The 144,179-nt window shown below is 39.5% G+C and overlaps 2 protein-coding genes across 3 annotated transcripts; one reads left to right on the top strand and one right to left on the bottom strand.

Moving 5' to 3' along the window:
• The first annotated feature begins 33,241 nt into the window (after positions 1-33,241).
• cpne5a (copine Va) lies at positions 33,242-120,661 on the top strand. Its single transcript, XM_083770133.1, has 20 exons — positions 33,242-33,584; positions 48,613-48,653; positions 49,817-49,863; positions 61,799-61,902; positions 64,007-64,046; positions 65,817-65,893; positions 84,319-84,382; positions 91,348-91,451; positions 91,692-91,796; positions 97,066-97,107; positions 99,593-99,668; positions 102,266-102,319; positions 104,034-104,095; positions 111,035-111,081; positions 111,375-111,556; positions 112,166-112,293; positions 113,969-114,071; positions 117,652-117,709; positions 118,287-118,360; positions 119,581-120,661. Exons 1-20 carry the CDS (start codon positions 33,472-33,474, stop codon positions 119,767-119,769), a joined length of 1,710 nt encoding a protein of 569 aa, XP_083626259.1. The 5' UTR covers positions 33,242-33,471; the 3' UTR covers positions 119,770-120,661.
• Positions 120,662-137,469: 16,808 nt separating this feature from the next.
• Positions 137,470-143,869, bottom strand: dclre1b (DNA cross-link repair 1B). 2 transcript variants are annotated; one of them, XM_083770134.1, is made up of 5 exons: positions 143,742-143,869; positions 143,162-143,376; positions 141,981-142,146; positions 141,349-141,531; positions 137,470-140,439 (listed from the first exon to the last, which is right to left on the bottom strand). In XM_083770134.1, the coding sequence occupies exons 2-5, from the start codon at positions 143,354-143,356 to the stop codon at positions 139,295-139,297; spliced, it is 1,689 nt and encodes a 562-aa protein (XP_083626260.1). In that variant the 5' UTR covers positions 143,357-143,376; positions 143,742-143,869; the 3' UTR covers positions 137,470-139,294. The 2 variants fall into 2 exon arrangements, with proteins under 2 accessions (XP_083626260.1, XP_083626261.1); XM_083770135.1 differs by having other exon boundaries at positions 143,751-143,855.
• Positions 143,870-144,179: the final 310 nt, after the last annotated feature.

Genomic DNA, 144,179 nt, shown 5'->3' with positions numbered 1-144,179 from the left:
CGCGGTTTTTCATCATTTTTAAGGATTTGAAAAAAATTTAAAAAAATTCAAAAAACATGGGTTATAGCCCATCGTTTTGTTTTTTTAATTAAAAAAAAATTGTAAACCTCGTTTTTCATCATTTTTAAACATGGGCTATAGCCCCTACCGTACGGCATACTATAACACGCCGTTTTTCATCATTTTTGAGGATTTAAAAAAAAATCTAAATTTCAAAAAACATGGGTTATAGCCCATCGTTTTTTTGAAATTTTGAAAAAAAATTAAACCTCGTTTTTCATCATTTTTGACCATGGGCTATAGCCCATACCGTACGGCATACTATAGGACGCCGTTTTTCATCATTTTTGAGGATTTAAAAAAAATTCAAAATTTCAAAAAACATGGGTTATAGCACATCGTTTTTTTTTATTTTGATTTATTTTTTAAACCTCGTTTTTCATCATTTTTAAACATGGGCTATAGCCCCTACCGTACGGCATACTATAACACGCCGTTTTTTCATCATTTTTGAGGATTTGAAATAAATTCAAAATTTCAAAAAACATGGGTTATAGCCCATCGTTTTTTTGAAATTTTGAAAAAAATGTAAACCTCGTTTTTCATCATTTTTAAACATGGGCTATAGCCCCTACCGTACGGCATACTATAACACGCCGTTTTTCATCATTTTTGAGGATTTGAAAAAAATTCAAAATTTCAAAAAACATGGGTTATAGCCCATCGTTTTTTTGAAATTTTGAAATTCTTTTAAACCTCGTTTTTCATCATTTTTAAACATGGGCTATAGCCCCTACCGTACGGCATACTATAACACGCGGTTTTTCATCATTTTTAAGGATTTGAAAAATAAAATTAAAAATTAAAAAAACATGGGTTATAGCCCATCGTTTTTTTTTTTTTAATTAAAAAAAAATTGTAAACCTCGTTTTTCATCATTTTTAAACATGGGCTATAGCCCCTACCGTACGGCATACTATAACACACCGTTTTTCATCATTTTTGAGGATTTGAAAAAAAATTAAAATTTCAAAAAACATGGGTTATAGCCCATCGTTTTTTTGAAATTTTGAAAAAAAATTAAACCTCGTTTTTCATCATTTTTGACCATGGGCTATAGCCCATACCGTAAGGCATACTATAGGACGCCGTTTTTCATAATTTTTGAGGATTTAAAAAAAATTCAAAATTTCAAAAAACATGGGTTATAGCCCATCGTTTTTTTGAAATTTTGAAAAAAAATTAAACCATCGTTTTTTTTAAATTTTGATTTTTTTTTAAAACCTCGTTTTTCATCATTTTTAAACATGGGCTATAGCCCCTACCGTACGGCATACTATAACACGCCGTTTTTCATCATTTTTGAGGATTTGAAAAAAATTCAAAATTTCAAAAAAACATGGGTTATAGCCCATCGTTTGTTTGAAATTTTGAAAAAAATTTAAACCTCGTTTTTCATCATTTTTAAACATGGGCTATAGCCCCTACCGTACGGCATACTATAACACGCCGTTTTTCATCATTTTTGAGGATGTGAAAAAAATTCAAAATTTAAAAAAACATGGGTTATAGCCCATCGTTTTTTTGAAATTTTGAAAAAAAATTAAACCTCGTTTTTCATCATTTTTAAACATGGGCTATAGCCCCTACCGTACGGCATACTATAACACGCCGTTTTTCATCATTTTTGAGGATTTGAAAAAAATTCAAAATTTCAAAAAACATGGGTTATAGCCCATCGTTTTTTTGAAATTTTGATTTTTTTTTAAACCTCGTTTTTCATCATTTTTAAACATGGGCTATAGCCCCTACCGTACGGCATACTATAACACGCCGTTTTTCATCATTTTTGAGGATTTGAAAAAATAAAAAAATAAAAAAAACATGGGTTATAGCCCATCGTTTTTTTGAAAATTTGAAAAAAAATTTAACCTCGTTTTTCATCATTTTTAAACATGGGATATAGCCCCTACCGTACGGCATACTATAACACGCCGTTTTTCATCATTTTTGAGGATTTAAAAAAAAATCTAAATTTCAAAAAACATGGGTTATAGCCCATCGATTTTTTGAAATTTAGATTTTTTTTTAAACCTCGTTTTTCATCATTTTTGAAAATGGGCTATAGCCCATACCATACAGCATACTATAACACGCCGTTTTTCATAATTTTTGAGGATTTGAAAAATAATCAAAATTTCAAAAAACATGGGTTATAGCCCATGGTTTTTTTGAAATTTTGAAAAAAAATTAAACCTCGTTTTTCATCATTTTTAAACATGGGCTATAGCCCCTACCGTACGGCATACTATAACACGCCATTTTTCATCATTTTTGAGGATTAAAAAAAAAATCTAAATTTCAAAAAACATGGGTTATAGCCCATCGTTTTTTTGAAATTTTGATTTTTTTTAAACCTCGTTTTTCATCATTTTTGAACATGGGCTATAGCCCATACCGTACGGCATACTATAGCACGCCGTTTTTCATCATTTTTGAGGTTTTGAAAAAAATGAAAAAAAAAAAAAAACATCGTTTTTTGAACATCGTTTTTTGAATTTTTGAAAAAATAGATATCCCCGTTTTTCATCATTTTTGACCCTGGGCTATAGCCCATACCGTACGGCATACTATAGGACGCCGTTTTTCATCATTTTTGAGGATTTAAAAAAAAAATCAAAATTTCAAAAAACATGGGTTATAGCCCATCGTTTTTTTTAAATTTAGATTTTTTTTTTAAACCTCGTTTTTCATCATTTTTAAACATGGGCTATAGCCCCTACCGTACGGCATACTATAACACGCCGTTTTTCATCATTTTTGAGGATTTGAAAAAAATTCAAAATTTCAAAAAACATGGGTTATAGCCCATCGTTTTTTTTAAATTTTGAATTTTTTTTAAACCTCGTTTTTCATCATTTTTAAACATGGGCTATAGCCCCTACCGTACGGCATACTATAACACGCGGTTTTTCATCATTTTTGAGGATTTGAAAAAAATTCAAAATTTCAAAAAACATGGGTTATAGCCCATCGTTTTTTTGAAATTTTGAAAAAAATTTAAACCTCGTTTTTCATCATTTTTAAACATGGGCTATAGCCCCTACCGTACGGCATACTATAACACGCCGTTTTTCATCATTTTTGAGGATTTAAAAAAAAATCAAAATTTCAAAAAACATGGGTTATAGCCCATCGTTTTTTTTTAATTTTGATTTTTTTTTAAAACCTCGTTTTTCATCATTTTTAAACATGGGCTATAGCCCCTACCGTACGGCATACTATAACACGCCGTTTTTCATCATTTTTGAGGATTTGAAAAAAATTCAAAATTTCAAAAAACATGGGTTATAGCCCATCGTTTTTTTGAAATTTTGAATTTTTTTTAAACCTCGTTTTTCATCATTTTTAAACATGGGCTATAGCCCCTACCGTACGGCATACTATAACACGCGGTTTTTCATCATTTTTGAGGATTTGAAAAAAAATAAAAAATAAAAAAAACATGGGTTTATAGCCCATCGTTTTTTTGAAATTTTGAAAAAAAATTAAACCTCGTTTTCCATCATTTTTGACCATGGGCTATAGCCCATACCGTACGGCATACTATAGGACGCCGTTTTTCATCATTTTTGAGGATTTAAAAAAAATTCAAAATTTCAAAAAACATGGGTTATAGCACATCTTTTTTTTGAAATTTTGATTTTTTTTTAAAACCTCGTTTTTCATCATTTTTAAACATGGGCTATAGCCCCTACCGTACGGCATACTATAACACGCCGTTTTTCATCATTTTTGAGGATTTGAAAAAAAATCAAAATTTCAAAAAACATGGGTTATAGCCCATCGTTTTTTTGAAATTTTGAAAAAAATGTAAACCTCGTTTTTCATCATTTTTAAACATGGGCTATAGCCCCTACCGTACGGCATACTATAACACGCCGTTTTTCATCATTTTTGAGGATTTGAAAAAAATTCAAAATTTCAAAAAACATGGGTTATAGCCCATCGTTTTTTTGAAATTTTGAATTTTTTTTAAACCTCGTTTTTCATCATTTTTAAACATGGGCTATAGCCCATACCGTACGGCATACTATAACACGCGGTTTTTCATCATTTTTAAGGATTTGAAAATTTTTTAAAAAAATTCAAAAAACATGGGTTATAGCCCATCGTTTTGTTTTTTTAATTAAAAAAAAATTGTAAACCTCGTTTTTCATCATTTTTAAACATGGGCTATAGCCCCTACCGTACGGCATACTATAACACGCCGTTTTTCATCATTTTTGAGGATTTAAAAAAAAATCTAAATTTCAAAAAACATGGGTTATAGCCCATCGTTTTTTTGAAATTTTGAAAAAAAATTAAACCTCGTTTTTCATCATTTTTGACCATGGGCTATAGCCCATACCGTACGGCATACTATAACACGCCGTTTTTCATCATTTTTGAGGATTTGAAAAAAATTCAAAATTTCAAAAAACATGGGTTATAGCCCATCGTTTTTTTTTTATTTTGAATTTTTTTTAAACCTCGTTTTTCATCATTTTTAAACATGGGCTATAGCCCCTACCGTACGGCATACTATAACACGCGGTTTTTCATCATTTTTGAGGATTTGAAAAAAATTCAAAATTTCAAAAAACATGGGTTATAGCCCATCGTTTTTTTGAAATTTTGAAAAAAATTTAAACCTCGTTTTTCATCATTTTTAAACATGGGCTATAGCCCCTACCGTACGGCATACTATAACACGCCGTTTTTCATCATTTTTGAGGATTTAAAAAAAAATCAAAATTTCAAAAAACATGGGTTATAGCCCATCGTTTTTTTTTAATTTTGATTTTTTTTTAAAACCTCGTTTTTCATCATTTTTAAACATGGGCTATAGCCCCTACCGTACGGCATACTATAACACGCCGTTTTTCATCATTTTTGAGGATTTGAAAAAAATTCAAAATTTCAAAAAACATGGGTTATAGCCCATCGTTTTTTTGAAATTTTGAATTTTTTTTAAACCTCGTTTTTCATCATTTTTAAACATGGGCTATAGCCCCTACCGTACGGCATACTATAACACGCGGTTTTTCATCATTTTTGAGGATTTGAAAAAAAATAAAAAATAAAAAAAACATGGGTTTATAGCCCATCGTTTTTTTGAAATTTTGAAAAAAAATTAAACCTCGTTTTCCATCATTTTTGACCATGGGCTATAGCCCATACCGTACGGCATACTATAGGACGCCGTTTTTCATCATTTTTGAGGATTTAAAAAAAATTCAAAATTTCAAAAAACATGGGTTATAGCACATCTTTTTTTTGAAATTTTGATTTTTTTTTAAAACCTCGTTTTTCATCATTTTTAAACATGGGCTATAGCCCCTACCGTACGGCATACTATAACACGCCGTTTTTCATCATTTTTGAGGATTTGAAAAAAAATCAAAATTTCAAAAAACATGGGTTATAGCCCATCGTTTTTTTGAAATTTTGAAAAAAATGTAAACCTCGTTTTTCATCATTTTTAAACATGGGCTATAGCCCCTACCGTACGGCATACTATAACACGCCGTTTTTCATCATTTTTGAGGATTTGAAAAAAATTCAAAATTTCAAAAAACATGGGTTATAGCCCATCGTTTTTTTGAAATTTTGAATTTTTTTTAAACCTCGTTTTTCATCATTTTTAAACATGGGCTATAGCCCATACCGTACGGCATACTATAACACGCGGTTTTTCATCATTTTTAAGGATTTGAAAAAATTTTAAAAAAATTCAAAAAACATGGGTTATAGCCCATCGTTTTGTTTTTTTAATTAAAAAAAAATTGTAAACCTCGTTTTTCATCATTTTTAAACATGGGCTATAGCCCCTACCGTACGGCATACTATAACACGCCGTTTTTCATCATTTTTGAGGATTTAAAAAAAAATCTAAATTTCAAAAAACATGGGTTATAGCCCATCGTTTTTTTGAAATTTTGAAAAAAAATTAAACCTCGTTTTTCATCATTTTTGACCATGGGCTATAGCCCATACCGTACGGCATACTATAGGACGCCGTTTTTCATCATTTTTGAGGATTTAAAAAAAATTCAAAATTTCAAAAAACATGGGTTATAGCACATCGTTTTTTTTTATTTTGATTTATTTTTTAAACCTCGTTTTTCATCATTTTTAAACATGGGCTATAGCCCCTACCGTACGGCATACTATAACACGCCGTTTTTTCATCATTTTTGAGGATTTGAAATAAATTCAAAATTTCAAAAAACATGGGTTATAGCCCATCGTTTTTTTGAAATTTTGAAAAAAATGTAAACCTCGTTTTTCATCATTTTTAAACATGGGCTATAGCCCCTACCGTACGGCATACTATAACACGCCGTTTTTCATCATTTTTGAGGATTTGAAAAAAATTCAAAATTTCAAAAAACATGGGTTATAGCCCATCGTTTTTTTGAAATTTTGAAATTCTTTTAAACCTCGTTTTTCATCATTTTTAAACATGGGCTATAGCCCCTACCGTACGGCATACTATAACACGCGGTTTTTCATAATTTTTAAGGATTTGAAAAATAAAATTAAAAATTAAAAAAACATGGGTTATAGCCCATCGTTTTTTTTTTTTTAATTAAAAAAAAATTGTAAACCTCGTTTTTCATCATTTTTAAACATGGGCTATAGCCCCTACCGTACGGCATACTATAACACACCGTTTTTCATCATTTTTGAGGATTTGAAAAAAAAAAAAAATTTCAAAAAACATGGGTTATAGCCCATCGTTTTTTTGAAATTTTGAAAAAAAATTAAACCTCGTTTTTCATCATTTTTGACCATGGGCTATAGCCCATACCGTAAGGCATACTATAGGACGCCGTTTTTCATAATTTTTGAGGATTTAAAAAAAATTCAAAATTTCAAAAAACATGGGTTATAGCCCATCGTTTTTTTGAAATTTTGAAAAAAAATTAAACCTCGTTTTTCATCATTTTTAAACATGGGCTATAGCCCCTACCGTACGGCATACTATAACACACCGTTTTTCATCATTTTTGAGGATGTGAAAAAAATTCAAAATTTCAAAAAACATGGGTTATAGCCCATCGTTTTTTTGAAATTTTGAAAAAAATTTAAACCTTGTTTTTCATCATTTTTAAACATGGGCTATAGCCCCTACCGTACGGCATACTATAACACGCCGTTTTTCATCATTTTTGAGGATGTGAAAAAAATTCAAAATTAAAAAAAACATGGGTTATAGCCCATCGTTTTTTTGAAATTTTGAAAAAAATTTAAACCTCGTTTTTCATCATTTTTAAACATGGGCTATAGCCCCTACCGTACGGCATACTATAACACGCCGTTTTTCATCATTTTTGAGGATTTGAAAAAAATTCAAAATTTCAAAAAACATGGGTTATAGCCCATCGTTTTTTTGAAATTTTGAATTTTTTTTAAACCTCGTTTTTCATCATTTTTAAACATGGGCTATAGCCCCTACCGTACGGCATACTATAACACGCCGTTTTTCATCATTTTTGAGGATTTGAAAAAATAAAAAAATAAAAAAAACATGGGTTATAGCCCATCGTTTTTTTGAAATTTTGAAAAAAAATTAAACCTCGTTTTTCATCATTTTTAAACATGGGATATAGCCCCTACCGTACGGCATACTATAACACGCCGTTTTTCATCATTTTTGAGGATTTGAAAAAATAAAAAAATAAAATAAACATGGGTTATAGCCCATCGTTTTTTTTTTTTAATTAAAAAAAAATTGTAAACCTCGTTTTTCATCATTTTTAAACATGGGCTATAGCCCCTACCGTACGGCATACTATAACACACCGTTTTTCATCATTTTTGAGGATTTGAAAAAAATTCAAAATTTCAAAAAACATGGGTTATAGCCCATCGTTTTTTTGAAATTTTGAAAAAAAATTAAACCTCGTTTTTCATCATTTTTGACCATGGGCTATAGCCCATACCGTACGGCATACTATAGGACGCCGTTTTTCATCATTTTTGAGGATTTAAAAAAAAATCAAATTAAAAAAAACATGGGTTATAGCCCATCGTTTTTTTGAAATTTAGATTTTTTTTAAAAACCTCGTTTTTCATCATTTTTAAACATGGGCTATAGCCCCTACCGTACGGCATACTATAACACGCCGTTTTTCATCATTTTTGAGGATTTGAAAAAAATTCAAAATTTCAAAAAACATGGGTTATAGCCCATCGTTTTTTTGAAATTTTGAAAAAAATTTAAACCTCGTTTTTCATCATTTTTAAACATGGGCTATAGCCCCTACCGTACGGCATACTATAACACGCCGTTTTTCATCATTTTTGAGGATGTGAAAAAAATTCAAAATTTAAAAAAACATGGGTTATAGCCCATCGTTTTTTTGAAATTTTGAAAAAAATTTAAACCTCGTTTTTCATCATTTTTAAACATGGGCTATAGCCCCTACCGTACGGCATACTATAACACGCCGTTTTTCATCATTTTTGAGGATTTCAAAAAAATTCAAAATTTCAAAAAACATGGGTTATAGCCCATCGTTTTTTTGAAATTTTGAAAAAAAATTAAACCTCGTTTTTCATCATTTTTGACCATGGGCTATAGCCCATACCGTACGGCATACTATAGGACGCCGTTTTTCATCATTTTTGAGGATTTAAAAAAATTTCAAAATTTCAAAAAACATGGGTTATAGCCCATCGTTTTTTTGAAATTTTGAAAAAAATGTAAACCTCGTTTTTTATCATTTTTAAACATGGGCTATAGCCCCTACCGTACGGCATACTATAACACACCGTTTTTCATCATTTTTGAGGATGTGAAAAAAATTCAAAATTTCAAAAAACATGGGTTATAGCCCATCGTTTTTTTGAAATTTTGAAAAAAATTTAAACCTCGTTTTTCATCATTTTTAAACATGGGCTATAGCCCCTACCGTACGGCATACTATAACACGCCGTTTTTCATCATTTTTGAGGATGTGAAAAAAATTCAAAATTTAAAAAAACATGGGTTATAGCCCATCGTTTTTTTGAAATTTTGAAAAAAATTGAAACCTCGTTTTTCATCATTTTTAAACATGGGCTATAGCCCCTACCGTACGGCATACTATAACACGCCGTTTTTCATCATTTTTGAGGATTTGAAAAAAATTCAAAATTTCAAAAAACATGGGTTATAGCCCATCGTTTTTTTGAAATTTTGAATTTTTTTTAAACCTCGTTTTTCATCATTTTTAAACATGGGCTATAGCCCCTACCGTACGGCATACTATAACACGCCGTTTTTCATCATTTTTGAGGATTTGAAAAAAAAAAAAAAAAAAAAAAACATGGGTTATAGCCCATCGTTTTTTTGAAATTTTGAAAAAAAATTAAACCTCGTTTTTCATCATTTTTAAACATGGGATATAGCCCCTACCGTACGGCATACTATAAAACGCCGTTTTTCATCATTTTTGAGGATTTAAAAAAAAATCTAAATTTTAAAAAACATGGGTTATAGCCCATCGTTTTTTTGAAATTTTGAAAAAATTTTAAACCTCGTTTTTCATCATTTTTAAACATGGGCTATAGCCCCTACCGTACGGCATACTATAACACGCCGTTTTTCATCATTTTTGAGGATTTGAAAAAATAAAAAAATAAAATAAACATGGGTTATAGCCCATCGTTTTTTTTTTTTAATTAAAAAAAAATTGTAAACCTCGTTTTTCATCATTTTTAAACATGGGCTATAGCCCCTACCGTACGGCATACTATAACACACCGTTTTTCATCATTTTTGAGGATTTGAAAAAAATTCAAAATTTCAAAAAACATGGGTTATAGCCCATCGTTTTTTTGAAATTTTGAAAAAAATTGAAACCTCGTTTTTCATCATTTTTAAACATGGGCTATAGCCCCTACCGTACGGCATACTATAACACGCCGTTTTTCATCATTTTTGAGGATTTGAAAAAAATTCAAAATTTCAAAAAACATGGGTTATAGCCCATCGTTTTTTTGAAATTTTGAATTTTTTTTAAACCTCGTTTTTCATCATTTTTAAACATGGGCTATAGCCCCTACCGTACGGCATACTATAACACGCCGTTTTTCATCATTTTTGAGGATTTGAAAAAAAAAAAAAAAAAAACAAACATGGGTTATAGCCCATCGTTTTTTTGAAATTTTGAAAAAAAATTAAACCTCGTTTTTCATCATTTTTAAACATGGGATATAGCCCCTACCGTACGGCATACTATAACACGCCGTTTTTCATCATTTTTGAGGATTTAAAAAAAAATCTAAATTTTAAAAAACATGGGTTATAGCCCATCGTTTTTTTGAAATTTTGAAAAAAATTTAAACCTCGTTTTTCATCATTTTTAAACATGGGCTATAGCCCCTACCGTACGGCATACTATAACACGCCGTTTTTCATCATTTTTGAGGATTTGAAAAAATAAAAAAATAAAATAAACATGGGTTATAGCCCATCGTTTTTTTTTTTTAATTAAAAAAAAATTGTAAACCTCGTTTTTCATCATTTTTAAACATGGGCTATAGCCCCTACCGTACGGCATACTATAACACACCGTTTTTCATCATTTTTGAGGATTTGAAAAAAATTCAAAATTTCAAAAAACATGGGTTATAGCCCATCGTTTTTTTGAAATTTTGAAAAAAAATTAAACCTCGTTTTTCATCATTTTTGACCATGGGCTATAGCCCATACCGTACGGCATACTATAGGACGCCGTTTTTCATCATTTTTGAGGATTTAAAAAAATTTCAAAATTTCAAAAAACATGGGTTATAGCCCATCGTTTTTTTTGAAAATTTGAAAAAAATTTAAACCTCGTTTTTCATCATTTTTAAACATGGGCTATAGCCCCTACCGTACGGCATACTATAACACGCCGTTTTTCATCATTTTTGAGGATGTGAAAAAAATTCAAAATTTAAAAAAACATGGGTTATAGCCCATCGTTTTTTTGAAATTTTGAAAAAAATTTAAACCTCGTTTTTCATCATTTTTAAACATGGGCTATAGCCCCTACCGTACGGCATACTATAACACGCAGTTTTTCATCATTTTTGAGGATTTAAAAAAAAATCAAAATTTCAAAAAACATGGGTTATAGCCCATCGTTTTTTTGAAATTTTGATTTTTTTTTAAAACCTCGTTTTTCATCATTTTTAAACATGGGCTATAGCCCCTACCATACGGCATACTATAACACGCCGTTTTTCATCATTTTTGAGGATTTGAAAAAAATTCAAAATTTCAAAAAACATGGGTTATAGCCCATCGTTTTTTTGAAATTTTGAAAAAATTTTAAACCTCGTTTTTCATCATTTTTAAACATGGGCTATAGCCCCTACCGTACGGCATACTATAACACGCCGTTTTTCATCATTTTTGAGGATTTGAAAAAATAAAAAAATAAAATAAACATGGGTTATAGCCCATCGTTTTTTTTTTTTAATTAAAAAAAAATTGTAAACCTCGTTTTTCATCATTTTTAAACATGGGCTATAGCCCCTACCGTACGGCATACTATAACACACCGTTTTTCATCATTTTTGAGGATTTGAAAAAAATTCAAAATTTCAAAAAACATGGGTTATAGCCCATCGTTTTTTTGAAATTTTGAAAAAAAATTAAACCTCGTTTTTCATCATTTTTAAACATGGGCTATAGCCCCTACCGTACGGAATACTATAACACGCCGTTTTTCATCATTTTTGAGGATTTAAAAAAAAATCTAAATTTCAAAAAACATGGGTTATAGCCCATCGTTTTTTTGAAATTTTGAAAAAAAATTAAACCTCGTTTTTCATCATTTTTGACCATGGGCTATAGCCCATACCGTACGGCATACTATAGGACGCCGTTTTTCATCATTTTTGAGGATTTAAAAAAAATTCAAAATTTCAAAAAACATGGGTTATAGCACATCGTTTTTTTGAAAATTTCATTTTTTTTTAAAACCTCGTTTTTCATCATTTTTAAACATGGGCTATAGCCCCTACCGTACGGCATACTATAACACGCCGTTTTTCATCATTTTTGAGGATTTGAAAAAAATTCAAAATTTCAAAAAACATGGGTTATAGCCCATCGTTTTTTTGAAATTTTGAAAAAAAGTTTAAACCTCGTTTTTCAGCATTTTTAAACATGGGCTATAGCCCCTACCGTACGGCATACTATAACACGCCGTTTTTCATCATTTTTGAGGATGTGAAAAAAATTCAAAATTAAAAAAAAACATGGGTTATAGCCCATCGTTTTTTTGAAATTTTGAAAAAAATGTAAACCTCGTTTTTCATCATTTTTAAACATGGGCTATAGCCCCTACCGTACGGCATACTATAACACGCCGTTTTTCATCATTTTTGAGGATTTGAAAAAATTTCAAAATTTCAAAAAACATGGGTTATAGCCCATCGTTTTTTTTAAATTTTTAAATTTTTTTAAACCTCGTTTTTCATCATTTTTAAACATGGGCTATAGCCCCTACCGTACGGCATACTATAACACGCGGTTTTTCATCATTTTTAAGGATTTGATTTTTTTTTTTAAAAATTCAAAAAACATGGGTTATAGCCCATCGGTTTTTTTAAATTTTGAAAAAAATTTAAACCTCGTTTTTCATCATTTTTAAACATGGGCTATAGCCCCTACCGTACGGCATACTATAACACGCCGTTTTTCATCATTTTTGAGGATTTAAAAAAAATCTAAATTTCAAAAAACATGGGTTATAGCCCATCGTTTTTTTGAAATTTTGAAAAAAAATTAAACCTTGTTTTTCATCATTTTTGACCATGGGCTATAGCCCATACCGTACGGCATACTATAGGACGCCGTTTTTCATCATTTTTGAGGATTTAAAAAAAATTCAAAATTTCAAAAAACATGGGTTATAGCACATCGTTTTTTTGAAATTTTGATTTTTTTTTAAAACCTCGTTTTTCATCATTTTTAAACATGGGCTATAGCCCCTACCGTACGGCATACTATAACACGCCGTTTTTCATCATTTTTGAGGATTTGAAAAAAATTCAAAATTTCAAAAAACATGGGTTATAGCCCATCGTTTTTTTTAAATTTTGAAAAAAATGTAAACCTCGTTTTTCATCATTTTTAAACATGGGCTATAGCCCCTACCGTACGGCATACTATAACACGCCGTTTTTCATCATTTTTGAGGATTTGAAAAAATTTCAAAATTTCAAAAAACATGGGTTATAGCCCATCGTTTTTTTGAAATTTTGAATTTTTTTTAAACCTCGTTTTTCATCATTTTTAAACATGGGCTATAGCCCCTACCGTACGGCATACTATAACACACAGTTTTTCATCATTTTTGAGGATTTGAAAAAAAAATTAAAAAATTAAAAAAACATGGGTTATAGCCCATCGTTTTTTTTTTTTAATTAAAAAAATTTTGTAAACCTCGTTTTTCATCATTTTTAAACATGGGCTATAGCCCCTACCGTACGGCATACTATAGGACGCCGTTTTTCATCATTTTTGAGGTTTTAAAAAAAATTCAAAATTTCAAAAAACATGGGTTATAGCACATCGTTTTTTTTAAATTTTGATTTTTTTTTAAAACCTCGTTTTTCATCATTTTTAAACATGGGCTATAGCCCCTACCGTACGGCATACTATAACACGCCGTTTTTCATCATTTTTGAGGATTTGAAAAAAATTCAAAATTTCAAAAAACATGGGTTATAGCCCATCGTTTTTTTTAAATTTTGAAAAAAATGTAAACCTCGTTTTTCATCATTTTTAAACATGGGCTATAGCCCCTACCGTACGGCATACTATAACACGCCGTTTTTCATCATTTTTGAGGATTTGAAAAAATTTCAAAATTTCAAAAAACATGGGTTATAGCCCATCGTTTTTTTGAAATTTTGAATTTTTTTTAAACCTCGTTTTTCATCATTTTTAAACATGGGCTATAGCCCCTACCGTACGGCATACTATAACACGCGGTTTTTCATCATTTTTGAGGATTTGAAAAAAAAATTAAAAAATTAAAAAAACATGGGTTATAGCCCATCGTTTTTTTTTTTTAATTAATTTTTTTTTGTAAACCTCGTTTTTCATCATTTTTAAACATGGGCTATAGCCCCTACCGTACGGCATACTATAGGACGCCGTTTTTCATCATTTTTGAGGATTTAAAAAAAATTCAAAATTTCAAAAAACATGGGTTATAGCACATCGTTTTTTTTTAATTTTGATTTTTTTTTAAAACCTCGTTTTTCATCATTTTTAAACATGGGCTATAGCCCCTACCGTACGGCATACTATAACACGCCGTTTTTCATCATTTTTGAGGATTTGAAAAAAATTCAAAATTTCAAAAAACATGGGTTATAGCCCATCGTTTTTTTTAAATTTTGAAAAAAATGTAAACCTCGTTTTTCATCATTTTTAAACATGGGCTATAGCCCCTACCGTACGGCATACTATAACACGCCGTTTTTCATCATTTTTGAGGATTTGAAAAAATTTCAAAATTTCAAAAAACATGGGTTATAGCCCATCGTTTTTTTGAAATTTTGAAATTTTTTTAAACCTCGTTTTTCATCATTTTTAAACATGGGCTATAGCCCCTACCGTACGGCATACTATAACACGCCGTTTTTCATCATTTTTGAGGATGTGAAAAAAATTAAAAATTTAAAAAAACATGGGTTATAGCCCATCGTTTTTTTGAAATTTTGAAAAAAATTTAAACCTCGTTTTTCATCATTTTTAAACATGGGCTATAGCCCCTACCGTACGGCATACTATAACACGCCGTTTTTCATCATTTTTGAGGATTTGAAAAAAATTCAAAATTTCAAAAAACATGGGTTATAGCCCATCGTTTTTTTGAAATTTTGAAATTTTTTTAAACCTCGTTTTTCATCATTTTTAAACATGGGCTATAGCCCCTACCGTACGGCATACTATAACACGCCGTTTTTCATCATTTTTGAGGATGTGAAAAAAATTAAAAATTTAAAAAAACATGGGTTATAGCCCATCGTTTTTTTGAAATTTTGAAAAAAATTTAAACCTCGTTTTTCATCATTTTTAAACATGGGCTATAGCCCCTACCGTACGGCATACTATAACACGCCGTTTTTCATCATTTTTGAGGATTTTAAAAAAATTAAAAATTTCAAAAAACATGGGTTATAGCCCATCGTTTTTTTGAAATTTTGAAATTTTTTTAAACCTCGTTTTTCATCATTTTTAAACATGGGCTATAGCCCCTACCGTACGGCATACTATAACACGCCGTTTTTCATCATTTTTGAGGATTTGAAAAAATAAAAAAATTTAAAAAACATGGGTTATAGCCCATCGTTTTTTTGAAATTTTGAAAAAAAAATTTACCTCGTTTTTCATCATTTTTAAACATGGGATATAGCCCCTACCGTACGGCATACTATAACACGCCGTTTTTCATCATTTTTGAGGATTTAAAAAAAAATCTAAATTTCAAAAAACATGGGTTATAGCCCATCGTTTTTTTTAAATTTTGAAAATTTTTTAAACCTCGTTTTTCATCATTTTTAAACATGGGCTATAGCCCCTACCGTACGGCATACTATAACACGCCGTTTTTCATCATTTTTGAGGATTTGAAAAAATAAAAAAATAAAATAAACATGGGTTATAGCCCATCGTTTTTTTTTTTTTTATTAAAAAAAAATTGTAAACCTCGTTTTTCATCATTTTTAAACATGGGCTATAGCCCCTACCGTACGGCATACTATAACACACCGTTTTTCATCATTTTTGAGGATTTGAAAAAAATTCAAAATTTCAAAAAACATGGGTTATAGCCCATCGTTTTTTTGAAATTTTGAAAAAAAATTAAACCTCGTTTTTCATCATTTTTGACCATGGGCTATAGCCCATACCGTACGGCATACTATAGGACGCCGTTTTTCATCATTTTTGAGGATTTAAAAAAAAATCAAAATTTCAAAAAACATGGGTTATAGCCCATCGTTTTTTTTAAATTTTGAAAAAAAATTTAAACCTCGTTTTTCATCATTTTTAAACATGGGCTATAGCCCCTACCGTACGGCATACTATAACACGCCGTTTTTCATCATTTTTGAGGATGTGAAAAAAATTCAAAATTAAAAAAAACATGGGTTATAGCCCATCGTTTTTTTGAAATTTTGAAAAAAAATTAAACCTCGTTTTTCATCATTTTTAAACATGGGCTATAGCCCCTACCGTACGGCATACTATAACACGCCGTTTTTCATCATTTTTGAGGATGTGAAAAAAATTCAAAATTTAAAAAAACATGGGTTATAGCCCATCGTTTTTTTGAAATTTTGAAAAAATTTAAACCTCGTTTTTCATCATTTTTAAACATGGGCTATAGCCCCTACCGTACGGCATACTATAACACGCCGTTTTTCATCATTTTTGAGGATTTGAAAAAATAAAAAAATAAAAAAAACATGGGTTATAGCCCATCGTTTTTTTGAAATTTTGAAAAAAAATTTAACCTCGTTTTTCATCATTTTTAAACATGGGATATAGCCCCTACCGTACGGCATACTATAACACGCCGTTTTTCATCATTTTTGAGGATTCAAAAAAAAATCTAAATTTCAAAAAACATGGGTTATAGCCCATCGTTTTTTTGAAATTTTGAAAAAAATTTAAACCTCGTTTTTCATCATTTTTAAACATGGGCTATAGCCCCTACCGTACGGCATACTATAACACGCCGTTTTTCATCATTTTTGAGGATTTGAAAAAATTAAAAAATTAAAAAAACATGGGTTATAGCCCATCGTTTTTTTGAAATTTTGAAAAAAAATTAAACCTCGTTTTTCATCATTTTTAAACATGGGATATAGCCCCTACCGTACGGCATACTATAACACGCCGTTTTTCATCATTTTTGAGGATTTGAAAAAAATTCAAAATTTCAAAAAACATGGGTTATAGCCCATCGTTTTTTTGAAATTTTGAATTTTTTTTAAACCTCGTTTTTCATCATTTTTAAACATGGGCTATAGCCCCTACCGTACGGCATACTATAACACGCCGTTTTTCATCATTTTTGAGGATTTGAAAAAAAAAAAAAAAAAAAAAAACATGGGTTATAGCCCATCGTTTTTTTGAAATTTTGAAAAAAAAATTAACCTCGTTTTTCATAATTTTTAAACATGGGATATAGCCCCTATCGTACGGCATACTATAACACGCCGTTTTTCATCATTTTTGAGGATTTAAAAAAAAATCTAAATTTCAAAAAACATGGGTTATAGCCCATCGTTTTTTTGAAATTTTGAAAAGAATTTAAACCTCGTTTTTCATAATTTTTAAACATGGGCTATAGCCCCTACCGTACGGCATACTATAACACGCCATTTTTCATCATTTTTGAGGATTAAAAGAAAAATCTAAATTTCAAAAAACATGGGTTATAGCCCATCGTTTTTTTGAAATTTTGATTTTTTTTAAACCTCGTTTTTCATCATTTTTGAACATGGGCTATAGCCCATACCGTACGGCATACTATAGCACGCCGTTTTTCATCATTTTTGAGGTTTTGAAAAAAATGAAAAAAAAAAAAAAACATGGGTTATAGCCCATCGTTTTTTGAATTTTTGAAAAAAAAGATATCCCCGTTTTTCATCATTTTTGACCCTGGGCTATAGCCCATACCGTACGGCATACTATAGGACGCCGTTTTTCATCATTTTTGAGGATTTAAAAAAAAATCAAAATTTCAAAAAACATGGGTTATAGCCCATCGTTTTTTTGAAATTTAGATTCTTTTTTAAAACCTCGTTTTTCATCATTTTTAAACATGGGCTATAGCCCCTACCGTACGGCATACTATAACACGCCGTTTTTCATCATTTTTGAGGATGTGAAAAAAATTCAAAATTTAAAAAAACATGGGTTATAGCCCATCGTTTTTTTGAAATTTTGAAAAAAATTTAAACCTCGTTTTTCATCATTTTTAAACATGGGCTATAGCCCCTACCGTACGGCATACTATAACACGCCGTTTTTCATCATTTTTGAGGATTTGAAAAAAATTCAAAATTTCAAAAAACATGGGTTATAGCCCATCGTTTTTTTGAAATTTTGAATTTTTTTTAAACCTCGTTTTTCATCATTTTTAAACATGGGCTATAGCCCCTACCGTACGGCATACTATAACACGCGGTTTTTCATCATTTTTGAGGATTTGAAAAAATAAATAAATAAAAAAAACATGGGTTATAGCCCATCGTTTTTTTGAAATTTTGAAAAAAAATTAAACCTCGTTTTTCATCATTTTTAAACATGGGCTATAGCCCCTACCGTACGGCATACTATAACACGCCGTTTTTCATCATTTTTGAGGATTTAAAAAAAAATCTAAATTTCAAAAAACATGGGTTATAGCCCATCGTTTTTTTTAAATTTAGATTTTTTTTTAAACCTCGTTTTTCATCATTTTTGAACATGGGCTTTAGCCCATACCGTACAGCATACTATAACACGCCGTTTTTCATCATTTTTGAGGATTTGAAAAAAAATCAAAATTTCAAAAAACATGGGTTATAGCCCATCGTTTTTTTGAAATTTTGATTTTTTTTAAACCTCGTTTTTCATCATTTTTGAACATGGGCTATAGCCCATACCGTACGGCATACTATAGCACGCCGTTTTTCATCATTTTTGAGGTTTTGAAAAAAATGAAAAAAAAAAAAAAAACATGGGTTATAGCCCATCGTTTTTTGAATTTTTGAAAAAAAAGATATCCCCGTTTTTCATCATTTTTGACCCTGGGCTATAGCCCATACCGTACGGCATACTATAGGACGCCGTTTTTCATCATTTTTGAGGATTTAAAAAAAAATCAAATTTAAAAAAACATGGGTTATAGCCCATCGTTTTTTTAAATTTAGATTTTTTTTAAAAACCTCGTTTTTCATCATTTTTAAACATGGGCTATAGCCCCTACCGTACGGCATACTATAACACGCCGTTTTTCATCATTTTTGAGGATTTGAAAAAAATTCAAAATTTCAAAAAACATGGGTTATAGCCCATCGTTTTTTTGAAATTTTGAAAAAAAATTAAACCTCGTTTTTCATCATTTTTGACCATGGGCTATAGCCCATACCGTACGGCAAACTATAGGACGCCGTTTTTCATCATTTTTGAGGATTTAAAAAAAATTCAAAATTTCAAAAAACATGGGTTATAGCCCATCGTTTTTTTGAAATTTTGAATTTTTTTAAAAACCTCGTTTTTCATCATTTTTAAACATGGGCTATAGCCCCTACCGTACGGCATACTATAACACGCCGTTTTTCATCATTTTTGAGGATTTGAAAAAAATTCAAAATTTCAAAAAACATGGGTTATAGCCCATCGTTTTTTTGAAATTTTGAAAAAAAATTAAACCTCGTTTTTCATCATTTTTAAACATGGGCTATAGCCCCTACCGTACGGCATACTATAACACGCCGTTTTTCATCATTTTTGAGGATGTGAAAAAAATTCAAAATTTAAAAAAACATGGGTTATAGCCCATCGTTTTTTTGAAATTTTGAAAAAAATGTAAACCTCGTTTTTCATCATTTTTAAACATGGGCTATAGCCCCTACCGTACGGCATACTATAACACGCCGTTTTTCATCATTTTTGAGGATTTGAAAAAAAATCAAAATTTCAAAAAACATGGGTTATAGCCCATCGTTTTTTTGAAATTTTGATTTTTTTTAAACCTCGTTTTTCATCATTTTTGAACATGGGCTATAGCCCATACCGTACGGCATACTATAGCACGCCGTTTTTCATCATTTTTGAGGTTTTGAAAAAAATGAAAAAAAAAAAAAAAACATGGGTTATAGCCCATCGTTTTTTGAATTTTTGAAAAAAAAGATATCCCCGTTTTTCATCATTTTTGACCCTGGGCTATAGCCCATACCGTACGGCATACTATAGGACGCCGTTTTTCATCATTTTTGAGGATTTAAAAAAAATTCAAATTTAAAAAAACATGGGTTATAGCCCATCGTTTTTTTGAAATTTAGATTTTTTTAAAAACCTCGTTTTTCATCATTTTTAAACATGGGCTATAGCCCCTACCGTACGGCATACTATAACACGCCGTTTTTCATCATTTTTGAGGATTTGAAAAAAATTCAAAATTTCAAAAAACATGGGTTATAGCCCATCGTTTTTTTGAAATTTTGAAAAAAATTTAAACCTCGTTTTTCATCATTTTTAAACATGGGCTATAGCCCCTACCGTACGGCATACTATAACACGCCGTTTTTCATCATTTTTGAGGATGTGAAAAAAATTCAAAATTTAAAAAAACATGGGTTATAGCCCATCGTTTTTTTGAAATTTTGAAAAAAATTTAAACCTCGTTTTTCATCATTTTTAAACATGGGCTATAGCCCCTACCGTACGGCATACTATAACACGCCGTTTTTCATCATTTTTGAGGATTTGAAAAAAATTCAAAATTTCAAAAAACATGGGTTATAGCCCATCGTTTTTTTGAAATTTTGAAAAAAAATTAAACCCATCGTTTTTTTCATTTTCCATTTTTTTCAAATCCTCAAAAATGATGAAAAACGGTGTGCTATATTATGCCGTACAATATGGGCTATAGCCCATGGTCCAAAATGATGAAAAACGAGGATAATATCTTTTTCAAAAATTAAAAAAAAACGATGGGCTATAACCTATCGTTTTTTTCATTTTTTCCAAATCCTCAAAAATGATGAAAAATGGCGTCCTATAGTATGCCGTACGATATGGGCTATAGCCCATGGTCCGAAATGATGAAAAACGAGGATAAAAAAAATTCAAAAATTCAAAAAACGATGGGCTATAACCCATCGTTTTTTTTCAGTTTTTTCAAATCCTCAAAAATGATGAAAAACGGCGTGCTATAGTATGCCGTACGATATGGGCTACAGCCCATGGTCCGAAATGATGAAAAACAAGGATAATTTTTTTTTCAAAAATTCAAAAAACGATGGGCTATAACCCATCGTTTTTTTTCAGTTTTTTCAAATCCTCAAAAATGATGAAAAACGGCGTGCTATAGTATGCCGTACGATATGGGCTATAGCCCATGGTCCAAAATGATGACGTTCTCTCTACCGCAACATACTTAAAAGTATAGCGGTGTATGAGAATGGGTGTTGCGGAGGATGAGAAACATTATCATGTTTTGCTAACAACAGAGAAGCCTACATACTTACACCTATCAACCCCATTCTAGCCTACTTAGGTTCATCTTACGGTGGACGGTGGTTTGCCTGAAAAGGAATATTTGAAATGTTTTATAGTTTTAGAAATATAGTGCTTTCAAATTTACAATGGGGCTCAATGGCAGACATTGGCACGTCAAAAATCACTTTCACCTAGAAACTCCATTCACACTTTTTATTATTCAGCTTACTGTGGAGACACATGCTGGAACTTTTTTACTTTGAAATGTTTTATAGTTTGAGTTATTTAACTTAAACGCCCAATGCATTCTCTATGGCAATAGCACAAACTTTGGCATGTTACTAGTCCTACATACTTACACCTAGAAACCCCATTCAAAGCTATTTAGGTTCATTTTACGGTGGCCTGAAAAGGAATCTTTGAAATGTTTAATAGTTTTAGAAATATAGTGCTTTCAAATTTGAGAAATGTATAATGGGGCTCAATGGCAGATATTGGCACGTCAAAAAATCACTTTCACCTGGAAACTCAAAGGCTGGAAACCCATATACGTGGAAAGTAGATACAGCTGGATACAGTACCTTTATATGCCTGTATAATAGATTAAACAATTGAATAACAATGTAAATGCCAACACAATGAGTAGGGCACAGTAGGGAATTGAACCTTATCCCAGTAAACCAGGAGCTCCATGCCTGTGCCTTTGTGTTGTTCTTTTTGTTATTTTTTTGTTGTTTTAGCAAAGTAAATGAAACTAGGGTTTTTTTTTCTTTCAAAAATAAAAAAAACGATGGGCTATAACCCATGTTTTTTTTTTTTTTTTTTTTTTTTTTAATCCTCAAAAATGATGAAAAGCAGCGTGCTATAGTATGCCGTACGGTATGGGCTATAGCCCATGTTCAAAAATGATGAAAAACGAGGATAAAAATAATAAATCCAAAATTAAAAAAACTATGGGCTATAACCCATGTTTTTTTTTCTTTTTAAATTTTTTTCAAATCCTCAAAAATGATGAAAAGCGGCGTGCTATAGTATGCCCAACGGTATGGGTTTTTATCCGTTGAGGATAAAAAAAATAATCAAAAAATCAAAAAACTATGAGCTATAACCCATGTTTGTTTTTTTTGTTTTGTTTTTTCAAATCCTCAAAAATGATGAAAAACGGCGTGCTATAGTATGCCGTACGGTATGGGCTATAGCCCATGGTCAAAATTTAAAAAAACGAGGTTATTCTTTTTTTTTTAATTCAAAAAACGATAGGCTATAACCCATGTTTTTTTTTTTGTTTTTTTTTTTCAAGAATGATGAAAAACGGCGTGCTATAGTATGCCGTACGGTATGGGCTATAGCCCATGGTCAAAAATGATGAAAAACGAGGTTAATTTCTTTTTCAAAAATTAAAAAAACGATGGGCTATAACCCATGTTTTTTTTTTGTTTTTTTTTCAAATCCTCAAAAATGATGAAAAACGGCGTGCTACAGTACTAAAACGTCTAAAACACGTCTAAAAATAGACGTGTTTTAGACGTCTATTTTTAGACGTTTTTTATCCCATTTTTAGACGCACGTCTAATAGCCCCGGCTATTGCTCAGTGGGATGGTCAAAAATGATGAAAAACGGCGTGCTATAGTATGCCGTACAATATGGGCTATAGCCCATGGTCCAAAATGATGAAAAACGAGGATAATGTCTTTTTTCCAAAATTCAAAAAACGATGGGCTATAACCCATCGTTTTTTTCATTTTTTCCAAATCCTCAAAAATGATGAAAAACGGCGTGCTATAGTATGCTGTACGATATGGGCTATAGCCCATGGTCCAAAATGATGAAAAACGAGGATAATTTTTTTTTTATTATTAAAAACGATGGGCTATAACCCATCGTTTTTTTCATTTTTTCATTTTTTTCAAAACCTAAAAAATGATGAAAAACGGCGTGCTATAGTATGCCGTACGTTATGGGCTATAGCCCATGGTCCATAATGATGAAAAACGAGGATAAAAAAAAATTCAAAAATTCAAAAAACAATGGGCTATATAACCCATCGTTTTTTTCATTTTTCATTTTTTTTCAAATCCTCAAAAATGATGAAAAACGGTGTGCTATAGTATGTCGTACAATATGGGCTATAGCCCATGGTCCAAAATGATGAAAAACGAGGATAATTTCTTTTTTCAAAAATTCAAAAAACGATGGGCTATAACCCATCGTTTTTTTTTTTTTTTTCAAATCCTCAAAAATGATGAAAAACGGCGTGCTATAGTATGCCGTACAATATGGGCTATAGCCCATGGTCCAAAATGATGAAAAACGAGATCATTCAAAAAAAACGATGGGCTATAACCCATCGTTTTTTTATTTTTTTCATTTTTTTTCAAATCCTCAAAAATGATGCAAAACGGCGTGCTATAGTATGCCGTACGTTATGGGCTATAGCCCATGGTCCAAAATGATGAAAAACGAGGATAATTTCTTTTTCAAAAATTAAAAAAAACGATGGGCTATAACCCATCGTTTTTCATTTTTTCCAAATCCTCAAAAATGATGAAAAACGGCGTGCTATAGTATGCCGTACGATATGGGCTATAGCCCATGGTCCGAAATGATGAAAAACGAGGATAATTTTTTTTTCAAAAATTCAAAAAACAATGGGCTATAACCCATCGTTTTTTTTCAGTTTTTTCAAATCCTCAAAAATGATGAAAAACGGCGTGCTATAGTATGCCGTACGATATGGGCTATAGCCCATGGTCCGAAATGATGAAAAACGAGGATATTTTTTTTTTTCAAAAATTCAAAAAACGATGGGCTATAACCCATCGTTTTTTTTATTTTTTCACTTTTTTTTCAAATCCTCAAAAATGATGCAAAACGGCGTGCTATAGTATGCCGTACGTTATGGGCTATAGCCCATGGTCCAAAATGATGAAAAACGAGGATAATTTCTTTTTCAAAAATTAAAAAAAACGATGGGCTATAACCCATCGTTTTTTTCATTTTTTCCAAATCCTCAAAAATGATGAAAAACGGCGTGCTATAGTATGCCGTACGATATGGGCTATAGCCCATGGTCCGAAATGATGAAAAACGAGGATAATTTTTTTTTCAAAAATTCAAAAAACAATGGGCTATAACCCATCGTTTTTTTTCAGTTTTTTCAAATCCTCAAAAATGATGAAAAACGGCGTGCTATAGTATGCCGTACGATATGGGCTATAGCCCATGGTCCGAAATGATGAAAAACAAGGATATTTTTTTTTTTCAAAAATTCAAAAAACGATGGGCTATAACCCATCGTTTTTTTCAGTTTTTTCAAATCCTCAAAAATGATGAAAAACGGCGTGCTATAGTATGCCGTACGATATGGGCTATAGCCCATGGTCCAAAATGATGACGTTCTCTCTACCGCAACATACTTAAAAGTATAGCGGTGTATGAGAATGGGTGTTGCGGAGGATGAGAAACATTACCATGTTTTGCTAACAACAGAGAAGCCTACATACTTACACCTATCAACCCCATTCTAGCCTACTTAGGTTCATCTTACGGTGGACATGTTTGCCTGAAAAGGAATATTTGAAATGTTTCATAGTTTTAGAAATATAGTGCTTTCAAATTTACAATGGGGCTCAATGGCAGACATTGGCAGGTCAAAAATCACTTTCACCTAGAAACTCCATTCACACTTTTTATTATTCAGCTTACTGTGGTGACACATGCTGGAACCTTTTTACTTTGAAATGTTTTATAGTTTGAGTTATTTAACTTAAACGCCCAATGCATTCTCTATGGCAATAGCACAAACTTTGGCATGTTACTAGTCCTACATACTTACACCTAGAAACCCCATTCAAAGCTATTTAGGTTCATTTTACGGTGGACATGTTTGCCTGAAAAGGAATCTTTGAAATGTTTAATAGTTTTAGAAATATAGTGCTTTCAAATTTGAGAAATGTATAATGGGGCTCAATGGCAGATATTGGCACGTCAAAAAATCACTTTCACCTGGAAACTCAAAGGCTGGAAACCCATATACGTGGAAAGTAGATACAGCTGGATACAGTACCTTTATATGCCTGTATAATAGATTAAACAATTGAATAACAATGTAAATGCCAACACAATGAGTAGGGCACAGTAGGGAATTGAACCTTATCCCAGTAAACCAGGAGCTCCATGCCTGTGCCTTTGTGTTGTTCTTTTTGTTATTTTTTTGTTGTCTTAGCAAAGTACATGACAATATGACATGAAAACTCTAGCAGCAGCAAAAAACTAGAAAGGTGCAATTCTGCTAAATTGCAAGTGTGAAAAAACAAATGTTTTGACATATGCGGAACATATGTTGTTAGGTATTTTTCATTTTTAGATCTGTTATTTGGTGAATGCAGTTTTCATGTTGCCCTGTGACCTACATTTTATGTCACGCTGTCCCACAGACTTTAAAATAGTATTACTTCTGGCCCCGCCAGTGTTTAGATATGAATTGTTTTGTTTCCTGATTGCCATAACACAACATGTTTTTGTCCTTGCAGGCTTGTATTATACTAACTGCACTCATAGTGATGTCCTTGTCCTGTCCCCCGGTTCCACTAACTGATATTCATATCAGAACTATCTCTGCCCCGCGAGATAGTTTCTGTATGCACTATTCAGTGACGTCTTGCATTATCTGTCCCTTTGTAAACAAATATGTTTTTTGACCTTGTTGTGACCTGTGTATTGATTACGATATGCTATATTAACCATGTTCAATTTGAACATATAATAATAATAATGGGTAATATATCTGATTGAACCTCCTCTAAGTTCTGCTTGTGCACTGTCTTTCTTCCTTGTGTCGGTCTATTCATTCTAAGGTATTCTGGTTAACTCTGTAATAATTTGACTTTTACTCATTCTAGTATAAAAGGTTTTATAACCATTTCTGTATATTGTTACAGGCCCTTTGCCTCAGTGTTTGGTGAAGAGTATTTATGGTAATTAGATTACTTTCCAAAGTATTTTTACAGTTCCGGAGCTCCAAGCTCTAGCTATCGATGCTATTACTTATTTATTTATACAGTCCTTATACAGTCCTTAATACATCAATATTTATATCATATGTCATTTTCATGGTTTGACGATTGTTTTGACGAAAATGACGTTTTCTTTACATACTGTAGTACGTCGTATTTTCTTCTGAGTTTTTCATAGATTCTGACGATTATGAAAATCACGTTTTTCAACATACTGTAGTATGTCGTTTGTTACGATTTTTGTTGATTTTTAAATTTTCATTTAACCATATTAATGCCAAGAACGTGGACTTCTGTTTCTCCACCGACAATGTGGATGTCGTGGACGTGTATGTCTCCAATGGCATACTATAGTACATGTATGTATGTTGTTTTTCATGATTTTCCCCAAAAATATGAAAATCATGAAAAACAGTATGTTATCAAAAAACATGAAAAACGACATACTATAGTATGTTGTTTTCAAATACTATTGTTTTTCATGATTTGCATAATTCCGTGCATAAAATAGTCAAAAATCATGAAAAACGATATACATACTATATATAGTATGTAGTTTTTGTCCCCCATACGGGACTCCCTATGTTGTACATTTTAATATTTGATTCCTAGTGTTCCTTGGTATTGACCTTCTGCTTGTTTTTGGACATTGACTCTGCCTGATGTGTTTGCCCTTTTTGAACTGCTTTAATGGTGTTGACCTCTGCCTGTTTCTCATTGATGTAAGCATTTATCCTTGTGTTTGGTTGCTATTAAAACTGTGGAAAGTACTCTGCCTGTGTTGCCTGCATTTGGCTTCTACTTTGACACACGCCTTGACACATTGGGCTGTATTTTGCGTGTCTTAAGTACCAGGTCTTATTCCCTAACTTGAGTAAACTAAAGATCTGGAGGTGTGGTCAATGCTCTTTGGCCACTCAGAATAACCAAATGGCATTGATCACGCCTCCAGGTCTTTAGTTTACTCAAGTTAGGGAATAAGACCTGGTACTTAAGACACGCAAAATACAGCCCATTGTGTCCTAAAAAGTCACACTGTTTACACTGTCCATTATTTATTTATTTGCATGAAATAATTAATTCAGGCCACCAAAATTTGACCGTTAACCACTATTCTCTGCATTTCATCTGATTTGATGGAAGAACTTGGTTGGACTCATGAATAGATGAAAGAGTAGACTCCTTGTAGTGATGTCTTTAAACCCGGAGTCTAAATGAGTTATAGAAATTGGAATAATCCATGTAATTAGAGTAATCAATAGGAAATAAATGGGACCCATGATTTTCTTTTTCTCTAAAAAAAAGGCTGCAAGGTTTCCAATTACTCTTCTACTAGGTTGTAGCGGACCCAGCTGGCCAATAAGTTTGCAGACTGACTGATGATTTTGACTGATTCTTTATTTCAAAATTCACCGTAGAAACTGAGAAAAGATAAATATACATAACATAAGTATAGTGACATAAGTAAATCAATGAATCCATAAACAAACACAGCAAAGGTTGAGACATATGCATATACAGTAGACCTAAACAAACAGCATAAATGTTCACATGAACCCATAATCAAAGTTAATCACGGTTTACCTTTTACTGTGAAACATAACTCAAAACCCCTTTGTATCAACCATGACAAACCCCACAACAAGAAGCCCATCAAATGCATAAGCAGTGAAAATACAAGATATGACAAATAAAGGTATTAACCTTGTTCCCCTTCCAGCCAGGCGCTAATAAAGTGGCATGTGCAGTTTGTTCCAGGGCTCTTTTGGCCATCCGTCCTTAGTTCCTTCCTTGACAAACTTCTCCATGTGTTGCCATTCCTTCTCATGGCAGTATCTGTTCCTCAATCCTCTTACCACTGAGGTTGGCAGGTGGCATTTATGGTCAAATGCTGCTATCTGCAGCCCCATCCTGGGCGTTGTCCACAGTCACAGGTGAACTTCATCATTTCAATTAAACTGATTTGGCCCTGTGGGCAGGAAACTCTTAAAATGAAAGCCCTGGAGAACTGACTTTGGGCAGGAAACACGTCAAAATAAAAGCCTCAAAGAAAACACAAATTGACCATGGAAACCTCCCTGTGGGTCCGTTACATAGGTTAATAATGACTGCACTGCACATGCCTGATAACAGGCCTTCTGCATCTACTTGGCTCCACCAACATTGCCTGCACTGAAATAAATGGGTGATAACAGCCAATATATTTGGGACTGATGTGTGCTGCTGTCATTCGCTTGTCATTCACAGACACATGCACGTTAGCAGGTGATTTTTGTCTCCACCAGCCGAAGGCATGGGGAGAGTATGGTCTCCATTTTTGTCACCGCTAAACCCCTTATCCCTAAACTTCTTTGCCCTTTTTTATTTATTTTGCAAAACATTTTTGAATAGTTAAATGGCCAGTCTACAAACTCACAACGTATCAATGTAGATTGGCTAGTTGAAATATTCAAAAATGTTTTTCAAAATAGTAAAAAAAGGCAAAGAAGTTTAGGGATAAGGGGTTTAGCGGTGACGAAAAATGGAGCCCTATATGTTTTGCCCTCGATCCGTGTGTCCATAATACTGTCTGTGTGTGTGCATGTGCATGTACGTGTACGTGTGCGTGTGTGTGCGTGTGCGTGTGTGTGTGTGTGTGTCCGTCTGCACACAGCTAATCTCCGCCACCGTTGGCCCGGTCGATGCCAAACTGTGCACACACACTCCCTGGATGCCAACGGCGAACCTCTCTGCCCCAAATCTTCCACAACGGCCTGTTGCGCCACCATGGGCAGATTTAATTCATATCACTCTTAGGAAAAAAAAGACTTATTAATGTTCCTTACACCATAGTGGACATGACCTTTCAAGCCTCACTCTTCATCAGAAGCTGGTGTTTAGTTAGTGGATGTGCGTGCTCTATTGGATTTTATATTACTCCTACACATTTTATCCATGCATACCTCACACAAATCTCCATAGTCATGTGATCAACACAGACCTGTCCGCTTTCCCATATTCCATCCCCATTGGCTATAAGATTGCCTTCCAAAGTTTGCAGGATTGGTCAGTTTTGAACCCAATGCCTCAAATCATGAACACAGCGTGCGGTTTCTGTGCAATTATGCACGCACATTCCCACTAGGCAGCACCCTGGGCAAGACCTAAGCTGAAAAGACTATCAGCGGAAGTTGCGGGATTTTAGAGGATGTGAAATCGTTGATGCTTTACAAATCAGTTTACATTCTCCGTGAATGAAACAAGTGTTGTGATTGGTCTGGAAAATATCGTATCCGGGGGAAATACATTTGACGGCTGTTCCGGAGGATACAACCGCCGATAGCTTCTCTGCTTTAGGTTGTGACCAGGCTTTTCTTTTCGCAGATAAGTAAGCCTGGGACCGAGGCTAACTAGGCAGAGGAAGAAATGGCACTCAAACATTTTCAAATCAGCCTCCTGGTGGCTCTATAAACTATAAGCTTTTACCTATAACTGAACCGAGAGGCCAAGGAAAAACCTTTGCCCTACATTTTTCGCATCTGCCTGTTATAGCGCCACCATGAAGCCGATTTTTGCTAAACACATTTATTTCCATTACTCGCACAGATTTTTGAGTGGTGCAACCACTCCAAGGAACAGCAATGTCCCGATGTTTAGAGTACCAATAGGGGGTGCTGTTTCACCACTCGCTTCGGACTGGTCAGATTTTTTCCATACATCACGCAAATCTGTACGCTGTCATGTGTTCAACACAGATCTGTACGCTATCTCTATAGTCATGTGTTCAACACAGATCTGTACGCTATCTCTATAGTCATGTGTTCAACACAGATCTGTACGCTATCTCTATAGTCATGTGTTCAACACAGATCTGTACGCTATCTCTATAGTCATGTGTTCAACACAGATCTGTACGCTATCTCTATAGTCATGGTTCAACACAGATCTGTACGCTATCTCTATACTCATGTGTTCAACACAGATCTGTACGCTATCTCTATACTCATGTGTTCAACACAGATCTGTACGCTATCTCTAGTCATGGTTCAACACAGATCTGTACGCTATCTCTATACTCATGTGTTCAACACAGATCTGTACGCTATCTCTATACTCATGTGTTCAACACAGATCTGTACGCTATCTCTATACTCATGTGTTCAACACAGATCTGTACGCTATCTCTATACTCATGTGTTCAACACAGATCTGTTTGATTTTTCATATATGGTGACAGATGATATACTTGTCCTTGGGAATGTGTTTGCTTTTTAACAGATACAAGAAACAAGCAAACAAACAGAACAACAAAGTCACTCTTTAGAGAGCACCATTCACCATGTGGTCTTGGCTGTTTGCGCACACTTTGGTCCATGCGGAGACCCCAAGCATGCCCACGTAATTACAGGTTGTCCAGAACTGTTGGGAGAGGGCAGCATGCATGGGCCTGCATGGGCGAGAGATGAAACTCAGGCCCAGCATGTGGTGTGCAACAGGGTAGGGTAATCAGACAGGAAGGCATGCATGCTCAGCCAACCAGAAGGCACCACTGGGCCTAATTACAGAGTCTGACTAATGATGAAGCGGTGCTTTGAAGTTATGTGGCCGGAAGTCTCCAGCCTTTGCCACCCAATCAGCAGACCTCCTGGTTCCAGCTGCACTGAAAATGGTACATTATGATTGTGTTTAGAGCCCCCATTCCTCCCACTGGTGCCTGGAGTGTGATGGATAGCCTGTTGGCCTTATACTTGTACACTTAATTGCGCCATGCATGTGTCAAAGTATGAGCCATTAAACCTATGTAATCATCTTTTTTCTATTTGCCATTCTCTTCCTCTCTATAGGCTCAGGCTATATTTATACGCAGTAGCCTATATGTGAGTGCATGCCTGTGTTTCCCAGAGTGTCATGGAATTGCATCAAGGTAGGCATGTGTAAATGGATGGTTTTGAGTGGTTTATTTGTTATTTCCATTTGGGTTGTATAGTTGTGATTTGTTTGCCACTGATAGATTCTGTAGTACCGGGCAACATGATGAGCGTGAACGTGATTGAACATGATTTCTCTGGAAGGCTTCATGTGACCAGTATAGACACACTGTGTCGAGAAAAAACTATTGCTCACTGCTGGACAGTTTATCTTCTCCCTGGAGATCGACTGTGCCTTGGGTAACCATGACTGATGAGGGGATAACAACACATATACACACACAGGAACAAATCCTTACTCTTGTACAACTACACCAGACACTTCTTAACACAGATCTTAAAATCCCCCACGAAGGACCACAGCCGTTTCCAGCATTGTATACATGCCTTTTTATTTTCTTTTGATGCGCTATAGATTCTTCCTGTGTGTGTGGCCGTCTGAATTAAACTACCAGGACAAACTACTGTAGGACTATGGCAATAGCTGTCAGCACCACTGCCCTAAACATATTTAGTAAGAATATAGCCTATAGGTATAGGGCCTTCAACACTCCCTCCCTACAGGTGCCGATAATACTTCAAGTGTATTTTATTAGTTAGATATCATATAGTTCCTAGATATATTGGAATAGTTCCTGTTTCTACACAAAACGGATGTGGGGCCCCCCAGAGTAAAAAACAAAAATGAAATGGGTCCCCTTCTTCTTCTTCTTCTAACGAACGGCTTCCCAATTTTGGGACTAAAGAGACTCACACTACACAACATGGCTGCCGTGCCATTCTGACAACGAGATAAAGGAGCCTTTGGCCCAGAAGAAAACCGGAGGCGGCATTGTGATGTGACAGCGCGAGCTTGAGGAGCTGTCCAAGTGCTGAAAGTGCAAGCATTGTCAAGTGGCGCCACTCCATAATGATATTATGCTATTTAACTGTGGTTCAGCCTAATTTTAATTCACTAAGACGAAGTGTAAATTAGGTTTTAAAATTGTAAGAATATACAGTAAGCCTACATACCACTCGCGCGTGAGGCATACTAAATGACAATTTATTCGCCCGATATTTTGCATGGTACTGCTGTGCCTGTATAATTATGCTATGTCCCGGACCGGCCCGCATGGAATACATATACAAATAATAAATTATAATGTGTATAGGCCTATAATAAATGTCCCATTCTGTTATAATGAAACCCATGGGATCCAATCTACACGCAGTAGGTTACACCGCAAGCAATTACACTTAATCCAAATCCACAATTGGCTGATATTCAATAGGGAAATAATTGAACTGCCCTTTTCAGCTCGACATCTTTCATTCCTGTCCTTTAACGCTCTCCATGCATAACAGAAAGAGTATGCACCTCCTGTAAAAGTGGCAATTTTGTCCAAAATGGAGAGAGATGGAGAGAGAGAGAGAGAGAGAGAGAGAGAGAGAGAGAGAGAGAGAGAGAGAGAGTGTGTGTGTGTGTGTGTGTGTGTGTGTGTGTGTGTGTGTGTGTGTGTGTGTGTGTGTGTGTGTGTGTGTGTGTGTGTGTGTGTGTGTGTGTAAATATATTGGGAAAATGGTCTTTATGTAGGAGTATAGGCTATAATTAAAACATTATTGAACATTTGACAATTGCTCCAACTAGCTACAAAACCTATATGACTATATCCAATCATTTTAGGCATAAACAAGAAGTTGATGGGTAGGCTACATTTAAGTCTGATAATGATTTTTTTTAATCGTGTATATGTTCCTTTTTTTATCCTCCACAGTTTGGACAAAATAGCGATTTTTACATCGAGGTGCCCACTTTTCTTGTATCAGTTGTTGCTAATACCACTCACACACAAACCGAGTCATATAGCCTGCCAATCTGTAGCCAAACATCCCCAATTCCCCATATAATCTGCATTGAACAACACAGCAGTCGCTAACTGCATGCAGAAGAATGCTGCTGTATTTCACACACTTGCAGTGGGAGGAGTTCTAAGCTTTTACTTTTCAAACGCCCCGGCCGCCGCCAGAACAGATCATTCCTTGCATGTATAGAGTCTAAAGTGAAGTTCGTGGCAGTGCTTGGTTATCATTCCACTGTCTGGTCTAAGCGAGCATCATCTCCAGTTAACTTTCTATACACAGCTAATGGAGAGTTAAGAGACTGGACATCCCTCATCTACTGCGCTTCGACTCATCTCTCTGCTGCCCGCGTTTTGCGGAGGGACTGGGAGTGATATTTAGGGAAGCACTCGTCTCGTGGCCAGGCTGTGTGAACAGGGGAGCTGGCCCGGGTCTCCCGCACGTATGATGGAAGGAGACGTTATGGACAAAGTGGAGGCGGTGGCGACCGTCTGTGACTTCGACCCTATCACAGGTAGCATACCGGCCACCAAAGTGGAGATCACCGTCTCCTGTAGGTAAGTGCGCTGCGCTGCCCCATTGTGCGTCAAAGAATGTGGGAATGGTCCGTGCGCTTTAGATGCCTTATGAGCATTATCGAGGCAAACTGGTGCAGTTGGTAAATGGCCATAAGAAACCGTGTAAAGATATTCATGCGAGTTCCAAACATCCACCGTGACCCATCCCCACGATGTTTTTAAGTAGCAAGCCAAGTATGGTGTGGCATCAAACTTTTACGCCATTATTTAAAAAAAGTTTTTATTTTTCTCTCTCTCTCTCTCTCATATATATATATATATATATATATATATATATATATATATATATATATAGTTTAGTTAGTTGCTGCGAGAGTGATATATCATGCTGTCATATTGCCTGCATGGGAGTGTCAGTGTGTGCGTGATGTGCCTCGGCTGATATCGACTTTTGGAGAGTTTGTTTGCGCGTGAGAAAGCTCCCTTGAGGCAAATGTGGCACATAATTAGCCGATTGAACCCTTCATTGAAAGTTATAGAAACACAAAAGACGATATAAGCATGATGGAAAAAGGCAAGCGAGTTAGCCTACTGGTGGGGCGTGCTGGCCGCTGGTTGCAGTCAAACCAGAGAATGTGTAGCAGATTGATTGTCAAAATTACTACGTAAATTCTAACTCTATAGCCTTTATATTAAAATAACAATAATTAAAAAACCCAGCTGTGCTCATGCATGGGGGAATGATTACTCAAGTTAAAAAACAACAGCAGAGATGATTCACTGAGTTTTAAATTACAATTAGATAATGATGGAGTGAAGGAGTCGCTGTTAGAGACTTGAAATTTGCTTTCTGTGATATGCCTTAGCATCACCAATGTATGTTATGGTCTGGAATAGATGCTGGAGAGGGTGATGGTGGGGATGATGATGATGATGATGGTAGGCTGCTTAAGTGCTTATGGCTGTTTTGGGAAATGTTGTCACTTTGCTTTTTTGTTTTCCTTTCTTTATTGTTATTGTCATTGTGAACATTGATTGAAACGAAAGAAAAGCTGTATGCTGCTACTACAGTAGGCTATATCTTATTCGGTTATCAATTGAGTACTATAGTGTATATAGCCTACATCAGCATTTGTCATTTTTAACAATATCTTCCAGTCTACAGTTTTCTCTAGTGTTGCCAATGATGAATGTTGGTTTCAGTATACTGTGAGGTTATAAGGAATCTATATAATATACTGTATATGTCATATGGAGACATTTGCATGTTCTCCCCATACCTCTCCACTTCAGCTCTCCTCTCTTGAATCTTTCTAGAAATGAACACTCACTCAATTCTCTCGAGGAGTCAGTGTGCCCCCCCCCCCCCCCCCCCCACCTCCGGGAGAATTGTACCAAACTTGTCATTGATTGGAACATGTTTATTATTTTATTTTAAAATAAGAAGCATGCGGTTTTGGAAGCCCTGTTAAAAAATATTGCAATGTGATGATTCATATACACATAATTATTTAGAACAAGCCCATCTTCAAAACCATTTCCAAAAAGTGCAATGAACTCATCTGTCACATTTAAATAGAAAAAACACAGCAGTTTGCTGGATTGGTATAATAGAAACATTCAACAAGAGAGCAAAGTAATGACATTAGTACAGCATGTGTCCAATGAAAATTAGCATTGGAACACCCATCATCACAATGGGAACTACTATGCCTCCCTGTTTGCTTCTCATTATGTTTCAGGATGAATTCAGAAATAGGTCCATGGTTTGTGCAACAGAATCAGAATCACCTTTATTTTTTACATCAGAGGTTTACAGGTGTAAAGGTTTTTTCCATGCGCTCTTCACCATTTTGTACCAATCTGTGAGAAAAGAGATAGAAGTAGTAGAGTGAGAGAAAAGGGAAAGAAATAGAAACAGATTCAATAAAACAGAAAAATATACACTACACATAGCTCATGTACAGTATGTAGCTCACAGCCTCTGTCTGATGACCAAAAGCCTAAAATCTCCCCCAAACAAGGGGGAAATCTCCTTTAGGCTAGCGGCTTTCCATGCGTGAGACCCGTAGCCTGACACTCAGCTTTAGCTTTTCAGTTCGTTTCATTCCATTATTCAGTCTGAAAGCCCTCTCATTGCAGTCGTTTTCTGAGGTAGGGGTGTGGCCAACGTGGGACTCTTTGGCGATTGGTTGATACCGGATCATCCCCATTGGTAAATGGTAAATGGTGCATGGTGCATGCTCCTTTATCCAAGGCGCTTTACATAGATTGTGCATTATTGCATACATTCACCAATTCACACGCACGTTCACGTTCATACACCGATGGCCGCAGAAACCATGCAAGCCACCAACCAGCACATCAGGAGCAATTAGGGGTTCAGAATCTTGCTCAAGGACACCTCGACACTAACTCTAACTAAAAGGTTACCAGTTCGAACTGGCAACCTTGAGGTTCCCATCCAGCCACGTCATAGATAATGTTTTATCTATGTTTTTAACCCTAGCATCCCCATAATGGGGAAGATAGCAGGTCTACAAGCTCACAACATTGTGAGGTTGTTGTTGTTGTGTTGTTGTTTTTCCATGTCGTTTTCCATACAACGGCGGAGAGCTTTGTTGTTTCCAGTACATGTCACGAGGCTTTGTTTTTGTTCTCGTTTCCTTAGAAGGTTGCTTGATTGTTGCATGGTTGATGGCCTCAGGCTGTGTTGCATGAGTAGACCCTTTCCTTCCATGAATTCCTCCAAAAAACAAAGCCTTGCTTTAGGGTACAGTTTAATATCCTCTAGAAACATGAATTCATGAAAGATGCGTCATTTCCAGGATCGTTTGGACTTCCTGGAGATTGCTTGCTCAAATGCTACACCCTGAGGATGCCTCGAAAAATAAACGATTAGGCAGCTCACCAGCTGAACTGGATTAAATATGCATGAAAAGTACACACACACACACACACACACACACACACACACACACACACACACACGTTTAACCACATTAACCCTATTTTATACTTTTTGGGAACATTTGGAGAAATGTTGAAAATGTTTGAATACGTTTGCATACGTTTGCTTTGAACATATAAATATATCCAACCTGTGGCCAAATACATCATTAAATACAAATATAATTTTGGGGGTCCTTGACAAGAAGTCCTTGAGAAGCACTGCCCGGGTTCCGTTTGCTCTGTCCAGTTGTAATGATCAGAAACACTGTTAATGTGGGTGAGAGCAACAACATCACAGCCCTGTGTAATTGATTTAGTAAGGCTGAGAGCTCTCAGATTGCCGCGTACGTGGAATTGAATTGCAGCATGCACTCCTACAGGCATTCTCATAACGCAGTGCTGTTATTGCAGAAAGCCTCTCTATACAAACAGGAAAGGCCGACACAGACACCTCTGTATGAAAACAACAAGTGCAAATCTCTGTGATAGCACATTGTTTCTGCTCTGTGAGTTTGATTGGTTGGGATCACGGGTCAACCGGTGAGATGAGTCTCAGAACGTGTGCTTCCCATCAGAGAAGGCTGCATGCCAAGTTGCCAACTTACAGCAGTGTTAAGGTGCCTGCTTGAGAGAAACCAGAGTGGTTTCTAGGCCCTCAGAAATAATGTCATTGACATTGAATACAGCTCAGTGGGTCTTGGAAAGTGGTTATGGACCCGTGGCACATTTAAAGGCTCCATAGCCATGGGTAGTGTCAGTAATGAGTATTTTCAGTGGTTGATAGTTTAGTAGCTCTTTTGAATATTTCATAAGCTGGATCATGCCAAAACGACGCGCAAAGTAGTCACTGTGAATCCAGCTGGATTTCAGATGATGCCCTTTTTATATCTCGGTGTACCAGCCTGTCTTACTGTTCCAATGAAAAATGACTTGAGGGAAACTGGGAATTCTCTTGGTCCAAATAGCCACTGAGAAAGACCATTTCTGTTCTGTCATTGTTAATCAATGGTAGAAAATTCAGATTGACAAAATACAACAAAGCCCCAGGATGGCTGATGCTTGTATCATAATACTGTGATAAGATTATGTTATCTCAAAGAGCCAAGCCCAGAGCTTAAGTCATCATCTGTAGCTAGTGGCAGAAAAACAACAGTACCTCTGTGACCACCGAGCAACACATTTTATTGATAGACTCGACACAACATAGTATCGAAAAAAGAGACGATCCGGGCACTCAAAAGTTAAAAAGAGAGAAAAGCCTTTATTAAATTAAAAAGGCAACTGCCAGCATGTTTCGACCATTAACTGGTCTTCATCAGGGCGAGAATGAAGAACATCACCAAACACACTCATTATATAGCAACAAGAAACACAGCTCTGCAATGAGACAATTAGCAGGTGTCAGAGTCACGTGAGTGCCAATCAGTTAATACCTCTGTAATTACATTGATATGCATATAAAGGAACTCAATCTACCCCTAACGCCACACGTGTGTGACAGCATATAGCACAACATAGTGTCAATGGCATGTCATGTCACAACAAGGGAGGAGAAGTTATAACTTTGAATTCTCCCTGACTTGACAGTGAAAGCAAGTCACTTACATTTGGAAACAGGGAGGACTACTGTAAATCAAAGAGATCAAAAGCAAACTAGTTTTGTAGTGCTGTGCATCTCCTGCCAAATTCTCCCCCTCTACACTGCTCTAGTCTAGTCTGTATCCCATTCCCATCTGACAACCCGAGTTTAGACATTTCCCATTGCCTGGACACCATCAGAGCAATGTGATTATGTGAAGACATTGCTTATTGTTTACTCTCTCTTTCTATTATGGTTAGATGCTAATGCTGGCCCATCCTCCATTGTTTCCACACTATTGCCTCTGAGCTCGGCGTTCCCATTCATTTGGAGTGACAGATTGGTTAGAGTACCACTGCACCGATCAATGGATTCCATGGCGTGCGGGTTTAAGTCAACTGGGAAATGCTTTTAGTCCCTTGATATTCATTACCTGATGCAACACCCAGCCAAGATCACATAGGTCACATCACGTCCAGACTGTCTCAAAATAGTGGACCGTCCAGTATTCTGTGACAAATGGCTGCAGGGGACGATTCCTGCACATCCCTTCGCACAAGGCTCCTGATTGCTACTCTCTCGGGCCAATCAGGACTCATGTCGTGTGTCAATCAATATAGGGGTCATAATGAAAGCATGGCGGTGATTAGACATGGTGCGCTGTAGTTTTATAATTTTATGTCAAAAAACATTTTTGGAGCAGAGTAATTATACAATTCCACCTGGTTAACCAACCTGGTGTTTATTTGACTGTGACATTGTGACAAATTGTGTGCACCACAATGTATCTCAGGTTTTACTACTCCAGTTCCTGTGACCTGGTTTCTTGAATGAAACGTCTTTGTGTTTTTGTGCTGGCCTGGGATGAACCGAGTTTGAACGGAACTGGTTTGCATTGTGCATAAAATATTAATTGAAAATATCTCTGTGTAAGATAGTGAGATTTCAATTTGAAAATGTTCTACTAAGCCACATATTCTTCACATACCCTGTTCTCAGTTAAGACTGACCCCAGGCAGACTCACAGCTTTTATCTCCCGGGAGTGTGTGATGTGGCACATCCGTTTTCTTTGTGTGTGTGTGTGTGTGTGTGTGTGTGTGTGTGTGTGTGTGTGTGTGTGTGTGTGTGTGTGTGTGTGTGTGTGTGTGTGTGTGTGTGGCGTGCGTACGTACGTGCACGAAGGCGCCAGGAGGGAGTAGATCCTTTCCAATTTTGGGAATGTTAGGATTGCACCAGGCAAGTCCTCGATGAAGCGAATAATTATGCATGAACCCCTTAAACTGTGAAAATATATTCGGATGAGAGAGATGTGGCCTGTGTCAGTGATATTAATACATCTCATTTGGGATGTACAGTATAGCAGAGTGGTGCAGTCATGTCAGTGGGCTGTTAACATGTGCTGCATGTCATGTGTATTGACTTCAGTGATTGAACGAGTCAACCATAGAAATTAAAAAAATCGATGCCTCATTGGCCGCTGCAGTTCGTTGGAGCAATGTGTCTGCAAAAGGGGGCGAAAGTGTGCAGGAAGTGCTGAAGGCACGCTGCGTCGCTGCCCAAGTGATGTCACTCGTGCGACTCCTCCATGTCTCTCTCTGCCACTCAAGTGACTACTGGCCAATCACAGTGCATCTTTTGCGGGACTTCTGTCACGCACGCGGAAGCATGGCAAGCTTCCGCTCATGCTTCCGCTATGCTTCGCAAAGGAATCTCTGGACATTTGTGCCCCCTCTCGAGAACACACGCCCCAGAGCCAGAAGAGGCCTTTATATGTTAGCCTGCATGGTAAAGCCAGTACCATAAATGTCTGCCTCTCTCTCTTTTGGTCTAGCAAGGCTCCATAGGCATTTGCTTTAGTTGCGTTGCAAGTTTAGTGGGTGATTGGCTCAGCATTTAAACAATCAAACTTATAATGCACCCAGTCTCCCTTGAGAAAGGAGATTGTAGTGGAGATTGTAGTGGATCCCAGGTCTACAGGTGACCACACCACGATCACCATACATGTTCATGACATCAAACAGGTCACCTCCTATAAATATCTAGGAGTGCAGTTAGTGCACATGGTTTGTGATATAAGTATGTGTGCAAAAGTACACCAACGCCTTCATTTTCTCCGTAGGCTCAGACTTTTTTGTGTAAGTAGAAACATAATGCTGATCTTCTATAGAGCTAGTATAGAGTCAATTCCAAGGTATGGTATCACCAGTTGGTTTGGAAACCTAACTGTAAAATACAAATCTGAGATCCTTAGATTAGCCAAAATGGCAGGGAAGATTATGGGTATGTCTACACCTCCGATCACCCCCCGGTCATCTTTGAGCAGGCCACCATTGGACAGGTTAAGAAAATTGTGTCCGACCCCTCCCATGTACTATACCCTGAGTATCGGCTAATGCCATCAGGTAGGAGGTACGAGGTCCATGCGTGCAAATATAATAGGTACAAGCATTCCTTTGTCCCTCTGTCAATCACACTCCTTAACAGAGTCCTTGCAGAGGGCAGACAGGGTAGGGGTCGAAGGTTACTAGGTATGTGTGGTTTTTTTAAGGTTGTACGGGTCACTGTGTGCCTTTGTTGTCTTGTCTTGTCTTGTCTTGTCTTGTCTTGTCTTGTCTTGTATTGTATTGTATTGTATTGTATTGTATTGTATTGTCTTGTATTGTATTGTATTGTATTGTATTGTATTGTATTGTATTGTATGCTGCAGGGCGGGTCCTTGGGGTCCAAGACAAATTTCTCCCTTGGGAGACAAAATAAAGAAACCTTGAAAGACCTACAATAAATGTTTTAATGAAATCTATAGCAGAATCGATGCCAACCTCTTGCCATTGTGATAATTTAAAACGCAGAGCTGGCTACTAAAAGCTGGGCACAATTCATTATTTTTTTGTCAAATAAGTTTTGATTAAGAGGAATTAACAGGTTATAAATGATTATATAATTGGTACAGTATACAGTATATTTTTTCCTTTTATGAAAAACAAAAAGAAGAAAGGAAAGAAAAAACAAACAAAAAGAAAACCCTCAGTCCCTCACAGTCTCACACCCATACTGCTCAGTGACACCGCATATAATAAAATAGCAAGATGATGACATTGTTATGGAAAACAATATCTGAAATGATGATATACACAACCACATCAGTGGTATCCTGTCCATGAAGTGCTTCTACTCAAATAACGGACATGGGGCAGCCAAACCTTATCAAATTGTCTCTCTTACAATCCATTCATACCTTATACTCTGGCCATGAAAGACACTACACGTTCAACCTGGCTTCCCTATTTTGGGCATGTAATTATAGGCAACATTACGTAAATGTCAGAAATACATATACTTTATATTTTATACAAAATGTTCAAAAATACCAGATCTACAAACTAGATCAAGATCTACGCAATGGAATGGAATGGATATTATTCTTATATCAAACTTGTAAGTCGCTCTGAATATGAGCGTCTGCTAAATTCCCAAATTGCGGTTACCATGGTACAGGATAGTCTGTATGAGTTCATGCTCATTACAATTAATTTATCTCCCACGTTTTCTTCATTTCTCTCACCTACAAGGCTCCACATGGGCCCATGCCATGCCAACACCAATTACACACTTTTCTTCTCTATTTCCTTCATGTTGTGCATGCTCGCTGCTATCTCATACCCCCCTGTGTGTGTGTGTGTGTGTGTGTGTGTGTGTGTGTGTGTGTGTGTGTGTGTGTGTGTGTGTGTGTGTGTGTGTGTGTGTGTGTGTGTGAGTGTGTGTGTGTGTGTCCGTGTGTCCGTGTGTGTCCGTGTACAGTAGGTGTATACAGTATATACACATGAACTGTACTTGTGAATATTGTATATCTACAGTTTGGATGTTTTCAGAGAGTGAGATGAAGCCAAATAGGCGTGAATTCACCAGGTAAAGTGGAAAGTCCTCCATATGAGTAGTAACTGTTGCAGTGTGTGCAGATCTCCCTCAGCTCTGCTCCTCACAGAAGCCCATCTCCACACAAACCCTGAGCTGCCAATGTGTGCAATTAGCAGTGATATTATTTCCAATCCAAACATTAGTCACACACAGCCATATAGTGGAGTTGGCCTCAGAGAGTCGTTGCATATATATATATGCTACGACTCCCTTAGACTAGCTGTGTGTGTGAGTGCGTGTGAGAGCGTGTGTGCATTGTTATTTTCTCTAACAACAGTGGGAGGCTGGGGGGGCGGTTTGATCACTTGGATTCTGACACTGCTTTATAAAGACGGGCACCCAGGGAGAGCTCTGCTGCAGGTATGTAAACCTACAGAGGGTGAACAGAAATGGAATTATTAAACAGATGGAGGAAAAAGAGACACCTGGCGCCATCACGGTGAAGGTCAGCAGATGGCTCTGTCACTAATAAGGGGCCAGATTGCGTGCTATGAGCTTGATTGGATGAGAGGTCGTGAGATTGAGACAAAAGCTACATCCTTCTGCATCTCCCTTCACCACCGTGGTGCTCATATAGACAACATTCAGATAGGGATTGTTACCTACACTGGTATGCAGGGTGGGGAATTTCATCAGCTCTAAAAATGTTATTGTTAGCTATGCAAGCAGCAGGGTTATAATTGTTGAGTGGTGCCTCGGATCCGCTCCATTACGCAGCTATGTGTGTCCCCACGTACAGTATGTACAGAACATACGTGTCTGTCTCTGTGTCTGTCCGAGCACAGAAAGCTGCAACTCTGTCATTTCTCGACCATTTCGGACGTGGGAAGGCTCGCCGGATCTAGGCCGGCCCCCTGGGTGCGTTCCTGGGGGTCTGGATGTTCCGGGGACCACTGGGGACCCCCACACGCTAACTGTCATTTCTCGAAGATTTTTCCCAAAAATGATAATAATAAGTACAGTACAGAGCACAGTACACGACAATACAGAGCACAAAACAGAGCACAGTACAGTACAGTGATTTTACAATTAACGGTGATTTTTAAGATATATTTTGGAGCTTTTTGATGCCTTTATTGATAGTAGACAGTAAGTAGTGTGACTGTCTACTACAGTGTGAAATGGGGAGAGAGTGATGGGGGGTGACACACAACAAAGGTCGTCGGGATGGGGACTTGAGCCTGTGGCACGCTGTCAGGCTGGATTACCAGCCTAGGTGCCTGGACCGCTAGGCCGGCCCAGGCCAAGCAGCAAGGTTCAAAGGCTATTACTTTATTCTTCGGTTGTGAGCTTGTAGATCGACTTAAACTGATCTTCGGCCCGTCCCTCCTAACGCTTTACTCTCAAACAAGCTATCTTAAACCACTGGCTGATTTGTCGTAGCATTTGCTGCTGTGTGCACCTTCATGTTACATGGAGGATTAACCCCTACTGTCCCCATGGCCTTTCCTCAAAATGTCTCCCTTTGATTGATTGATTGAAATATTTATTAACAGTTTGTAGAATTTACAGTACATTTTAAGCACAAACTCAATACAAAGACTGTCAACTGTGAGTGGACGACCCAATTAAGCATTACACTTGTTTACAACAGGGTCCACATTGTTCAATTCATCAAAACATTTAAAGACATACAATCCCTGGAGGATGATGATTTACTGTAGTGCCACTGTCCAAAATGCCAACTTTGCACACAGGATATCTGAGTCTCACTCACTAACTCATTCAGTGCCACATGACGCCTGATGACGCCTTTCCCGTGACGCCCTCGTTGCCATGGGCGCCTGATGACGCCTTTTTGATTATTATTTTTTTTTTTTTTTTTTTTTTACTTTATCCAGATTTCGAAATTTACTCTAATCTGGTGTTCAGGTGATCATATGCACATTACATGCACAATAGATCTACAAATTCTTTCTTTTATTTATAATGGGCTTCGGTGGCAACGAGGGCCAGGGCCACCTGGTGGCACTGGAGTAGGGTTACTAGGCGTGATCAATGCGATTTGGCTATTCTGAGTGGCCAAAGAGAATTGACCATGCCTCCAGGTCTTAAATTAAGTAATAAGACCTGGTACTTAAGACACGCAAAATACAGCCCGATGTCTTTAAAGGGCTCAATATTTAAATGTTTGTTTCTGTTGATTGTATGTTAATCTGTATATTTATTTATGCCCTTGAAGGGTTCTATGTTGATGCATAACTCTGTATATTTTGTAATTATAGTTTGCAATGTGAATTAAGATCATGTAAACAGTGAGGTTCTCATATAAGCCCCTCTAGGGTTTCTGACCTCACCGTGCACAAGAACTAGCTGTCGATTTTCCCTTGGAAAGAACTAGCATAATATGCATAATGTACAGTATAGAATAGATGTACTGTTGTGCAAAACCAAATACATCAAATGAATCAGAATCCTACATGTATGCTCTGCTTCTGGGGGCTTTGTGATCTCAGACTCTGGGATTGTAAACATGTTAGCACAGTAGACCAAAGTACTGTGCATCGCTCCAGCTTGGCTTTCTGATCCCAATGCGTCATGTGATGTTCTTTAAAAGCATACTCCTGGCATCAGACTTTTCTGGCCCCATAGTGTGTGAGGGTAGGTAGTCCATTAGTCAGAGTGGAGGAGTAAGGGATGGGTTGATCAGGACAGAAACTGAGAATAGTTAGTTGCAAGGACGCTCAAAATTGTATCCAATCTTTCTCTCTTTGCTCCAAAAGAGAAATAATTAAAGTTAAAGTTAAAGTAAGAGCAAAGACACTGAACTCCTAATTGCTCCTGATGTGCTGGTTTTGCCTTGCATGGTTTCCACAGCCATCAGTGTATGAATGGGTGAATGTAATGCACAATCTCTGTAAAGCGCCTTGGATAAAGGCGCTATATAAATGCACCATTTACCAATTGTCTGGAATTGTTAGAGAGCCAAATAGCCATAATTAATTTTGTGACACTTTTCAATGAGCCTCAGATCACAATGACTTGAATTATGGTCTTATCTTTTAAGTCAGCTGTGGTGAGGAAGAGATTATTTCAGGGATGGCAGATTGATTGTCCTTTTGTCTATGAGGTTGACAGTGTGCCCTTGTGCTACACAGCATTGCATGGTTCTACAGCCCTATTATTAACAAAGCAGGTTACAGGTATATAGTTTGGCTCAGTGACCTTGTAGTTAGTGTCTGCCATGAGATTGAGAAGTCATACCAAAGAAAGAGTATAAAATGTGTTAACCAATTCAACGCCTTCTTGCTTGGCAGTTGGCACTCAGCATCAAGGGCTGGAGGGCGTTAGGTCATGTCATGCTAGCGATATGTCCAGGGGGCGTACTACCTAACACTAAGGAAACAGGAGACAGGCGCCTGACATGGCTCTTACAATATGTAGTTTGGCGCCTAGTACTGTATATGTTACAGCTAGTGCAGCAGTGCTATAGATTACAACTGGAAATCAATCAAATTAGATCACTCTACAGACGACACGCTGACACGGCACTAGAGCGACGCTGCACCATATGCACCATATCAGATATAGGTATGATCTCCACATCAGTAAAATGGTGTATTTTTATAGCACCTTTATCCAAGGCACTTTACATAGATTGTGCATTACATTCATCCATTCACACACACATTCATACACAGATGACAGATGAAACCATGCAAGGCACCAACCTGCACATCGGGAGCAATTAAGGGGTCAGTGTCTTGCTCAAGGACACTTCAACACTAACTCTTGGGGAGCCCGTGTTCGAACTGGCAACCTTGCAGTTTCAATCCGGCCACTCTACCCTGAGTCACCGCGCTATTCTATTGAACTCACAGGTTTGTAGCCAATCTGACCAAACAGATTCACAGCCACAACGTGGCACACGCACAGCCCGGCTTCTCTTCTAAGCTCACCAATTAGCGGTGTGGTAAAATACTATGGCACATACAGTATTCACAGTACATTCTGTTTTGTTTCGTGTGAAGATTAAGTAGGGGGAAGGTGATGGACAAGTTAATTGGCTGAGTTTAATGGATGCCACAATGTAAGGTGGATGAGAGGAGACAGTTATTCACGGATGGATTTGTTGTCTCCAGTGATAATTACAGTGACAATGTTCCAGCTACAGTCAGGTCTGCCCTGGGCTAAATGCCATAACCCAAATTAAGCTGCGTTTCAGACCCCCTACTCACATCCCACACACGGACGATATTGGACATTGTGTATCGCTACATGAATGATGGCTTCTTACTTGACTTTATATGAGACACTGAGTCTCATATATATTCATGGAAATCATCCTGTTCCCTAAGGGAATGAGGATTGTTGTGTTCTGTATGTGATTTATTTATTGACATTGTTCGGAACAGGAAATCCAATGGGGAACAATTTTATCCGGTTTTGATTTATGCTGATATGCTAATGAGGGTGGTGAAGCAATCATATTTAATGTCACTCCTTCTGAAACTTTAGATATGCCTGACCGTGCACCGTGCATACGTGGCACTACTTCGAAAGATTCATTTTAAAATGTGATATCTGATTTATTACACAGTATACTGTCAAGCCAGCGAGAATAGATTTGAAAGAGAAAGGATGACATATATCAATGGATTGAATCCTGTGACACTGTGAATACATCACAGTATGCATACTAGACCCAAGAACTACATGAATGTTTCCATGGCAGCATGAGGTACAGTACGACGGCAAATATACATACTAGTAAATGTTCTTAAAAGCTCACGAAAAATGATGGCTAATCATCACGATACACTTCACTCTTCACTGCACACAAGAGAATCCTTAGTTCTAGCTAGTTCAATTCTGGACGTCCACTAAGGATTTAGCTGTAAATAAACGTTGAATGAATTTTTTCACCACAATTAAATGTTGATGGTGCAGGTGCTCCCGGTTGGAATGCAATCAATGCACTGAATGGGACATGATCACGTTTATTCAGACGGGATAAAACGGGATTGGATGGGGTCCTGGCTGCCAGGTGTGACTGTGAAAATATTCAGTGCCAGTGGTAAGCATAGCAGCAGTCTCAGACAATTAAAGCCTTTATTTACAGGGTGCAGTCAGTCAAAACCATAATGTCAATATATCTCTGTCAGGTCATGATGAATGTTGTCATTTTGCACACACCCTGTAAATAAAGGCCTTAACCCATTGAACGCCTTCTAGGGCCTGACCTAAGGTTTCTGAAAACCTTCAAATTCTGATGATTTTTTTTAAATAGTTATGTTGCTATAGCAATAGCTGATGAGACACAGAGAGCGCGCCGGCATCAAGGGTAGAACAACGTATACGTTGCACCAGGCGTCAATGGGTTAATTGTCAGAGACCGCTCCATTGCCTTCCTTCCACAGTATTCAGTGGTACTTTGCTGCCTTGGTTTCAATGCGTGTGTGTGTGTGTGTGTGTGTGTGTGTGTGTGTGTGTGTGTGTGTACGTACGTGTATAGCCAAATTAGCCATATAGTAAAGTTATGAGGTGTTCTGTTTTTCAAAATGTGAATTCATGTAAGATTATGTAAGAAATGTCCAAATGGGCTTGAATTGAATGTATTATATTTTTGAGCAGTGCCTAACCGCCGCGTGTGTATGTCTGTCTGTATGTATGACTGTGTGGAGTACGGTATGTCTGTTTGTAGTACGGCCTCAACAGCGAAAATGAACTGATCTCCTATAGTGTACACATAAAACTGTACATACAGTAACTGTTATGGATGTTGTCATAGGGGTCTGCCTTGTTCTGTGTCTGTTTTGTGTGTGTGCCTGTGTGGTATGCAGATTCCAGTGTGCGGAGCACTGTCTTGTTGTGCAGAGCAGCTGTCTTGTTGGATATCAGCCTTGTCTGCTCAGAGGTCCTGATTGCATCTTCCATGATCAACCTATCCAAACAGTCGTTCCCTGTATGAAAGATAGCCAGATTCTGCATTTTTTATATGGCTGTATTAGTTTGTGTTGAATGCAAATGGTCTATTCATAACTGTATAGTGCTTGGTTGGTTGACCCACTTTAGTTGGAGAACCAGGGCATGACGAGCGTTCCATACCGAATTCTTTCTAAAAGGGCCAGCGTCCAATATTATTTTTTATTTTATTTTATATATATATATATTCTTTTGTTCATATTAAATATACACATTATCAATATAATTCAGTAGAAAATGGCTAGGGTTTGTTACATACATTTGAATGAACTTTAATTTCCAGGTTAGATCATTGTTGTTTAGCACATCAGCTAAGAGGGTATAGGTACCAGTGTTTGTATTTGGAGTATTAAAAGAGTAGGCTAGTAGTATATAATTTGTTTTATCGCTTGTGGAAAAAGTATTTTTGTTATTTATTTATTTGGTTTGCCAATGTAAATAAACAAATGTAAATAAATACATAAATCATACATTCACAAAAATTATTAGCTTGCACAAAAGAAAAATCATGAATGTTGACATTCTTCCCTACAATATATCTTTTACTTTTGCACGCACGTACAGTAGGCTGCTTTTTGCCAGATTGTTTGGTGTGGACTGTGGAGTCACCTTATTGTGTAATGTAGCCTAATTGTCGAGGCATTATATGATTATATTGCACTTTTAATGTATTTTCGTTTCTGTCTGTTTTACAGGAATCTTTTGGACAGAGACACATTCTCGAAATCAGACCCACGTAAGTGCTGTGACATTCTTCTAACCTTTTACCATGCAAAAGGAAAGTGGTGTATGCTGAATTTAAAGGTATATTCAGTGATTTCACTAAATTCAAATATCACTTATTTTTTTGTTTTGTTGTGATAATATTCTCTACTATAGAGTGTGCTGACCATATAAGTAGTTCCTCCCTGTACCCAGTTAACCCCTGGGGGTCAAAAAAACGTAGGTTTCGTTTTTGGCTCTCTATCCTGATTGGATGAAAGGCTTAGGTCCCAGCCAAAAACGAAACCTAAGGTTTTTTGAGTGAAATCACTGAATATACCTTTAAGTGCTCACCTCTCTGCCATGTTAGTTTTACTTGGAATAACAGCTCTTCTCTATTATTCTCTTCCCTTTCTTTACTTTCACTTTTGCTGAGCTTAACTATATATGATTCAGTTTAGTCTGCTATTTCAAAGTGCTGCTTTAATAACTCCATATCATTTGCACAGTAATGTGACAGCCGCTCCTCTGAGAGTGCTACAGAAAGTACCTTAATGCATGGAGGGTTTTAAACCACCCATTTCTGAATACAAATGGGCGTCTTTTGGTGAGACACGGTGGAGGCGTCCCTAAGTCTCTCATAGGTGGCCGTGAAGGCATTTGTTATGATGCTCCCAGTGGGATAGAAAATGGAGGAGGCATTTGACATAATAGGGCTGAGGTGCAAACCTTTTGTGTAAATAAGCAGTGGAGGAAATATCACACCAGCCATACTTTGTATTCCACAGAAGATGTGATGAACCTCTGGCTATGTGACAGGTCACATTGCTCAGGCTCACCACAGCACCGTTTGAAGTAACAAAAATCAAATAGCAGCTGGGAGGATCCCACTGTTCAATGTGGGATTGCTCAATTATTGATGTGGCTCCTGCAGCCGTTGATCTTGGTTTTTTCCTCCTATGGAGATTCCTGTGGATATCACACCTAGATTTGATATGGTGCAGCGTCACAATAGTGTCCTGTCAGCGTGTCGTTTCGAATTGATGATGAATGGGGGCTGGAAAACCCCCCCAAATCAAATGACATTAGGTAAAGTTGTCTGCTTGATGTTTTGTATACATGTATGCCACCCTCTTTTTATCTCTACGTGTGACTCTCTCTCTCTCTCTCTCTCTCAACCTCTCTCTCGTTCCTTAGTGGTTGTACTGTACACCCAGGGAGTGGAGTCCAAACAGTGGAGAGAGGTGAGAAATCACGGCAGTTACTTCGTCATTTCAACTCCATCAACCTGTCGTTCTCCTTTCCATAGCAACAGTCCCAGTTATTACCCCCCCCCCCACACACACACACGCCTTTCACTCTCAAGGTAAACTCTGTGACTGCCAATCACTCTCTATTGATTGACCGTGTGAATATTCATGTGCTCTCTGCTGACCAAGAACGCTGTGACTGATTGGTCATTAGGATGACAGATACACATATCAATAAATATCAGCCTCAGTGTCAGAATCCTGCCGAGTGCAGCGAGCTCTCACAGAGCACTTGAGTTTTAACATGAGTGTAGCGTCACAGGATGAAGTTGTGGTGGGGCTTGTTGGATTGGGGAGGGGTGGTGTTGGACAGAGAGAAAATTAACAGGATGCTATACAAAAACGGAACTTATAGTTATGCCACTATGCATTGACGAAAATGGAAGAACATAGTGAGACAAGACAATTTGAACTTGCATGAGACTGCAAGGGAAGTAACTACATGGTTAAAACTCAAACGCTCTAGCCCCCGTGGGGGCCTCTACAGCGGTGCCCATTGGGCACTGGCCTACTTGGAACGATGCAAGTTGGAAATGCATGCCCCACCCAGATATTATGCGTTGGAGCCTCTACAGCGGTGCCCGTTGGGCACTGGCTTACTAGGAACGATGCAAGTTGGAAATGGATGCCCCACCCAGATATTATGTCTGTGTCCCTTTTATGCCCATATATGGAGTTCTTTGTCAGGCATGCCCAAATATGGAGTCTATGCGCAGACATCAGAATGATGTCAGAACAGGCCAGCTCCATATACAGTATGGACCCTGTCCAGAGCCCGGACAGAGGCCTTTTTGGGGTGGTTCTGAACAACCGTGGGTCCGCCCGACTCGACACCGGGCACTGCGATGATGTGGAACGTGTGTGAATTTGACGTCGGTGGAGTGAACGGTTCCCGGGTTACGTGGATTACATACAGACAGAGACTTATGGTGCATTTATAGATAGATTATACTTCAGTGAACTGAAAAGGTTTGCTTGAACTTTCACGCACGAAATCAGTGTAGTGCTATAATTATTTAAATTGAAGTTGGTGTGACATTGTGACAACAGTATGTGGTGAGGCAACCAATAATCAACCAATAACTTGTGAAGGGGCCATGTAAATAGAGTGCCAAGAAAACAAAGTACTATATAGCTAGTAACTAGAATAGCCGGAAGAAAGGAAATCTATCTCTTTAAATCACATACTATATAAATAGCTTACTATAGCATCTGTGGACAAACATCATACACATATCTATTATAGCATATTATGTGAACAATTAACAAAACTAACATACAGCTGGATAACTAGCGTCTAATGGGCAATAAGTAGTAATGATTACAACAAGACTCATACAAAGACCTGGAATTTGTGTTCAATTAAGTTCAATTTAATTAATTTTAATTGTCATTAACACAACGTGCCACATGTGTAAACAGCTGTGGCAGGGCACATAGGGTCATATACATTGCATAGAGCAAGCACAAAGCTCAGACGCCTCCTGTACCTGCCACATAATATTGCATAACCTGACTTCCAAGCTGTCAGGCAGTCTTAACATCTCTTTCTCCCTAACGGAGATCCAGTATGCAGCTGTGAATTGGGAATGGGGCAGATGGACTTTGTAAGAGGCTGCGTCAAGCTGCACTGAAATGATAAAACTAAGCATGTCACTGGTCCCCTCTGTCATGTAATGTGTTTTTGTCCTCCCAGGAGGGGATACGGTCAGTCAGAGCTCCTTTCACTGTGCCACACAGGCCTGTAATTCAATTACTCTCCAGTGGGAAGCCTCAAATGCTAGTCGTTCACACTCCTGTCAGATATACTGTACTGTTTCGTCAGTGGTTCTCAAACTTTTCAGGTCACGACCCCCCAAATAAATCTTAATTTGAACTGCGGGGACCAACCAGTTCAAACTTGACCAAGCACTTGGAATTGTAGCCACTTTGCAGCATGAACATTTCTTTGATTCGGTCCACAGATAAATATTGCCTCTATTTAAACAGTTTGCCTCCTTTTCAGTAGGTAATATTTGACAAGTTGGCAAATATAGTTTGTTGATTACTTTATATACAGTAATGGTCAAAATAATCAATGTGCATACACCATCTTACAATAAATGCACCACTCTCTTGTGAGTGTATGTCTGTAATCCACGTAACTCGAGAACCGTTCGCCCCACCGACTTCAGATTCCATACCACTGCACAAAGACTTTCACTTTCGGACCTGCACTGCTGCGGAACAGCGTGGCAGTGGAGTGTCATATAATTCCCCCACCTTCCCCGACAGGTGTCGCCCCTCCCCCGGCAGCGCCGTGTCTGATTGCCGCTGCCGGAGACTGCACTCGCTCCTTCTGGACAGACAGACAAACAATTAAAACGGGTGCTATGACAACGGATATACCGGGTATTGCATACTAGGGTGGGGTATGTGTTCCCAACTTGCATCGTTCCCAAATAGAGTAAGAAAACAATGTCAGGCACACTTTTGTCACAAGAATAATCTTTAGTTCTGGGGCCTATATTCACTCCCAGTACTTGACAGGTATATTCAAAAGCAGTACTCTGACATTCTGGGTTATGATTTATTCTAGTTAAAGATATTAATTATTTTAAGATTGTTTATGTACAGCCTCTTTTGGACCCAACCATTTGTAACAATTACAGAACAATTTCTCAACTGCCATTAATTACAACACAACTTTTGACAGCTGTGAAAGAAAAAAATATTTTCAAAAAGTTTCAGTTCGCACATTTATAGTACTGACTACGCTTCTAACAAATTCCCCACAGTTTCACACATTTTTGCACACACGTTCCAGCCATTCTGTATGGGTTTGACCTAGTGTTGTTTCTCTGAGGTTGATAGCTAATACGAGCGCTTTGATGCCCTGCTGTGCACAGATAGAAGGTCAGAGTAACACGTGGGTAGGGAGGTATGCTATTTCAAAATGTGTAGCAGTTCTTTGCTGCTGTGTTGATTCCTCGTCTTTTTCTGAGACCTGGATAAGATACCCAACTATATCTTTCTGTAGCTCCAGATGATCCCTGTGCTTTAGACCCGCTGTTGACCTGTCTGTCTAGCATCAAATGCTGGATGAGTGAGAACTTTCTCAAGCTAAATGAGGATAAGACAGAAGTTCTCATAATCGGTTCTAGTGAGCAGAAAGAATCAATAATAAGCAGCCTTGGCAACCTGACTGTAGAAAGTAAGAGTACAGTAAAGAACCTGGGGGTCATTATTGATTCTGAATTGAATTTTAATTCACACATTAATCATGTTACCAAGATTGCCTGTTTTCACCTTAGAAATATTGCACGAATCGGAGCCTATTTGTCTTTGGACGATGCAAAAACGCTAATCCGCGCCTTTGTTTTTTCTCGGCTTGATTACTGCAATGCACTTTTTTCTGGACTGCCTAAGAAAACAACTGACAGATTACAACTTGTCCAAAATGCAGCAACCAGAGTTTTAACTAGAACTACGATGAGAGAACATATTACTCCAGTTTTGGCTTCACTGCACTGGCTTCCGGTTGTTTTTAGGATTGATTTTAAAATTATTTTATTTGTGTATAAAGCTCTCAATGGTCTCGCACCTTCCTACCTACATGACTGCCTGCCTAAATATGTCCCAAACCGCCCCCTAAGGTCTTCCACTGCTGGCCTGCTCGCTTTGCCTAATAAAATGGCAACTAAAAAATACGGGGAAGCAGCTTTTTGCTTCTACGGGCCGACGGCATGGAACAAACTCCCACTGTACCTTCGATAGGCAGCCTCTGTAGACATTTTCAAAGCACAGCTCAAGACCCACTTCTACACCCTTGCTTTTATTTGATATTTTATTTTTTGTTATTCATGTCCTCACTTTTTTAATGTTTATGCCTTGCTTTTCTTTTTTTTCTCCATTGCTCTGTAAAGCACTTCATGTCATGAAAGGTGCTATACAAATAAAGTTTTATTATTATTATTAAAGTAACTGCTACTGGCCCCCTGCCACAACTTTTGTCCGTGACCCTGAAGAAGATCTGAACACATCAGCTGAACAGAGAGAGAGAGAGACACTGCACCCACACTGTAGCGTCACGAAGATGCCAAAAGCCTCTTCCTGGTTTTTAGACAGCTGGTGGATGGTAAATGAAGCATACGCGTGGCTTCCACCGTCTAAAAACCAGGAAGAGAAGCCTGCCACTAGCTGAGTTTCGCCGCGCCTTGACGCCCAAATGTGCTTATACTGAGAGAGAGAGGGAGGGGGGGGGGGGTGATCAACTTTTATTAGCTCAGACACACTTTCATGTTTGAAGGGGTGTAAGGGCTACTACACACTGCAAGACATTTTGTCTGATTATGCTGTCATGGGAAAAAAAAATCGCTCTTCGACAAAACCCTCAATCTGACACAAGATCAGGCTTTGCTCGCTTTTGACCCTATAGGGTCATTACGTGTTTAGGGTGTGTGTGTGTGTGTGTGTGTGTGTGTGTGTGTGTGTGTGTGTGTGTGTGTGTGCATGCGTGGGGTGATTGAGTGAATGCATGGTTACCAGCTTGTGTGAGTAGACTGAGTGGTGTATGAATGTGAGTGGCTAACTTCTAGGAGGAACCAGGCTGGTGATTGTCTCAATGGTGATGGTGGCCTCAACTATAAAGCTGGATGAAACCCGCATTCTGATGTCTTCTTCCTAGCCAGCCTCCAAACACCAGCATTCAGTCCTGCTTTTAGATTTGCTATGGGTTTTATGTGTGTGTAGAGGTGGGTGACCTCTTTACTTGCGCAAGCAGAGCGTGCAAGTATTGTGGTCGTGCTGGTTGTTTTATGCGTATGCTCGGAGGTATATATACCGATGTTGATGGTGACGTAATTATGTTTCAATGTCGGGTTATAACTGGCTGTCGATGGTGACGTAATTAGGATATGTTTCAGTGTCGGGTGAATTAAAGGTAATGTCTGTATATGTATACATGTATGTAATCTGAAACCTATCTTTATTACGTCACCATCGAAAGCCAGTTATACCCCGGCATTGATACATATCTTCATTACGTCACTCAAAATCAGTATATACCGTATACCTCCGAGCATACGCAAAAAAATCCAGCCGACCACAGTATAGTACTTTTCAACTTACAACATACATATATATACGTTACGTGTTAGCTAACCAATATTGAAACATATAGTACTTATGTCACCATTGACGGCCAGTTATAACCTGACTTTAGTATTTAATTCCAATGTTTTACAGAGAGGCTGAGATTTGAAAGTCCATAGCAGCAAGCAGAGCTATTGTATAGTATTGTGGTCGTGTTGGGACATATGCCCTATGCACGTGAGCTTGGGAGGTATATATACTGGACGTTGATCCAAGCATTACTTACTTACGCCTGACACCCTTTCCAGGGTATAGGCCGTCGACAAGGGACCTCCAGAGTTCTCGGTCACTGGCGTTCTTTTCTATCTGCGACCAGGTGCCTCCCAGCCTCTTGGTGTCTGCCTGGAGATCCCTCCGCCAGGTGTTTTTGGGCCGACCTCTGTTTCTCTTCCCCTGGGGGTTCCATGTCAGAGCCTGTCTGGTCGTGTTTGACACTGGCTTACGTAGTGTGTGCCCGATCCATCTCCATCTTCTTCGTCCGATTTCATCTGCTGCTGGGAGTTGTTTGGTCTTCGTCCATAGGTCTATATTGCTGATCTTGTCTGGCCAGTGTATTTTCAGGATTCTTCTGAGACATTTATTGATGAAGGTTTGCACTTTATTTGTTGTGGTCTTTGTTGTTCTCCATGTCTCTGCCCCATAAAGCAGGACTGATTTTACATTAGAGTTAAATATTCTTATTTTTGTTTGTTGTTGTATCTCTCTAGAGCTCCAGATGTTTTTGAGAAGTAGGAATGCTGTTCTTGCCTTGCCTATCCTGGCTTTCACATCTGCATCAGTACCACCCTGGTTGCTGATGATACTCCCCAAGTAGGTGAAGGACTCTACTTCTTCCAACGCGTTGTCCCCTAGAAGGATTGGCTCTGTGCTGGTGTTATTTATCTTAATGAGTTGTGTTTTTCCCTTGTGGATGGAGAGTCCTAATTGTGAGGAAGTCTCTGCCAGTATTTTGGTTTTTTCTTGCATTTGGTGGTGTCTGTGTGAGAGTAGTGCCAGGTCGTCGGCAAAGTCCAAGTCGTCTAGCTGTGTCCATAACGTCCACTGAATTCCGTTCTTTCTTTCTTCTGTTGTTTTTCTCATTGTCCAGTCAATGGCAAGTAGAAACAGGAATGGGGATAGTAGACAACCCTGTCTGACCCCAGTCTTGATCTCAAACAGGTTTGTGAGCTCCCCATCGTGTATCACTCTACAAGTCATTCCAGAATAGCTGTTTTTGATTATGTTGACTAGCTTAGTGGGCACTCCGTGGTGTCTTAGTAGCTTCCAGGTGGTCTCCCTATGTACACTATCGAAAGCTTTTTCGTAATCTACGAAGTTGACGTAGAGTGGTGAATTCCACTCTAGTGACTGCTCTATAATAATGCGGAGCGTGGCAATCTGATCTATACATGACCTGTTCTTTCGGAATCCTGCTTGCTGGTCTCTAAGTTGGTGGTCAACTGCATCCTTCATTCTGTCTAGGATTACTCTATTTAGCACTTTCCCTGGCACTGAGAGTAGGGTGATCCCTCTATAGTTGTTACAGTTACAGAGGTCTCCTTTCTTTGGGAGCTTGTTGATAAGGCCCTCTTTCCAGTCTGCTGGTATCTGTTCCTCTTCCCAGATCTTTTTGAAGAGTGGATAAAGCAGCCTCACAGTGGTATCGACATCTGTCTTTAAGGCTTCTGCCGGGATGTTATCTGGCCCTGTTGCTTTTCCGTTCTTCAGCTGTTGTACTGCTTTCCTGATCTCCTCTCTGCTTGGTATATCACAGCTGATGGGGAGGTCGGTCTGTGCTGGTTGTATCTCTGGGGGGTTTGTTGGTGGGGGTCTATTGAGCAGTTCTTCAAAGTATTCGGCCCATCTATTTAGTTGGCCGTCCTTTGTATTAATGATGTTTCCCTCTCTATCCCTGACCGGTCTTTGTGGCCTGCTATATCTACCTGACAACTTTCTGGTGGTGTCATACAGCTGCTTCATGTTTCCATGCCTTGCTGCGTCCTCTGCTTCTTCTGCTAGGTTGTTGATGTATTTCAACTTGTCTGCTCTAATGCTCCTCTTTACTGTTCTGTTGACATCAGTATATTCTGCTTGCGCCTTTGCTTTTGATGCTCTTGTGCGGCTCTTTGTCACTACTGCTTTCTTTTCTTTCCTTTCTTGTATCTTCTGTTGTGTTTCTGTAGTTATCCACTCCTTTTGGTGGAATTTCCTGTAGCCAACCACTTCTTGGCATGTCGAAGTTAGTGTGTCTTTAATTTGTTGCCACTGCCTCTCAATGCTGGTCTCGCCTTCAAGTAGGTCCTGTAGAACTTCAAATTTATTGGAGAGTTTCAGTTTGAATTCATCTTGTTTTTCTGCCCCTCTCAGTAGGCTCACGTTGTATTTCTGTCTGTTAGTTGTTGTCTCTGTCTTGTTTTTCTTTAGCTTGAGCTTCAGTCTAGCAGTTAGCAAGTGGTGGTCTGATGCTACATCTGCTCCTCTTTTAACTCTTACGTCTTGTAGTGATCTTCTGAATTTCTTACTTATGCAGATGTGGTCAATTTGGTTCTCTGTAGTATGGTCTGGTGATACCCATGTTGCTTTATGTATCTTCTTATGGGGGAAGATGCTGCCTCCTATCACCAGCTTGTTCAGTGCACAGATGTCTATGAACTTCTCTCCGTTGTCACTCATCTCTCCGAGTCCGTGTGTTCCCATCACCTCTTCGTATCCCGTGTTTACTTCTCCTACCTTTGTGTTGAAGTCTCCGATGAGGATGGTGGTATCCTTCTCTGGGTATTTGTCCAGGATGTTCTGAAGTCTGTCATAGAACTCTTCTTTTTCTTCTTCTTCACTGTCGTTTGTTGGTGCATAGCATTGGATAATGTTCATCTTTATTTTCTCTTTTGTTGTTCTGAATGATGCTGTGATAATCCTTGGTCCATGGGCCTCCCATTCTATCAATGCTCTCTGTGCAGGTCTTGATAGCATGAGAGCTACCCCTTGTGTGTGTGGGGCACCTTCATCTTCATGGCCTGAATAAAGCAGCAGCTCTCCACTCATCAATCTTTTTTGTCCAGATTGCGTCCATCTTGCCTCGCTGATTCCCAGTAGTACGAGGTCGTAGTTTCTCATCTCTTGCGCTATTTGGAAGGTTTTCCCTGCTTGGTACATTGTTCCAATGGCAATGCTTTTCCTGGTTGAGAGAAGGGTGGTCGGTCCTGCGGCTTCCAGGGGGTCCTGGCTTTCACCACCAAACGTCATACGTCCTCGAGCTGAAGAACTTCTCTCTCCCAGTGCCGAATTCTCTTTCTGTATCCTTGTCGTCGTTTCTGTAACGGAAAGTGTTTTACGGGGTGGGGTTGTTGGCCCCACGCCCAACCCCCAAACCTGGAGGACCGGGTGCTGCTTTTTGTCTGACCTCTACTCTAAAACCTGCCCGGCATGGTTAAACCTGCTGAGGGTATGAGCCCCCTCCGGTATAGCCTTCAGAGTCACGGAGGTACGCAAGCCTCCCCACCACGACAAGGTAGCAGCACGGGGAGGCTGATCCAAGCATACGTACATAAAAAAGCCAGTCGACCACAGTATAGTACTACTTTCAACTTACATACATGCATACATACTGTACATACCTTACCTGTTACCCAACCAATCTGAAAAATATCGTAATTACGTCACCATTGACAGCCAGTTATAACCAGAGAATGTTATTAGGTATCTTGTATAATGTCGCATTTCTTTAAACGTTTATTTGTTGTTTTAATATTTAAATTCAATGTTTTACAGAGAGGCTGAGATTTGAAAGTTCATAGCGGTCGACAGTACAGTTGACAGAGTTTTTTTCTTTTTGTTAGATAAGAAAAGGTTTGTTTTTGTAATCAGGCTTTTATTATTTCATCCTGAGTTACTGTGCACTCTCTTGACTTTTATCGTAAATTATTGGGATTAAAAACCTGTGTGGCCTGGCTGTTTGGGGACCGGGAAGGAAGAAGACCACTTTATATGTTACACCTAGAGACCCCTATGGTCGTAATACTCGCCAAGGCTTTTTATTTTAAAGGAATTGCACACAGAGAGAAATAGTTTGTGTTGCGACGAGCTGCACACGTGAAACACGAGAGAGAAAGAGAGAGAGAGAGAGAGAGAGAGAGAGAGAAAGAGACCCAGTCACGGCTGTAGACTACCCAGTAGGGGAAATTATGTTCTCCTTTGATTGAACGTAAACATAATATTCATATCTTAAAAAAATAAGCTAAAGCACAGTGTGGGAGGTCCCGTTCCCGACCACAAGTAGCCTGTTTAAATACCGTCCACGTCCGCAAGATTGAACTTGAATTGTTTGCGGGGGCAACGGGACCGAACCTCTGAGATGCAGGGACTGAACCTCTCGGCCCTATAGCGACCGTTCGAACTTTCTTTTGAGGCTATCGTACCTGTTACCGTACAGAGTGCAGCTGCTCTACAGGCCATCATACTCTGATTATTCACATTCTCTTTCAGTTGAGTGACTATTCATTTAGCTATCTCCATCTGCTCAAAGGGGGGTATTGCTCTCCTGTCGAGGGCTATTGTGAGTTTCAATCATTGCTATTATAATCACACATGTGAGTTATGGCTGTGATTTGATGCCACTCTATTCCGACTTTTTCCTTTGCTCATCAAGGCCAAAAGCCAAATATTATTAATTCACGGTTAATGGTAAAAAAAAGATAAATCTGCTGGGTGATCTTTTATTTATGCAGCTGAAAGTCAGCGTTCTGACCATGAATAATTCATTTTGAGTACAATTAGTGTGTGTGTGTGTGTGTGTGTGTGTGTGTGTGTGTGTGTGTGTGTGTGTGTGTGTGTGTGTGTGTGTGTGTGTGTGTGTGTGTGTGTGTGTGTGTGTGTGTGTATGAGTGTGTGAGAGAGAGAGGTGGGGGGCTCTGCTTTGCATGTATATGTACCGTACAGTATGTATGTATGAACAGTACAGTACTTACAGTACAGTACAGTACATCACGTCATGAAACAAAACATAATCTGCACATACTGTACATAATTATGAAAGGACCACAATGGACATTTTATTTTATTACAAAATATACATTTGAAAATAGCAGATCTGCTTACGTGTTCCATTGACACATCTTTTAAACGAAACAAAAAAACAATAATAATAATAATTCTGCACAATGATTACTTTTACTTTTGATACTTTAATTACCAAAAGTACTTTTGCCCTTTTATATTTGAGTAGTAAAATGTTGAATATAGGACAGTTATTGACCTTTGGGTTTCCCAAACGCATGATAGCATTTCTGTTGGCTTAGATAGCATTTGACACAGACTTATAGCATGTTATGTGGACAGCACTATAATTGTATTGTATGTAGTCATAGCACGCCATAGTACATATGTATAGCATAGTAGTAAATATGTATAGTTTATATGTATAGTGTATGTATAGTTTCATTATATAGATATTCCACTGTTACTTTCTTAGCTTACGCATGTTTCATGATAAATGCTTTTATGTGATGTATTCCCATGCTTTTGTTCTTGCTTAAATGTAAGTCGCTCTGGATTAAGAGCGTCTGCTAAATGCCTAAATTGTAAATTGTAAATGGGTGTAAGACTTGTAGTGCTGCACATGCTCAGATGCCCTCTAGGCCGCACACAGAAGCCTGTGAACATAGACATTTCGTGCATAGATGTGCCATGCAATGGGGGCCTAAAATTATATATATATATATATATATATATATATATATATATAAATATATTTCTTTTTAAGAGTAAAGAGAGCCTACTGTCAGCTGTCCAGCAGTCCAAATATTATTAAATTACATTTCAGAATGGTAGGCCTGAGGCCTACCATACCAGGCCTCAGGCCTGAGGCCTACCATTGCGTGGCACATCTATGCACGAAATGTCTTTCACAGGCTTCTGTGTGCGGCCTAGAGGGCATCTGAGCATGTTCAGCACTACAAGTCTTACACCATATGCGTTTGGGAAACCCAGCCATTATGTGTAACATTGTATTTCTACCTTGAGGTATTGCTACTATTACTTAACCACACTACTGTGCAGTACCTCACCTTATCCAGAGTTGTGTCCCTGACACAAGTGGCCACATGAATTAACTCGGTTTAATTGGAATCAATACCGGCTTACCCATCACCAGTGCAATACAGAGAGGTGTGGGAGGAAGACGATACCAGGTGTGGTTATTGACTTCTGTTAATCAAATCTTTGAAACTCTACTGAATGGAGAGGGAAGTTGATTAAAAACATCAAATTGAATGCAAATCCTATGCAGGGGTGGAACGTACAGTAACTAATTACGGGTATTCTTGGTGCTGTAATTGGGCAGCTTTCTTAATGTACATTCTAAAATCAGTACTGTAATTTCACTTGATTTGTTTTGTATGTACTCAACTACAGTACTTTTGAAAAGGCAAGAATTACAGTAGCCTATAGTGTTTCATTACAATCAGGAGGATATTACATTTAAGTATATTATTGAAGTTTGTATTTTCCCTTGTAGGGCAATCTTTGAGAAAGCTTTCTAATGAAGAAATGTTCAGCACTTTGGAAAGCGTCAACGTAATACTATTGGTTATCATTGGTTTGTTGGAGATTGGCAATTAGTTTTTTCTAAATAATAATATAAATCAGGCATAACACAGCTCTCTCCTCATGTGTGCATCTCTCCTCATTTACACCCCTCTCTCTCTCTCTCTCTCTCTCTCTCTCTCTCTCTCTCTCTCTCTCTCTCTCCCTCCTGATCTAGTTTGGGAGAACAGAGGTGATAGACAACACACTAAACCCGGACTTTGTCAGGAAGTACATCCTGGACTACTTCTTTGAGGAGAAGCAGAACTTGCGTTTTGACGTGTAAGTTATTCTGTTTGATCTGGTCCCTCTGAGGATAAATATGTGTGAGCTTCAGATGCGCCCCCTGCTACAGATTCAGCAAAAAAATACTCTCTTCTTCTTTCTCTCTCTCTCTCTCTCCCCCTTCCTCTCTCTCTCTCTCCCCTTCTCTTTCCCCCACTCGTCCCCTGATTCACTCCTCTGCCATCTTCCGACCGACTCAGCTTATCTCTCCCGAGGAATTATTCATTGGCACCGTGATCTCGATTGTCATGTTTTGGGACTCAGGAGGGGAGAGTCGTATAAGGATGATAAATATTTCATATAAAGTTTTATACTCAATCTCCCTGCCGCTAAGCAAAGCAAATTATCTCAAACCAAAGTCCCATGAGAGTTGCGCAAGCACTCGTCCTGGCCCAACTGTACTTGCACAAAGCTGCCTATCTTCATTTTAAAAGGTCAAATCAGCAAGAGGAGGTGGCATGAAGGGTGTGTCTGAGATTGGAGACAGACTTTAACTCTCCAGTCTCCACTCAACAAGAAGTGTAGACTGATGCCAGATATTCGTGTCATATTCTGTCCACCCATTACTGATGTTTTGACCGATATTTTGTAATGTGATTGTGATTTCACGTTAAAATAAATCAGTCACCAGAACCATTAAGGATGGGTGTTTTCAATGAATGGTTAAAATGGAGTTTACAAGTTACAAACATGTTTGAAAGTGAAATATCCCTTTTAGCCATTTTCAAAAACATTAAAAAATATGCAATCTACAAGCTCACAAAACGACATATTGTGAGCTTGTAGCTTGGATATTTTTGAAGATTTTTGAAAATGTCTTAAATGTGATGACATGCCAAAACAGGGACACCAGGTTGAAAGTAGTTAAAATGGGGACACATCGGTTACATAATTACAGATACAATTTACAATTTAGGCATTTAGCAGACGTTCTTAATCCAGAGCGGTTTACAGTAAGAACAATGGCAATACATCAAATACATAAATAGTCATCAAGGATCATAAGTAAGCTACTGTATAAGAAAGAACCTAACAATAGAATATCTGTAGGCCTACAATGAAAACTATAAGTATACACTATAGAATGCTACTGTATGTCTACATAATATGCTATCTAAATTACATAATTAAGCCTTTGTACTGTATATGGCTGCAAGGTCGTCGAGGGAAATTCTTGGCAGAAACATATAGGAAACAGTTGGCCGAAAACCAAATACCGAATATCCGAATATGATTAATATTATTATTTTCTTTCCTACCATTGCTGTCATGGCCGTACCTTAAAGCTTCCTGATTTATCGCTAAATAAATGGTTATGTCAAAACTTAACTTAAATAATAATCACTATTATGGTTCGGGCATAAAACATTTATCGCGCTCTTTTGAATGCATTAATTGCATACACTATTTGGTGATATACTTTCTGCCTATTCGGGCCGAAAACGAATAGGCCGAAAATGCATTTTTTGCCATTTTCTGCCGAATATTTTTTGCGGACGAATATTCGGTGCATCACTAAAGGCAAGTGCTACGGCAAGTTTCAAGACCGAATACACAGTAGATAGAGTCCACTGTTGTTGTGCAAGGGCTGAGAGGATCTTAATGATGACGATAATTCCTTTGATACCCTATCATGATATAAGTGTGAGTCAGCGGGAGACTATCCCCTAAACAATTAGTGTTACTCATTTAATCATCTCCCTTTTATCATTGGGGAATAAGGATGCACTGAGATTTAATTACGGTACTTTTACAATAACTTTCAATGGCAGATGCTCTCATCTCTTTACTTCATGACACTGTTGTTTCAATGTGATCCCCAAGCACTGTGATGGAATGATATTATTAATAGAATCCTTCCCTTAATTAACTGTCACCTTATAGATTTTGCAGACATCCATTTGTCTCCTGGCTGAAACAATGCCTGCATGTGACTGACAGGGACAAAATGTTTGCACCACAGGGTCTGTCGCTGTGTCAGCGACAGTTCGTCTTCTATCACAGTTAGTAATTAGTGTTGGAGTGACATCCTGACTCTTGCTGGGCCTTAAAATGTTTGCTTTGGCTTGCTTCTGTGATTTATGCCATCTTGTGATTTCAGGTATGATATTGACTCTAAAAGTCCAGATCTGGCAAAGCATGTAAGTGATAAACATTATCTTGTGGTCATGCGTTGAGACTGACATTGTATTCTGCCCTTGAAGTCATGTCACTTGATCCCTTGTCGTCTATGCATGGCATCCATTTTTTGGTCTTATGCAATTCAATCGTTTGTGGCATCAAAATGCTGAAGTATATTTGGAAATAAAGAGTGAATTGTGCCGTACCTTCCAAAATGTCATTCGCATCTCTCCATCTTCCACCTGTTTGTACAGTATTTGCTATCTTTTCCAATACAAAAAGAAGCTTTGCCTTCAATATTATATTTGGAAATTAATAGTGAATGCCCTATCTCCTAAAATGTCATTTCCTTTTCTCCACTTGTATTTGTATGATGAAGTACTGCATTCCTGTAGGCCTAGGATATCATAAGTTTGATTTGTGTCTTGTGAAAAAAGCAAGGCCTTCCATGTTATTATCAAAGCTTTTCAGGAAGAGTTAAGTATTCTTCAGTTTAGTATTTCAGCATGCACTGCATAACTAATCGTCAAGGCAGTGAGTAATCAATCAAGAAGATGTGTATTTGTGTCAAAGTTCTGACATGAAGGGACAATACATTCTATTACAATGTAGACAAATGTATCCTTAGCAAAACAACGGAAAACAAAAATGTATGTTAGCATCATCTCTCCCAGTAAAAAGCTTTGATAAACAAGCCATTACTCATACAACACACACACACACACACACACACACACGGCAAGAATATATTTGCAGCCTTTGGTTTGCATACTGCCAGAGTATTCGTCATCGTGCCCATTTATCACTGATGCATTTATCGTTGCATATTAGAGCCCGACCTACAGTGTGCTGGATTTGTGGGTCTGATAGGGAGTAAAAAATAAATAAAATAAAAGTATAATAATAGTAATTATATATAAATCAAGTTTAACATTAAACTTTATTGTCAAATTGAGTGCAATGTACTATACTTGATTGGGAATTTAATGTAAATTAAAAATAAAACATAATAGAACAATCTTTTCCTGTAAAGTTTTCATATCGGTGCATATTGAATTACATACAGTGTGAGAGATATGTGATACTTTACTCGTATACAGTACACAGTATCTGTGATCATAAGCCTTTCATATGCCTTTCTACTGTAAGCCGACCGAGCTCTACTGCATATTCTCATTGGCATTTCAATCAAACTTTCCTCATGCTGAAAACGAACTGATGCCTATGTATGTCTTTCTCTCTACACTATATGCTTTTCTCTCATGTCTTTACTTCTCTCTTCTCTTCTTCGTGTCTATCTCTAATGTCCTCCGCGTTCCCTACATTGTTTTTGCATTTTGCATTTCTGCTCTTCCACACTATCACTTCTTTGCTGTTTTCCCTTGCACTTGTTTGATGACAGTCTGGTATTGTGTACTTGTGCCTTATGTTCCATGATATGCTCTGTTGTGTCAATGCTGCTGCCTGGTCTATCTCTTCCTCCTTCTCCTCCACCCTGGAAGCCACCCGACTTCAACGTACGTGTCTGCTTTAGGACTCCTAATTTATCAATCTACAATGCTTATAAAGCCTGATCTATGCTTTGGCGGAAAATGACATGTAGGCTAGCTCAACAAAAAAAAGTGTCGATGTGTGTATGTCATGTCATGTTTTGTCGAGTGAAGCGTAAATTAGGCTTTAGGCCAGTGCTTTGATACTCACCGCCTATCCTTCCTTCTTACTCTGCCCTATGACCCCCGCCCAATCCCATCCTTCTTTTCCTCTCTTCACATTTCTCCCCTCCATGGCAGGACTTCCTGGGACAGGTGTTTTGTACATTGGGAGAAATTGTGGGCTCACCTGCCAGCCGTCTGGAAAAGCCCTTGGGGTGAGTTTGTTTTCTCATTTGGCTTCTTTTGTCTAATCCAGTGATTTTCAAATCCAATGGACAAGTCAAAATCTCAAGGCACACCTGTAATCATAGCAAAAATAGCCTTTCTACACTACAGGCTCACAACATGTTGCAGATGCAGATTTTTGACGTGATTTGTCTGCTATTTTGGAGAACTTGTGAAAATAAATTATTACACAATTACATTCCCCTAAAATCGGGACACTATAGGTTGAAAGTGGTTAAAATATATTACACCTATACTATTACATTTTTAGGGTAGGCAGAATGTGGCTCTGCATTGGGAAATGAGACAGTACTGATTCAGTTAACTTTTTGATGACAGTCTGGTATTATTAACTGATTTAGTTTAGTTAGCCCAGGCCGGGGAACAACTGTTCTAATCAGTTTACAGAAGAATACCTCATTACTCATTCAATCTAAGAAGTTTTCTTTTGGCAGGCTGAATTGAACTCTTATCAAGCAGACAAATAATTGTACTTTGACTTGTCAAATGCTTGAGTTCCTCCAATGCACTCTGCAGATAATGATAACTTTGACAACTCTCCCACAGCATTTAAATTGTGGTTTAATCAAACGTTACAGTCCCCCTCCCATTCTGCTTGTTCCAATGCTGAGATGATGATATATGTCTGCCATCTATAGCCATCTGTAGAGTGCATTACTTTGTTATATTGGCTGGCATGCTCAGATGGGAATGGGTAATTGAACACGACCAGGGGCTTCCTCGATGCAATTACTGTCATTAAGGAAGCAATCTGCCATGGTGCATGGATGGAAGGCAGCAAGAGCACACGGCAGTATCATACAACTTCAACATGAAACTATGAGACGTGTGTGTGTGTGTGTTTCTAGGCACTATTCCACAGTATGGGTATGCATACTGTAGGTGTGTAGTAGTGTAGTGTCTGACTCTGTGTGTGTATTTACAATATTTTATGTTATATAATGTAATGCCACCAGTTTATATAATAGAGACGGAAGAGTGTCTCTTGTGGAATTGAGCCGTGTGTCACTTCTGTAGCAAGCAGCACGTGTTGTGTGAGTCGTTCGACAAAAACAATTTATTTTCAACTGTGAGTGCTATTGTGTGGGGGTCATTATGGAACTGAAAAAAGTTTCAGTTGAAAGTACATGACTTTTGTTGAGCAACATATCACACAACTTTGTTGCTGAATAATGCTGTAGTGGTCAACCACAGATCACAGCCATTTCCGATTCTGAATTATGTAATGCTTTCTATCAACACGAGTAAGCAGCAGAGAGAGCATTTTCAACAGAGTTGTCTCAAATGTTCAATCAATCCTTTTGTGAGATGTTTTAATTGGCTACAATAATTCCAGTGCCAAAGATAATAATTAAATATCTGGTCTATAAATGACTGGTGGCCTGTAGCACATTGTGAGCAAATACAGTATGTCGAAGGGCTGATCAAGAGCATGTTGCCAGTCACACTTGAGTAACTATACCAACTCACCTATACCATTTAAACAGATCAATGCCATAGCAACAACACTACACACCGGCCTCTCCCACCTGGAGAAAATCAACCTACTCCTCTTTGAGAATGCTGTTCTTGTCCAACACTATAATTTCACTTAGACTTGACACCAAGCTCAGGAACCTAGCACTCAAACTCAACCTGTGCTGTTTGATCCTGGGCTTTCTGTCAGAAGGACAAAAGGTGGATCTAAAACCCCTGAGCCGAGAGAAGAAAAGAGGTTGAGAGGGTGAGGGTATAGGAGGAAAGGGACGGTGGAGAGTGGGAGGGGGAGGAGAGGGAAAGGGAGAGAGTGGGGGAGAAAAGAGGGAGGTGATGGAGAGAAGTGCCCTAGGCAGTCCAAGAGAACACTTAACCTGGCTCTCAACGTCAACACACCTGAAAATAGTTTGAATATGTACCTGAGGGTGCTTTAGAATAGCGGCGCTGGCATTACATATAAGACAATTAAATGCACTTGGAATGGGAAATAGAGGGGGAGAAATGGAATAGGTAGGGTTTTTTTTGTATTTCATTTATAATGCTACCGATGTTTGTGCACAGCAACACTGAAAACAAAATGTTGCATTATGGATTTGAGCTGACAGGCGCTTTTTGATGTCAATTCACCTATAATTCAAGTGGCAGATGCCAAGAATTGTCTATTATATATTTAATTTAAATATTATTTAGGGGCATGTCATGTGATCTATCATCATCTACCTGCACAGCCTTTGTGATCTACTGGTAGATCGCAATCTACCTCTTGGGCACCACAGCAGTACTGTATGTGACTCCCGTTGGAGACCCTCTAAAAGTATCTTCTTGAAATTGTTTTCATGCCACGTGTCGCAGATACTTTGTCGCCAAATTATAGATCAGACCTAGCCTGGAAGGCATACCATTTTGGCTTTGTGAGCCGGTCGGGACTCGGGAGCGGATGATAACTTACATCATGTTATAGTCTGGTTTGTAGTCATCAGACCGGAACCCCCAAACCGGAATCAGAATTACCCAAAATGATTTCCCTACATCAACATTTTAGGGCCTACCCAATAAAAGCCTTGATGTGGTGTATGAATCAGACTGTGTCTTCAAGTACTTCTTGGAATAGTTTGTTTGGTATATCCATATTTTATTACAACTCGTAGCGACTGGCGAGACTAAAAACAAACAGGGGCCCATAACTCTATGTGGGGGACCAAAACAAAGCGACACGGAGGATTTTAAATCTTTATCAGCTTGTAGAGCAGAATACTTCAACACTTCTCATTCAACTCTTCTCTTCAGTTTTTGCCCATTGGCTATTTGGCAAGCCAATGGGGAGGCAATGGGGGAAGGCTGTGTCCGTAAGGTAAAGTCATTTCTTGTTTTTAAAGTTTTAGTTTTTATCATGTCGCCTAGACCGGATCACATGGGCAAGGTGGAAAGTGATGCAAGGTTAGATCAGACCTAAACATGTGCTGGTCCTTGCGGTAGAGGGTTCATACACTGTAGGCCTAATACTGCCCAACATAGCTAGAGTGTAGTAATACTCTCCAAGGTGAAATCGAAATAATTGATGTTAAAGTTTTTCAACTGGCCAAATGGGTTATAGTTATACAGTATACAAGTGATATTACTTTAATTGTGCATGTATTTGTGATGTAATTCCCATGCCCATCCCCCTGAATGGCTGATTTGACCTGTGACCCCCCAAATGTAGTTACTGCACTCTGCCTTGGTTTTGAGTTAGGTTTTGTAGTTACTTTTGTAGTTAACTCTTTTCCTCTAAAACAAAACAAAATTAAACTCAGATGAAACAGACACCAAGGAGTTCCTTTTTAGTTATAACTCAATTTCGACCAAAAATGTATAGTTACTTCACTCTGGCTTTATTATTCAGTCTGAATAATGAAGTGAAACAAAATGAAAATTCAGACTGAGTGTCATCTCTATCCACCCTGGCAGGAATAGTGTCAGTGGATTATAGTCTGCCCTACAGTGATGAAAAAGAGGATGAAGAGAGCATTATGGACCCTTTTCCACAAAAATAACTTTGGTTCTAGATTATTGGAACCTTGGTGCTTTCATGTAACCAGCTGCCATTATATGGTTCCAGTTCCAAACCAACTGTCAGTTCATTTTAAGTGGAAACACCCTGAACTGGTTCAATATTAGGCAGGGGGAAAAAATAACTTAACCGCTTCAACCCTGGTGGAAAAGGGACCTATGAGACAATGTTCACAATGATCATATCATGCACCAAAATTAGCTGATCAACAAGCTCACAACACATGGCAGTGCAATATGTTGTAGCTGCTATTTAAAAAAAATAAACTGAGCAAGTCCTTTTGCTTTCAAAGAATTATTTGTAATCTTCTGTTTCTCTTAAAATGGTGGTCATTCCTGTGATATAGGATTTTTCTGTGGTTGTTTAATGGCTACATGCTTCATGGAATCTGACATTAGAGTGCAGGCTTTCGGCAGTGGTGGGGCTATGAGGAATGGCCACTCCAGGGACCGAGGAAATCTGTTAACCATGCTTAAATGAACCCTCCGAAGGCACACTTGCATCCAATGACCTGCTTAGGAAACGCATGAGTACCCACTTACTGCACTCCACCTCTTGTGTATTCTCTCTCTTTTCCTTCCTTCCTTCCTTCCTTCCTTCCTTCCTTCCTTCCTTCCTTCCTTCTGCCCCAAAATTATATTTTTTCTACATCAACTCCCTCTCTCTCTCCCTTGGGTCTTTTTTTCCCTTCATTCTTTCTCTCCCTGCCCCCCATGTTCTTCCTCTTATTTTCACTGTCTCCACTGTCTTGCAGTCTCCTATTATTTTTACTGCATGTAAGCAGAAAAAGCTAAATGAGCTGGGTTAAATACTTTCCCCAATTACTCTGAAAGTGGGTTCCATACTCATGGGGCAGAATCAGTAAAATGCCTGCTTGTTCCGCTTACAATCCAAATATGTCAAAGTTACTGGTAACTGCTTGAAGGCTGATTTGAATGACCCTTTCCACTCCTGAGACTATTTTGCCATTTTTTAAATGTGCAACAAATCACGCAACAGAGCTGAATGTCATCTTTTATTGAAAATATGCTAATTGTTACCCATGAGTATTGCATGTGGGAGAGAAGCATAATATGATGATAGGTAACATGAGTTAATTACAGTGAGAGTAGTAACCTAACCTTTAATGTTGGTATGGGAAAGTCACAGGAGCATATGCATGCAATATTATATACCATGTCAAACTAATTATTGTGGGCTGGGGCTCAAGTAGCGAGTCCACTATTGTTATTGCGACCGCAGGTCGCAGTTAATTATTAAATTGTTAGTATCGTTGGTTACACCCCATATATGGTCATGCCTCATGACATCACGTGATGTCATCAATATTAAGCCCATATGGAGATCCCTGATGTCATCAATATTGGCCATGGAGAAGGATCAACATTATCGACAGAACAGGTCAGATCTAAGGGTTTGAGGTTTGAGGTCAGATGTGTTGCTGGCCATCCTTCCTCTTCGATGTCTCTCTTTTGACTGACACCTGTCCATTTAAACTCTAGACGGGCCTGCCCCAAAGTTATTAGTGCAGCCGGCAAAAACTAGAGTTCTCAACAGGCCCCAAAATTAAGGCCCGGCCCTACCTGGGCTCTCATCAAACCCTGTACACTCAAGACACTGCCCCCACTGCCACCCTTAGATCTCCATATATGGAGCTGACTTGTTCTGACATTCCATATGTTGATCTGACCTCATCAAAACCTGTACACTTAAGACACGCTCCATGTGGCCTGGGAGAAAGATCTTGTTATAACAATTGAGGATGATAGCTGGGAATCATATCTTAACACCATACACAGTTGCTCCATAAACTCCAGACATCATTAGTGCAGGCATCATTATGCCTACACTCATTTTATCCCTCTGTTTCTCCACTATGCTCAAAATGTAACTCGACAGAGGGCTGTTTAGGACAAGTTTTTGTCAGACGTATATGACCGTGTTATCACCCCAGACCCCTATTATGCTATTCTGGGTGGATTTCAAGACCTGTCATTTCTATCTCATTACCAACATAACGCTACATATACAGTATGGCATGGTTATCATAAAAAGGAATATTCTGACCCATTGGAAAGGATTGGAAGTACCCTCTTTTAATGCATGGCTAGCAGAATTGACCAACCTGTTGCAAATGGAAAAGATAAGATATGACGTTTCTCTTAAAATGACAGTATTTGACAGAATGTGGCAACCGTTTTTTTCCCTCACCTATCATTAACAGGCTGAAGTATGTATGTATTTTATTTTATAAAACTCTTAACTGTGATCTATTGTATTATTATTTTTATTTATGTACAGTGTATTATTATTTTCCTTTGAATGGGGGGTGGGGAGGGTTTGTGTGTATATGTGAAGTGAATGTTTGTAAAATGTATAAATTAAATTGTAAATGTTTTAGTTTAAAAGACACGCTCCATATAGGGCCAGTACAGAATGCGTGTGTGTGTGTGCGTGCGTGCGTGCGTGTGTGCGTGTGTAGGTGTGTGTGTGGTATGTGGTGCAAGCGTGTGTGAATTGATTGATCGTGCGTGAATTGATTGATCAGAATATATAATTTCTTGTTTTTTGGTATGACGATTTTAATTTAATGCATGCATATCACTTTGATGAACGGCAAAATCAGCCAATAATATTAAATAAACCTTTAAATTGCATTGATTACTGTATTATATTAACAGTATACTACACACTACATAGTATTACATCAGTTTATAATATTGTACATATTTCCACAGTAACAGATGGCTAACTAACTTGTCACTGCAATTAGCAGAGCTAGGATGGAAGTGTTCTTAGAGAAAACTGGAGCAGCATGCAGGGTTCGTTTGTCTCATCTTGACTTCAGAGACTCACAGCTCTTTTTAAGTTGTTGGTTAATGAACTTGGCTGCCTGACTTGAGGCTACACAGCGGCTGTTCTTTGAGATGGGGAAAAAAGAAGCCCTCTACAGATTCGAATAATGACTGGCGCAGAATGCATTTCCTTTCTTTCCCCCCAAAAACTGAAATCCTTTAGGTACAGTATTCTAAAATCAAAAGACAGCAGTGGATTTGTTTCATTTAAAGTGTGTGTGTGTCAAGGTTATTATAGTTAACTATAACTAACGAAAAAACGAAAACTAGAATTAAAAAAACATTTTAGTTAACTGAAACTAAACTGAAACTAAAATAAATTAAAAAACGATAACTAAACTAAAACTGTATTGTGTGTTCACAAAACTAACTAAAACGAACTGAAATGATAGACAAAATGGCATTCGTTATCGTTTTTTTATCAATATTTATATGCCTTACGGACATTTAGAATATAAACCTTTTAAATGAATTCGGTTCTTTTCCTTATTTCCCGAGCCGTTTTTACGGCACTTTTCAGCACCGTAAGGCAGCATGTCACAACGCTTTACGACCCGTGTTTACATTCTGCAGTGCAGCCCCGTGGTCGCTTCAAGTTTTAATGCTGCTGCTTGCATCTCGCAAAAATGGCAAAAGTTGGCAGAAAGAGTGGCCAGACGTCCGGTTTTAGAACCACCTGTCCTCCTCCCAACTCAACCTCTGGCCGGACACATAATTGTCCGGTTTTGTGTGATATACAGTGCTTGTGTCATAACTGTCATTTACGTTGTCTCTGTATTAAAATCTCCGCAGAGCTGCTCAGCTCCGCAGCGAGCCAGCCACACTCCCTCTGTCTTAAAAAGAGAGAGGAGACGTTGCCATGTCCGCTTAATTATAAGCGACTTTGGCCTTGTTTTATAAAATAGCCTACTAAGCCTAGTCAGGCTTCTTTTGGGCTTGTTTTCATAGACATGGTTGCTTGTTTCTCTTCCAAAACCTGTCAACACTGCCAGTGGGATGGTCTGTTTGTTTTTTGTGGAATGTGTGTTCTCACAATCACTTTAGTATAGTTAATGCAGGGATAAATAAACCAAAAATGCAAAATGAAAAACTACATTTAATGAGCAATATGGCTCGACATCATAAAGAAAGGGAGGCTAAAGCACTGTGAACATAGGCTACTGGCTTCATTCTATGTCCCACACCGATGACCATAAGACTGTATAAAAAACCCCACAAGAAAGAGATTCAACATAAAACATATCTAAACATGAAATAAAATAAATTGATTATAAAAGGAATGACCTTTGTGGTACCCCATCATTTAAAAAGGTTAATTGAATTAGCAAATATATGTTCTCTGTGGACATACTGCTGGAGATGATGGTGGTGAAAATCAGGTGCGTGCAATAGTATAGTAATAATAATAAAATCTGGAATTTTATAGCGCTTTTCTAAACACTGTGTGTGTCTGTTTGGGGGGGGGGGGGGGGGGGGGGGGCTGGGGAGAGAGCCCCGCAAAAGTGTCCTCCTTTCTGAGGTCTTGCAGGTGGCCACCACAGCCCAATATGGGATTTCTTCGAATATGACTGTGTGGGAGATGCAAGCAAGTGCCTTGTGGATGAGGATGGGAAAATATGCGAAGTATGTCATGGTTGATTGTCCAACAGAGACTGAATATATATACTTTTAAATGGTATCTTTTGTTGAGTTTTTATTACACAATACTTGCTCTGATCTTTTTTAATCCTATACTTCGTTACAAATAAACCAAAGTACGAAAAAACTAAAACTAAACTAAAACTAAGCATTTTCACAAAATAAAAACTAAACTAAAACTAGCAAACCCGCTCTAAAAACTAACTAAAACTAACTGAATTAGAAAAAAATATGTCAAAACTAACTAAAACTAAACTATAATGAAAAAACCAAAACTATTATAACTTTGGTGTGTGTGTGTGTGTGTGTGTGTGTGTGTGTGTGTGTGTGTGTGTGTGTGTGTGTGTGTGTGTGTGTGTGTGTGTGTGTGTGTGTGTGTGTGTGTGTGTGTGTGTGTGTGTGTGTGCGTGTGTGTGTGTGCGTGCGTGTGTGTGTGTGTGTGTGCGTACGTACGTGCATGCATGTGTGTGCATGTGTGTGCGCCATGTTTATTGCAGTTTTTGGAGGTAGAGTGTTTGGGGCAGCTAACAGAATTATATACAGTAGATATTTTGCCTCAGGACATCAAACCCTATTTGAGCATTCTGTTGCCTTGCTTAATGCCAAGGCTGGTCATTAACGAAGGAACACACAGTCTTCCATCTTAAGTTTGGATGGAAAACATCCCTAACCTTGCTGATACACTGCTGCACTGTAGTTTAGAAAACTATCAGCATTTTCTGGCCCTCAGAAGTTTATATTCCTAATTGCACTTTCTTTCTCTTTGACTCCGTTATGACTTGAAGGTTTCACATGCTAGATCAATAAATCACCCAGGGCATGACATGATATAAAAATAAGTGTTTTATTGTAATATATACAGTCATTTTCGGGCATAGGTAAACACTGTGGAGAATTAACGTAAAGCTGGGTTGGTAATTATTCTACCCAATTATAATGGAGGTCGTGGGTAAATCACCAAGCAAGGGCAACCGCTGTCTGCCATCTGTAGTAGAGCTATGCTGATTGTTTGAACTTTGAGCAGACAGTATTCTTTCCTGTCAAAGCCACAGGGTATCATGTCTTGGAAAGGTGTGAAAGCACCTTTGCTCCTGCATCTGCCTGCAACTTTACTGTGCTGTCTCAGCTCAACACCTATATTATTAATCTTCTCAGTAGTCACAGCAGCTCCGTCTGCACACAGACTGTGATCTAATAGTCAGTCTGGGCTCCCACAGAGAGAGGTCAAGGCGTCCCTGTGTAACATGATTACAGATATGAATGCCATCGCTCACTATCCAGGTGCCGCCTAAGGGGCTAAAGGTATAGCCTCTGGCCTGCTGACACTGAGGAGATATGAGAGAGGAGAGAAGTCTGTGATGTGATGTTATGTGTCCACTGTGGCAAAGTGGTATAAAATGCCTTCGACCAACTCACAGACTTAATATCTGCAGCTGCCCGTCAATGGGGTGGGCATATGCCTCGACCTCTAATAGAGTGGGATGTTCTGTTTTTACCAGGAGGAGATTGAAAAGGATGTAGGATAGCTTGCTGTGTCCCCTGCATGGATTGGAATTCTTGATGGCAAGAAAGAAAGCAAAGAGGGCAGCAGGGAATTAATTTTGCCAGTGACTTAGAATTGTCTTGATGTGGGATTGAAAGGGAAAGTATCTTTCTGACTGACAGCTCCACTTAATCTGCTCCTTCACAGTCAGAACTAGAACTGCACTCTGTCGAGTGCATACTTGCTTGTTGCACACTAGTAGGCCATAAATGGCCAACTAGTGCGCAAGCAGAGCGCGCATGTAATGTTTTCGCCCGCTGTAAACTGTCAAATCTCAGTATCTCTGTGAACGAACGTTTGAAATGATTAATGTTTAGATGTAATTATTTGCTACCTATTATACATGTAAACATTTAGTATTAAGTATGATTCTAGTTTCTATCTATATAAGAAATACTGTTTTATTGTTGTAGATATATTCTATATTATATATTATATATTCCGTATTGCTGGATCAATGATGACGAAATGACCATATTTCTTACATACACACCACGTACTCTAGTCCCAGCAGATCAGGCACAATTTGGTAATTTTTTTTTTTTATTGATTATGTATATAGTATACGTATGACTAGCTCTAAATGATGACGTAAGAAATATATATAGTATATATATAGTATACTGTATAAAGTGTGTAGTTGTAAGTTGATTAGCGGTATTCTGTGGTCACTTTGGTCCAAAAACCGTGACAGCCGTTCCGCCATTTCAGGACCCCCCCAGAAAAACATCAAATCTGTGCCCGTATTGCTGGACCAATGATGACGAAATGACCATATTTCTTACGTCATCATTTAGAGCTAGTCATACACGTATTTCTTACGTCATCATTTAGAGCTAGTCATATACACACACATTTGAGGCTTACGCAGAAAAACATCAAATCTGTGTCCGTATTGCTGGATCAATGATGACGAAATGACCATATTTCTTACGTCATCATTTAGAGCTAGTCATACACGTATTTCTTACGTCATCATTTAGAGCTAGTCATACATCAAATCTGTGCCCGTATTGCTGGACCAATGATGACGAAATGACCATATTTCTTACATACACACCACGTACTCTGGTCCCAGCAGATCAGGCACAATTTGGTAAATTATTTTTTATTGATTATGTATATAGTATACGTATGACTAGCTCTAAATGATGACGTAAGAAATATATATAGTATATATATAGTATATAGGCATATACTATATATGTATACATATATACTCTATACTCTATACTGTATAAAGTGTGTAGTTGTAAGTTGATTAGCGGTATTCTGTGGTCACTTTGGTCCAAAAACCGTGACAGCCGTTCCGCCATTTCAGGACCCCCCCAGAAAAACATCAAATCTGTGCCCGTATTGCTGGACCAATGATGACGAAATGACCATATTTCTTACGTCATCATTTAGAGCTAGTCATACACATACGTGTATGACTAGCTCTAAATGATGACGTAAGAAATACGTGTATGACTAGCTCTAAATGATGACGTAAGAAATATGGTCATTTCGTCATCATTAGTCCAGCAATACGGGCACAGATTTGATGTTTTTCTGGGGGGTCCTGAAATGGCGGAACGGCTGTCACGACAAATGGACCAGGCCGATCACATTACTTGCGCGCTCTGCTTGCGCAAGTAACAAGAGCCTGCAGGTGGCTGGTGAATCAAACAGTCCAGCCATATTCTGTAGTCATTAAAGCTCTGTACGGTACCATCGTTAAAAACTCCCAAAACAATCATATTAGGTTACTGAAACACTATATGGAATATTGTCAAAATGTCATTGTACTGTATAGGATTGTGAGCAATTAGTTTGTGAGGAGGCTCTGGATTTCAACGCAAGGTCAGTGTTGATGTCTGCTGTGCATCACATGCCGGTAGATTAGAATGGTTATAACCGCCAGCGATAATATAATAAGAAGAATAGATAGGGATAAGAAAACCTGAAACTAAGGAAAAATACCAAGGCACTTTTCCTGCGAAAAAAAAGTTAAGGCTTTGTGAAGTTGCCCAAAAGGCCAAGGCTCCAAGAACAGTCAAAATAAGGCAAGGCAAGGCGATTTTGTTTGGTTATGTAATATGTATGTATGTATGTATGTATACGTGTATGCATGTATGTATACGTATGTATGTATGTATGTGGTTAAAATGGGTAGGGTTTAAAAAAAGGCAAAAGCATGCTCTGTTTGTATGTATGTATGTATGTATGTATGTATGCATACGTTCGTGCTCCAGCTCTTAATGCATCTGTCAAGGGTTTGGCGTTGCACTGATTCCCGCTTATTGTGATAAATGCCTTGAAATACAAAGGTAGAGGACTAGCTATAGGACCGTTCAAACAAAATAATTTCTCTACTTTTGTTTTCATTGTTTGGTGTTTACAGTCCGTCTCTTTTATCTGTAGATAAAGCTATTCTTTATTGTCTGTTGTATACTGTACATGGAGGGTGAAAACACTAACTCTCATTTTTCTGTGCCATATGGTGTGCCTTATTTATTCTCTTTGTCCACAATCTTGTATTATTTCTATCATCAACATAGCTTACGAAAAGTCACCTACTGTATATTCAAGGTTTTTCTGGTTTTGGTCTCGGCAGGCTAAATTGACAAAAAGTGAAATGACACCAGCCTTATCCTTTAATCCCATATAGAACCACCGTCCTCCAGTAAAGGCTTCCTCTTCCTCGTTGTGAAACAGGTGTTCTGAATTAATTTTTAATCCTGGGGAGATGAAGGATTATGGTTGCTTATCAGTGTTGTATGAAGATCAAGGGGATTAGAGGTATAATCCCATTTGAACCCTCATGGAATTTTGGTACCATATTCTGCCAACTGCCTCCAAACTTTTACTATGGCACAGTGCCGCATCATCATCAACATAGCCTCTACATTGATTACTTAAATTGAACTCAGATCAGTGAGACATTCTTATTTAGAATGATTTCTTGTTCATTAAAAGAAGCCCAGCATCCATATCGTGGGTGGAACATTAGTCAAAAATAGAAAGGTTAATTTGTACACTCTCAGAGTTAAATTAACACTGAGGATTTTATAGTGCACTCATAATATTGAGCAGACGCCCCTTAACCTATTCTTACATGCATGACACGTTGTGGCATGGTTAAATGTCACAATCATTCCTCATCCTAATGACCTATGGTGGACAGTTCCAACAATTGCCTGATTCTCCTCCTCCTTCTGATGACGTTGATCTCACCATAAAGACCTCCTCCATAGAATAAATAATACAAGCCATAGATTTAGGCAGAATGTCTGTAATAGGATGTGCCATGCATGACGATACTCTGTGCTTGATTTCTCTCTCTCTCTCTCTCTCTCTCTCCTTTTCTTTTTTTACACAAATTATATGAAACTACGGTAGTCCGTACCCGTTTATGGGTTAAGTAGGTTAATAGATACATTAATCTACTTACACATTTTGACACCAACTCTGTCCTCAAATTTTGAGCACGGAATATCTGCCATTTATATATAACGGTTGTCCCCTGTAGCACATCCCGATATGCGATGCTCAGCCAATCACAGCGCAGAATGGCACACCTTCCAGCCAAAGGCAATCACAATGGCCATTCACAGCACCAATTTCCGTCCACTGAGTAGAAGGGGGAAATCTCATTATGTCTATCTGCCAGACTGCTACTTATGTATAACGGGCGTCCCCTGTGGCTCACTCATTATGAGATACTCAGCTAATGACACACCTTATAGCCAATCACGGCGCCAATTTTGGCTCCATACAATAGCATTTTTTGGCGCCTCAAACTTAAGGCTCACTTTTTTGCCCTCATATGATTTGACAATATGCAGTGAAATCACAATATGTATTATATTGCCTATAGGAAACCACACTCCCCAGGATTGCATTGTCGATGCCTCTGTTCAAATTCAGATCGATTGTTAGATTGCTCCCACCACTGGGGATTTGGCCTCAAATTCCCGCCAATGAGGAGTTGTTCTGCCACAAATTCAGTTTGAGGACAAATATTTTGCGGCGTAGACCTCCCATTCACTTACAACTTCACACTGAACTGTGTTCAATTGGAAATAACTAAAGTGTATCTGTGTAACTAGAGTGCATAATATGGTACTAATTTGATAAGAGAAAAACAATCCTATCTTATATTATAATTGGCGTAAGGGCTGGCGGGCGGGCTTGTGTTTGTGCTATCAGTTGATTATATTATATAGTTTATGTTATAGGGTTATAATGAAGATTTGGCATTGCATCTTCTCACTCTCCTTCGCTATACAAACTTTGATTGCAATTGATTAACTTGATTTGAATTTGTTCTGTTGCTTGCTGGACATGAAGACTCATAATTTGGGGAATTCTATCATGTTTTTGGTGTTATTCTAACTTTGGCTTGGCAATTTAGGCATTTAGCAAACACTCTGTAAACAATACATAAGAAATAGTCATCAGGAATCATACGTACAGTAAGCTTAAGAACCTAACAGTGAAATATCTAAATGAAACTATAAGTGTACAGTACACTATAGAGTGTTATGTCTACATAAAGTGCTATTTAAGTTACATAAGTTGAGCCTATTTATACGCCTGTAGGATGTCGAGGCTAGGGCAAGTACAGTACTAAGGCAAGTTCTATGGGTAAAGATGGAGTTTGAAGAGGTGGGTTTTCAGACTGCTGCGGTTTATGTGTAGATTAAACATCCATCAACACATCAATTGATTGTCGCGTCCATGTCAATGCACTGTCATGCAAGAATATTGTATGCTTATACAAATGTGCCCCTCCCCTATACTTTTGAATGTACCCAGATCTCATACATGGCCTCTCTGAAAACCAATTGACAGAGAAAGAGAACTTTATGGCTTTACTTCAAATTGTAGCAATTCTACACGATTCTGCAGTTTATGTACTATTCTGCAGCTTGCCTACTATTCCGCTGACAGCCCAGTGGATTATGAAACCCATCTGAGGTGTTCTGTGAAATATCAATATGTATTTTGATATCAGCTAGCAGTAGTGTGATTAGGACCATAAGGTTGTTTGCTGAGTGCAAAAGGATGCCCCAGTGTCTGTATGAGTTATGACCCACTTTAGGACAGCATCATTACATGTCATACTTAGCTGGTTGGTTCTCTTATTGTACACCTGCCTGGTTGAAATCATGGAAACCCTAGTGTCATCATTATATCATATTAGCTATTCACTGGAGAACTGAAAGCTTACGGTAATAATAGGCAGTCATCAATCTTCCCCGAACAAGAGGGACCTCATCAGAATTGTATTCAATTGCCTGCGCTTAACTCACTGAATTGAGGCACCATTACAGCTACAGGCTAATGGTGTTCTTCCTGCCTTTGTTCCTGTCAAATGTACAGTGTAAGATGTCAATATCACCTAATGGGATTTGCATGATTGTTTAAAGGTTATTTTCTTGAAATATAGATGCTTTCCCGGTAGCCAGTTGACTGTTCCTGTCAATTGCTGCACCGTAGTCGAGATCAATCCAGCCCCCTGTTTGTTTACAAACGGTTTGTTAAATATTTAAAAGATGAATCAGTTATTATTATGGGGGTATTATAAGTACACATGACTGAAACCACTGCAACCTTGGAGCATTGCTACTGTATACACACACACATCAGCGTGTATCAGAGTTGAGGCCTCATTAATAATAGATAGTGTAGAAAATAGGACAGTGGCAGCACGTTTCACTTGGTTTCATCATCAAAGCATCTCCCATCGAGGGCCAGTCTCTGAATGAGTGCCGAATCAGGGCACACCATGCACCAAGAGCTCACACCTCAGAAGCTGTTAGATACGCCACAGGGTTGAGATGAAATATTATTTGTGATTCAGTCCATTGAAGTTTAACTGATGTTAATCAATTAACTGATGATTAACTGATGTTTAACTGATGTTTAAACATCAATGAATGATGTTAACTGTTAGCCTACTCAGCATGTTCCTACATTATACTTAGCTTGTATATCTGCTATGTTTGTAGAATGCTCACATACTGTACATGCCCAGAATAGCGATGCTAGGGTTAATGTGGTTAAACTTTGACTTTCATTTAGTGATTCATGCTTAATTTCAAATGTGACAGCTGGTGGTATTTTCCCTTTACCGGGAACGGTTTGTGTCAATGTCACTTCTCAACCTTTGCGCAACTTAAATCAAGCCTCTCATTTAATTCTATTTCCCAGATTGGTATTCGCATTGGCCCTTGTGTTGTGAACCAAGAGAAATGACTTGACCTGTGGTGTGGGGGAAAGGTGCTGTCCTCCCCATAGGTGGGCTTTATTGCCCATTCAAGGCACCATCAAGCTGCATGGTGGAAACTCGGAGCGAAACATCAATAATTCAAGGACATTTAATTCACCTTGAGATTGGTCCCTGAGGACGATGGTATGAGAGCCACAGAGAGTGGAATGAGTCTGCCCTATTAGGACACAACGGCTTCATTTCACGTTGTGCTTTGTTGGAGGCAAGGGGTCTTCTGTCAAGCACTGATATATGTAAATGTACTGTAGTTCAAACAAGAACAGTGTTTGTTTTAAGGAATCCATCATGCTTGATATATTAGGAGGCGGAGCCACGGTTGCTTGCTGGGTAATCTATATGGGATAAGGGTCCAGGTATACTCTCAGAGACCACTCAAGGTTAATGGAAAGGCCTGTAATCATGCCTATAAAGTCCATCCATTGTGATAAGGGGAAGGCAAACCATGTCCTGACGTGAACCAAAAAGTATTAAGTTAGTGTTTGCTTTTCAACCAATAACGGCATGCAGAGATATGAAATCAATAATGAATACAATAACGCAATTTACTAATGAAATAATGGTTATAATTAGGTCCAGTTGCTACTCAGCTTTTAATGGAGAAATTGGAGTAGTGCCTTGCAGGTAACCCACTTCTGGCAAATAGAAATACAAATTAATGTCTATATTATGTTATTTAATATACATATGGTCCTAATTTCACTTTCATGCCAGCGTGTATTAAACCTGGCATCTGGTATACAATGGTCACATACCGGTATACAGTGTACATTTCTGCAGCATGAAATGACACCTCTCCACTGTGGTAGGCGGAATCCTTGGAGGGATCTGAGACGCCAGTTGTCACAGCTGGAGGAAAATCTAGCATTCAAGACTGAACTTCTGTGGATAGGTCTCCTGCTAGGTCCACATCAGAGCCCATTGTCATTACCCCTTGTCTGGAAGTATGGCAGGGCTGTCAGCAGCGAGAGCGTCACTGTATGATTGAACGCGTTGGTGGATATCCCGACCCATTCTATGTGAGATAAAGGTCTGTCTTACTTTAGTCTGTCAGGGAGGCTTGGGGGTTAGAATAGGCTTGTGAGCCAGCCTCTGTTCATTGTGGGGTCAGGTTGACCCGACCATAATGGAAAGGTTTAATGCCTGCCCGACACATGGCCAAAGCAGGCATTAAACTTGGGACTTTTCCATTATGGTATAGGTACTCGTGAGTTTCTACCCGGTCGATTTTTGAAGATTGCTTTTGATGGCTCTCCACTAAATGCTTAAAATTTTAACTCTAAAATGCAAGTGGGACCACCATGTAATCTCCTTCTTTTAAACCACTTAACCACTTTACCACAAAGACCTTAAAATGTATTTATAAATACGGTAGCCAATCTCAAGCTCACAACTCGTTGTGTGTACGTGTGACACATTGTGAGCTATGTAATGTAGGTGCAGGGGTCTATACTAGGCCAACTCCTATTTTCTGCCTATACTAAATATCTTTGCTGAAAGTATCTGATCGATAAGCTTGCAACACGTCACAACGAAGAAGGCTATGGTTCAAGTGGTTAAAGCATCTGGCAGAAGCCAGCTGCAGAGCAACCATTATGATTGGATGCTAGAAATCCTACTAGAGCTGGTTCTGTGTAAAAATGTGGGATGGTGTTCCCATCTTTTCACAGGCATGAAGCGGAACTGAAAAATGGGGAGATTGGATAGAAGAAGAAAATCAATTTTGTCCCTCTTCAAAATATCCAGCAAAATAACATTTAGGATAGGCTGTGAAGAAATGCCCGTGTGTGCAAGCTTATACTTGCACACGTGTGTGTGTGTGTGTGTGTGTGTGTGTGTGTGTGTGTGTGTGTGTGTGTGTGTGTGTGTGTGTATGTGTGTGTGTGTTTGTGCGTGTGAGTGTGCGCGTGCATGCGTGCGTGTGACATTTTGTACATACAGTACATTCGTGTGCACATGGATACTATACTGCTCATACGCTATGGATCACCTAGCTAGTCTAGACATGATACTGGATATACATTATAGTACTCCTGTCTCAGTTTGCACAGATGTTCATATACAGTATGAGTGTATTTGATGTATATTTATTATTATCTTGACTCACTCACTCATTTAATTTGACATCCTGTGTACTCTTGTTGTCTCATAATGACAGTGTTAGAGTTAGTGTCTAAACCTGAGCCTAAAGTGTTCCTATTATTTATATTTCTCATTAGAGTCCTACTATTCTTATTGTTATTATACTGTTATACATAGATTTGCTGCTGTCTGACAGACAATAGTTGTGTAATAACATAGTGTCATGGAGTTTAACTGTAGACCGTGCAAGTGCATTCACGGTGAGGAAATCATCCTTCGCATAATACTTAGCGTGAGACATGAGAACAAAGCTGTCGAACTCCTTGGCCATTGATTAGTGTGATTAATTTCAACTATGATCTACACTACAGTATATAAAAGAATGCTTGTGAGAAAGGGTGCGGTATTGCTGTAATGTGACACTTGGCATTTGTGGTACAATAAATAACAATGTCTCCTGTTTATTGTTCTTTCAGTGGAATACCTGGGAAGAAATGTGGGACCGTTATCTTGTCTGCTGAGGAGCTAGGAAACTGCAGAGTAAGTCCTAAATATAAACATCTTCTGGAAATGTTCTGCCTTGCTTGTCAATACTTAATTCAAAGTTGCATAATGAATCTTGAACAGCATTTTTAAACTGGCATACGAACAGGCGATTGCATCGGACATGGGGAGATTGTGTATAGTAAACGGTGGTCATACTATGAGCTTCAATGGATTTGTAATGAGCTAATGTTCATTCCAATCACTGAATCGGGCATTTACTATGTGGCGTGTTAATCCATGAATCAGATTTAATAGTCTGTGTCCGCTAAAGCCCATTGGCTTTCTTTCTGTACTGGTAAATGAAGATAGTAAATAATCACATTATAGTGATGCCATTGGAGCAGGAGAAAGTAGCAGACTTATTGTCCAGAACAACTGAAGCCCTCACAGAGGCTGTAAACAATCCAGTGAGCTGGAGAAACCGTATAAATGTTATATGACAGCCCTTAATCTATCTAGGTTTTTATAACATGAATGCCTTTATATTAGTCAACATCGGTCATGAACACCAAGTGAGATATCCTTCATTCAGCTGGTGGCACTATGCTCTGCCTCTATGCATGCTTCCATATGATACACCACACTGAAGCTTTGATGTAAAATGGCTTTTTGACGTGTAACTTCCATAATGTGTAGCTTGCGAGCTAGTTCAGGCGGAATACACTCGAGAACTTTCACATGTGTTTAACCATGCGGGTGTATACAGTGTTAGGCATGACCCATACGTCATTCACTAATGTGGCAATCAGCTTACCAATTGGGCGGGTAATTTAATTGAATCACCTAAGTCTGTGTTCGTTCTGCATCCCTTCTGCGTATGTCCCTGGTTTGTTGTTACGTATGTGCAGTTTGTTTCCACCGCCACCCCAGCACCACCAGTAGGCAGTGCTATTAGTTCTGTTCCCCAAGGGGGGCTGTTATTGTATATAAAAACATTGCAGAGCCTGGCCTGGGTCGGCCTAGCGGTCCAGGCACCTAGGCTGGTAATCCAGCCTGACAGCATGTCGTGGGTTCGAGTCCCGATCCCGACGACCTTTGCTGTGTGTCTTCCCACCCATCTCTCTCCCCCTTTCCTGTCAAACTACTGTGCTCTATCAATAAAGGCAAAAAGCCTTATCAAAATATCAAAAATAAATAAATAAAATTGCAGAGCCTAAAAACCAAGATAAAATATTATATCTACACTTTTATTCACATTCTATAATTGGTTCATTCTATTCGTGAGTTATCGGACTGAACTATAGCAAAGGTGCAACACTGCTCATAAAACTACAGTAAAATGGTTCCTATTTGTCCTTCTATTTAAACCTTTTTGAGGGGCGCTAGCCCCTCCAATGCATGGCAATTGTTCTTATGACATTACCAGCCAAGTCTATGGACTTTAATATTTGTTTAGGGCACGTAAGACGCCATGTGGCCAATATAAATACAGTGGGTGCCCCTCACTTCACACAAGTGTGATTTTTATTCTTATTGTTGTATAGTGTACTTATTATAGTCTGTCTGTCTGTCTGTCTGTCTGCCTACCCGCCCGCCTGCCTGCCTGTCTGTCTGCCGTCTATCAGCAGGTTTGTATGGCTTGTTTGTATGCCAATGCTTCTGGGCAGTGAGTGCAATGAAGGGCGCCTGTGAGTCATCAGGTGCAGGATATGATTTAGCCACATGAGCGTCATTGAGGCAAAGTAAAGTACCTCTCCAAGCGATGAGTTGTAATATAAATGCAAATTGTCATTATTATCACGAGTGACCATTTCCTCTTTCCCGGTCTTGTCGATTAGTGAGACGGGCCAAAAAATGTCAATCCAATCTCCCTCTGTACTGTAGGCTACACACATATCTGAACTGTGCCAACAAATACCTGGAACTACAAGAAAGAAAGCAAAGATTATGTTCGAATGCAGGAAGTTGTCAACGATCTTGTTAGAAGAGCCCCAGTTCAGTCAGACAACTCTTGGATTGAATGAATACTGTATAATATTATGTATTAAGCATAAATGTATAGAGCATAAATATTTAAGCATACTGTATTTGGTGTCACGGCTCTGTCCCATTTCATTAATTCCCTGTAGGCATGAATTATAATAAATGATTTTCCAACTAGATTTGACAGAGAAGAGGGAATGAAATAGACCCCCATAAGGGAATCATATAGAAACAGAGCCCAGGTGGATGCTGAGGTGGTGGTGATGGGAGCACAAAAACCTTCATAGAGCAGAGAGCAGCATCATAGCAGAGCAGCAAGAAGAATGAGATGTGAGCAGGGCGGTTTAAATAGCCCACCCCAATCACATGGAGTGAGCGTGTGACTGATCAGCTGATCAGGAATTGCCCCCATGATTTTCCAATGTGGCACTGCTCCGTTTCTTGCATATCCTTATGCTTTCAGAAAACATGCACAAAGACGGACGAAAGGAACGCAGAAAGTAGAAATCTTTGTGTCCGTACCCGTATTTAAAGGACAACTCTATGGGCTCTATTTTCGTCCATGCTAAACCCCTTATCCCTACACTTCTGAGCTTGTAGATTGGCTATTTTAACTATTCAAAAATGTTTTTCAAAATAGTAAAAAAAAAAGGCAAAGAGGTTTAGGAATAAGGGGTTTAGCATGGACTCAAATAGAGTCCATAGGCACATTTTCCTACTCATATATTGATCCCAAATTACTTGCCATCGGGTCTATTTTGCAGAATTACCTCTGTCGTCGGACGGAGGCCATTAGCATATCACCTTTACGCTATTTGTTTTCTTACGGGCTCTGCTCTTTGCTATGAGGGCTGCTGGAAACTGGATAACAGGGGCAATTCTGCAAAATAGACCCATAAGTAGGACAATTATATGTTATTTAGTCTGGAGTTGTCCTTTAATGTTGAGTATATAAATGGGCCATTGAAATGGTCAAACTATAACCAAACCTGAAGGGATTTTACTGTTGCACTGTGGAAAGTTTTGCCATAATGATATCATGGAGACAGGGTGCAGGTACATTCATACTGTAGGTAGGTACATTTATTTAAAATCACACTTGTGTGCAGTGAGGGGCGCTCTTATCATCATACATCTTCATACATCATCTCATTCCGGCCAATCACAATTTAAAAAATTGGATTACATACACCAAAAGCTGGACATAAGAGGGGCTATCGACCCTCAAAAATTAATATTCAAGGAAAATAGCTTATCTACAAGCTCACAACGGGTCCCAATGTGATGTGTTGTGAGCTTGTAGGTTGGCTATTTTGGCAATTCTTTAAAATAATTGGTCCCTGGTGAAAATATGGTCACTCTAAGTTAAACTACTCTAAAGGTCGTGGGGGCTGGGTGGGTGCTCTCTCACCTGGGTGTTGGATGCGTCAGCTATAGCTAGACAGGAGAAGCAGCTCCAGCTACTGATCAAAGGTTCTCTCTCTTGGCTGCCGTTATCTCTGGCACATAATGATGTGTAGAATAGCTTGGCATCAGAAGCTGTTCTCTCTCTCATTCTCTCTCTCTCTCCCCCTCCCCTATCTTTGCTGTGTAGTCATCAATCTAGCCAACCACTAGCCTTTTCACACAACACCCTTAAAGCCTGTGGGGATTTCCTCCCACCAAGTTATAGACCGATTCACAGAGGGGTGCCCTGGGCGCGGCCATTACTGAGGTGTAATCCATGGAGCAGGTGCTCCGTAGGCCAGGTGTAGCTAATCAGTGCTGCTGCACTCAATGGTACACCTCAGTAATGGCCGCACCCAGGAAACCCTCTGTGAATCGGTCTATACCATCAGCATAGTCATTGGTGAAACTATATTGAAATGGGTCATTTTTAGCAGTTGAAAATGGAGGATGTACAGTATGAAGGTACTGAAGGCGTGTCAACCATCTACATTTTTATACTTTCAGTTACATTAAAATTTATTAAATGTACATTTTGCTGTATACCATTCTGTAAAGGATGATATTATATGAACATATTTAATCAGTTTCTTTTCATCCACTGCCATTGAACAGTGCTGTTATAGTACATACTAAATTAGTATTCTATACCATTAGCAGTACACTCACGTCTCACTGGTAATATTTACTGTACTTCTGTAGTGCACTTCAGTTTGCCTGTGTGTAGTATGATAACAGAGTTGCACCTTTTGTCATTTAGGTTACATAATTCACTGTGTAAACCAATAATTGGCTCTCCCTTATCAACAAAGTTCTCTCACCTGCGGCCTGCATTCACATCACGCTGGAACTAAAAAAATGAAACTAGGAAATTACACTTTTGTTTGTTGATTTTGTTAATTTCAGACCCATACAAATAATTCCCCCTGTTATTTGTAGTTGCACTTATGAAGTAATGGCTTAAATACAAACGAGGTAAACTAATGTGACATGAATATTATTATTTGACTGCATTGTTCAGCATGCCCTTTGATAGACTAGTATAACCCAGGTAAATTACCTCACCCATAATTGAAATAAATATTTGGTTTAGAATAGATGATGGCACTACACTGTAACATCCTCTGTGTTAATTTTTCCAATTGTAACTCTGAGTGTGTACAAATGTAACCAAATGGACCCGTAAAATTAAGCCTCACTGTGCATCACCACAGCGATATCCTGCTAGACAGCAGGAGCTGAAAAGGGGATCTGTGCTGCATCACATACATTCCCCGTGGTGCTCATAAACCCCACAATGGCAGCTGGATTGAATGTTCTGCCTTCTTTCCTGCCTAAAGTGAGAACGCTGCTGGGCGCTGAAGTGAACATGTGTTATCCGTTCATAGTGGGGGGTTATAGCACCCTGTCTTCATGATAGCATATTAAAGCGTAATGGTGGAGGCATCAGGATAAAGTCAACGAGGCCCACTACTGGGCTGGTGTTTTTATTTTATTTTTGCTGCATGTTTGGATGTTTGGATTCAGTGCTCTCCTCTGCATTACATAATGTGTTTTTACATTAGAGCATTAAGAGAGTGCATTGCCCCCCCCCCCCCCCCCCCCCCCAACTAAAATTGTCTTGAAGCGTATCACATATGTACTTCAATCCATTGATTAAACATTTAAAGTTAAATATTTCAAAGATTATAAAACAAATGTGGAAAAAAGTAAGAGGTACTTCTGTGGCCTACTGGCAGTTTGCACATGCATGGCTCTCTGACATTTGCCGCTGATCAGCGCTAGGACACAGACAGACATAATCCTCCTATAAATACAGGTAGCTAGACTCCTGCAGTAGTACAAGTGGTTGGTGAATTTAGGAGAATCCATTATATTATGCATTGTTATCGGATCACACCACACGGTGGTTGGTCCTGTAGTGTAGTTCACATGGGTGACTTCCCACAAATTGGAAAGCTCAGACTATTACATATACCCTCGCTATACTATTATATCAGAAGGGGAATTGAAAAACTCTGTTAGTTTATGCACAAAGCACCAGATTAAGTTATTCGAGGCCAAATTAAAATTGATCTACTGCAGCACTGGTGCATGTAGTCCCCCCTGGTTGGTTTAATTAGCACTTTACTTGCATTTTTCCCCATGGCATTGATTGAAAACAACAGTGTTTTGATCAAAACAGCTCAATTTGCAAAAAGATAATTTGAGATCTATCTTCCTATGTGTTGCTGGCTTGGAGTCTGACCCCCCCAGTAGATCTAAGCTGTGAGTGGATGGTTGGCATGTTTGTAATGGACAGTTATTGAGTATATCTGGCTTATTGTCGCGAATGGCTGAGCAATGTTTGACCCCACAAACTTCCAATCCTCTTGTTATTCCAACATTAGCCTTCGAGCAGTCACATTTAATAAATAACTCCTGTTGTTGAGCTTGTAATGACACCATTTGTGTTTCTTTATTGGTGAGAAAATGTCACCTCTGGTGATTCAATTGCACTGTGCACGTTTGTAATTACCTTGAGGTTGATATGGGTCACAGCCTAGGGATCGATGTGGGGCCCTGTGTTTATGTCCGACAAGGGCGGTCCCGCCCATTACTACCCTGTCTCCCATTTAATTTCTGCACTTCTCGATATGAAACGCCCTAAAGACCACCTGGGGGAAATTGCACTTCCATCCATTCCATATATGTTAGTTGAATGGCATCTCATGCCCTCTGACACGACATTTCAACCTCTAAAATGTTGCCAAGCCACCCAAGCTGAACCCAGGATTAGATCTTATACTTGCATATTGTATGGCAAGTTTCCAAGCAGAAATGCAGATCATTGTGGCTCGCAGATTTTGTAACTTTGTTTGGAAAAGCACTTCCTATGGTTATCATTGTAATAAGCTGTGGCATTGCTTTATGTGTTTCCTCTGTGTGTAGTATATGTAAGGAACTAATGGAAGAATAATGACAATGCTGCTTTCTGCTGTGCAGTGCTTTCTATCCATTGTACAGCCTCCTTAAATTATTACAGAACACCTTGACCACACAGGGATTAAGGCATTGTCCCTGTAATGACACTGAGCAGTGAAATGCTGCCTAAATGAGTATAATTATGGTAATATCAGTCCTTCTAATGGGCTGTATCATTAGCTGCACTCACACCCTCTATATATTTTTGTTTGCACACTATCCCTTTATCCTTATATGTGTTATGTGTTTTCAGAAACCATTTCTGTGCATTTTGAATTTGATGCCATCTGCACTTGTGATGTACACTACTTGCATAATAAAAAAATGATTATGAATGCTCTTGTTATGCTGGTTATGGAAAATCGGGGCACACTGGCTGGCTTTATTTCTAGACTTATTAGGATTCAGTCTGCGCTTTGCTTTTATTTGGTGCTTCAGAGCTCTTATGACTTGGCGCACAGCGTGTTTGAAACCTGCAATAGGGAACGGTAGGGAAGCAGGGATTTGATATGTTCATTCTTTGTTTGTGTCATATTTCTTTCTACATATCTGTATAGCTACTGTACATCTCTGTTTCTAAATCTCTTTACATCTCTCGATCCGTCCTACTATCTTTCTCAATCTAGGATTGTGCCACTATGCAATTCTGTGCCAACAAATTGGACAAGAAGGACTTCTTTGGCAAGTCAGACCCCTTCATGGTCTTCTATAGGAGCAACGAGGATGGGACGTGAGTTTGATATTTTCTCCAGGCTCTGAATTGTTTGATTTTGATTTGGGTCTGTTAAAACAGAAGCAGGGCGGCTTCTCTAGCTCAATTTCATATTAAAAGGTCCATTGATGTGGCGCACATTCACACACAGACGCACATTCCCAAAACAAACTTACTGTAGCAGAGAAGAATTGTTATTGGGTTTGGTTTTGGGCTGTTGGTTTCAGGAATGTGCGCTTTGTGGTTGTGCACCTCTAGGTTTACCATCTGTCACAAGACTGAGGTTATGAAGAACACACTGAACCCTGTATGGCAGCCCTTCTCCATCCCCGTTAGAGCTCTCTGCAATGGAGACTATGACAGGTAAGACTCCTTCTTTGTTGTGATACGTTTTGTTTTCCATTATTACATGATCACCTGTGCTATACTGCAGTGGTTCTTAACCACTGCACTGATTATCTGTGTAACCGAATCAATCTAAATGTAACACCCTACAATTCCAAGTGCTTGTCAGGGTGGTGGGTCCCCAGTTCAAATCAGATTATTTTGGGGGATCACGTCCTTGGGTCGGTGCCCACTGATGGGCTGTAAGGATATTGCAAGTGGGCCCTTTTTTCCTTTAAAACACAATCGATTAAATGATCATTAAAATAAACAACGCACGCGCGCACGCACGCACGCGCGCGCGCACACACACACACACACACACACACACACACACACACACACACACACACACACACACACACACACACACACACACACACACACACACACACACACACACACACACACACACACACACACACACACACACACACACACACACACACACACACACACACACACACACACACACACACACACACACACACACACACACACACACACACACACACACACACACACACACACACACACACACACACACACACTTTCTTCTTTAGCGAATAGCCCATGAAAGGCAGTAGCAAGGATCTGTGGAAATCAAAGGAGCACACGATTTTGACACCATTGATTTCCTGCTGTTTTTTATCTGCAGCTCGAATGGAGAGTTATTGTGGGCCTGTAGCACTGACTAACTGCTAGTCACACAATTGGCAATAGCGTTCCAGATCAGTCTCTTATTGGCTTCTACATAGGCCTCCCCTAGCACTGGGCTGGGAGGAGTGCTGACAAGCAGGAAGCCACTTGACAGGAGCATAAAAAACAGTGTGAAGTAGGAAGAGATAGAACAGAGCGATGGAGACAGGAGGAAGGGAGTGAGAGAGAGAGAGGAAGAGGAAGGGCGGTTGTATTTGAGACACACTGTTCTGTGAGGCTGGCAGGTGGTGGGAACATCTGAGCCCCCCTGCTGTGCACATGTGCGTGTGTCTGTGTGTGTTTGTGTGGACATGAGAGCGAGGGGAGTCGTGCAGCTATATGAGAATGGAAGTAGTCACGCGGTGTGTCAGAGCTATAGCCACCTCCACCATGAGCACGGCACGGCCCCTCGGAGCGCCAAGTTCCTTTCACTGCTGCTGTCTGCTGCTCATCTGTGTAGTGAAGATAATTGGCTTAGAAAAAGGTGCAGAGCAGTGGTGGAAAGTACATTTACTCAAGTGATTTTTCATGTACAATTTTGAGGTGTTTCTTTCTTACTTTGCTTGAGTATTTCCATTTTTTCAGTGCTACATCTCAGAGGCAAATACTTTTTACTCCACTCTATAGTTACAGGTACCTAACCCTAACACTATAAAATGATATAATTATTACAAAACATACATTAACCAAGTAAGCCCTATTTATACTATTTCTATAAAAGAATACCAATCTACAAGCTCACAACGAGTTGCAATGCGACAATTTCAGATTTGGAAAACATTAGAAAATAAATGGGATATTCTGCATAATGAGCACTTTGATACTTTAAGTATACAGTATTTTGATGCCAGTACTCCGTTGGCACTCTATTAGCTCATGTAGTTTTCAGTTCCAGGCGTGTCTGGGCGGTGCAAAAGAAAAGTTTGATTCCTCGATGGTGCCCCGGGATTGGCTGGGCTCTCCAACAAACATAATGGCTGTGTTCATGCATGGGAAGCCTGCATGGGAGGGCGATCTCTGTTGCTGCACCTGGGACACCTATACAAGTTGTTTGGGGTGCCTATATTCACCAGGGAGGGATAGTGTATTCCTGTGCATGTGTTATGCCCTCTCAGTGAAACCCCTCACTGTCAGGCTGGCTACTCCATGTGTGTCAGAAGAGACATGATAGTTATGATTAATGGTTGTCTACACCCTCCCCTCCCCTATGGGTTGGCAGTGACGAGGATTATGCAAACAGGCTAATTAGGGGCATTTACAGTTACAATGTTGTTATCATGACAGGCAAAAGGTATTTTTAACATATGGCCGTCCGCAGTCCCGCCCCCTCGAGAGACCCGGAAAAGAAATCGCCGTTCATTTTCCTCAGACTTTTCAGAAAGTATTTATTTAAAGACGTTTACGCTGCGACAAAGCCAACTCTTGTCGTGACAAATCATGACAATAAACACAATGTTTTGGGCCAAACAAATAATTAGAAAGTAGGAAAAAACGGCAGGTTACAACACTTTTTTTGTTGTTTTTCTTCTTATAAATTATTTGATCGGCCCAAAACATTGTGTTCATTGGCATGATTTGTCACGATTCGAGTTGGCTTTGTCCACGGCGTAACCGTCTTTAAATAAATACTTTAGGAAAAGCCTATGGAGAAAATGAATGGAGAAACATTTCCTGGGCCACTCGTTGTTCTGAAAGGGGGAGGGACTGCAACACTCTATAAGCAAGGAATTTTGGTGTTGTTTACCAACCCTGGCTGACAAACCCGGGAGTGTGGGAGAAGGTAATGCATGAAATCTTTGCAGACACTAGGCGATCCTTTCCCCCTTCCCACAAGCGTTTGGAACAATAAGGCACTGGAATCATGTTGACAAAGTTGCACCCACACATGTCACAGTTCTTGTCATGCTTGGAATATTAAAATTGGTATTTAAATGCATATTTTTGTTGTTACAGCAATACAGCTATAATATACAGCACATGGGCGTCTTGTGGGTCTCTTTTGGGGGGAAATAATTGGTACCAAACGGTAGTTATTATTATTTTTTAATAGTTTTTCCCTCTCATAATAGCACTTCCAGCATGTGCCAGCATTGATAATGTGTGTATGCAAGCTGCATGCAGTACCTGCCACCACACATGCATGCCAGGCCAGCCATGCATCTTCTACAGAGAACCAGTCAGTGCACTTGCTAATGTTATCTTATTTAGTTAGTACGATAGGCTATAGTCCAAACATTGCCCACATTACAATCATGCCAATAGATTGCACGGCTTAGAAACGTTACAGCAAATGTTAAGATTGGTCCATTTAAATGTTGAATAAAAAGGAATACCAAAACACTCAACCCTGGCGCAAACCTGGCGACCTCAGCACGGTCTGTAACTGGTATTCCTAAACCTAACCTCAGTAAACTTTCCTAACCTTTATTTTAACCTTAACCTTTGTAAACCGAACCCTAATCCTAAACTTAACCGCAGTAAAACTTTGCCTAACCCTAAACTTACTCTTACACCCCAGCATGCGGTCGTCGAAAAGAAATATGAGGGCGAGCATGTTTTGGGGTAAGTCTTCCGGGTACCATAAAAAGTAATAAAGTAAGGTCATATGGCTTCGCTTCTTTGATACCACTGGCATTAAAAAATTATAAAAATATGTCTGTGTCTTGGATTGCAACGGACAGTTAACTTATAACAGAGCAAGATTGTTGTCACGGTGACACCTTATCTCCCTCCCCCGTCGTTACCGAATTTATTTAGCCTCTTTTCAAAAACAAAAAACGGTGTATGCGTGTTTCTATTTATATTTTGCTTCTTAAGAATCAAGGTTTATAAGTAAACTCTCATATTGTCTGTGCTGTGGAATGGAGCTGGTCTCCATTGTGACATAATGAGAGGTATTTACAACATCACTCTCATTGCGAGTATGGTTTAAATGCAGTGTTCAGTGTTGACTCAAGGCCTGTGGCACAGTGGCACAGTTTGGGATAAAGCTAATTTTCTCGACTTCTGATATCACGCAGGTGTGTGTGCCATAGGTTATCTCAGCTGGCATTCATTTACTTGTCTGTGTACTCTCCATTCTGCGCCTCAGATGCTCTCTATGGGGGCACGGGGCTGTGAAATGGCATGAAATGGTTCTGGGGATTATTTTGCACAGTTTTGTCTCACATGTAGCTGTCGACGGTTTGGCTTAAACATTTATCATAAAAATGAAATGCTTCCCATTTCCACTAAAATAAATTGTACCGCTCTGCTATGAACCTGGGCAACAAGAAACTAATATGCCTACTGATACTGAGAAGTATTGTCTATATTGATATATTAAGGCTCAAAACTAGGGTTTGTCAAAAGCATGGAGTATGGACCATTTTGTTTCATGTAAGTGTATAAGACCTGCACATGTTTGTTCGAACGTGTACACTGGAGACAGAATGGGTTCAGGTGTAGTTATCATGGCACACCACTTTCTTTACTTTCAACAATCCACTGGACGCATGATTGACAGAAGCTGCATGGTGGCCTAAGTCAGCTCTCTATCACTGTTAGTTGAGTAGGAACTGTATGAACTGTTCTTAGTGAATGGGTTCCCTCTCAGGCATACTGTACTTATTTTGGCTTCTCACCTTCTCACTTATTTTAGGAGCTTGTAAAGAAATATGCTGCCTCCCTCCCATGTGGTTAGTTGTCTATATTTGGCAGACGTAGGACACTTTTTCCAAATTTTCAGCTCAGCTCTCTCTTCCCTGTAGAAACAGGATCTTTGCATGTGAAGTACATTTTCTCAATGAATAATTAAATAATATCCTTTCATTAACCACGCCAACCCTAGCATATCCCTATTGGACATGTCATAGTGGGTGAACACTGAAAATTGGCGAACATTTGGCGATAATAGCAGATCTACAAGCTCACAATGCAATGCAACATAACACCTTTGACCTGGCTGTTTCCGCTATTTAATGTACAACAAAGTATACTGTGTGTATACAGTAGGATTTAAGTAGTTAACTCTGATAACAATATTGACTGTTTTGCGCTACGGGACAAGCTAAAGATAACCTGTTAACCTTGTGAAAGCCAGTTATCAGCTAATGTGTATTCCACGCTGCCCGGTAACTTTGTACAGCATTTGTACAGTTTTTAGGAAGTAATCGCTGCACCATTGGAAAAGAGGGTCTCAGCCCTCAGTGTTTTCAGAGAATTACAAAATAAAGGTTGAAATTAAATGAAATTGATTTGTGTTTCACTCCCCCGCTGATTGCATCCACACAGATTCTCATCTGCGTGGATGCAATAGCCTATGTGTTCTCAAAGAGACTGATTTAATTCAGCTTCTACTTAACTGTTAATAAGCGGTAATTGCTTGTTTTCACTGCTTAACCAAACGCACGTGAGGAGTCCGGTAGCTTATCTGCATCTCCTAATTAGTCCGGAGACATTCTTGGAAGGTTCTGGGAGATTTGCCTTGAAGGACGTTGATGTAGCGATGTTAGATCAATGTGCTCACTAACATTAATCCTCTTCTCCTTGCCTTTGATTTTGCGTGCAGGACGATCAAGGTGGAAGTGTATGATTGGGACAGAGATGGAAGGTATGAACGCACACACGCATGCGTGCACACACACACACACACACACACACACACACACACACACACACACACACACACACACACACGCACGCACACCTACAGTACACACACAAGATAAAGTCTTGATTACTGCTTGAGTTGCAAACATGGTGTTATGAAAGAAACGCCCAGCATGGAAGCACCTCATTTGGCGGAATGACAGCGTGATTGCCTCACAGCATGACGTCACATGGCCTTATAGAAACCGGCACACCATGAAGTGCAGAAACAGTAGAAGTGCAGAGAACTCATCAGTGCAATCAGATAACCAGAGACAATAATATAACAATAACTAGAACTGCACTCTGTCGAGTGCCTACTTGCTTGTTGCACACAAGTAGGCCATAAATGGCCTACTAGTGCGCAAGCAGAGCGCGCAAGTACTGTCGACCGCTACAAACTGTCAAATCTCAACTTCTCTGTGAAAGAACGTTTGAAATATTGAATTATTAGCTTTAGCTATTTGCTACGTACCTAGTTTTTGGAGGTAAAAAAGTAGTATTGTGAAGTTTCTATCTATAAAATAAATACAGTTCTATCGATTTAGAAGTGTCCTGGATCCCTTTTTAGTTTATCTCTCTATAACCTCTCTGAGATCTTCTAGAATTTTCCCGTGAACACATGTTTGGGAATAATAAGATCTGCAATCTTCCTCTTCTTTCTGTCTCTTTCAACAACAATTCCTTGCTCTTGTTCTGGGGTTTACCTTCGGTTTGGTGGAACACTAGCTCTCAGCAATCCCTTTAGTCTCTCCTGGCTAAGGATTTATTTTGTCCTGGAATATTAGTTAGTCTGCTCAGGAATATGCTGATGATTTGTCCTGGCTATCTAGAATACAGCTCTATGACTTACTTGAAAAGTATTTACCTGTATGACACTATTTTGAGATCTGTTGAAGAACATGAAGGTAATTCTATTTATTTTTTCAAATTCATTCTTTCGTTACGTAATTAACAACAATCAATTATGTAATGTTGTAATTAATACGGATGAATGACGGCTTTCGATGGTGATGTATATGTCGATCAGTGTCGGGTGGATTAAAGGAAATGCCTCTATGTACAGTATATGTATATGTAATTTGTAAGTTGATTAGCGGTATACTGTGGTTACTTAGTGTATGCCTCGTTTGATGCGTACGTATCGTAGCAGCATATGACATCAGGGTATAACTGGTACAACTAGCTCTCAATGATGACTTAATAAAGATGTGTATTAAAGGACCCAATGCCAGGGTGTAATTGGTTTTCGATGGTGACGTAATGACGATATGTTTTAGTGTAGGGAGGATTAAAGGTAATGCCCCTATGTATACATGTATGTAATCTGACACCACTGCCATATCAAGCACAAGTAGTCATTACGGCATACTTTTTCTGTTTTGTATGTGTCTGTTTTGTATGAGTTAACATTACGAGTCTATTAGACCCCCAGGCGTAGTTATAATATGCAAATGTGTCTTCCCTGTGTATCTTTGGTTTCTTCCTGAAAGCTGAAAGCCACAGCTTTAGTGACTAAAATCAGCCCCTCCCCTTATTATCATACTACAACAGCTGTGGTTGTGTCTTAAAAAAAAACAAAAAAAAAAAAACTTTTTCAATTTCTTTTGTGTTTTTGGGGATCCCATATGTGTTTTATATCCCCACAAATAACCAATTTTGAACAATCAGGCTTTCATATCATATAGGTGCTTTAATGGAAATTGCTCTCAGGAACAGCTCAACTGATTTTGGTCTCATCGTGATGTCATCAATGTCACACTACTTTGTATATTTCCAACTTCTTCAGTCTTCAGTTTCAAATTTGCATTTCCACTTTGTTTACATTGTCCACCATTGTTGATTTTCCAAGCTGGCATGGAATGGAAACAAGCCTGGTTTTATCTAGCATCAGTATTATAATGACTCAAATATTAAATAATCTGCATATCAGCACCCCCACCACCTCAGGACATTGTGGTACTGCAGCTAAAACTGCTTTCAAAGTCTAGAAAGAAATTGAGGCTCAAACCATTAGAAATAACTTTGATGGACATAGACAATATGATATTAAATATTAAAAGCAGTTTCAAAATGCATGTTATTTGCGCTTTAAGTTCAGGTGGGTGGTGCTACGGTGAAAACCAGGTATACGTAAAGGCAAATACCACTCATGTGATCAGTGACATCACGCCAGTGTTGGCCTGCAGAGTACACCGGCGTGATCCCTGATCACATGATCCCAAGTTCTAGACCTCCAGTTCTAGGCTAAACAGAAGCAGGGGGCTTTTTTTCCAAACCATCCTCTCACCTATATATTGATGTATGTAACTTATGCAAATTATTATGACATATTGGCATTTGAACCTCATTCACTTTCCCTGGGGTTAGGGAAAGTGTCCTAACCCATGTGCATCAGATCAGACTGCACAAAATATTTGACCTAGTGTTTTTTATATATCTTCTAGCCACGATTTCATTGGTGAATTCATCACCAGCTACAAAGAGCTGTGTCGGGGTCACAGCCAGTTCAACAGCTATGAGGTGAGTTCAAGTTTAAGTTCAAGATTTGTTTGTCCCACGAGGGGACATTTTGCTTCCTTCAAGGAACAAATGCAATACGTGCTTGCCACAAAAAGAAGGACATATCTCTGCCCGTCCATGTGTCTGCAGTTCTCGTATCTATATATTATTATACTATTTTTGCTATTTTTTTTAAATGATCCACTTATAATGATATTCCCAAAAATATAGGGATGCCAGGTTGACAACAAAACAATAAACAGCGTCATGATTGTTTATAAGGTTTGAGAATGACTATCTAACACCCATGGGATAGTAGAAGCATAAGAGAAAGAAACTAGCCTGGGCACAATTTCATTTAGGTTATATGATCCTGTCGGGAGCGGATGATATCGTTACGTCATGTTGTAGTATTGTTTTGTAGTCGACAGGCAACAACGGGGCGGCAACTTCCTTTTCCCTCAAAACGATTTTTCTCAATAAAAGCTACAGGCTACGAGAGCTTTTATTGTTATTCTTCCAGTTTGAGGGAAAGGGAAGTTCCGTTTGATTGTTCCTGACTTTACATGACGTAACGATATCATCCGCTCCCGACCGGATCATACAGACTTTTGAAACAGAGACCAAGCTTTCTTCCGAGGTGGTGGAAAGCCTGGTGAGGCGAGGTTAGAAAGAGACTACATTATCTCATAGGCCAGTACAATAAAGTATTTGGTCTAGTATTAGTAAACCTATATGGCCAGTTGGCCACTATATGGCCTCTCCTTTATTGGACTTGACTAGCCCATCAGTCTCACATGTTGCAATGTAAGCTGGACGAGGTTGGACAAGATGAGAGTCCAGAAAGCAGAATGCAACAGAACAGAATTTGTGATTAGAGTCCCCTTACACAACCCTTTGTGGGACTGATTGGGTGTTACGCCTAGGCCCCGGGAGGACCATGCCGGGCCCTGCTCATTAAAACACTTGCCACGTTATATTAGCTAGTGGATTAGTCACGGAGGCGGCTTGAGGAAAGAGGGACGGTTCCTGGAGGAAGTGAGAAGGAGAGAGCAGGGCGTATGGAGTGCTGGGCCAGGCAGATCAAGAGTGAGAGAGAGACAAAGAGAGACAGAGATGGAGTAAGTGAGAAAATGGTGGCATGCAGACTTGCCCTTTTCCACTGCTGACATGGCAGAAGCAGGTGCATGAATTAACCTTCAGGAGCCCTTGTTGGAGAATGGATTCCAATCAGGAAGCTGGAATAGGACAGCTTCTTCACTTTTGGCCTCTCAGTCGCCCAGAAATGGCTGAATTTGAAAACATGGCTGTACAAACTTAACGACCCTGCCTCTTCCACTGACGATGAACTGGATTTTGAAAGACCACTTAGTTCTACCCCTTTGTAGCTCCCAGTGCGCTCAATCCAACATGCATATGTAAGACCTGAGAGCTTTAAGTCCCTAAGGTGCGCTGGAGTTGACCGTAGCCTAATCCTACAGGGGAGCGGTAATGGAGAGCGATGGCTTTGCGATTTAATGTGACCCTGGCAGTGAATGATGGCTGTGGTTCTACAGAGCATGATCTCAAAGGAGTATCATCAGGATCACAGAGGCGGAGCAGAGGGTGGGTGTGCAATATGGGAAGGAGCAGGCTAGAAGGAACAGTCCTACCTTTGACTTATTATTCAGTACAGTTCACCCTAGGCAGGTCCTTTATGTTATGTGTACTGTATGCACACTGTAGAATGAGCAGGAGAGATGTTTTGGCACTAATGGCTTGCCCCTGGATATAGCCCATGACCCCTTATCTCAAGCCTAGAATGTTACAGTAAATACAGTGACGTTTTATTTTATAGTTATTTAATAGGAACACTGTTCCTATCAAAATGTTCCGCCCATAACCTTGCTTACTGTGTGTGTGTGTGTGTGTGTGTGTGTGTGTGTGTGTGTGTGTGTGTGTGTGTGTGTGTGTGTGTGTGTGCGTGCATGTGCGTGCGCGTGCGTGGCATGCATCTCCAATAAAAACTTCTGCTGAATTAATGTATTTTATTTGATATGTGTGGCTGCAACTACAGCATTTACAGTGTGTGGGTGTGGGCGTATGGGTGTCTTATCTGCCCTGTGTGTACATAACACATTCTTGTATACCAGGGAGTTAATGCACTATATACTGCACTGTAACTGTGTGTATCACTTGCCCGTTTGCTGTTTATTTGGGATTATATCTTTCCAGCAGCAATATACAAGTTATGGGACAATATTCTTGTTGTCCCCGGGTTCTGTTGCACATTCATGCGAAATGTACAGTACAGTGCTCTGCTTCTCATAAAGCCTCCCTGAATAATCGGCGTTCGCCCTACAGGCGCGATCAATGATATCTCTCTCTCTCACCTACTGCACTTATTGGACTCGCTCCCTATGCGCCATTACCCTCCCAGAAATGCAGGAGGAGCACAAAGATGTTTTTTTTATAACTTGCCCACGGCTGAATAAAAAGGATTGTTGTGCTGGAAGTTTACATTCTTCTCTCTCTCTCTCTCTCTCTCTCTCTCTCTCTCTCTCTCTCTCTCTCTCTCTCTCTCTCTCTCTCTCTCTCTCTCTCTCTCTCTCTCTCTCTCTCTCTCATATATATATTAGGTGGTGAATGCCAAGAAGAAGTTGAAGAAAAAGAGATACATCAACTCAGGGACGGTAAGTGTGAGATGATCGAGATCAGCGCCACCCTGCCCCTGTAAATGCATGTGTGTGAGAGTGACTAAATATCTTTCATTTCACCTGGTATTTAAGTTGCATTTAGATGTTTATTGTGCTCATGTATACTATCTTCCTTTTGCATGTGTATTTTTTGTGTGTACCAATGTGTGACACATTTTCTGCAGCTCTCAGTGTGCCTGCGCACAGACCTTGTGAGAGAAGTTCCTTGTATATACCCACCTAACGTTAGTTATTAATTAAAGTCACATGTGGGTGCTTGTTGTTGGTGCATATTGGCCTTATTGTTGCTGCCGTTGTTGACAGCAATTACACATTTCTGTATGCCATTGCTAACTGTTTCTGAAAATGGTAAATGGTGCATTTATATAGCGCCTTTATCCAAGGCGCTTTACATAGATTTTGTGCATTACATTCACCCATTCATACACCGATTGCGGCGGAAGCCATGCAAGGTACCAACCAGCACATCGGGAGCAATTTGGGGTTCAGAGTCTTGCCCAAGGACATTTCGACATGTAGACAGGAGGAGCCGGGATTCGAACCGCCGACCCATGGATCATTGGACGACCTGCTCTACCTCCTGAGCCACAGTCGCCCCTGAAGGTTCCAACTAAGTAGTCTACTTAGTTGGAACCTTCAGAAACATTTAGCACTTTACTTGTTGGTCATAGGTTGCAAACGTCATTGGTTTTCTGGCGATATAGGTTTTGGTCTGGTTTGTTTGTTTTTGTGGAAGAGCTGAGAATCGACTAATCTAATCTGACAAGTACTAAGAATAGTGGTGTTTAACTTTATAGGATTATGGAACCTGTGTTGGATCCATCCAATATATTGAACTTTTCATTGGTTCAGTATTTATAAAACCCAATGACAATGACAAACGCAACCACTTTGGAAATAATGGCAATAGCTGATGCGACGCAAATTGCAACATGTTGTGAACTTGTAGATCGGCTATTTTCACTACTTTTGTGCGACACTCTTGTAGTAGTAGAGCAGAAAAAAAAAAGAAAAAAAAACATAAAAAGCTGAATTATGAAGATATGTTTTTTTTCCTCTGCCCGACAGCAAAAATACTGTATGTCTTCTACACACAGGTTTTTGGTGGTCGTTTTTAGACTGTGGATAAGATGGGAATTGAATTGTCCAGGCCATGGTTTCATACACAGTACAAGGTTTTGACCTAGTCTTGTTTACCTACATCCCTAAGGAAGTGGTTCAGCTTTCTTAATACTTCTATCTCCATTTTCAGCGCTTTTCATGCAGATTGGTGAAGATGTAGTAGATGAGGAAAACATACTAATGGCCCCAAATCCAGGCTGAATATAGAAACGAGTCCATAATAAGAGTATACATCCTATTAGTGAGTGCCAGTGAAAGATGTTTATGGGAGAGTGAGAGACGGCATTGTTATTGCCCAAGCACTGTGCTATCTGATTGCTCTGACTGCATAATTGAAATCAGAGACAATTCATCCATCACACTGGCCCATCAACTCACAATCAGATGAATGTTGGATGGTGGCTTGGCTAATATGTCACCCGATGCCTGGGTAAATCACGTTATGGGTGGTTAGCCCCAGGGCCAGCCGCTAATGTGTAGATTGGTAAATTGTGTTTTCCTTAATCGCCCAAGATTCAGCGCAAACGCGGCTAGCGGCTAGATGATCAGTTTGGTCTCCATTTCCCAGGTGTCAGTGCTGTCGTTCAGCGTGGAGTCAGAGCACACGTTCCTTGACTACATCAAAGGAGGGTGAGTTTTGTATGCTTAGGTTTGTGTATCAGCCTACTTCCGCAGTGACATGCACCCATTGGTTTTATTTAATTGTATGGCAGCTTAAATGTCTTCGCTGTTGTACTTTTACTGCATGCTTGAGTGGCTGAATACAGAAGCACTGAGGTATTTACATCAGAGAGCTAACAACACTACTGCTCAACTTCAATACAAGACGCAGATTACTGTGCATTTAGATTAGGACTCAATTAAAACAAATAATCTAATTAATTAGAGGCTTTGTATGGATCGAAATTAATCACATGTTTAATCACATATAAATGTTTGACCTCAGAGGTTTTTTAGCGTGCACTGGGGTTTGTCTGTTGGTTGGGTCAGTGCACCGTGGTATGATCTGTATTCCTGATGCCTTCCAGTGAAAAATGTTTTGTGTTACTTAATACTTATAAGCGTGATTAAAATGCATACATTATTTTCATCACGTTATTTTTTCCATAAGTATTTAATCAAAATGAATCAGTTAGTCTCAGCCCTAATTTAGATGCATCACTGTAGCTCCTTCTGTCATTCTCTCTTGTTCTGTCTCTCTGTCTGTCTGTCTGTCCGTCCGAATTGCATTTACTTTTAAGTGGACTGGAACTTTCCATATGTGCCTACAGCCTGTCCCCAAAGGAGACAGCCCACTCTGTGGCTCCAGCCACACTGTGATGATGAATATGAATGACGGTGATAAAATATGAAGGGGATCGCTGTGCTTAATTAAAGGCGGCCAACCAGTCTCTGTGGATCGGTGGCTGCCCAGAATTTAAGCTTTTACTCTGTGTCCCAGATCTGTTCTGTTGGTCCCTCCCTGGCCTTCATGAATGTACACACACACACACGCGCACGCACGCAGATTTAATCAGAATGTCTTCTTGGAACAACATGCACTAACACCAAAAGCTGTAATATCGTCACTGTGGGGGGAAACCCTGAATAGCCCGTTACTTTAAATGATTATTGAAAAAATAACCTGTTTCAGTAGTCTCTCGCGACAAGACTGTTGGCTCACACAATTTCCAAATGGGCAGTTTTTCCTTTTTTTGGCCGATGGGTTCCCAGATTGGTGTTTCAGTGGATCCATCCAATATATTGAACTTTCCATTGGTTCATCCATCCATCCACCCATCTTCAACCGCTTATCCAGTCGGGTCGCGGGGGCAACAGCTCCACCAGAGTGTTCCAGACATCCCTCACCAGAGCAACATTAGTGACTTCCTCCTGGGGGATCCCGAGACGTTCCAAGGCCAGTGAGTATTTCCTCCAACTGCGCCTTGGTCTGCCCCGGGGTCTCCTCCCAGTGGGACGTGCATCGAGGACCTCCCTAGGGAGACGCCCGAGAGGCATCCTAACCAGATGCCCGAACCACGTACAGTAAGCTGGCTCCTTTCCAGGCGAAGAAGCAGCGACTCTACTCCGAGTCTCTCTCGTGTGACTGAACTTCTCACCCTATCTCTAAGGGAGATGCCAGCCACCCGTCGAAGAAAACTCATTTCGGCCGCTTGTATTCGCGACCATATTCTTTCGGTCATGACCCACACTTCATGACCATAGGTGAGAGTGGGAACGAAGATTGCTCAGTAGACAGAGGACTTTGCCTTCTGGCTCAACTCTCTGAGCACGGAAATTGCATTTGGTTGGTGTCACAGTTGTGCAGCCTAACACACACACATACATATTAACTGTATACGTATATGATGATTTCAGGTGTATCAGTACAGTACAGTACAGTACAGTAGAGGGACCCCCTGGGGACCCCCACATGGTAACTGTAATTTCTCACCCGTTTCGGACGCGGGGCGGCTCGCCGGAACCGGCCCGACCCCCTGGGCGCGTTCCTGGGGGTCTGGATGTTCCGGGTACCCCCGGGGACCCCCACACGGAGTTGCACCCCTTACTTCACACGGGTGTGATTTTTTCTGTCTTCTACACACAGTGGAAAATTATAGGAAAGGTGAAAGTGATGGGTGGATAGATGGTGAAGAAAGATCATAAAAGTATTGATTGCTTGCAGCTTAGTGCGTGAGCAATGGTTATGTTTCTTCGCATCCCTGATTCCTGAGGATACCTGCCTACAATACCAGGTCTGTTCTGTAAACTAGTGTTTCTCAAACATTTTCATGTGAAGGACTCCCAAATTGGTATTTGTTTGCGGACCATGCACCATTTGAAAAGGGTTTTGTGCAACGAAGCCTCATAAGAGAAGAGTTGATGTGGTTAAATTGTTCCTCATTCTACTGGGGACTTCTGGGGGGGTCCTTCAAGGACCCCTGGGGTCCTCAGACCCCGGCTTGAGAGCCACTGCTCTATACTCACCAAATCCTATATTTAGAAAGAGGGTGAGGCAGATGAGAAGGATTTTTTTCTTCTTTGTAAGTGACAGTGAGAGTAGTTGGTTCCAGACACCAGCCGGCATGAAAACCAACAGTTAAATATTGATGCTATATTGATTTCTTCCAATTGCAAGTGTTTGCCCTACCACCATTAATTTTGTAACAAATGATCACCGTGTTGAATTTTAGATGGCTTTTTTTCTCACTGGAGGGGAAAAGAGTGATTTATTTTATCCCCCTCTTCAAAAAGATACGACCTAAAGAGTTCTCAGAGTGAAAGTTTTTTTTTGTTAATGTTCAACTGGGAGGGGGAATTTATAATAGAGGTTACTAAAGGTCTCAAAGCTGCCCATGCCGTTCCATTATGAGAGCTTAATGCAAGATTTATATTCTTTTTCATCAAAGGACCATATTAAAATGTTTCTTTTGAAATTCAATCTTCAATGAGATCACCCAGGGTAATGATTAAGGTTTAATAGTTTCATAATACACCACCACTGTAAAGTGATATTGGTGTGGTATTGTCCCATCACCACCAGACTGCAGTCTGCTGGTTTTACAGGATAGAGATGTAACTGAAGCTGTACTATGTAACTTTCTACCCCGGATTTGAACCCCGGTCCCCTTGCGCCATTGCTGAAATGTTTACCACTGAGCTAATAGAGCCGGGATACATACGTTCACGTTGGTGAGACATACCAACAGTCCTACAGTCATTAGTCAGACAAACCCGTGCTGTGTGTTAAAAATCACCCGTGCTGCGGGTTAAAAACCACCTGTGGCTCCCGTGTGGCGGGTTAAAACTAATCCGTGCTGCGGGTTAAAATTCTGAAATGTTGGCTGAATGCGTGCCTGAAATGTTTATCACTGAGCTAATACAGCCTTTAAAGAAAAGGTCTACCTTGACCTCAAGGTCAACATTTGTGTAAAAATAGTGACAGATTCGTGTCATATAGAAGATCTGGGACGACAGATTTTGTGTGTGATTTTATTCACACACAAAATTACTAGAGCTGTAAATGAATGGGTTGGAGATGCAATTTAATTGATCCTGTATGTAATCATGGCAGAGAACATTTAGATGTTTCTCTAGCTCAGATTTGACAGTGTCCGATTTTATAGTCTGCTCTTGCTGGCTCAATCAAGAAATTGTCATAGAAATATTATTCCCAGCCTTGCCTCCCTAGACATCAGAATTTTGTTTCAATTCACTTTAGTGTAACACTAAATATTTCTTGCATAGGGCAACATCTGGGCAACATCTGGAATGTTGTGGTCTGCCTGCTGTGTGAAGATGCAGTAGAACCCAGATACAGTATACAGTACATAGTAGAAACCATTTGATACTGTCAGACTATTCCAGTAACTCAAGAACAAAAAGCTTTCAGTTGTAGATGGAACACAAAATCACCCATGGAATTACACCTACAGTGGGTGAAATTAGTTTTTGTGCAAGCTCCATCATTTTTGTTATTTTCAGAAATTAAAAGAAGGGGGGCACAGGGAAAGAAATTAGAAGAAAATCATGTTGAGAAGAGGCACAAATCGAATTTAACTACATTATATACACATCCAGCTGGTACGTTATGCACATGAGGTTAGACATAAGTGCAAAAGAGTATCAGTGCATGTACGTGAGATTAAGGTGCAAAGAGAGTATCAGCTCATTTTGTCTTGTCAGGTTCAAACACATAGTCCTCAAAGAGCAGTAACTTTCACAGGTTCATTCCATGTGGTAGATACACTGGGAAAAGTAAAGTAGTAGAAGTACAGTAATTATTCCTACAGGTAGCCAGCTGTGGCTACCTGTATGTTTCGCTGCACTTTGCTCTAATAGCAAGTGGCTCCAATGAGACTCCCGTGATTTCCCAGACTGTTTGTTCACCATGGGAATGCTCTACAAAACTCTACAATAAAATTAAAGAGATAGAAGCAATGAGATAATAGAGGAGATTAGTGGTCCAGTAACCATGCTTGATTCAAAGAGGTTAGATTACTGGATGGCATCACACATCAACACAGATGAAAATTACGGTTACACACTGGCATTCCGAAGCCCGCTATTCAGACGCACTGCCATTCCGACGCACTCATAACCTAACTTAAAAACAGAAACCTAACCGCACACGGAAGCCATGTAGTTGGACAAGTGGCGGTGTGTTGGAATTGGCATTGCATAGCGATACTAATATCACTGCATGAACAGTGGCGTGCACAGATAGACATTAGAGGGGGCTAGAGCACCACCTGCCCTTGCCCTCTGGACAGCAATGTGCCCTTTTTGTACAGTGTACAGTCTGTGGACCATGGTGACCTTGATCAATTATTGATAAAAAAAAAGGTTCTAATATATTATTTATGCCCCAAAATCTATAAATCTCACACTATTAAAGGTATATTCAGTGATTTCACGCAAAAAACCTTAGGTTTCGTTTTTGGCTGTGGGACCCAGCCTTTCGTCCAATCAGGATAGAGAGTCAAAAACGAAACCTAAGGTTTTTTGACCCCCAGGAGTTAACTGGGGACAGGGAGGAACTCCTTATATGGCCAGCACACTCTATAGTAGGGAGGATTATCACAACAAAACAAAAAAATAAGTGATATTTGAATTAAGTGAAATCACTGAATATACCTTTAAGGCAAACGGCCGGTTCCACGCACTGCACAAGGTGCCCTTTTTCACTTGAGCACCTGACCCTCTAAATGTCTGTGCACGCCACTGTGCATGGATATTTATTTTGTCTGGTCCCTCTCAGTATTAGATTTTTTCCCGCAATGTCCGGTTGGCTCGTCACCACTTTGGCCGTGAAGTCCTCCCACAATTGAGAGGAGCCAGACTTAATCTGCCTGGGTCATAGCAAAGGCAGATGAAGGCTGGCTATACGAGGCTACAGTACGTTGGAATGCCACTCTGTTCCCGAAAAGGACAGGTTTTGTGGTGGGGGCTTCACCTGCCTAGCTGAATAAGGGCTGAATTGCTTTGAAGAGCTACTATGTTTATGACTGCCAGTTTCCATACCTTCATTCTTCTTTCAATAAAAGCAGGTGCTAACCGCAGAAATCAACCGAGACATTCAAATAAAGGCAGCGTGCCATCTAAAAAAATCCCCATTGTCAGCCAAGCAGTTCAACTCAATGCTGATTAATGAGGCATGGTCAGAGTCTCCCCAGGAGAAATGCACTATTATCTGTGATACAATGCTGGGTGGCATTTCTGAATGGACCTGGAGTCAGGAGAGGCAATCAGTGGTAATCACAACGAACGAACGAGCACACACTTTGATCTCGTCCAACAGAGGAGGCAGAGCCTCCTCTGTTGGTCCGTCTATCTTGGGGAGCAGGCGATGAAATCCTAGCGCAATGTACTCCTGTTGTTAGATTGTGTTTAGTTTCTCTCCAAGGTCTTGACTCTCACAATCACTGTACTCATGAATACAATATGTCTGAAGGTGTTAGGTCAGCCCTTTGTGATGCTATCATGCTGCTTGCAGATTGTTGAAACAGTGGCGATCCCTGAAGTCTCCTTTGATTGACATCATCGGCTATAGCCTAATAATGTATTGACTGAATCAGAGTGAGATGAGGATGACGATGATGATTGTTGTAATGGTGGCAATTACAACAGTGATGTCTTCATCACTGTTGCTCTATGCTCAGTGTTCATTTTATTATGTCTTAAACAGAAAGACAATAATGTGTAGATGGTTACACAACTGCTCCTTTATCTCCCTTATGTATCGATTTTGCTAAACCCAAATCCCTGAAGTGTGTTTAGTGAAGTCATTTTGTAAACTACTGCATCGGTTTGCCCTGTGTGCAAAGTACAAAGCACTTGGTAAAATAAGTTACTATTGGTAAAATCTTTTAAAATACCTACATTTTGTTTCTGTGATCAGGTACTTTTATCAGGAACTCTCTTAATCACTTTACTTGTATAGACTATATATGCTATATATGGCTATACAGTATATGTTATGTACATATTTTAGCCTTTCAAAGCAGTCGGGTTATTGTGTATGTCCTACATACACAATAAGGTGACTACATTTAATTATTTTCAATATTATAGTAAGAGCATATTTGACAATTGGCACTTAAAGATTCAGGATGGGTTTTCGAGCATGTCTAGGCAGACACCGTATCGCTGGCTATTCCTACAAGCGGAGATGAGTTGGCTAGCTTGAGTTGTTCTTGAACCCATTTCCATTGCATCGGTGGAAGCGGATAAAAAAGAAAAAATAAAGAAAAGGGGAAACTATTTTTTGAGACTCGACGGTTGACTGAGCCATGTTACTTCCCAGGTGAGAGCTCAGGGAGAAAGCAGAATGAAACCTGGGTAATTGCGGCACTCCTCTGGACCGATGGACAGGATTAGGCCTCCAAGCCAAAGTACAGTACTTAAATGTTACGGAAACTCTATGGGAGTCCTTGAGAGATGGAGAAAATGTGGGAGTTAGTGAGGTAGGACTCGGAGACAGCAAACATTCATTAAGCTGCAGTGCTGGGGCCAGCAGTTCACTGTGAAGGTATTGTGAGTTTTGAATTCCTGCTAACCAGCATCCTTTTCCATATCTGTCTGTTTCAGCACCCAGATTCACTTTACAGTGGCCATTGATTTCACTGCATCGAATGGTGAGTTCTCGAAATAACATAATTTGTAGGCTGATGTATGACTATGCCATTTTCCGTGAACCGAAGCCAGGATTTATGGGTCTTTCTCGCAGAATATTATTTTTACAGTCCGATGGATTTGTGTTGTACAAAAGTGCACACTGGGAATGAATACTTAAACCGTTGTACTTTGTACGACATAGTGTTTTAGGATTGACTTATACTAGACCCTAATTACACCTTTGAGTTATTAACCCCTTACTGCTGGTTGTCAGTAAAAGTACTTTACTGACTGACTGTTCCTGTCTTGAAAGGCAATCCATCCCAATCCACTTCACTCCACTACATGAACCCCTACCAGATGAATGCCTACGCTATGGCCCTGAAGGCCGTGGGAGAGATCATCCAAGACTATGACAGTGATAAGATGTTTCCCGCCCTGGGCTTCGGAGCTAAGCTTCCTCCTGATGGGAGGGTCTCCCATGAATTCCCTCTGGTAACTATCACCGCTGGGGATGCTTGATCGGCTGTTACAATCCCCCATTAAACAGTCAAGGCCTGACTACGCAGCTTAGACTTTTCAGTGAAGTGAGGCTGAATTTGCATGAATATTTTATGCATTCCCAGTGGAGTTTGCCTTTTGCATGTGCCTTGTTTTATGTTTTTAATGTTTATTCCAATGTGCGTGTAAAGACGGTGGTTAGTACCGTATGTGCATTGATGTCATGGATGCATCTGTTCTGTATATTTTTGGGTGAATGATGGTGCACCTTAGATATGCATTATTTAGAAGGAATTTAATTTGCTTTTTTATAGTGCAAATTAATGTCTGTACTGTAAGCCTGACGGATTCTTAATTTGGCTTCTCGCAGCTAGCTAATGTCCTCTGGCTGCTGTACAGTACACTTAATGAGGGGCATATCTACAGGGTATTGCCTCTATCACTCCATGTTTCCATGAAAATGTACATTAAGATGTGTATGTGTATCAAGACTAATATTGTAGAATCATTTCTACCCCCATCCTGTATTCCCTATAACTTGTAAATATCATAAAATATCATCACTTCATTGGTTTTCACGTCTTGATTTAAAACTTTTCATAGAACGGCAACATTGAGAACCCATACTGCAATGGAATGGAGGGTATTCTGGAAGCTTACCACCAAAGCCTTAAGACAGTTCAGCTGTACGGACCGACCAACTTCGCCCCAGTTGTTAACCACGTAGCAAGGTATACTTATCTGGCTATCGCATCGCATCCTAGCCTTTTGCTCCATGTTCTCTCTCTATTCCTGGCTGAAAGTCAATCCTAAGGACAACCTTCAGTGAGTCGACAAGCTATTAACGGCATTACAACAGAGAGTGATGGTCGCTCTGTCAATTTAGCAGAGCTATTGAAGGGAAAGTAAAAACAATCAGCTGTCTGGTTGAGATTAATCTAACTGTGGCCAGACCGACCAGACATTTATGGCACCAGACATGTCCTAATCTAGGTGTTACAATACTGTTGAGTGGCATAAAAAACCTCCATGTCTGGTTTGGAATATAAGAGGCTGATGGGGTGATTAAAAATCAGACACCATTCAACCGATGAGTCACTTATTACAATACTGTGGTAAAGTGGTTCTTGCCATGCTTTTCACCGCTGCATGCTTGCTGTCACAAAAGAAAAACATTGCTCAGGGTAAATAGGCAGCGTCAATGCAGCGTAAAAATTGAAACCTGAAGAAACTTTGCTTTAGCTTAACACGTTCACCAAGCATACTTTCACTAGATCAAGACAGTTGCACAAGGATGTGTAGTCTACCACAATCGTCTCGTAACTGCAGATTGTGCATAACTGTAGTCCCAAGTTTCCAAACGGTGGGATGTAATGTCCTGTTCCAGTTCAGTGTCCCTTAGCTTTGTTTGATTGGCTCTGCAGCAGAACTGAACTGTAAACACAAATTATACGTTTACTGTGTGCGTGTTTCCCGTTCAAATCTGCTGCCAATAAAATGACGCTATGGGAAAATGAACTGAGAACACATTCTAGAAACCTGGGACTACAGTTATGCTATTGTCTTCCAGACAAGATGAGAATATCACTACTTAGTAGATACTGTATTGACCTACATAAACTCATCCTAAATATTGGGAGCAATATTTTATATCAAGGTGTGTCAAGGAGTCGGAGAGACCCCAGTGGAATTCAAACTTCTTATTAGCTCATATAAACCTACATGTATTTCAATGTGATCTTCCTTGCAAGATAAAATTACTGATTAGTGAGGCCACAGTTATTCATAATTTATTTTAATGAATAGACAGATCCCCAGTATGTAAGTATTGACCACCAGGGTTAGAGTTAGGTGACCTGTTAAGATTATGGTTAAGAGCTTCTGCTAAATTGCCTACTCCTACATTGTTGTGTCGGCTGAAAGCCATGTTTATTTATATTACTGAAAATAAATAACCTATTATCAATGGATTTTCATGGAAATCTGTTCATTTCTGATGCAGTCGTACGATGAAGTCTGAATTAGGTTTAATGTTTGTTTATGCAGACCTGCCCTACATTCCTTTGTCAATGACCCACTGTGCCGTTTGATTTAAATGTCAAACACAATCATGCAGTCAAACATTCAGGAGTCTGACCTTGGCTTGATAATTTCCCTTCTTTCTCCCTTACCAAGTCTGGACAATTGAGCACTGGGCAATCATTAATGTCATGAAAGAATATGACTATACAGTGTCTCTGATGGGTTATTATTATTGTGTCTGGATGAGCCAGTGAGACTTGAATACACAACACACTCCATTTGGGAAACACTTCTCCACAGTACATGAATACAGTGCCTTTTCCTTCAATTTGGACTGTTTGGTGCCGTCTTAACTCCATACTGTACTCAATGTCCTTTTCGTAGCTATGCAGCGGCTGTACAGGATGGCTCTCAGTACTTTGTTCTGCTGATCATCACTGATGGCGTCATATCAGACATGGCACAGACCAAGGAAGCCATTGTAAATGTGAGTTCCATCTAAACCTAAATGAAGGGGGTTCAATGTCCCCCACCTCCTGGTTAAACTCTGCCTGTCTCTCTTTGTCTGTCTGTTTCTCTCTGACATTTTCTCTGCAAGGCATCTTAATTGCTTTTAACTTACTATTGCACAGTTCTTGCCAGCCTCCCCCTCAGGAAAAAAATCAATCTTTGTTACGTTTACGATTCTGGAAGTCAGTAGCACTAGATTAGAGGAGGATTTATGTGATGTTTTCTGCTCTGCCTGAACTGTTTTGTTTTCGCCCCTGAACTCCGTTTGGCCATTCTTTTAGCTGTCAGCACTACAAACACAAATTTCCCTTGACTTACCAATAGCAGACCAATCGTCCCTCCTGGATATGGGATGTTCAGTAGTGGGATCGATCTGTCCTGAGGGGGGGGGGGGGGGGGCTGTTATGATTATAAGTAGAATTGTAAATGGATGTCCTTGTCACACAGTACTGTGAGAGGGGCCTAATGTGATAAGGCTGTGGCATGGCCTGACATCCTGTGTAATGGTCGGCAGTGGCTCAGGGGTAGAGTAGCCGGTAGAGCAGCTTGATAGGAACCGCAGGGTTCCCGGTTTGATCCGAGTCGAGAGTTGAAGTGTCCTTGAGCACCGAAACCCTAATTGCTCCCGAGTCCCGATGTGCAGGTTGGTGTGTGAATGTGTGTGTGAATGGGTGAATGTAATGCACAATCCATGCACCATTTACCATTATGGTCAGTGTCATATCAGCATCATGGACAGTATCATGACCATGATACTGATCACGACACCATCCATTTCTATCCATCGGTAGGACAATGAAAAGTCATTTTTCAAGGTTTCGAAGAAACATGACATTTCTTACATTATTTATTTATAATAATGTTACATTATCATTACAATATGAGTGTTTTGCCAATTATTGGGGGGCCCACTTGTGATATCCTCATGAACCAGCAGTGGTGGGCCCCGGCCCACGGGTTGAGAGTCACTGATGATATAAGCCATCAAACAGCCCAGGAGTTCTACTGGGCTTCTTCTCATTGGAAGAACCCACAGCAGACTGGGTTTAAAGGGAATTAACACTGGATGAACCCACAGCAGACTGGGTTTAGAGGGAATAATCACTGGATGAACCCACAGCAGACTGGGTTTAGAGGGAATTAACACTGGATGAACCCACAGCAGACTGGGTTTAAAGGGAATTAACACTGGATGAACCCACAGCAGACTGGGTTTAAAGGGAATAATCACTGGATGAACCCACAGCAGACTGGGTTTAAAGGGAATTAACACTGGAAGAACCCACAGCAGACTGGGTTTAAAGGGAATTAACACTGGAAGAACCCACATCAGACTGGGTTTAAAGGGAATTAACACTGGATGAACCCACAGCAGACTGGGTTTAAAGGGAATAATCACTGGATGAACCCACAGCAGACTGGGTTTAAAGGGAATTTGCGACTGTTAGTCAAACCATTAGAACAGCCACACCTTCCTTTTAAGATCTTGTCTGCTGCTCTACGCTGCCTGGGCCAAACCTGCTGCTGTGTCTAACCGCTGACCTGGACCCTGCTACTCTCTCCTGTCGGCACCGTAGAGCCAAGGACTGAATGACCCATTTCAGTTGGCATGCAGCCATTTGCTTATTCTGATAAAAACAAAGATATGGAGTTATGTTCTGTGCTTGAGCTTTCTTTCTTGTTTTCTTGTTTTTGTTGCCATGTTAAATGTGTGTCTTTTTGTAGATACAGTGACATCAAAGCAAACCTCTGTTGGGAGTACTGCTGTTAGCCAAAACTGTTATTTCCTGTTTCCCTTAGTTCTGCACACCTTAGCCTTCACTGCCAAAAATATCTAGTTATTTAACATGACAGCCTTTGGGGTAAATAACGGCTCAAACCATTTGCTTTGATGTTATTCTACCGTTCTTTCCCACAGTCTCCAGACAGGATTGTAAATCATAAAGTAGGAGTTCTGTCTCCCTGGCTCAGTAGTCCAAAACAGAGGTATTGCTGCCACATCATTCATTTGGCTCTGCTCCTAAACCGTCTCTGGGGCGATACATTCTCGCACTTGCCTATAGTGGACAGTGAGACTGACTTTTTATGGAAATTTAAGGGACTCTGATGAACAAAGGTCATTATGAAAGGAATTTATGCCAGAGGATTCTTGACCTGTGAAGTGGGAGGAATGAGAGAGTTGAGTCGTGAGAGAATCCCAGGCAATGTAACAAATAGTGCAAACTAAATAATGTAGGCCTGCATACTTTATATGAATGTGATGTGATGTGGCGTTTAATAGGCAAGGATGTAGAACCATGTATGTTCCAGAGAGATATAACGCATTGTGTATTAGTAGTACATGCTATTGTAGGCTATGTGTCAAACTGATAGCATGTATGAGCCTCCAGCAGTAATGGAGAGAGAAATATGTTGATAGATAGGTAGATATAAGAGCAGAACGCAGGAAAGAGAAAAGGGTAGAGAAAGAAATAATGTGAGGCGACTGCCGCGACTCGCGAGAGAGGCAAAGAGAAAGCAGATAAAGATATGGAGAATGTGGTCCTCCTACAGTAAGTGTTTACTCTTATCTGTGACAGTCTTATTCCCATGGGAGGGATTCCAGGAAGGCTGGCCTACTTTGGCCCCTTCCGCATCTTTTTCTACAACAATACTGATTATTCATTCATGCACTTTTGCATCCTCACTATGAGACACGCACACGCAGCCTATACAATATTATTGATCCAATCAATACACAATGAACCGTAGTGGAGATCTAATCAGACAGTACACAATGAACCGTAGAGTGAGTCACAATGTGTATATTACTATCATTTATTTTCACATAGGTATTGTGGATCGTTTTTTATCTGTTAATGCACATTACTGTACATCATGTACTATTGATAAATATGTGAAACCCCTTGCGTTTTTTGCCATGAGCAAACAAAATGAATAAGTAATACAGGAGCGCGTGGGTGTGTGTGTGTGTGTGTGTGTGTGTGTGTGTGTGTGTGTGTGTGTGTGTGGGTGTGTGTGTGTGTGTGTGTGACAGATGCATGTGGAAGTAGCCATGTTTTATGCATATTTGACACACCACACAGACATTTTGTCTTTTACTCTTTTACTCAAATTGGTTTGTACAGATGAAGCAGACGAACCATATGTAACATTATAGAATTTGACATTCTGTATTGTGCCACTGCCATCCAATATCATTGTAATGTTCCACAATTCGTTGGCATTAACTGTGGAGCCACAATGCTCCTCTGAGTTGAATAATGCAGTTTGTCCATTCTCAAGGGAACCCTGCTGTATATTGGCAGATGTCACTGCTGTACTGCAATGACCTGTTTATGCTAACTGTCAAATTGGTACTGGACCATTTTTTCTTTCTTTTTAATGGTGTGAAATTCAAACACAAGATGATGTTACTGTATGCTATTGTTGTTCTTTGTACTGTACTGTACTTTGTTGCTTTGGGAAAACACTAAACAGACATACTGTACTGACCACTATTATGTTCATAAACCTCCAGCTATTCAATGACTGCTTGTTGCTTTCCTTCGTGACAGGCGGCTAGGCTCCCCATGTCTATCATCATTGTTGGAGTTGGCCAAGCTGAGTTTGATGGTGAGATGGCTTCTCTTCACTCACACTAAAGACCCTTTTGCACACAGTCAGAAGATTTGGCATGAAAGAAATGCACGACAAAAATGCAAAATGTGACCTTCTGGAGACCTTTTTCTTTAGTACCTCTATATAGGCTAACAGTATCATGATGTCAGGCTCAGTGTGCGGCCTAATGTCACAGGTTTTCAAAGTGGGCACCACAGGGGAGTGCCAATGGGGATAATTGGAAAGGAGATGAAAAATATATCATTTAGAATAATATATGCGTGTATTTGTAATTTGAATTCCAATTCAGTTCATATGATAATTGTACTAGTTTAACTACTTTCAACCTGACGGCTTATTTTGGGCATATTATTGTCAACATCTTTTATTAATGTTCAAACCTTGTCAAGCACAGTCAAACATTTACAGAAATAGTGAAAATAAGTAAATTACATCTACAAGCAAATGGGGGTGGGGTCCTTGGCTGAAATAAGTCATATTTAATGATTTTATATGAACGATTCTCTGCTTGTGAGATTTAGTTTGGACTTGGGAATAGTTTACTTTACATGAATTATTATGACCTTTGTAGCTATGGTGGAGTTGGACGGCGATGACATCAGAATCTCCTCACGAGGAAAGCTGGCAGAGAGAGACATTGTACAGGTGAAAAACCTCTGCTGTTTTCTCTCTTTTTTTTCAAATGTTTACTGTAGTGACTAGTGAGAGAGAATGCCATGGGGAAACTTTGCTGCAACTTGGGACGCTGATACTACATTTTGTGTGTGCATTCGCACGTGTTCTCCTGTGTGATTGGGTAGAAGCCCTCCATGCGCTAATTATAGCAGAGGCAGTATCATGTTTATGCAAAAGGAATGCGGCCATGCAACAAATTTATGTCAAGTCTGTACCAAATTTGTACCATGTTCACACAGATGTACAGTAATGGTGACCTGCAGTCCATTTCGACTCAATACAATTATTGACATTGAAAACAAGGCACGCACCGCACCGGTCCCCACGCCTTGAGCCCGTGAGGCATCAGCCAGGCAATATATACGACATATATTATGGCAGGTCCATGTATAGTATGAGACACTGGAGGGATTCTTATTTAAAATGATGGATACAGGTAGGGACAACACTCTGCCGTGTATAAGTAAATGTATTTCACTTTGGATTGAAAACAGTATGCTTTTTCTTAACTTTTTTCCCCACCCCAAGATATTTTTGGGGCTTTTTTCTGCTTTTATTGATACGTATATACAGTAGTCAGACTAATGGGGAGAGAGATGGGGAACGACACGCAGCAACGGTAATTGAGATCGTGAGTAGAACCTCCGACGCGCTGTCAGGCATTAGCACCCTTGTGCCCAGACGGCTACCACTGCCGTCCGGGCCAGTACTTGGTAATCTTTACTCGCACACTGCCATAAATTATCTTTCCCGAATGCTCATAGCTATTTTCAGGGGCAAATATGAGCTGTATATATAGCTGTGCTGTCAATTCAGCACTGTCCAAGTAACAATAGGATGGGAATCAGTTAGAATCTGCAATATTTCGAAATTGCACATTAGTTTCCATATGGAGTCAACGTCAACATTCCATCACTGTCAACATGGTACGCAAAAGCGGTAGCATTCCTTCCCAAATTATTAAATGGTGTCTACAACATTGGTGGCTCAGGTGGCACTGACATATCCAGCATCCACTCTTTTCTATTCCAAGAGGCACACGTGGTGGCCTTGACAAGATTAACAATTTGTTAATGATTTGTTCATTAATTTCATACAGTAGCATCACAATTAGTGAGCATAGCACTGCAATAAAACATATGTAGCATAAATCATGTCCTCATCAATTTCACCCATGTCGTCCCATGCAGTTTGTACCATTCAGAGACTACATGGACCGCACGGGTAACCACGTGCTAAGCATGGCCAGGCTGGCGAAGGACGTACTGGCTGAAATCCCGGACCAGCTCATCTCTTACATGAAAAGCAGAGCCATTAAGCCCTGCCCCATCCCACCAGCCTGCTCACCTGATGACCACACCCAGATCATGCCCATCTAAGCACCACAGAACACAGGGAAGCGAGGAGAGGGAAGAATGGGAACCTGGTGGATTCTGTTTGCCTTTGCTCGCCTGCCCACCCTCTCTCCTCTCAGAGGACATGGAGATGCTTCAAAGCCTTTTCGTAAATATTCATCCAGTCACACAGAACCAATGACACTCCATTTACGTTTGGAGCGAGTGTGTGGAAAGATAGGAGCCTAATGTGAAAGGAGGTCTTAATTGTTTGCTGTCCAACCTGTCAAAGTGGCGATTCAATGGATAGAAAGCGTACTGTTTGAAGGCGTAAGTATAGTAGAATGTGCCAGTGTGTGTTTGTGGATATGATGGCAATTATGGAGTCGGTGAGTGTTGAACTATAGTATGCCAATTGTATTTATTTATTTATAGAGGAAATTATTTATTTATTAGTCCGGGGAGTCAAGTAATATTTTCCCCCTGTAGTTTTTCATCCTATTTTTTGTGATCAGTGAAAAAAGAAAAAAAGACAAACATTTCTACTTTGATAACTGTATTATAAAAGCATGCGATGAAACCTATCCAGGGGTTTATGAATCGTTGTCACTGTACAGCAATTTATCACTGTATCTGTTGTGTATAGGGCCAGCTATGAGCTATTGCTGTGTTACAGATTTTTTCCAACACTACATAGTTGTAATATTTATATAGACGGAACAATGCACTAATTCCTTTCCAAACTAACAAGCACAAAGGTCATAATGTTGTCAAACTGACAAACAACTACTACAATTAAAAAACAATGTAAAGGATTACATAGTTATGCTGAACTTGTGTGATGCCCATCGGAACGCATGCTCATTCAATTACGCAATATCCGTTGGACTCGGTTTTCTTGGTGCGTGGTTGAGTTACACATTATCATAGTACACAACTTGGATGGCAGATACAATACATGCAGCAATCTCTCTTAAAAATGTAAGAGAGATTGCTGCATTATTTTATAGCCTTTTTGTCTGATTAATGACTCTTCTTCTTAATATTATTATTCAAAACAATTGGATTCAGCTGTAAAAGAAGCTGACTAAACAGATAGTGTTGTTGTTGTAGATCCCTTTTTTAGATATATTATATAATATATGTATAATATATTAAATAATATGTAATATATTAGTCTTGATACATATATTATATAATATATGTATAATATATAATATGTAATATATTAGTCTTGATTCCAAGTAATAAGTAATATATTACCTTTTAAGGAGTAATATGTAATATATAAATATAAGTAAATATATTACTCTCTTGAGTAATATTGCCCAACACTGGAGATAACAGTGTCTTCCCCTCCACCACTAACAGGACGTACAAAGTAAATTAATGTTGAATAGAAAAATATTTTTGGGCCTACATTTAGTATATTAATATATTATAATTATATTTAACATAAAAAGCAGTATACAAATATTTACACTATAGTTGAAAATACAATATACCAAATTAAATAATATACAAAGCATATTATGGAGGTAAATCATACTGCCAAAGCCATGTTTTCACCTCACTCATCCAGTATTATGCTGTTTTTGTCCCATCATGTTTGTTGTGGTTAGCGATAAACAATTTGATTGGTTTTTCTGGGGTTCTTCTTTGGTGTTCGCTACCCTACGTACCCTACAGATGGTAATATCTTTTTTCAAACCTTGATGTCAGCTAATTGTTTCACATTGATTTATTTTCCCAGATTGAAAAGTTTACAATCAAATACCTTACAACAGTGCAAAGTTACTGCAAACTATTTGAATCCTTTTTGAAGCTGCGTGGTCATTTTAATGATGACTAATTGCACAAAAGCAGTATTCTAGAGAGTTTGTTTTTTCCATTCAATTTTATTTTGAGTTTCTGGTAGGCTTACTTAGTTATTTAAAATGTTGACACTTTGTATGTGATTGAACATTTATATCCCCTGATTTATTCTGTACCCTTGCTATACCAATGGACAACATCAACTATACATTTGGATACTCAATGCACAATTTAAAAAATGGTGTCAGTTGTATTTTCATAGAGGCAGTCACAATTTGACAACATTGATTCATGGCCACTATTAAGTTATTTTGCAATGTCTATACACTGTATCTTCTTTATTGCAGTTAAGTGGCTGACTGATAGTGGCTGCATACATCCCAGATGAGCCATTCATAAAGTGAACATGTTATATTCAGTGGAATCTTTCAATATACTGATCCAATTGTGCCTATGACATGGAAACATATCTAAATTCAAATACCCAGGTTGAATTCTGCTCAGCAGATCTCATTGTTATGACTGACACATACATAATGATGCTAAAGATGTTTCAAGATTATTGGTTACTAAGAGCTACAACAGCTGTTACTCCCTTAACTAGGATTGTTTTTATACTTATAATTCCACAAATGATCTTTAATGAAAGTATACAGCATAGCCAAACCTTGTACAACTATTTCAAGTCAAGACTTGTTTACAATATTGACTATTTACATTGGCTTAAGGAATTTGTTTGATGAAATTTCCGTAATTTATTTTGTAACTGATGTGATTGAGCATGTGTCTTGTTCTAATATGGTTTATATTTGTCCTGGCTTTGTGGTTAAGGAGTTCAATTATGAATGCAACGATCCAGCATTAATGAAGAAGAGCGGTTCCATTGTAGCCAGAGAACATTTTGTTTGTCCTTACTCCTTTCTCACTAGGTGAGAAAACACGAGGTGAATAATGGTGAGGCATTAATTTATACGATCTGTAAGTAAACCTCAACCATAAACTTTGGTCATTGACTTGTATTGCTGTATACGGGTTGAGCTTAATTATACTAGCCTGGCATGGCCTGACTAATATCACTGCATACAGTAGATATTAGTCTGGAACTAAGGTGTGGAAGATATATTTCCAAAGGGTGGTTACAAACAGATTATAACGTCACAGCTAAAAAAGTCTCACTTTGAAAAGGGGTCTCTGATTGGTCACCCACAACTTTGGAGTGAGCGAAATGTAATTCAAACTGAGGAGTGCCAGACCCAATCTGCCACAGGCATTTTTTCCCCTGTGGCTAGCCTGAAAGTGCCATGCTTTTCTGGGCATAGAGGGGCGGAACAAACTAGACTTCTATTGTTTTACTAACGGTACGTATGAGCCCCCCCTCCCCCCGGTCCCTTCCTCCTCCCCTCCCTAGTAGAACGTAGTGGAGAACACGCCACTCTGCACTGTTATTGGTTAGCGAAAAACAAGGTTCACAAGGTTCAACAAGGTTTTCCTGCTGGGCTTGCCCAGGCTTTTTGTTTCACCTTTGAAAACGAAACACCCCGAGGCTATCCTGTGGCAGATTTGTCTGGTTTCCAGGCTATAATTATACTATATTTACAGTGAGTATTTAACTTAATTTCAATGTAACTCAAAATGATTGTTGGATCTGCAGCAACAGCAACGGTTCCACCACAGATCGGAAAAACTGTTACAGTGCCATGCTATTTATGTAATAAGAAAACTTTTTATGCCATTCCTGCCAAAAGGATATGAATACATACTGTTTATAATTAAATTAGCAGAATGCCACTGCCTGGGGAATCTGCTTGTAGAATAATGTAGGCTCGCTCCTGGACCCAAATGGTAACGGTCTCCAGGTATACCCTCTCTTGTGACCAGAGAAACACTTGTTAGTTTTTATCAAATGAGCATAGAAAAATATTAATAAAAAATATTATATATTGATTTTCTTCTTGGTGGAAATGGCTATAAAAATGGCTTATAATATTAATTAACCCTTTTCAGGGTGAATTCCAATTGTGTACATAAGCCTCATGTGAAGAATATCCAGTGCCAAAATATGTTCAGTGGTACTTAGCATTTTTAGACAAATTGCATGAACTTGCCAAAATGGCAGAAGGTCTGACTGGTCTACCTTTCATTTAACTTGTTAAGTGCATCTAAGTATGTGCTTAAATTGTTGCTTAGGGATGCTATTTAGAGGCAGCAGACTCCTAGCATGTTGAATCTCAATCGTCTTTCCATTCTGTTACTACTAAAACATTATCCTTCTTTTATCCCAGGTTGTTTACATACCTCTTTTGGTCTCTGACTTGCATGCTGAAAATTTCCAAACCAGATGTTGGACATAATATTGTCGTCATACTGTGGTTTGTGAAATGCTTTGTAATGGATTGCCTTAAATGAAGATTAATAAAACAATGACAACTTTTGCAGAATGTTGGAATAGATTGTGTGTCTGTTCATTATGTTGGCAGACATGACATCATGTACACAGGAGATGGAAAATTACTATCAATGCTTAAATGGTTTTCACCATCAGTGAAATCAGTGCAGAAACAGTACTTGTTTTTACTAACCACCGGTGCATAAACGATTACATTGTCATTACCATAGATATTTCTCTGCAGACTTCTGCTTGTTTTGATTTGTAGTAATGGGAGAGATATAACGAGGAGCTTTTGTCCAGTAAACAAAAAGCATTGTGTCCCCGCTCAGCACGTGTTTCCCCTATATAGTTTTTCTCCACACTAATGAGATGCACTGCTGATGAATCAAGCTGTCCAGCTGGGGAGAGGGTGACAGCAGCTGGAGCTGTAAATTACCAAGCTGAGACAGAGCCAACACCTCCCTATTCCCACCCACTAACTGGCAGAACAATAACCACAGACTGGCAGCTAGGAAGATAATCAACACCTAATAACATGGAATTATTTGCTACTTATACAATGTAACGTTTCATATGTAAAAGGTCCACAGTCAGACTTTGTTGAAAGAAACTGCCTTAACATTTCTTTTGCCGGGGACATTTTCATGATAAAGGCACTAGAGTGCGACGCAGATGAGGCAGATTTTACTCTGAAAAGCCCTGCCATCCATTACACCCCAAAACCGGGAGGCATAATTTTCCCTTAGTACAGTACCTCACGCTACCTTGTCTTATGTCTCTCTAGAAGCGTTAATATTCCAAACGAGGTGCTTGCTGAAGTCAGAAATGACCATACACACACACTCACACACACTCTAACTGTATATGTAATGATTTGGGGTGTTACAGTACAGTACAGTACAGTACAGTACAGTACAGTACAGTACAGTACAGTACAGTACAGTACAGGGACCTCCACACGGTAACTATGTCATTTCTCGACCGTTTCGGACACAGGGCGGCTCACCGGAACCGGGCTGGCACCCTGATATCAATAAAAAGGACCTAAAGTATACAGTACACGTCCAAGCACACCATGGTATTGATTCTAAAGACGTGTATACATGTCATTAGTAAAAAATATCCCACCCGTGTGAAGTGAAGGGTGTTCTTATCATCATACATCATCTTATTCCGGCCAATTAGAATTTGCATCCCCACCTTTGTGTTTACACAAACACTCAAAACTGGCCATTCATTATCAAAGGAATTTAATGTTTGTGTTAGGACAAAGTTTGTGTTTACAGTTATGCGCACACTCACATTTTAACATAGCCCGTCAAAATATGTTCCTTTTTTCTACAGGTCAAATTAATCACATTAAACCATACCACCCACACAGTGGTGAGAACATTGTTTTTCCGATGCAGAAGACTCAAGTCTTCATTAGTGAACTAACGAGGTCAGCAGCATATGTGGGCTGCTGCTAATGAGTGCCTGTTTCTAATCTCTCTACTGGGAGAGTTAAGGTGTGAGAATTTTCGGTGTGTAGAAGCTTCTAGAATCAATGAGATTATTCTGCTGCCACTGTAGTCTGACTCTGGACTACAGTCTCAGCCCCATTATTGTCTCTGCCAAAAGCTGAGACAATGTTTTGTCCATAATCCATCCGCCAGTGTCTGTGAACAGCTATTTTGCACCTACTGCCATTACATTTTGCATGCACACTACCAGTAGGCTATGAAAGAAGCTCTGGCCTCACCGTGGCGTTATAACAGAGTCCTTCACATCTTGGACCCTACAGTAGAGAAAACCTACCTCCATTTCCTTCAAAACACATTGTTAGCTACTACTCACACAAAATTGGTATATGGCTTATTCGGAGAGTTCCATAATAATCCAAGCAATACAAGAGAAAAATAAGTTTGTATGTCTTTTATAGCGTAACCGTGAGGCTGATTAAAAAAAAAAAAAAAAAAGCTTGTATTTCTTCCTTGGCCTGGTGGGAATGTGTGCAACGTTTCCCGGCAATCAGATGCTATGTTCATGATTTGAGGCATTTTGTTCAAAACTTCAAAATTCCTTTCTGCAAACTTTGGAAGCCGATCTTAACCAATCTGGATAGAATATGAGAAATCAAACAGATTGATCTTGATTACTGAGAAGTATCTTGGTCAAAAGGTATGTCGATTGAAGCTACAACTACAAGTTTAAGTTTGTCACTTACACATTACACATTTTTGCCAACATTCCTCCAAATATTCCATCAATAATATTCAATATTTAATAAAACCGGTCCTCAAAATGTATTTAAAAAAATGTGTCAATTTTTTATTTATGGACAAAAGAGGAAAATTGCATCACGTCTTTGACCCACCAATTAAAGCGTCTGCACTGGGCTGTTAATTTTCATTCAGCACAACTCCTTGACAGGTTTCATTCAAGAGCACAACATTTACTCACTCACTCCCTCGCAAAACCCAACTCTGAATGGCTATAAATCATCATTAGGCTACCAATAAAAAGTGAAATAAGAACGGTGAGTGAATTTTCAATCCATTAAAGACACTATGATGGGATCAGTGCTCTGGGTGGCTTCCCACTCCCACAGATGAGATGAGATATTTTTTCTCATTTATATTAAAACTGTTGACAAATGAGTTTCAATGAAATAAAAAAAGTACATAACCATATCTTTATCTGTATTCAAATGCGGAATACAGTAAAAATATATATTTTAAATTATATCTATAATATCTATTTTGCAACCATCTCACCATGAAAATATAAAAAGTACCCGTTTTAGTAATGTTCTGCTTTGATGGTTTGAAATTCACATACAGTACATCAACTACTGTACATCTATCTATGAATGCGGAAAGTCTCTGTGTGTACGTACGGATGGACGTGTGTACGTCCTGTGGAGTCTCGCCACAGTACCACCAGAATAAGGAGCGAGTTACTATGGCAACCAGACAAACGCCGGCCGCGCCGACGCGCTCCGCCCACGGACGTGTCATAGACGCCGTCTACTTCCCCAGAGCGATCCTAAACCAGCTGCGCCTAATCCGGCCGCCGCTCGTATTAGCAATCAACGACAGCCGCAATCGGTCAGCCGCGCCCTTCATAAACGACACTCACACTTAGCAGTGTCACTCGCTGGTTCACTCCAAGACGCTCGGGCAGCGTATGCCGACAACTTGGCTCTGGATGGCTTGTAGGAGTGGGGCTGAAAGCACACACAGGAGTGTGTGCCCCCCATAAGTAAGTGTCGCCTGGAAAGCCACACATACCTGGAAACCCTCCTGGCTCGGTTCGGGGACGAGTAGCAGAAGAAGGGACCCTCGTATCCACCGGCAGTCCACCGCACGTTAAGGTCGCAGTAAGACAAACGTTCTCTCACTATCACACGTTTTGTTAAGAAGAGGCACTCACAGACGCTTGAGAAGCTAAGGATAATAAGAAGAATTGTGAATGAAGAAAAGCACCTTGGTGATGTTTACTGAAGAGAAGACATATAGTTAACTGTGCCACGTTAACCCTGAAGACTGTGAAAGAAGAGGACCTTGTAGATGTTTATCGAAGAAAGCATATCCTAGTTAAAGTGTCACCTTAACCCTGTGAACGAAGACAGGCTGTTTGTGTTTAGTTAAACCCTTAAAAGACTTTAAGTTGGCGAGAGCCCTGCCTTACTCCGGTGAAAGAAGACCGAGACTGTGATTAGAAATATAGTGCTCTTTTCTGTTAACCCACTGGGGCTGCCTTTGACGTACCGCTACGGCGACCCCAGTATATAGAGAGAAATCAGAGTATAAATGCTTGTGCCTGTTGGCCGAGCCTAAGGGGCCCTAGGTTATATACTCACCCGGTCCCGAACCAAGTACTTTTACTCTGATTACTCGCCCAAATGTATCCGAGTACTTCCACTCAAAAGTACTCTTCTGTGCCCTGTGGATAGAGAAGACTACCTAACATCGTACCTACCTCCGGGGGAGCCTCCTGGCACCCTCTGGACCCTGGAAAAGAAGAAGAGGAAAGTTATAGAAAAGTCTAGTTGGTAGATAGCCTAGACCGGAGTCTCAGGCCCCAACCCTGTACTTACCTTGTGCTCTGACCGCTTGCTAACACCCCTCTCATCCTCTGCAGTGACGTATCCATCCTAGGAGACCGGACTTCAAGAAAGAATGTTGTCTGATGAATTCTGATGTGAAACTGACTTTTGTTTGACCTTATCTGAAATAAATCAAGGGGCGCCACCGTGTGTCTAACCCCTGATACTGCATTCTGAGTCCTGTTTCCCACCCGACCTCCCACAGTCCGTAATCCACGTAACTCGAGACCCTTCATACGTGTGTACGTACGTCTGTAATCCACATAACTCGAGAACCGTTCGCGCCACCGACTTCAAATTCGACACACACGTTCCACACCACCACAGGGAGTGCAATGCCCGGTGTCAAGCCCATCGCATAGTCGGTTGTCCAGAACCAGCACAAAAGCTTCTGCCCGGGATCCGGACAATTGATCACAGCTACCTCTAGATCTCCATATATGGAGCTGGCCTGTTCTGACATTCTGGTCATCTGTCGACATAGTTGAGAAATTTAAATTCCTGGTCATTCACATCACCGACACATTCACATGGTCACCCAACACAGAGTACATCCTCAAGAAGGCGCAGCAGCGACTGTACTTTCTGAGGTGCCTTAAAAAATGTACCAAGGGACTTGTGAACTTTTATCACTGTATTACTGAAAGTGTCTTAACTGGCTGTATCACAGTGTGGTACGGTAACACGACTGCTCAGGCTGCAGAGGACCGTTAGAACAGCAGCTAAATCATCGGCACAGCATTACCTAGTCTCCATAACATCTACACCACTCGCTGTACGAGAAAAGCCCACAACATCATTAAAGATACCAGCCATCCCGCAAATACCCTGTTCCAACTACTCCCTTCCAAAAAAACGCTACCAGAGCATCAAATCTCGTACCACCCGTTTTTCCCCCCAGGCAGTCAGGCTGCTGAACAGCTTGAACTGTATTGCACTTTTTTTTTAACGAGAAGTTGCGCGAGCGCCGCAACCTGGCGCAGCACAAACAGGACGAACCGAGGCTAATATTTTAATTAAAGTCTGAACGCACCTTTACTCATCCCATGGCCTAGGGGGCCATAGGGGTGTCATGGTGGATGCTTGGGCAGTCAGGATCTCCAGCGCTCTTGGTCAGCTGTGCGTAGCAGGGTCTGGAAGCTGCAGGCCTGCAGCCAGTCCATTCCTTGATGTTGTCCATCCAGGACTTGCCTGCCCTGTAGAATGGTCTTTGACAGAGAGGTATGCCTTGTAACATGACCATACCAGGCCAGTTTGTGGCGCTCTACTGTTGACAGTAGAGGCTCCTGTTCTTCAGCATGGGTGGTGACTATCTGTCTAACGTAATAATTTGTCCCTTGTGCTTTATATGATATATGTAGCATCCTTCTGTAGCACTTGTTTTCGAAGGACTGTATCCTACGCTTAGTGTCTGCTCTGAGTGTCCAGCTCTCACAACCATAGAGTAGGGTGGTCAGCACAAGTGACTTGTACAGTCTGACCTTCACCGTTGCTTTTCCATATTCTGGCAAGTCCTGTCATGGCTGATGTCGCTATGCCGATTCTTGTTCTTAATTCCTTTGTGGAGCTGCCATCCTCACTCACATAAGACCTGAGGTATTTGAAGTCCTTTATTTCTTCCAGAGTTTGCCCATTCATTGTGATGTTGGTTGGTGCTCTGCCAGTGGACATAATGAGCCCAAGTTCCCTCACCTGTACAATTCCCCGCCTCTGCCTAAGCCAACCCCACACCTGCCATTTGATTACTTAACCAGTCCACTTTTCACAGTCAGTTTGCACTCTTCAGGGGTGCTATGACAACGGGTATTTCATACTAGGTTCCCAACTTGCATCGTTCCCAAGTAGGCCGGTGGCCGACGGGCACAGGTCTAGTCAATAAACAAGAATGACTCAGTCATAACTGCCAGGTGCAGCAAGATGCCATAATTATTTTATCGCCGTGCCTGTAATTAATAATTACGTGGCATAGTAGAGTTTTCAGCCTCTGCCCCTCCATGTATGTAAACAACAATGGCTGCCGTTGGGAATCTGCAGATTCCGTTCAGACGATGGGTTTTATGGGTAAGTCTCTGATTGGCTTAGAGGTAGCCTAGAGACAAGGCTGCCAATCATGAGAAAGTGTCTACTAGGTCCCTACTAGCCCCAAGCTCCCAGTAAGGTTATATCCAACGTTGAAGCTGCCACTACCTACTGGCGAAAAGTGGAACTGCAGCACTTTCATGGAGGTGGACGAACGTTCATGACCTCAAATTTGAGGTCCGGGCTGCTCTTTCCGCTCGCTCATGCCATTGAGTTATAATGGATGTGCTGAATGTCTTTATAAACTGCCACAATGAAACTTACTTGCTGCATGCTAACAGCCTTCTCCCCATAAAAAATGCATTCCCATTATGGGAAAAAGCAGCACTGAAATTTAAAGTGCGATGAATATTGTAGTTGTTTCATTGCATGATTTTTGGTTCTCATGCAACTGTGTAACAAGGGAACATGGAGGAAGAAAAATAACTACATTGATTTGAAGTACTGAATACCAATGAGTTTTTGAGAATACAACTCAAGATTTTGTAAACGTACTCATTCCATAGCCCTCAGATTGCTTGTGCACTCTGATTTATGAACAGAAAGACAAACATGGACTGTCTGGGACAGATGAGAGGAGAGTGGTAGAGTAACATGATACGTGTGATGGGAAAACAACAAGGTGATATGAGGGCACAAAGAAAGGAGAGGATACTGTCTTGATGACAGTTGTTCAGTCCGTCCATCCGTCTGTTCCCTACTTTGGTCCCAAGCAAACATCATTATGTAAAAAATACAAATGAACTAGCACCACCATTAAGCCCAAATTCTACATTTGTGTCCGCTCTGGGGAGCGCTGTGGCTGGCCACTATGGTAGCACACTAGCATTGCATCACTTGCTAACATCTACATGCTAAAGCTGTATAGGGCATGGCAGTGGCGGCCATTTTGGACAAGTGACTCTTGGTTTCACTTCTTCTGTTTCACTTTTTCCTATAGCAGCCAACAATATTGTCTGACATTATTGTCTGGCTTTCCTAATAATCACCTTTACAATATTGTTGTCCACAATTCCGTTTCAGGAAAACCGATCCTGGTGTTATTCTGTGGCTTGTTTCTTTACTTTCAATGGGAAAAACTACCGACAAGGAAAAATCTTGTCTATGAGGATTTCTCTTGGCAATATCGGTAAAGGGCGCAGTGGAGTATAAGTAAGTATTTCTTCTGTGGGGGGCTCAGAATGCGTCCACCGCAGAAAGTAGGCTTTCCAATAACACAAGCTGCCTTTGTATTGGTGAGTAGCGAAAATGTTATTTTAATTTTCGCTACAGTCGAGAGGCTGGTCTGCATTTCATGCGAGCGCAGGAAGACGAGAGTAGCATAGCTCTAATGCAAAGGCTATGCTATGGACCAGAGCTAGGTCTACTCATGGTGAGTCTGACAGCTTTCCACTCTGTCCTCCACTGGATTTCAAAACTGAACTTGCCCTGAAGTGAAGGTTGAACACATAACCTATTGTTCTCTTATTCAATTGAGCAATTTCATGTTTAAACTATAATATCTGTGTACTCTTAAGAGCTTTTCCTCTGGACTTTGGCTCCCAAAACCTACCATTAAATTAATAATAATGGCTGGGACTTGATCACACATCCCATTACTACTTCATTAGCTAAGCCTGCCTTAATTGTCTCCACCAGGCCGAAGGCATGGGGGGAGAGTATGTTTTGCACTCCGTCCGTCCGTCCGTCCGTCCGTCCGTCCGTGTGTGTGTGTGTGTGTGTGTGTGTCCGTGAGCAGCTAATCTCGGCCACCGTTAACCCGGTCGATGCCAAATTTTGCACACACACTCCCTGGATGCCAACGATGAACCTCTGCCCCAAACTTTCCAGAACGGCCTGTTATAGCGCCACCAGGAGGCCGCTTTGTGCAAAACAAGTTTTTGCACAGTACACCTACAGATTTTGTCCAAACATCACGCAAATTGGTACACAGTCTCTCTAGAGCAATTCAACGAAACCAGTCTTTCAGATTTCTCAGACTCCATCCTGATTTACTTTCGTTGCCCTTTTATCCAACAGATGAAGGCAAGCTGCAATGTCCTACATTCCTATCCTGGTGGAGACCTGTGCCCAGAAGGGCACTTTTTCTAGTTCTTTATTGTCTCTCTCAAGTCATAACCAACTTGCTCCTAGCTTGCGTTCAACAATCCTCCTCCACTACACAAGGTTTTGATGTTGTCGTGAGTGAGTGAGTGAGTGAGTGAGTGAGTGAGTGAGTGAGTGAGTGAGTGAGTGAGTGAGTGAGTGAGTGAGTGTGTGCGCGCGTGTGTGTATATTTGCTGGCAGACTCGAGCTAGAAGCAACAGAGATTATAAACAGCAGAGGAGGAGTGGGAAAGAGCGGGCAGGGGCTGTTGGACCCCCATGGAGAACTACTGTGCTACCGTACCCCATGAGTCATCCTCAGGCAGCTGGATTAGGGACTCCCTTTCTTGGAATAGTGTGATCTTACTATACAGAGAACGATGGATGGATGCCTCCTCTATGGATGAAAAGCTAGAAAATCTCTCTAATGATGCATTTGAAGCTGCCTCATTAATGCTCTTTTGATGTGAAAGCCTGTTTGAACAAGGTAGTTAAATGGCACATACTACACAGTGCATTCGTTTCTGCTCTTCAAAAACTCAAAACATAGTGAAAGCTAGACACATAATGATACTCGCCTACTGTACAAAAACAACATATGATGTTCTTGGGCAATCTGCCATGATTGTGAGCCCAAAACACAGTCAAAAGCTTGATTTTATAACGAGGTATATTGGGGTGAAAAGGGACTAGCTGGAGGGCTGGGCATTATGCGAGTTCTGTCACAGCCACACTAGCCTCGGAAACCCAGATGTTTTTATTTCCAGGGAGAACAGCCACACTCACAGCCACATTTCTGGAAATAAATAATGTTTCTTTCTCCCAGTTCCCCAAGCCTGTCTTTTTTGCAATTAATTTATACAGTCTCATCACTCATACATTTGCACATCCTTCCATCTACTGTACCTCCGCCACAAATAATATGCACACTCGTAACCACTCTCATAATCACACATATGCATGCAAACAAATTGGTGCATGCATGCACACACGCACGCACACACGCTCGGATGCATGCACACACGCACGCACACAGTCCACACACGCACACGCACACGCACACGCACACACACACACACACACACACACACACACACACACACACACACACACTTATTCACGTTAACAAATTCACGCACACCAACACATTCACAAACACAAACCAGCACAGCTGAAATAAACTGGGGGCCATGTTCTCTGACAAAGATAACAATGCATACTATTGCTGCTGCTGCTGCTGCTGCTAGTGTGACAAAGCTCAATTTAATTCCGGCGGTTTTCTGTAGCAGTCTGGCAGATAACAGAGGCTGTTTCTTTCTTCTTTCTCTTCTGAATATAAATAATATATATTAAATAAGTTGAGCTCTGAGGTGACGCTTCATCACAGAGCTCATTGAGAGTAATGCAGTGCTCTGCATTGTGGTTGAAGAACAGAGAGCACAGAAAACAGACATTTTCAGAGACCAATAGATACAGTGAAAAAGGGTCTCTCTTCTCAAATAATCAATTTATTCTGCTTCTTAGAACTTCCTTCCTTGTTGCAACTGGGTCAACTCAAGTAATCGGCCAACCTGACATAGCTGCTTAAACTCCAAGAATATATAAACTTTTTAAGCATCAAACAGATACATATTTTGCCTTCATCTAAACCTTGTTTTTTTTAAGGAAGTTATGTAGCTGTTCTGTTTAAAATTATTAAATGGTACTATCCATGGTGCTGAAACAGCCTTTCACATGCAGTGAGCCCCAGAAGATTGGAGCCGCAATCATGTTTATTCATGATCCCCATTGTTACATAATCATTGTGCCTCCTTACTGCAATGCAAGTAGACCTGGATCTTGCTGTAAGATTCAATTAATAAATATAGATGATTAATTGTATAGTCCAAATGTCCAAATATATCAATGTATTTGGACTCATCATATGATGAAACCATGAACACTGTTTGACCCTTTGTCAAGTCCCGCCCGTGGTTGTGCCCCTCTTCGCACCCATTGGTTGCAGTTTCTTGGTTGGACAAACATCCTCTCTCTCCATCCACTACTATTGAAATAACGTGTTTTTCAGTTGCTTCATATTGATATTCAGTGTATTCAATTCTTATTTTAAACTTGGTCGCAGTAAAAAAGAACATCTCAGATGCAGTATGTGACTGGGCATACATTATGTTTTTAAATTCAATATAAACAACCATACCAAACCAACCAGGGCGGAACAAGGCAGAAAGAGCCTGCTGGTGCCTGGTTAGTCAGTCAGGGAGCTATCAGAAAGCTGACAATGGGTTACTGACATTGTGCACCTTAGTCTCACAATCCTTGTATTGTATTGTCTCATATCCCCAGTAATCTGAGTATGGAGCAAAGGCATTGGTGTGGAATGGTGTGATGCTGTCTCAATACTCAGGAAGCAGTGAAGCTTTGCTTTGAGCATTAAGTCTTACATCCCTGTGAGTTAGTGTTGTAATAGTAGGCACAATAACAGACGTTTGGTGTGCCAGAAAGTCATTTCATCCAAGTTTCTTATAAATGCAATTTTGCTACAGAAGGCGAACGGGCCAAATGCTGTAGGAGGCTGAATACAGCTATTGAAGTACACAGCTGAATGATTTTCTTCCTCACAGTGCAAACTCTCAGACAAAATCATGCACAGCTCTGCGTGAATTTCGATTGAATTATGACCATACTAGCATAAGGACATGTGATTGGGGATTTCCATAATCATCTTGGGAGAAAACATGACAGCCATTGCATGCTCAGTGAATTTTTAATATTCCTGCTGCTGAAGGGAAGTCCAAAGAATTCTAATACCCGTCTTATAGACCTTATAGTCTTATAGTTTTGCCATAAGATCTGCAGGTTGTTTCCACATGATTTCCTCTGTGAAAAGTAATGGTGCGTGTGAGGAATCCATTACTTTAGCTCTAATACCCTGCTGTGATATTGTTGTTGGGGGTTTTGCCCCTCCACTTCCTTTCATTTTTTCAGATTCTCCCACTACTCTGACTATATTAATATATATATACTTACAAAATAATATTTGACCACAAATATTGTTATAGTAATTTGACAGCAGGATATTAACAAAGTAATTTTGTTTTGAACTTGCAATTGGGACTACAATAACATCTAGGTCTGTGTGAAATGTGAGCACAAACGCATTCTTGGCTAACTGTCACATTATGATTAGAAACCCACCCATCTCATCTCATTGCCGAACCACTATGTCAAGAATGACTAAATATCACCACCATACTGTAAGCAAGCAATCAGATACACCCCAGAACAATCAGTTGGATCAGAGTTCTTTTTAGCCCGTAATCTATCTCCTGGTACAACAGATTGTAATCATTGACGGGATTGTAATCAAATTCATGGGATGAATTTGTTACAGTGTGATAACAAAAGGGGCCTTACCATTACAAAATGCATAGTAGACTACATGCAGTAGTGTTTTTAAATCAATGGCCCTTACAGACCATGTTCTCAATATTTCAGAGATAGTGAGAAGTGATATTCAAGTAATTTCGATTCAGAAAAAGGCCATATAGCATTTTGTGATAGAAGTCTTTACAGATATAGCGATAGGAGCAGCATGTGGCATTCCACCACAGCTGTTCAGAGAGTGGTAGAGACGCCATCAGCATTCAACTGCACACTGTGTACCCTAAAGACCTCAGTCGATTGTTAATCCCATCTCTGCCTGGTCCCATATGCAGAGAATCACCATGCAGGAGCCATGCGTTCATTCTTTATGAGCACAAAAGGATGGTGGCATCACATTTCAATCTGACAGCCCATTGACAATGAAAGCTTGATTATGCTTTATCGTACGACAGTACCGCTTACCAAAAATAGCCTATCTACGAGCTCACAAGGTGCATGGAGGATAAATTAAGCATGAATCTGTCTATCTGTATGCTGTCTCAGCATGATGTCCCCATGACTTGTGAATTGAAGAGCAGTGCACATCACTGAAAGTTGAAACCAGGATCAGCTCAAAATGTCCATAGGTTACCATAATGAAAACTAATGGGCATGCCCTTCACAGCCCTTTAGCAGGAAGCCTGCTATCGATTCATTGACTCTCACTCTAACATTGAATTTGTGACTTTCCAACCAACATTAAATTTATGTGCGACATTGACATATACTGTAGCCTATATGGAAAAGGTTCTAATGCACATTTACAGTAGTATGCCATTGGTAAAAATAAATTTAAAAAATCCAATCATTACTCACGCTTGTAAAGTGATATCATGGCTGGGTCTCTTGACCAAGCTGTAGGCACTATTTGACGTGTTGGGACTCAGGAGTGAGAATGTGTTGATCTGAGAGAGGAAAAGGTCATATTTCATTAGTGATTGTGAATGAGACTGTGTGGCTGTTATCCATGGGGAACCAGAAAACATGCTGATAAGTATGATCCTCTGTCCTGCAGAGAAGGCAATGACAGGGAGCCTGTGGTGGAATGCAGCCTTTGTGTTAATGGCTAAACAGTAATCCTTCTCATTTTGTTCCATGTGTGCACCAGATACAAACATGGAGTCAATTTAATTGGGGATTTGGGTTTGACATCATGCAACAACTGGATTACAGTATATATTTTGTATGAACATCTTGTAAACCACATTGAGTTATAGTGCCAAAAAACACAATTTACTTGATCTGACTTAGTTCTCAGGGTTTTTTGCAGGTATGAGAACAACCAAGGGAGTAATAAGATTAAGGAGAGAATAAAGCCATGAAAAATACCACTCTCACATTTGTGGTGCAAACATTCAGCTTTGAAGTAAATGTATCCTATGTGAGGTAGATTACATAAAGTATGTTACACAATACATGTGTATTGTTAGGCAATTTACCAATATATTGACTATTGAGGGCTGCTGTCAATTAGTTTGAAGTTTGGCCATTACTGCCCACTGCAGCCAATGTGGAAATATCAGCTTATATTGCTAGGAAACTACTGCCATCTTGTGGGAAAAATACAACATCACAATTTTATTCATTACCATTTATTGTCCAATAAACCTACAGAGACCTCATGGAAAAGAAGGCTAATGCAGATGAGTAACTAACTGTTAGATATCATTTGGGATAATGTAGCCTCAAGGACTGCAGGCGTTTTGTTTTCAAAAGGTAAAAAATCAGACCAGTCTGAAGCGAGTGGTGCAACAGCACCCCCTATTGGTACTCTAAACATCACAGGGACAGTCACACAGGTTGGGACATAGGGACAAAGCTGTTCCTTGGAGTGGTTGCACCACTCAAAAATGCAACGTGGGTGGTGGTGTTTTTGTAGTCTAAAGAATAAAAATAAAACCAGCCTCATGAGTCATGACTATTTTATAATGTCACTTGCCAAAAATAACAGATTGCCAGCGAGAAACACATGACATAATGGCTTGTTTTATAAACAAACAAATACAAATACAAAACCATCTATTTTTTTCTATCCATGTAGGACAGATCACTATGAATTTACATATACAGTATAATTTAAATACCCTTTTAACAGTTAACTAAATGAACACAGCAGGGCCAATGTACAGAATGTTTTATTTTCACTGATAATTATCCAAAAAGCCCAAAAATATAAGATTACACAGGAAACACTGAAAAGGGTTGGTTATTCATGATGGACACCTAAAATGTTCTGAAATTGCACTACTGTCATTATGTGAAGTGAAATATGTCAGTACATAATAGTCAATGTGAAAAATACACAGTAAAACCATGACTGCTTCTCTGAATACACAGTACTACACAAAAAGCAATGGTAATTTAACAACGTATATCAATCTTTCACATTCCTACAAATTTCTACAACCTTTGAAACAAAGTAGCACAATTAAGACACGCATTGTACTAAGTAGTGGGGTGTGAATCTTTCGGTAACCCACTATTTGATTCAACTATGATTTTCAATTCAAAATTAGACTGTAGCAATCAACAACGGCCACATAACTTTACTTCTGCTAATGATCAATATATTATAATAAATAACTAGAACGATTAGGAACAAAATGGCACAACAGCCTTTCAATTCTGTTTGAGTACTCAATGCAAGAGCCTTGCACATCCACAAAGTAATCCCAACGCTTCATCAACATAATCATTAATTGATAAAATGGCCAATCCATCCTCTCTGTATATCCATTGTCCCATGAAATAGTTGGTGTGAGCACTTGGGTTTGCAATGGTAAAAACTATAGAATATCACCAGTTGGTTCCGCTGGATTTACAGACCCTTTTTAGCATTAACCCATTTAGGCCTGACCTAGAAATTGAAAACTCTTCTTCTAAATCTTCCAGTTTTCTGAAATAAATATATTTTCACGATTTTTCAAAAAATAGCAGACCTACAAGCTCGTACGCTACGTTTGAATAAGACGAGCATGGACACAGTCCCAAGCTGTGTCTGCATTTTGAGCACACGTTCAGCTGTAGCGATACCATGTACGTGTGCTGTATTCAGACAAAATACATTTACCACAAGCATTACCTCTGTATTGCATCCGAGAAAGGGTTCCCGCTATCCCTCCTAGCAAGGCTGAGCAGCCAACCAGAGAGCTCTCTCTCCGCTGCTATCAGACGGTCAAAACGGACCGAGCTTGCTGGGTCGGCTTTCAACACCTGACCTCAAGTAACTACAAGGTTTGACTTAACACAACAACGGTGTACACACCACCAATTCAACAACAGATTTTTGGCCAAGGACACCTATCGCAGCCGCTGCCAAGTACTGTACTCTAATGTCGTTGAAGTAGGACTCATAAAATGTCCCTGGGACTCATCTAAAAGACCACCCCATTACATTGAAAACCTATTTCCATGGCTGGATGTACGTGTCAATATTGTCTGCATGTTTGCACATTGGCTCTAGACGCACAACTAAATCAAACACACCCATTACAAAATGTAGAACATGTGAAAAAATGTGCGGTTTACAAGCCACAAACAGGATGTCTCTGCATCCTATAGAAGCCACACTGTAAAAACAGGCAGTTAAGAGGAAATACAGCTACAAGTATAGTTTTGCATTTAAAGTGCTAATGAAAAACAAGGCACATTTCTCTTCAGAAACATTTCAGATGAAAGGGTACCGAATCTTCAGATCCTCTCAGCAACTCTTAATGGTGTAAGAGGGAATTGTTTTACGAGACTTTGGCTCAGAAGGCCAGAACTCCTCATGTCCTCCTCTGTGAATGGAAGATCCAGTAGGAGACAGCTTTCACTCTCCTCAACACTTTGCTCAGTGACACAGAAAGTGGAGTCATCATTATCTGAGTTCATTTGAAATGACACACTTTTCTCCTGTTCAATATCATGGCTGTTTTGGTGATACATATAGCCATTACACACCAGCACATCATCCCCCACCGTGCCACTGTTCAAATCTTCTGCATGCGTTTCACGTTTCTTTACAGTGGGCTTCAATGAGGCAACAGTGTTTGTCAGTACCGTGACTGGAGCAAAGTTGCTTTGTGTGAACTGACTTAAAGTTAGAGACTCTTCCATTGCTAGATCATCGGAGATCGCCTGAACATTGTCCAGATTCCACAAATCACTAATCCGCCTTCTGGCTTTAGCAGGGCTGGGTTTTTTTCCCAGGTCCAAAAGCACACAGTCTGGATCCTGAACATTCAGCTCAGCATCCATTTCCTCCACAAGGGAACCGACTGAGGAAGTCCTGGAGGCTTGTGACTGTCCAGGGGACTCAAATATCACTCCCATGGGAATAGGTCTATTGGGCCTGCGGGGGAAACTGTTATGCCCTGGGTTGGTAAACTGTGTCTCAGGCTGCATCAACATGTAGTTTCGGACCGACTCTGGCACTAGCACCTCCTGACGCTTTTTGTGGGGCAGCAAGGCAGTGAAGGTTCCGGGTATGCACTTTCCCACAATAGGCACCAGGCGAGTAGGTTTGAGAGCCGAGACAAACTCCTCTAACTCTTGGTAGGAGGAGTGGTCCGAGTACGGCACTACATGGATGTTGGCGTGGTAGGAGACCAGAGGCCTGCTGGTAGGTAGGATGGCCAGAGTGGGGTATTCACTGTTCCACTGCTGCATGGAGGCAGAGCGGATCGCAGACTGCTCCACAACTCGAATACGGCCAGCTCCTGGCTCAGTGGTGAAGACATCAGGTAGCTCTAGAACTCGGAGTGTCTCCATCCTTTCACAGCTTACTTCGATCCATGTTTTAAACTCCATAGCCAGTTCTACCAGCAATGATTCCTTCCCAAGTGTATACAGACCTGTGGAGTACCAAATAATTAGGTACTATGCACAGACTCATTATTGTACAGCATGGTTGTAGTTTTATTAGTTAAATCTTTTTTTATTCGTTTTATATTTATACATCATTTTTTAAATATCAAAAATTGCAACATTTACAGCACAATCCAGTAGCTGGGAGGGAACTCGTCAAAAATAATCAAGATTTAGCTCTTGGTTTTTGGCATGGTGGTCAAGTTGGGCTCGACGCTCGACGTCAGTTTGCAATGAATCCAATATTAGATGGGTCAGTATACACCAAGGGTTTTCAACCATTATGTATTTGGTGTTTGAGCCACGGACCACCATTTGATGAGATTTAGCCTCTCAGATCCAAGACTTTGTTTGTCGTTGGATAGTATTTTTTCCACAAGTCCATGCTGTATTGATGTGGTACTGTACCCGTAAGGGTCAATTTGGTTTCATTTTACACTCTCAAGAGTTAAAAATCTATAAGGGTCCATTTGGTTATGATTGCTCATTTAGCTGTGGACCACCTGGAACCCCCTCGAGAACCACTGATAGACAAATCCGTGCAGGCTGCCCCGGGGCGTAATCATCGCTGCCGTGTCACATTAAGCTCCTACAGGGCATGGCTCTGCGGATACATCTATATGGTTGAAACCTCAAATAATTTATAGACAACATTTTTGATAATAGCATAAAGAGGTTGGTGCAAAAAAGGCAATAAAGTAATGTTATTTTAACCATAAAGCGATAATAGAGAAATGGCCACGAGGACACAGACTTTCATTACACTCGTATTTTACCAGGTACAATAAATGCAATTTGTCAAAGGTCTAAGTCATATGATTAGGTAGCTGGAATGTACTGTAGGCTGGATGCCGCAACATTGGAGCTGACTGCTATAGTGCTATAGCTAAACATACCTATGACAACATTGTAGTTGGGGTGACAGCGGATGATCTCTTTGATTTGCTGAGTGGCTCGCTGTCTTGTGGGCAGGGTGCGGCTGGGATCACAGTTGGTGTTGTCCAGATACAGGACATCTATGATGATGTTAGTTCTCAGGCATGGCTCACGAAGCATGGTAGCAGTGTATCTGAAGTCACCTGGAAATAAGTAGTGTCAATATTGGTTACTTGATGTGGTATTCAATCAATATTTATATACACAGATAGAATACCAATACCAATTTTAAGTATATGATTAAAAGCAAAAGCATTTACATTTCTGATTTACAATACAGTCAGTACTGTATGTTTACAATTTATCAATTTAGACACAAAATTAATTTAAAATTGATAATTTATTGCTATTGTTCAACTGAAACAAAAAAACAGGAACAACTGTACTATAATCCAATAATGAATCACATTTTGTGTTGTTAAAGAATCACATGCCCATCATTTCATGGCCCAGATATTGTTACATCAACTATCTGATGACACTGGCCTCAACACAAAACAAAGTTACTTTCAAAACAGCGGCTTAGTTAATCGCTAATTGTAACAATCAGCATTCAGCACACGCATTACATATATTAAGTATGGACACTGACCAGTGTATAATATAGAACCAAAGTAGGCTTCGAAGAGAAACATAACAGCTCCTGGACAGTGGTTGGCATCAATTAGTGTGATCGTCAGCCTCTCCTTGCCTATTTCATCTAGTGGAAGCATGTGTGTTTCACCCAGCTCCAGTGGATGGATCCACTGCTCTTTAACCTGCAAAGACAATATTAATAATAAAAGTTATAATAAAAAATAAAGCAAATGGGTGGTATGTACATGTACATTAACTGTCTGTATGAAGTAGATATACAGCCACTTAAAAACTCTGTCCAGCAATTTCAGCTGGCAGATTCGTGAGATTGGGTCTTGGAGGCAAACTGCCGAAGTTTGATGGAATGCATAAAAGTCAATGGGACCAACTAAAGTTACTAAACACACACAAACAATTTGTTCCGCATACCGTTTAGGCACCTCAATAAAATTATATAGTGTGCACATGGAAAAACAATAATCAGAAAACTTGTGATATGTCCTCTTATTTTCCAGAACGATTATCTGATAAATTAGGGTTTGTTGTTGTTCTTAAGCTAGTCCAACTGGCATGTCATTCATACTTGCGGTTTGCAGTTTACCTCCCAAGTCTGTCAATGCTGCATGCCAACAGGTTGTTATACAAGTCAGGCATATTTCTTGCAGACAGTGGAGATATGGCAAGCTTCCCTACATAATATGGGGGGCGGCGTTGAGTGCGGACCAGTGGTCAATGAGGCATCTACACATTTATGCCTATGCCTGGGGTAACAACAAGAACAAGAACAAGGAAGAACTTTCAGAACGCGTTGATGGCAAACTTCTCCCTTGTGCGGCAGAAACAAAAGGATACAGGTCCAGTATTACCAATGGTTTTTGTATGTACTAAAAACTAAAATAAAGAAGAAAAGTATGTTTTGGAAAATTGTGATATGTAAGGTTTACAGTATATGATTTGAACACACCTAAATTTACCCATTAATTTCTTGTTTATCCCCAAAATGACTGGATATCACAGGTGTTGCAGCAATTTAGTAGCAAGTATGGGTTAGTAAGCTTAAATGTAACTAGAAAATATATGTATTTGGCCCCTCATTTATGAAATAAATATAAATGTAAATATAAAAAAAAAATTAATGGTGCCCAGGAATACTAGGGGTCCACTTTTCCAGACAGAAGCATGAGCTTTCATATTTACCTGGAGTTTGAGTTTAAGCAGTTTGGCAGAGACTGGGGAGCAGAAAATGGGCCAGTTTGTCCATGTGGAAGTCAGGCCCACTGTGTGGTCGCTGTGCATGTGAGAGAGGAAGAAGAGGCGGGCGAGAGGGCATCTCCGCAACTGCCAAAAGTCCACCGCCAGTGGAGTATCAGGGATGGTTTTGCCATTTGACATGTTCACAGCTTTGCCGGGCCCTACAACCATAGAGTTACAATATATCAACAGCACGCATGTGAACAGGAACAGCTGTTGTAAACTGTCAGTCCATTTCCTGCAAAAAACATTTTGAGAGAAACCGAAACTCACAACACAACGAGGACGGAGGAATACGAGGTGCAGTTGAACACAAATGGCATGCAGGGAAAGAAATATGTATATTTTCCGGTAACAACATTACAGTGAAGTCTAATACACATATGCTAATGTTAAGTTTAGCGACATCAGGGCCAGGCTAAAGTTCATAGATTAGGTCAGCTGTTCCTGTATGTTACGTTACATCGCTGCGACACTATCCACCTAATCTTAATTATTTTCACACGCTTTGAAATGCATTACTTGCCAGTTTTACCATACGTGAAGGTTGTTGCACTCTGCACTGCTTGGGCCGCGGCCGGTAATTCTGGTTTAAATGTACATGTGTGTGTAATGTATAATGTCACTCCCCTTTGTTTTGTATCAGCCACGGAACGGAAGGCAGCGTCTAGTGAGCTAATCTAGTGAGCTAATTTAAGACTTCCGGTGGACGATCTCTTCAAAATAAGAGTACCCTCTAGAGTATTGAAAAAAAGTTTAATTTGCACATTAAAACTACAAATTAAGCATTTAAATGATGCTATATGATGCTATAAGACACACATTATGTTTCTGTGTAAGAATAAGTAATTAAATCCTTATAATAATAATAATAAAGTTATCTAAATGGATAAATGCTATTCACTGGAGTGCATGGACTTTATAAAGTGGACACTGGACAAAAGACGGCTCCGCAAGGCAACTA

The sequence above is a fragment of the Protomyctophum parallelum genome, assembly GCF_964188405.1.
Source record: "Protomyctophum parallelum genome assembly, chromosome: 7".
NCBI lineage: Eukaryota > Metazoa > Chordata > Actinopteri > Myctophiformes > Myctophidae > Protomyctophum > Protomyctophum parallelum.
The sequence above is the reverse complement of the archived record's forward strand: the minus strand, read 5'-3'. Positions and strand labels throughout refer to the sequence as shown.

Bases quoted from the DNA above. Each gene is read 5' to 3' on its own strand.
- dclre1b (XM_083770134.1), bottom strand. From the start codon at position 143,356: ATGTCAAATGGCAAAACCATCCCTGATACTCCACTGGCGGTGGACTTT. The intron at 141,532-141,980 runs GTCAGTGTCCAT...ACTTATTTCCAG, and splicing joins TGGTTCTATATTATACACTG to GTGACTTCAGATACACTGCT. The intron at 140,440-141,348 runs GTATGTTTAGCT...GGTACTCCACAG, and splicing joins CAACTACAATGTTGTCATAG to GTCTGTATACACTTGGGAAG.
- cpne5a (XM_083770133.1), top strand. From the start codon at position 33,472: ATGATGGAAGGAGACGTTATGGACAAAGTGGAGGCGGTGGCGACCGTC. The intron at 99,669-102,265 runs GTGAGTTCAAGT...TATATATATTAG, and splicing joins GCCAGTTCAACAGCTATGAG to GTGGTGAATGCCAAGAAGAA. The intron at 111,557-112,165 runs GTAACTATCACC...AACTTTTCATAG, and splicing joins TCTCCCATGAATTCCCTCTG to AACGGCAACATTGAGAACCC.